This window comes from Clupea harengus, chromosome 23, assembly GCF_900700415.2.
Source record: "Clupea harengus chromosome 23, Ch_v2.0.2, whole genome shotgun sequence".
Lineage (NCBI taxonomy): Eukaryota > Metazoa > Chordata > Actinopteri > Clupeiformes > Clupeidae > Clupea > Clupea harengus.
In genome coordinates, this window is record NC_045174.1 from 11,998,383 (window position 1) to 12,140,304 (window position 141,922).

The 141,922-nt window shown below is 42.4% G+C and overlaps 12 protein-coding genes and 1 pseudogene across 15 annotated transcripts in view; 9 read left to right on the plus strand and 4 right to left on the minus strand.

Annotated features, from left to right (window-relative positions):
• naglu (N-acetylglucosaminidase, alpha) overlaps window positions 1-3,342 on the plus strand; it is a 6,111-nt gene extending 2,769 nt beyond the window's left edge. Inside the window, exons 5-6 of the mRNA XM_012833376.3 lie at window positions 1-226; window positions 964-3,342. The exon at window positions 1-226 is cut by the window's left edge and continues 31 nt beyond it. Coding sequence (XP_012688830.2) covers window positions 1-226; window positions 964-2,171 — 1,434 coding nt within the window. The 3' untranslated portion in view covers window positions 2,172-3,342. The remainder of the gene's footprint in view (window positions 227-963) is intronic.
• A 588-nt stretch (window positions 3,343-3,930) lies between these two features.
• Window positions 3,931-10,848, plus strand: coasy (CoA synthase). The gene is made up of 10 exons (XM_012833441.3): window positions 3,931-4,057; window positions 4,690-5,416; window positions 5,731-5,945; window positions 6,582-6,713; window positions 7,357-7,546; window positions 7,718-7,782; window positions 7,872-7,956; window positions 8,083-8,180; window positions 8,319-8,465; window positions 9,433-10,848. The coding sequence occupies exons 2-10, from the start codon at window positions 4,732-4,734 to the stop codon at window positions 9,502-9,504; spliced, it is 1,689 nt and encodes a 562-aa protein (XP_012688895.1). The 5' UTR covers window positions 3,931-4,057; window positions 4,690-4,731; the 3' UTR covers window positions 9,505-10,848.
• Window positions 10,849-10,940: 92 nt separating this feature from the next.
• On the minus strand, window positions 10,941-22,285 carry LOC105905378 (myosin light chain kinase, smooth muscle-like). The gene is made up of 15 exons (XM_012833377.3): window positions 21,835-22,285; window positions 20,314-20,451; window positions 19,852-19,887; window positions 19,385-19,512; window positions 17,297-17,453; window positions 16,714-17,025; window positions 16,493-16,583; window positions 16,204-16,407; window positions 15,667-15,884; window positions 14,541-14,664; window positions 14,107-14,259; window positions 13,884-14,013; window positions 13,639-13,729; window positions 11,963-12,097; window positions 10,941-11,694 (listed from the first exon to the last, which is right to left on the minus strand). Exons 1-15 carry the CDS (start codon window positions 22,007-22,009, stop codon window positions 11,489-11,491), a joined length of 2,298 nt encoding a protein of 765 aa, XP_012688831.2. The 5' UTR covers window positions 22,010-22,285; the 3' UTR covers window positions 10,941-11,488.
• Window positions 22,286-40,859: 18,574 nt separating this feature from the next.
• On the minus strand, window positions 40,860-45,055 carry rgrb (retinal G protein coupled receptor b). The gene is made up of 7 exons (XM_012833416.3): window positions 44,785-45,055; window positions 44,210-44,366; window positions 43,852-43,973; window positions 43,408-43,567; window positions 41,832-41,949; window positions 41,613-41,726; window positions 40,860-41,400 (listed from the first exon to the last, which is right to left on the minus strand). Exons 1-7 carry the CDS (start codon window positions 44,858-44,860, stop codon window positions 41,272-41,274), a joined length of 876 nt encoding a protein of 291 aa, XP_012688870.1. The 5' UTR covers window positions 44,861-45,055; the 3' UTR covers window positions 40,860-41,271.
• A 2,097-nt stretch (window positions 45,056-47,152) lies between these two features.
• lrit1b (leucine-rich repeat, immunoglobulin-like and transmembrane domains 1b) lies at window positions 47,153-53,120 on the plus strand. Its single transcript, XM_012833378.3, has 4 exons — window positions 47,153-49,235; window positions 49,814-50,274; window positions 50,649-50,954; window positions 51,303-53,120. The coding sequence occupies exons 1-4, from the start codon at window positions 49,123-49,125 to the stop codon at window positions 52,349-52,351; spliced, it is 1,929 nt and encodes a 642-aa protein (XP_012688832.2). The 5' UTR covers window positions 47,153-49,122; the 3' UTR covers window positions 52,352-53,120.
• An 816-nt stretch (window positions 53,121-53,936) lies between these two features.
• LOC105905380 (leucine-rich repeat, immunoglobulin-like domain and transmembrane domain-containing protein 2) lies at window positions 53,937-60,935 on the plus strand. Of its 2 annotated transcripts, XM_031561260.2 has the most exons (4): window positions 53,937-55,630; window positions 57,621-57,844; window positions 58,154-58,932; window positions 59,416-60,935. In XM_031561260.2, the coding sequence occupies exons 2-4, from the start codon at window positions 57,711-57,713 to the stop codon at window positions 60,210-60,212; spliced, it is 1,710 nt and encodes a 569-aa protein (XP_031417120.1). In that variant the 5' UTR covers window positions 53,937-55,630; window positions 57,621-57,710; the 3' UTR covers window positions 60,213-60,935. The 2 variants fall into 2 exon arrangements, with proteins under 2 accessions (XP_031417120.1, XP_031417121.1); XM_031561261.2 differs by having other exon boundaries at window positions 53,937-57,844.
• Window positions 60,936-68,125: 7,190 nt separating this feature from the next.
• Window positions 68,126-83,505, minus strand: LOC105905382 (cadherin-related family member 1). 3 transcript variants are annotated; one of them, XM_031561060.2, is made up of 18 exons: window positions 83,333-83,504; window positions 83,087-83,089; window positions 82,674-82,769; window positions 81,075-81,220; window positions 80,920-80,970; window positions 80,737-80,826; window positions 80,335-80,421; window positions 79,554-79,670; window positions 79,048-79,191; window positions 76,974-77,052; window positions 76,655-76,755; window positions 76,329-76,532; window positions 75,319-75,471; window positions 74,821-74,985; window positions 74,051-74,118; window positions 71,529-71,757; window positions 71,050-71,304; window positions 68,126-69,152 (listed from the first exon to the last, which is right to left on the minus strand). In XM_031561060.2, the coding sequence occupies exons 1-18, from the start codon at window positions 83,382-83,384 to the stop codon at window positions 68,559-68,561; spliced, it is 2,634 nt and encodes an 877-aa protein (XP_031416920.1). In that variant the 5' UTR covers window positions 83,385-83,504; the 3' UTR covers window positions 68,126-68,558. The 3 variants fall into 3 exon arrangements, with proteins under 3 accessions (XP_031416920.1, XP_031416921.1, XP_031416922.1); XM_031561062.2 differs by lacking the exon at window positions 68,126-69,152 and adding an exon at window positions 69,774-70,725 and having other exon boundaries at window positions 83,333-83,503; XM_031561061.2 differs by lacking the exon at window positions 83,087-83,089 and having other exon boundaries at window positions 83,333-83,505.
• A 12,105-nt stretch (window positions 83,506-95,610) lies between these two features.
• Window positions 95,611-102,619, minus strand: ghitm (growth hormone inducible transmembrane protein). Its single transcript, XM_012833431.2, has 9 exons — window positions 102,511-102,619; window positions 101,650-101,810; window positions 101,153-101,255; window positions 100,868-100,979; window positions 100,289-100,430; window positions 98,912-99,020; window positions 98,278-98,466; window positions 96,645-96,816; window positions 95,611-96,347 (listed from the first exon to the last, which is right to left on the minus strand). Exons 2-9 carry the CDS (start codon window positions 101,779-101,781, stop codon window positions 96,263-96,265), a joined length of 1,044 nt encoding a protein of 347 aa, XP_012688885.1. The 5' UTR covers window positions 101,782-101,810; window positions 102,511-102,619; the 3' UTR covers window positions 95,611-96,262.
• Window positions 102,620-109,695: 7,076 nt separating this feature from the next.
• On the plus strand, window positions 109,696-112,073 carry LOC105905383 (interferon-induced protein with tetratricopeptide repeats 5-like). Its single transcript, XM_012833381.2, has 2 exons — window positions 109,696-109,745; window positions 110,675-112,073. The coding sequence occupies exons 1-2, from the start codon at window positions 109,741-109,743 to the stop codon at window positions 112,071-112,073; spliced, it is 1,404 nt and encodes a 467-aa protein (XP_012688835.2). The 5' UTR covers window positions 109,696-109,740.
• A 1,744-nt stretch (window positions 112,074-113,817) lies between these two features.
• Window positions 113,818-115,230, plus strand: LOC105905386 (interferon-induced protein with tetratricopeptide repeats 5-like; the record flags this gene model as incomplete). Its single annotated transcript, XM_031561555.2, has 1 exon — window positions 113,818-115,230. A coding segment is annotated over one exon (1,413 nt), but the record flags the coding sequence as incomplete, so codon positions are not given.
• Window positions 115,231-115,919: 689 nt separating this feature from the next.
• ifit10 (interferon-induced protein with tetratricopeptide repeats 10) lies at window positions 115,920-118,590 on the plus strand. Its single transcript, XM_031561029.2, has 2 exons — window positions 115,920-116,029; window positions 116,893-118,590. Exons 1-2 carry the CDS (start codon window positions 116,025-116,027, stop codon window positions 118,325-118,327), a joined length of 1,440 nt encoding a protein of 479 aa, XP_031416889.1. The 5' UTR covers window positions 115,920-116,024; the 3' UTR covers window positions 118,328-118,590.
• Window positions 118,591-120,818: 2,228 nt separating this feature from the next.
• On the plus strand, window positions 120,819-125,946 carry LOC116218793 (leukocyte immunoglobulin-like receptor subfamily A member 2). Its single transcript, XM_031561556.1, has 3 exons — window positions 120,819-120,903; window positions 121,727-121,771; window positions 125,666-125,946. The coding sequence occupies exons 1-3, from the start codon at window positions 120,873-120,875 to the stop codon at window positions 125,944-125,946; spliced, it is 357 nt and encodes a 118-aa protein (XP_031417416.1). The 5' UTR covers window positions 120,819-120,872.
• Window positions 125,947-134,912: 8,966 nt separating this feature from the next.
• LOC105905385 lies at window positions 134,913-139,310 on the plus strand (annotated as a pseudogene).
• Window positions 139,311-141,922: the final 2,612 nt, after the last annotated feature.

The window sequence follows — 141,922 nt, forward strand, 5'->3', positions numbered from 1 at the left end:
AATCCATGGAGCCATTTCAACTGCACCTACTCCTGCGCCTACCTGCTGGATCCACGGGACCCCCTTTTCCAGAGGATTGGGGGGCTTTTCCTGTCCCAAATGGTGGAGCAGTTTGGGACTGACCACATCTACGGAGCAGACACCTTTAACGAGATGACGCCCTCTTCTTCTGAACCTGCATACCTGTCCTCTGTCAGTAACGCAGTCTTCACCACCATGACCTCAGGTAATCATGGTCATCTAGGTAGACAAATCATTTTAGTAGCTGTAACCAAGTTAACTTATTTCTTTGATTTAAAAATCACATCTCACCCCCCTTCCCATCTCCTCTTCCACCATTTATCCCCCAAATAGATTTACATTCCACCATTTATCCCCCAAACAGATTTACATTCCACCATTTATCCCCCAAACAGATTTACATTCCACCATTTATCCCCCAAACAGATCCACTCACTTATACCATATATAAGCTGCAGAGAACCCCAGCTAGATTGGTGGATACCTCTTTTTAGACTTCATCTGAGGCCGCCTGAGACATTTTTCGGTGGTCACTGGTTGGTGGACCCCAAACAGCAGCCTCAGAAACTTATTTCCAGACTACAATCCCCACATAAACCCAAGATGGCAGAGGCGCTTCTGCTTGGAGTTCATGTAACAGTTAGTCAACTGTTGTTCATCAATCCAGTCAGTGGTGACGCAAAGTTGGCTAATGTACTATGCTAACAACTAAGAGTGTGTGTAGTTATTGGCTCTGCTGCTCCTATTTTTCACTAGTTATTTTTATTAGCCTCTTGATGTCATCGTGTCATAAGTCTTCCTGTCTCTGCTTTAGCAGTTGCTGTAGCTATGACATGTCTGATTAATAATTGCCAGGGCTGAGCACAATCCAGCTTGTCTTTGAGGCACAAACAGCTTCACAGACATTGTGTCTGTAATCCTCTCTTTCTCTCTTCTCTGCAGTGGACCCACAAGCAGTCTGGTTGATGCAAGGCTGGTTGTTTGTTTCTGACACAGCGTTTTGGAGGCCAGCCCAGGTCAAAGCGCTGCTGCACGGTGTCCCTCTGGGGAGAATGATTGTGCTGGACCTGTTTGCTGAGTCACTGCCAGCCTTCTCCTTCACACAGTCCTTTTATGGACAGCCCTTCATTTGGTGTATGCTGCACAACTTTGGTGGGAACAATGGCATGTTCGGCACAGTGCAGCAGGTCAACTTGGGACCCTTTGAGGCGCTGCGCTTCCCCAACTCCACGCTGGTCGGACTTGGCATGGCACCAGAGGGCATCGAGCAGAATCCTGTGGTATACGAGCTGATTAGCGAGCTCGCCTGGCGGAAGGAACCCGTTAACCTGCTCAAGTGGGTGTCTCTGTATGCAGCCCGTCGCTATGGCAACATGGGCGAGCGGTTGGGTGCTGCGTGGCGGCTGCTGTTCCGAAGCGTGTACAACTGTACCGTGGCAGGATACAAGAACCACAATCACAGCCCACTGGTGCGCCGGCCATCACTACACATGAAGACCGACATATGGTACGACCCTGCTCACCTCTACGAGGCGTGGCGGCTGCTCTTTGAGGCAGCCCCAACGCTGATGGCTACCGAGACCTTCCGTTATGACCTGGTGGACGTCACGCGACAAGCCCTCCAGCTGCTTACCACAGAATTCTATCGGGAGATCCGCGACGCCTTTCAGGCGCAGAAGCTTCCAGAGCTTTTAAATGCAGGTGGTGTACTCATGTATGATCTGTTGCCTGAGCTCGACCGCCTCCTGTCCAGTAACTACCACTTCTTACTCGGGGTGTGGCTGGACAATGCACGCTCTATGGGATTAAATGAGAGGGAGGCTCAGCTGTATGATATCAATGCGAGGAACCAGCTCACACTCTGGGGACCAGAGGGTAACATCCTGGACTATGCCAACAAGGAGTGGGGTGGACTCATGGAGGACTACTACTCCCAGAGGTGGGGGCTGTTTGTCAACACACTGGTGGAATGTTTGGACCGAGGCAGACCCTTCAGACAAGATTCCTTCAACCAAGAAGTATTTCAAATAGAGAAAGGATTTGTTTATAATGAGCGGAAATACCCCTTTAAACCACTTGGCAATACTTATGACATTGCAAGAAGGATCTTCCTGAAATACTACCCTCAAGCACTTAAGAGGTTAACGTGAACCAACCAACCAACTGCAGTGTCTTAGGTAATTAATTGTACCTCCAATGACCATTACTTCTTAAGGAGTATAAAACACAACTAAAGCCATTTCAATGGATTTTTTATTTTCATTTTTTTTTTTTTTTTATACCACAAAATGTATATGGAACACTGGGAAATATCAGCTGCTATCCAGGATAGACATTGACAGCATTTGGGTAAACTTTCAGTGTTATCTGATAACTTTTGTTGCCATGAATGGCTAAAAGTGTTCACACATATTTGGGTGGAATGAGACTTCTGAGACCTCTGTAATATGATGACATTTTAGCTGTATACACCAATGTCTGGTAGACATCTTGGCCTGGTTTTATTCTGTTGTAATAGACAGTGGGAGTAACACCTCAGAGGCCTTTAATACTTTTATATATATTTTCTGTCTTAACCTAGGGCTGAACATCACTTTATTCATTCTGTTTCCTACAGGGAATTGACTGACTGTACTTGTGAGACAAGTAGATATGCTAAAAATAACTCTAAATATAATTTTTTTGAGAAAGGATTGAACCTCCTTGTTACAGCTTCAAGAGTGTCTCTGAAGATCAGACTGGACCTGCACAGGTTCATACCTTTTAATTCAGGGGACTGTTGAGCAAGTTTTTATTCAAACTGCAGTATCATAAAAATGTACTGTACAACTGGAAACTGTAAATACTGTACAAACATTGATTTGACAGAATTTAAGTAATTCATTTTAAATAATTGTTGTCCATTGCATGTGCACCACGGGACTAAAATGACAACCATGCCTGTTAGCTCTTACACCAGATATACAGTGACTAGTCTATGAAAATCTATTTCATATGGCCAAGTTTGGGGAGTGTTCTGTAAACTCACTCAGTGTTTACTGCCTGGAAAATGTATCTTTTGACGAACTTTGAAATGTTTTTACTCCGTGGTACACAATATTTCAATTGCAGCCATTAATTGGCTAGTCTGGTGTGTATTTATATGTGTGTGTGGCTGTTTCTGTACATATTTGAACCGCTGTAATTCCCCAAACCTTAATTACTGACCAGTCAAAACAGTGATAGGTTTACAACGTATTACATTGTGAATATGAATAGTAATTGAGAACAAAATGCTATTTTTTATATTTTGTCAAATAAAGCCATACTTTTCATACTGTCCATGCCTGTCTGTTTTTTGTGTGATGTTGGGCTACACCACAACCACTTTGCTGTGATCATGACTATGTAACATCATTACTTTTCATCATACTGCTTTTACTTCACCATATTTCACCTGTTCTCTTTATGCAAACTTATTACAATAGGCCAAGTCACATTTGGGTCAGTGGGAACAGCACGATGGTTGCAGGGAGCTGCCTGTCATCTCAGAATTATGCGCTATGATCAGGGTAATCTGGAAAGTATAGGCCTATAGGCTACACCGAGGAAGTTAAGAGCGCTGCCGGTTTTTAAATATCTTTATAGTAGGTGCAATTATTATGCGGTGAGTATTTTAGGCCATTACACTTCCAAATTAGACTATTATAGATTATCCCTACATGACCTCCCAATCATAAATATGCTCTGACCATTGCGTGATGAACTGAATTAGAATTCATTCATTTGTTATTTTGTATGTTTAGATCGCCTTTTTACGATGTCTGTCCCATCATAGAAGACTACATTTCCCTGAAGGCCAGGAATGTACTTGTCGCTATGTCCAATAAACGTTAAGTACGCAATCACGTGGGCACTAGGTCAAATGGACAGTATCCAGTCGGAAGGAGACCCGAGTGAGAGTTAGCTAACTTTGTAAACACTAGTTAATAATGTAGGATACGAGGGGCAGGACGTTTTGCTGAAACATCGCACGATTCTGCTGGTTCTCGACATGGTAATGTGTACAACATTTATAAGTTTATTCGGCTTGCCCTTCTTTTTACTGTCTATGGATCTGCCTCTAAGAGGCTAGCAGGCTTGCTAGGTAGCTATCGTTCCTAGTTGGTCTGGATCATAGGATTGGTGGAACGGCTCTTTAGCTCAGAGGGCTAATTGTTTTTTAGGAAGGTTACTAGCTAATGTCATCTTGTTTAAATGAGAAAGGTATGGCACATTATACAAGTTTCAAAATGTTACTTTTGTCGTTTGAAGGAGTTGATTATAACGCTATGTTGTACAGTAACTGTCTTAAAACAGCAACTGGCTTACGCTGAGAAACGTAAACGTATACCCCAACCTTAAATAGCCACGCCAGTTTACCTGTATGCTCTTTTATGGGGGACAAGTTCAATTTAACAGTTAACTGGCCTTACAGTGGAAATTACATTAAATTGAAGTCAGCAAGTTCAAGCGTTCCCCAAACTTGTATTTATGCGGTTCCTCTTGTTCCTAGAATACAAATATTATGAAATATTATGAATTCTCTGTTTTGTACTTGCAAGCAAGCGCATTTGAATATAACTGTTTGGTATTTTATATTGTAGTCAATAAATTGTATGTAATGTAATGTCATTTTTTCCCTGACAGGTAATGCTGTGAGTGACTGCTCAGAACATTGTGCTGGTTACCATGTCGATGTTCAGCACGGGAATACTGGTCCTCACATCCCCCCTGCACACCTTACCCTTGCGCATTGCACCTGTCCTGAGCTCTGCTGCCCAGATTGTAGAGCGGACGCTGTATGTGCACTTCCACCCAGGCCTGAATCTGGGCGCCTCTGGCCAAGCTCGGCCCGTCTACATCCCCCCTGTTGTTGATCTCTCCAGCCTCATCTCCCACCTGTACAGCGACGCTGCCGATGTCTGTGGCCATCTCGACGTCCGGGTGCTGCTGACTAACATGCGAGCGCAACCCAGCGTGGCTAGTCTGGGTTCGAATGGAGGGGCTAACCCCTTCCCCTCCCCACAGTCCCTTTCCCATTTCCCAGAGGTGGTGCTGACAGACTATGCCCTGCAGGACCCCGGTCAGTCATCACTGGTGGCTCAGTGCCTGCAGAAATACACTGGCCACTGCTATGTGTGTAACCCTGGCCTCAGGTCCGTGCTGCTGCATCCACAGCTGCAGGTCCTGGAGAGAAGTGAGGAAAAGGAGGAAGAGGAGAAGAGTAAGGCCCAGTTGGAGACGTTCAGTGATGTGGTGGTCGGAGGAACATTCGACCGCCTCCACGGTGCCCACAAGACCCTGTTGAACATCTCCTGTCTCCTCGCCAACAGGCGCTTCCTCATTGGGGTGTCAGATAAAGAGCTACTTAAGAGTGAGTGTGGCCCTCACATGAACCTGTATAGTCATGCTGAACTTGTGTTTGTGTAGTATACTGGTTACACTGTGAGCTGTTTTCCTACTCACATTGAGCGTACACTGATAACATTGGGCTGATGCAAACCTGTTTGAACAGGCCTTCTGTGTGGTGAAATACCACAGATACTTTAATTGACTTGGCTTTCTGTCTGTCTGACAGTGTGTGTGTCTCTTCCCCATTCCTGCCAGTGTCTTTTTATCCACCTCTCCTATTTCCTCTCACTAATGTGTTGTTTCCCTGTTGTTACTTCTCTCTCTCTCTTCATGCAGATAAGGTGTTAAAAGAGTTGATCGAGCCGTACCCTCAGCGCGTGCAGAGGCTGGAGGAGTTCTTGGGAGACGTGAAGCCCTCGCTGCAGTATGAGATTGTGCCGCTCTTCGACCCTTTTGGCCCTTCCATCACGGACCCCCAGCTGCAATGCATTGTGGTCAGCGAGGAGACGAAGAGAGGGGGCGAGGCCGTGAACAAAAGGCGTTTGGAAAATGTATGTTTGCCTTCCCAGCACTATACTGAGGAAAGAGGACGTTATTTTTAGACATCATTCTACTGGTTTCATTCAGGATTATTAGATTTTGCTTTTAGGTATTCAGTGAGTTCTGCAGAGTCTGAGCTCAGTGTTTGTCTCACCCTTCTCAGGGTAAGCCCACATGTGTTGCTGTTCAGGAGGAACAGCATAAATGGTTTACCGGTTCAGAGTTAATCTTTGCAATCTAGTGTTTCATCTGTTTCAGCGTCAAATGATCACTGTCTTTGAACACCCTACTGGACTTTGCACATTACTGTCTTTTCTTAAGTTTTAGTTTTTTGAAATAGGCTTGTACATTCAGTAAAGGAACAAAACAATAAGTTATATAAATATAAAGGGTAATAAAATGTGAGACACCAGCGGATTAGATTCTAGCCAAACCGTGAAACAACTGAAGGCAAAACCTGGCCAGATACTTGGAAAAGTACTGGTAGTAGACAGCAGTCTGTGGGAGCATGGGATGCACAACATCTCAGACTTGAGCAATCAAGTATAAAGCATTATTTCACAAGCATATGACCCAGTGGCCACTGTCTTAAAGTCGATAAAGACCTACACCTGATGGCAGCCGTACACTTTTGCGTTTGCTCTCAGGGCCTCCCAGAGCTGGTGCTGTATGAGATCCAGCTGATTAAGGATGCCCACCACACGGAGATCGAGGAGGAGAAGATCAGCTCCTCAAGTCTGCGCTCCCGCCTGCTGGGCACCTTGCTCATCCCACCCAAGGTATGCGTTTATGCAAATTTATTATTTTTAGTGTACAGTATTTGGTGTATTTGACATTAGCATGGGAAAATAGACAGAGATTTTTATTTCGATTGTAGTTTTACAGAGATTATACTGCAGTGACAATTCTTGAGGTGGCAAAAGGATACACTCACGTTAGGACTGGGCGATATGGCCAAAAAGTTAAATGTTGATTTTTTTGTTTCGACGATTCTTTTCTGTCTACATGAACTTAAGACAAAACATGATTAAAAAATAGTCTCCTATGTCTATGGTTGTTACTATCTATGGTCTAACAGCAGAGGAAGCACTAATCTCAATTTTGTGAATTTGGGCATTTCTCACATGGTTCAAAAACAAAAATTTTAATTCATTGAATTAATTATACATAGCCCAGCCCTAACTCACGCATTCTCAAATAAAAGGCTGTGCAGAGTCCTCAACTGAATATTACTCCTTAGAAATGAAAACAAGAGTAAAGTTACAAGATAACTAAAAGGAAGACACTTAAAAGACAACACTTGCAGGGTGTTTCTAAGACCAGGCCTAGTTAGGTTTCCAACCCCAGTGTGTTATTTACATAACACCCATGTGCTCATCCAATGTGTAATATATTTATTTATCCCTCCCCTCTGCACTCCAGCCTCGATCGGACCTCCCACTCGCTCCATACGTGATTGGGCTGACGGGGGGCAGTGGTAGTGGGAAGAGTTCCATCGCCCGTCGCCTAGAGGCTCTGGGTGCTGCACGCATCGACAGCGACCAGCTAGGCCACGAGACGTACCTGCCTGGGGCCACCGCCTACCACAGGGTGGTGGAGGAGTTTGGAGCAGGTGAGCCAGTGCTCTGGAGAAGACGTGGAGACCGTTGAGATCAATAGAGAAAGTCACAGATGAAAATGTCTTAAGTCTTCTAGTCAGGTTGTGTCTTGTGTATATAATCTGAATCATTAATTTTAATACATACACTGATACCAATTTTAACAGTTTGATACTCTGTTTCAGATATACTGAATGAGGATAAGACCATAAACAGACGGGTGTTGGGCCGGAAGGTGTTTGGGAATGAGGTACTGTATTGAATGGTTTATAAAAAGGGAAGCTTATGTCAAAGCGAAGCGAAGCTCAAATGCAAGTGTTTGTCTTTTTTGTGTTGCAGGAAAGGTTGAAAGCTTTGACTGATATTGTGTGGCCAGAAATTGCACTGCTGGTTAAAAAACGTATACAACAGGCTAAAGAAGAAGGTATGGTAAAACACTCTAAAAACGTGTGTGTCGCCTTTCTAGTCATCACATCTAGTCATCACATCTATCCAATATATTGAGTGACTTTCCAGCCATTTGTAAGCATGTGTTTTCTTTGGACCGCAGGCCAACCCGTGTGTGTAGTGGATGCAGCAGTGCTGCTGGAGGCGGGCTGGGAGAGTCTGGTGCATGAAGTGTGGGTCGCCACCATTCCAGAGGAAGAGGTACTCCAGCTGCTGGAGCAGCTAAGCTTTTCCCTCTCTTCCCTTCGCTGTTTCCCAAAAACCACCGTCTTTTGCTCACAATTATGAGCACATGTGACCTCTCATCTCATCGCTCTTCTACCCCTCTCCCTTTGTCAGGCGGTCCGGCGTATTGTGGAGCGGGACGGGGTGAGCGAGGAGGACGCCGTGCGGCGGCTGCGGTCTCAGTGGCCCAGCGCTAAGCAGATTCAGCATGCCAATGTGGTGCTGTGCACCCTATGGGAGCCGGACCAGACCCAGAAACAGGTGATTCGTCACGTCATCAGACCTTTTCTCATTCATTCATTCATTCATTCATTCATTCAGTGCAATCACATGTTATAGAATTAACTCATATTAAGATTCATCTCACTCCTGTAGACTGTGCTCAGGTCTGTTGGAGACCGCAGCTTCATAGGTCACTCCCACTTGCATTGGAAGCCATTCATTTCATGTTAGTAGGCTTTGTTGGCGTCATGTGGGAATTGGAGCAAATGTTGTTAATATGGCAAAGTCGTTCCGTCATTCTACCCCCTGGTGACTTAGTAACAATCTTCTGCCACAGTTTGTTTCATGCCTGGTTACTATGGTTTCTGAGAAGCTATGCTAGCTAAGGAAACTATTAAATAATCTTTTTTCGAATTGCATATTTGATATTTGAGCTCAACAGCAAATCAAATTGCACCCCTTCTTGTTTATGGCTCGGTCTGAGCCACTATGTTTCATATTTACAGAACCAGGGCTGTGTACAAACACGTGAGTTTTTTTGGAGTGCAAATGCTGAACAGACAGCTAAGGGGCCGCAATTTGCTGAATTTGCACAATTTGCAGAATTGCGGACTGCACTTTTAAACGGTTTAAATGGCAGAGGTTCATTTGCATGAAATGATAGCTAGTTATCTAGCTGATGTGACAGTCTCCTCAATTTAACTTAAAACTGTAAGTACAGTATTACATGTTGTTGTTGTTGTTATCTGACATTGTTACGGATTTCAAATGTATACGAGATATTACGTCCAAACTTGCCCCTCATCCACAGTCCCAGCGAAGGTGAATCAGGATTTGACAATATGCCTGTAGTGCCCAATATGCTTAGGTCCTGATGTGATGTTTGGAAGCCCGAGGCTCTAAAGAGTGATTTAGTGGATCTGTTCTGGATTTGATGAGATTGCAGTAGAGTGCTGTGCTGTATGATCTGGTCACACCTTTCTTTGTGTATGTGTCACATTTACAGGTACAGAAAGCTTGGGACCTGCTGCGGCAACGAATCAAACAGAGACTGCAGGAGACAGGCTTGCCCTCATAAGAAAGGGAGGATGATGGGACACATGTCCAAATACTGGACAACCCCCCACCCCCCACACAGTCAGTCAAGAAACACTGGTGGATTCCAAAAGTGTGTGTTTGGACTTTGTGAAAGGAACACTTGTTTTTAACCCCAGCCAAATATCCAATAACATTTGAATTAGCCTTTAATAGATGCACAAAGGAAGGAGCCCTGGTGAATCCAGTGAGAACCTCACCCGAAGCATACATCATCTTGAAACCGCTACCAAGGATGAGGACTCACCTACTTCTAAACAAACCACGTCAGTGCACACAGAATGCAGTGTTTAGAATTCTGACCCTCATGGCTTTTTTCCAGACAAATACATTTTTGCCTAATTTTAAAATATGTAATAGATGTTTATTTTAAGTGTGTATTCCACAGGCTGGCCCATAGAAGTCCTTGCTACCAAGGTCAAATCTCTACACTAAAACACTAGATTTTCCTCATATAGCATACTAAAGACTATGGACAATATTCCAACAACCCATAAAACAAGATGGATCATAATTGCGCTGGGATGTGCTGGATTTTAATTGAAAACAGACTTGACATCTCACCTGTTCTCACATCCGTTCGCAAAAGCGGTTCCCAAAAGGTTTAGAAACCCACTAGTCCATGGCTGGGAAACCAGCACTGCCTCTTCTCGCTATGCCTACAGCTTTTCAAGTGACTCACTTAATCAGAGTCAGTTTCATGTTCAGTATCTCTGTTTTTAAATACAATGCCTGGAAGGAGATAAAATAGAATTACAAAAAGTGCTCGATGTACTCAGGATATGGTACAGCAGTGCCCTTGTTTTTCAGAAGGTTTGTGACACTGAATTTCTGTTATTGTCAGAGTGAATAGGTGTACACACATAAAGGTGATCGGTTATGCAACATTAGCAAGATACGTCTTAAAAAAAGACCCACATGGACTTGGTTTCTCCATATCAGAATGCTGTTACTCCGAACAGGAACCGCATATATTAATGTGCCTACTGTGGACTCGCTGACGAGGCTTGAGAACTTGGTCAGCCATTTCCATCTTCGTAGAAGTCGGGCATCATGTAGATAAAGTGAAGCCCGGACAGAAATACTGTTTTTCAGAAGGTAGTCTGGCTTAGTCCTAGCTCTATTTTTTTTAAATGGTTCACTGTGACAAGGCTGGAGAGATTTCCAGATGACCAATGTCAGTTTTTATTTCATATTTTATTAAGCTTTCAAGTTTTTCAGAGAGATTAATGCATACTAGTTGAACAAAGATGATTTGGAAGAATGGTACCTAGTTGATTACTTGTGTTATGAAGTAAAACAGCAACATTAAAATGTATTAAATGTCTGTCCATATTTTTTTCAAAATACAAACAATGTAAACCATAACTATGCCACAAACTTTTGAAGAGATCTCCTTCAGATACACCAAACTGCCCATTTGAAATGCTCTTTGTTTATTTTTATTTGTTCTGCTAAAATACTCAGAAGTGCACTTATAAGGCTTCATATAAAAAAAACACTGCAGTTACAATTTAACATGTAGTCTTGACAAATATAAAAAATTCCTCTGATACAATACTGAACGAACAAGTTAATTTATATAAAAATACATAGTTTTAGTGCTCCCCATGCATCTGTGGTTGTGACACTCTAAACTGAGAGGTGTGTAGAAATGTGGACGTCAAATAACTCATTACATAACATTTTCCCTCAAATCCCAGCACAACCCTTAACCTATGTTTAAAACAGTGGTGATGTGTTTAGCCTATGTTTAAAACGGTATCTATCATTATACAGTTACAAATGTACCTGTACTAAAATGCATGGTGGTTCCATGTTCTTCCTTCAGTTCCCGTTTAAGCCACAATATGAACTGTGTGAAGACTGATTTAGTCACAACACCTTCCTAGCCTTTGGGAGTCTGTCTGCATTTGTGGACAGCTGGGTGCTCCCTTTTCAGGAACGGTGTTGGAGAACACTGCCCTCTACAGCTCCACTTTGAGATGGGCCGAACACAGCGCCTCCCCCAGGCTGTTAGTGGCACGACACTTGTAGATCCCAGAGTCCTGTGGTTCCACGTCTGACAGAATGAGCATGCAGGTGCCGTCTTCCTCGTACTCGATCTGAACCCGCTGCGTTTCCTGCACCTGATCTTCATTCTGCAGCCACACCACCTCTGGATCAGGGTACCCTGTGAATAGAATGTCAACATCATAGTAAAGCAGAAAGTCAACTTACTTAAATCAGAACAGGCTGCTGCAGATCAGTCCACTGCATCTCAGGTATGCGTGGATTCAGCCCCTTCCCCACTCAGGCATGGTGAGTTAATTGGATTGATTAGTCTTGACTCATGTTTCCCCATCATGAAATGGCTCATGTGATCCAGCTCAAGCTAACGTCTGCCCTGATGCTTTGCACATGGCTGCGTTAAGTGATTCTGCATGTTTGGGGTTCTGTACCTTGGATATGGCAGACGAGGCGGACCGTGGAGCCTTTGGGCTGGGTTGTGTCGCTCAGGACACAGCGGAAGCGTGGCTCACTCCGCAGGCTCTTCTCCAGAGACTGGACGGCTTTCTCTGCCTTGGGGCTCAGCTCTAAAAGAACAAAAACAGATAGAAAGTGCTAGGGACTCTACTGTGCACTGGGTGTATGAAAAAGACCGTTGTTACAAGTTTAACCGTCTGGAAAGTTAAGCAGACTGGCCTAGTAGAAAATCCACAAAATCTGAAGTTATAGGGAATGGTTTAGATGGCACAAAAAAGGAAACTCTTTATTTAAAGAAAAAAAAAAAAACTGGCTCTATTTTAGTAATACCAAGTTATGGATATAAAGTCAGGAGAATGTGTTGACATCTCTGGATCTAACGAGTGAGTTGATCATTGTACCTTTTAAAAGGTAAATGATTGCCCATCAAATCCTCAAGTGTGTCAAAACCATGTTATGTTTTGTGTAAAATCCTGTAATATTACGCTTCTTTGGCTTTTACCATTGTCTTTGCCGGGTTCCATATCCTTCAGCTCATCAACAAAGCGCTGTCCATTAGGGGGTCTTGAAACAATTTGGATTTATTACAGTGGTGTAAAAGTGAGCTACACTCCGCAACTTTAGGGGGAACTCGGTAGCAAAATACACCAATTCACATAATGGGGCTTTAATGGATAACATCAAGGATCAAAACATGTTACTCTTCTTGACTGAACCAAAAAAAAAAGGAAATAGCCATTTACAGAGATGAATAAATTAAGATTTCAGAAATCAAATAATTAAAATTCACCTGTAGCATAACATTCCACCTATTTGTGGTCCCTACTTCAGTACTACCGTAATTTCCGGACTATTGAGCGCACCTGAATATAAGCCTCACCCACTGAATTTAAAAAAAAAAAATATTTTTAACATAAATAAGCCGCACATGTCTATAAGCCGCAGGTGCCTACCGGTACATTGAAACAAATTAACTTTACACAGGCTAAAATGAATATCAAAAGTAATACAATAGTGATGCATATTATTAGTTTTGCCAGTTACGATAAGTGCACTGTTGCTTTAAGAGAGCACAGTTGCAAGAGTCAATCAGAAGCTAGAACGTTAGATTGAAGACAGTGAGATAGAAGAAAGACGCTAGTTTGAAACCAGTGAGCTAAAGAACTTGAAAAGACTGGATTTGTATTGTTGTAAACTGTTTTGAGTTGTGTTCTGTCTACGCCGGTAGACTGTGGTTATTTTGACATTAGTTAAGTTATTGAGATACTGATAAATCGCGTGGAGCTAAGCATCCATGCGGCTGCATCCATGCTAGCATCCTAGCTCCACAAAGCCACCGTATACAGTCACAGGTATCATAATCCATAAATTAGCCGCGTCGTTGTTTAAGCCGCGAGGTTCAAAGCGTGGGAAAAAAGTAGCGGCTTATAGTCCGGAAATTACGGTATATGAGCTACTGATCAAGACCTTATTAAACTATACACCACACAAGCAGCTACCTTAGCCAGTGAGAAATCGATTATGACAAATTGTATGTGCAAGAACTGGTATAGGAACACAATGTGCAATGGTTCAGGGATGTAGTTGTATTAATACACTACTCCTGCTTATGCCTTTTCAGAGGAACAGGGCAGACGCACATGCATCTTACCATCAACAGAAGAGTTTGGGGAGTCTGGTCCATCTGATTTACTGGAAAGAAAGGCCATCCTCGTCAGTGCCAGCACCGCCTTCCCAGCTTTCTGTGGTTAGATGTAAAAGCATAGAATGTATTTAAGCAATTAAAAACAGTCTATTTATTTAAATAGATAGACATACTTCTATACTGGCAGCTCATTTTTAATTTCAAGGGGGCTTTTGAATATACCAAACACATTAAATAGTACTTCCTCCTACCTTCCATTTTCGTTTAGCCAGAAACCTCCTCATCTTGCCCTTGTTGAGGGATTTGGTTGTACGTTGCTCTGGTGTAGCGAAAGACGCCATCCAGGAGTGAGCCAGAGCTTCTTCACAAGACATTCTCGCACTGCAAGTAAATGTACATTAGCAAACCGAGCTAGCTGCTACTCAGCTACAGTTTGTGTCTACAGATAGAATGTCTAATGACTGCAGCACTGACCGCTTGTCCTTTTTAAGCAGGGAGTGGATGAAATCTTTGGCGTCATCTGTGATTTCTTCGAAGCTCTCAGGGTCAAATTCCCAGCAGGCTGCGGTCACCGATGCCAGCGTCTCGGCATCACTGTTCCCCTGGAAGGGAGAGACCCCACTCAGCCTAGATGAAACAATAAAGGAGGGTAAACAAGTGAGGGGAAGAGGAGAGAAATGACAAAAGTGTACAGGGCTGGAGGAAGGAGACGATGCTTAGGGGGCATATCAGTATTTTAGCACTTTTCCTCAGTTTTTGAGCACTTATGCTCATTTTCAACAGCAGGTGGCAGCCGTGCTTGACTAAACCTACCTTACATTGCTTCCCTCTCAAATTGAACTGACTGACGATGTTTATATATAAGTGGTTATTTACTGAGTAAACACAATGTTAGATTTCGGGCTCACAGGATGTAACAGATGACTCCAATGCTCCACATGTCCGTGGCCGGACACACAGGCTCATAGCTGATCACTTCTGGTGCCACAAACTCCGGGGTCCCATGCATCACCATCAATGGGTTGTGCGGATCTGGAGGGAAACAGCCACAGCTTTCAGGCACAGTGGTTAAATAAGTCTGCATCCCCCCCCCCCCCCCCCCCCCCCCTCAAGCACCCAGAAAGAAGAATCAGACATGTGTTAAGAGGTGGTGGACAACTCGAACATTCAGTGAACAGTGAACGCTCACAATTTAAACATATCAAGTTGTGGTCATGGACAGCACCATCGCAGCAAACCTTTTCAGAGTGCATGATTTTTGCAGTTTTGAGGAGACTCTGATGGTGTGATCAGAGAGTCACATGGTGTGATCACACTTGCCGACCATCAGCACAGTGTGTGACTGCTGCACTGTAAATATAGAGCGCTTTACACAAGTCGAGGTGTTGCTCCCCTCAGGGGGATGTCTGTACATGAGCATGAGTCATCCAACCACAGCACCCACATAGACCTTTAGTGCTGCCTCCGTCCTGCTTTAACATGTGCCACTATGTGGCCTACCATGTGACCAACCCCTTCCTGTTCATGCAAACAAAGCTCACAGATAATATCTCTTTACTTGTATTATTCAGTCAGAATGACAAGGCAAATGAGCACCAAGATTACACAAATGCAATTCCACGTGTACAAAAGGTGGAACATGAGCAAGAGCATGCATATATTGGTCTTACAGAATTGATCTAATGAGCTTGATATTATGAACACCACACGCTATAAAATGGGTCAAAAGGACAGAAGCTACAGTATAGCACTGCATTTGTCAACATAAAACTTGAATCCCAACTTTATCCTTTATTAAAGAGATCAGTTGTGTGGATTCTCATACAGAAGCCAGCCACACAGATCACAGTCCATGTGCACCATATAGTTAGTCATTACAGATGAGGTTGAAATAATTCAAACCATTGGTGTAAAAGTGAGGTAGATTCACCAGCATATGCTTTGTAAAAATTAAACACCAGAAGAAAAGTTCTGATAAAATTCACATGACTTGGGATGCAGACCCCTTTTACACAGTGAGATGCACAGCCTTACCCAGTTTGTTGGCGAGCCCAAAGTCAATGATCTTTATGAGGGTGCCAGTGGTGTTGACGCACACAATGTTCTCAGGTTTGAGGTCCAGGTGGACGATGCTCTTCTTGTGGATATACTGGATCCCCTCCAGAATCTGCTGCATGTAGCGCACACTGATGGGCTCGGTGTACTCAAAGTTGTCATCCATGATGCGCTCAAACAGCTCTCCACCAGCGATACTGCAGACATGAACATTGACACCATGCTGAATGTCTCTGGATGCTAATCATTAGCATAAACTGCAAGTCATTTTTGAGTATGTACCTGAGCAACTTCAAACCCAAGGCCAGACTGCATTATCACCACAAATCACACTATAGGCCTACATCATTACTGTAGCTCTTGACACGGTTCTGTTTTCATACATGCAGCTCTTCATAGGGTTTAGCAACCACATAATTGGCAGCAAGAGGCTCGATAAGTTAAACCCTCTCTTCTTTCCACACCAAAGAAAGAAAATAAACGTAAAAAGTGCACGAGAACAAATTATCCACTCACTATTCCATGATCATAACAATCTCAGAGCGCCTGTCAAAAGCTCCCAGGCACTGCACAAGTTTTGGATGATGCAGCTCATTCATCAGTTCAATTTCCTTTCGGGCCGCTGCCTTCTCTCTGGATCCACGTCCTTTGTAGAACTTCCCAGCACTTACCCGGCCAGTCTCTTTGTGTACAAGCCGGAACACCTGTCCAAACTTCCCACTAAGGAACAATTGATAGAGGATGTTAAATCATATAATTGGTTATTGCTGTGAGCAAACAAGACTGACATAGGCAATATACTCACACTCCCAGTCGCTCATGAACATTGTAATAGTCTTTCACAGTGTGTTTGGTGTCGATGACCACATCCACATAAGACTCCTCCTGTGGACCATCTTTAGAGGTGAAAGAAACATTACATCAACATTAATGACTTTATACAGCATATACAGCTTAACTCGACATAATACTAATGAACAGAATATGCATTAGGAAACTGCAATGTAAACACCGCTAATGTCTTGCCTTGTGTTTCCATCCTGATGCAATCTGACTCCTCACTGGGGTCACTAACTCCCACAGGGTTGTAGGCCCGCACGCGGAAGCGGTACTCCCCAGATTGGTCAAGGCCGGTGCGCACTCGATAGGTAGTGTTCTGACACCGGCTCGTCAGCTCAGTCCAGTCTCCAGGCTCCCCTGGGCCCACCTGCTTCAGCTCCACCACGTAGCCGGTTACAGCAGAGCCGCCGTCGTAGCTCGAGCCAGACCAAGACAGCACGAGAGAGCGAGAGGTCAGCTGGGACACGAACGGGCTGGAGGCTGGAGGATGGGGCCGGTCTGGAGAGACCAATTAGGAGGAGAAAAGAGTAAAACCAGAAGAGGGAAAAAAAAAAAAACAAGGATCATTGACCGAGGACACCACAACCCAGGCCGGATATGAGAATTTTGAAGTAAACTATTTACATATACATAGCTGAAAGGGTAGCCATCAGACCTTAGATGGTTTGACAGAGCTGTACTGGCCCCACGTCTCAAATGTCAATACCCTTTTGTTGTGTTGAACAATGGCCAAGGGCCATTGACAAGCAGGATCCAAGAAAAGCCTCACCTATGACACTGAGCTGGATTGTGTGCTGTGTGAACCCTCTCCGGTTTCTCACATAGAGTGTGTAACTTCCTGCATCCTCAGGCCTAACATCAGAGATCTGGAGACTGCTGCTCTGCTGTTCACTCTTCACACAGGATCGATCCTCACTCACCACAGCCTGTCAGACAGACGGCATCAGGTCACACTCAAGCTACAATCATGCAGCGTAATGCCTTTCAGTGGGCATTACAAGGGGACTGTAGCGAAGGGAGAGCGTGGTCACCCCACCCGGACTTGAACCTGGGTCTACAGGGTGCCAAACATGCGCTCTGACCGCCACACCAAAGAGCCCGGCTCAATGGCATGGCAGCCAGAGCACATATTCATCTGTAGGGACGATCACATCGTCACACTGCCCTCACCTTCGGGAAGCGCACCCATGCGCTTCACGCACACAGACATCTCACGTTTCAGATACGTGCTCTTCTCCTGGTCAACTCCTTGAGCCACTCGATCCCACCACTGCCACCAAATGTTAAAGGTCGGGACAGCTTTTGCGCTTGGAGCAAGATGTAAACTCAATGGAGGACTCAGGAGGTTAAAGATTGTTAAGAAGATGGAGTTTTTATTTATCCAAATAAGGCCAATAAGGCAGTAAAACAATAAAATACTAAATAAATAAATAATAAAACTTTTCAATTAGGAAAAACAATTGACATAAGTCACACATAAATATGCACAGACTTCGACTAGTCAATTAAAAGGACCACATTAACTAGTCCATGAGAGAGCTCGTAAGACTTACGTCCTATTAACATGGCAACTCTCTCGACACAAAGAAATAGGCAAGTTTAAGTAGCCTTGAGACTAGCCTACAATTGGCTCATGCCAATTATTGATTGCAGGTGTGTCATAGGCAGGCACCAACACCTGTGGCTCACAGCAGCCATACTGACAGAGCATTCACACGCTTCCGTTGGAATGCGTTGATCCGTCAGGGTTGACGGATCTCCATTCACTTTGAATGGGGTGACGTCATCCTTTGCCGAACTGAATTATGGCTCCGTTGGGTTCCCGTGCGTTGCGTTTCATGCTTTGCTTGCAGCAAGAGTTGAAGAATGTTAAACTTTTCGTGAGGCAATGCATGCGTCAGGCAATCAAATTGCCTTTCATGCATAACTGACAGCACAGGCGCTAGCCAATCAGATCCCGTATATGCTTACGTCTAAAACGCGGCAAGCTCAACAAAAAAAAAAGATGGCGACCAAACTCCGTAGATGGTCGTATTTGTACCTAAAAGTTGTTTGTTTGACTTTTTTTTGCTCAGATTTTTTTAAAGTCACCGAGAAATAGACACTGTACAATGTAAAAACCCCTTTATTGAAACTGAAAAATAAGTCTGATAGGATTTGCGGGGTGTGTGAGCACCCTACCTAATGTTAGCATGCTACTGCTTACAAGGTAAGCAGCTTGCTAGTGGCGTGATTGGTTTGTTGACCTGTCAATCTCACTATAACGTCTCTGGTATCAACAGAACCCCACGCGCCAGACTCCTCCTCCGCCATCCGTTGGCGCAACGCATTCCAACGTGCACGTCTAAATGCTGCCTGAAACATTTGTCTCCTAGCAGCCACAAAAGTCCCATACAGCTGGGAAAAACGTACACGAAGTACTAGGGCTTGGTGACGGCATAGCCGACACATCATAAATCAGCCATTATTAAACATAACTCGGGTTAACCCGGAAGTTATCACATTTTAAAAATCGTATACAAGCGAAAGATTCATTAAACAAACAAATCACTAGACAACGGAAGACAAACGGTATGAAATATGACAATATGATGTATGCTTTTTAAACTAAATAAACGGAACATTTATGAGACAAGACATTGAAATTGTGTGATTATTTTAACCCGAGTGGTGCGGATAACGAACATATATATACACTGTACACGGACACGAACATCAAACAAGCACAACACTCAAACAAACACTAGCATCTAGGTGGCGGGTCACAGGTGCTTATTTATATGCCACTTAAGTAGTTAGGGGTAAATGAGTGAATGAATGAATGAATGAATGAATGTATGTATGTCTGTCTCCAGACCTGTTCTCTGTTGTGGATCCAGCAGGAGGCCACAGGGTCCAGAGAGCTGTAGGAGCAGCTCAGACTAGCGGTCTCTCCCACACGCACCTCCACGTGCTCAGGGGGGTCTTGGAACGTCACTGCAGGTTCTGAGAGGGAGAAGGAGTGATTTTCATTGGTCCAATCATCAAGTCAATTGTGTCACTATGGTAATGTTCGCTGTGATAACTGTGATATTTCAGGTGTGGACGTATTACCCTACCCAGCTGCTCTTAACTGCCGTCTAAAAAGATAGTTAATTTGTCTCAAGTTGGAAGGAGAATGTTTCTTTAAAAGTATTAAATGGGTACACACAAACATAAAAAAAATATAAAATAAAAATCAGATTTTGATTCAAAATCCAAACGGAGGTAACTTGTCAGGCAGTCTCATTAAAGTGTTTTTGAGGTCTCACAGGAAAACAAAACAAACATCAAGCTAAAACTCACCTGTGCTGACACTGGCTCTTGTCTTGGGGCAGACAACTAGAAAAACCGGTGGTTGAAACAAAAGACCCAGCTGGGTTAATCACATTTATGACAAGCAACGTGGTCACATGGTGAATTCAAATGACAATGGATCTGATGGGAGGGGCATGGAGTTAATTGGTGGAGCTGAAATTAGTGGACACAGTTTATTTCAAGGAATGGTCTGCACTTAAAAACTCATATCAACTAACATCCCATTTCTCAGGCATCAGAGCACCTTACTGACCAGGAATTTACATATTTATCAGTGATAAGTGTGATTGGGATTATTTATTGAAGATCTACAATATGCATTTTTGTTAGGGAGTGCACCTTGTGTTGCTTTCAAAAGGGAAACATGCAGAAATTAAGACACCCTCATGAGGTCATACTATAGCAACCCTTTAAAATCAGATCGTGTAGTAGCTCACTGCTAGTCTTTACCTCTCTCCCTCTGTTCCCTGGTCGGACTCTTTGAAGCTGCCGCCAGCGGTCTGTTGAACATGTGTTTTACCTCTGGCTGCTGCTGCTGTCTTTGGACCTTGTTTTGGTGCGCCCCAGATGTACATCCAGGTTTTGAGTCTGGTTTAGTGTTTACAATTAAGAGAACAAACATACAACAGAATATACAAACACAAAACACACAAAAAAAAGAATGTCAATATTTTTCTTTTGTTTGGGAGAGCAGAGAATATATATTTACGGAACGAGGAAATGTATATGTGAGCAGATGACATGACTGGAAGTAAAAGCAAGTCAGGAAACGATTAGAATAGATTACTGAGAAGTGGTCCCTGAGTACACTGTAAATAGCATGAATAGGAATTATGTCAGAGAAAGAAGGGTTTAGAACAGACTGTGTCTGTCAACTAGACACACCTGAATGCCTTTGCAATGCCTGTAGTCACATCGACTTTCACAACAATCAGTTTGAAGGTTTTTAAAACGAGTGCAGAGAACTGAAGTATGTATCTGAACTAGTATTTGCGTGAATTTAGAATGTGTTTTTCAAATAACAGTTGGAACGTGTAGCGAAGGGAGAGCATAGTCACCCCACCCGGACTTGAACCCAGGTCTACAGGGTGCCAAACATGTACTCTGAACGCAACGCCAAAGAGCCAGGCTTGTTGGTATGGCAGTCAGAGCACATACTCAAGTGTAGTGACGGCACTCTGTCACAGAATGATTCAACATTTCTCAATACATGTCCCTTAAGGCAGAAGCCACTGAAGATAAATTGCTTTTGATTAAGAATGGCAGAGTGTAGTCGGCTAATACAGCAATCCAGGCACGTGGATAACATGTATGCTGTCAGTACACGGAGCAGGAGATGGATGATAACATGTATGATTTCTGGTACACGGAGCAGGAGATGGATGATAACATGTATTCTGTCTGGTATATGGAGCAGTAGATGGATGATAACATGTATGATGTCTGCTACGCGGAGCAGGAGATGGATGATAACATGTATGATGTCTGGTATACGGAGCAGGAGATGGATGCAAGAGATGATAATGAGCGTGTGGCTTAGGGGCTCATTTTCTCAAAACTCCACACACAGTTCACAGTCACACAAAAATATAATGCCAATGATCCCACATCTGGGCCTTGATGATGGCCTTGTGAATTGTGTGTGGAGCTTTGAGAAAAGGAGCCCCAGTCACATCAAAAAGTAATGCCAATGAATGAATGCCTACATATGGGCCTTGTTGACATCTCCTCCTCGCCTAACAATGTAGCAGGGATGTGACTACAACCTATTTTGCTTTAACGCCTTCAAGTGCACTCAGATCTGTCTGCATAGGCTTCCTGTCATTGTTGTCTCGAGAGACAAGCATTTCTCTGGAATGCAGAAATGAGAACCTCAGTGAAGCACTACACATATGACTAAGTGGGAGACTACTTAGCCAAACCCTACACCCAACACAAAATACCTCCAGTAAGTAAGTCCAGTGTCCTTACCTGCAGTGGATTTTTCCTGTTCATGGTCCGTCAAAGTTCTGTTTTTCTCTGTAATTCCATTCTCTAACCTTTTACCAACATCAACTGTGATCACCTGTGGAGAGCGTGTACGCTTCAGGTCCAAGCTGAAAGTGGAAACAAATGTTTTCTTCAGACCTCTGTTGTGTGAGGCCATCTTTGGGGACCCTCTTGCTCGAAAACCACCACAGAAGAAAAAGGAGAGAAGACTTCTAAAATGTCATTTCATTATCCATGTTGACCCAGTTGTCTTTTCTTTCCCACAAATGTCCAGCTGTCCTCTTCTCTCCTGCTTTCTCCCTGTCTTAAGCTCTTTCACTTTGAGCTCTGAGTTGTGTGTCTCTCATTGAAATATCCTGCTCTGAGTGCAGCCACAGGAAATAGCTTCAGTTTTATCAGCTCTGAATCTGCATGACCAGCCTCCCAGCTACAACACTGGCTGGGTAAGAGCGAGCAACTGAGAGAGAGAGAGAGAGAGAGAGAGAGAGAGAGAGAGAAAGAGGGTGTGAGAGAGAGAGAGAGAAAGAGCGTGTGAGTGAGAGAAGCCATGCAGACAAAACCCTCAGACAGACAGTGGCTGTGGCAACCTGCAGCTCACCTGGCAGTGGCAGGTAATCAGCCTCTCAATAACCAATTACCTCAGCCTAGCAAACTGGTCTTCCAGGGAGAGATTGGAGGCTTTAAATGCAAGAGGGAATCTTGAATATGATAGAGAAAAACAATACATTCAATCCAACCGACTGGATGGTCTGATGTCGTGCTGGATCCTGTTGTGTGTTGTGTCGATTAGAAGAATGTTGAAGAGCCAGTTTGCATATACTTTTGTCAAAGTTTCTGTGATAAGCCTGCTCTCTGTTTGGATGTTTGCGACTGTTTCACAACTGCGCCCACACACAATTGTCATGACAGATCTACCGATGACAAAACCCACTAGTGACCTTCCCTTTAACATTTTCCATGGACACCTCACAACACTGGCCTCGTGCACGAGAGCATATATGGGAATGTGTACCATAATCTGACCAAAGCACTAGTTCCTGGTTCCATAAAAGGAAGTGGGCCCACTGGGGGGTTTAGAAATACGATCCTCCCCCATTTAGTATCTTGACCAGAAAACAAGCAGCCGGCCAGATGCTTTGAGGCAGCATCCTTTCATGTCATAATCCCCTCGGGAATGAGCTGTTTTGCCGCGTGCAAACACGTAGACTCCTGCAAACTGGGAATAACTGAAGACAGTAGTTGGTTAGAAGTTCCACATTCTGGCATGAAATGCAGGAGAACATCACACTTACTAAATGTACCTTGACGTGGTGTGATGAATCAGCCTGTAGGAAATAGAAAATAGAAAAATCTAACTGAAAGGAGAGCAAAGGAAGGATGAGCTGATCTGAGTTAACACTCAAAACTGCTCTGAAGATGCATCAAGTTGTTGACAGCAGCGGCCTTCCCACAACCCATATGTCTATATAAGTGCATTTTCTTGGTTCTTGGCTGTCAGCAGGGTAGTCTGAAATCTGTGTCCTGAGAAATACTGAGGTGCAGACAAGACTAATATAAATAAACATCAAACATTCCAATCACTGCAGTTTACACAAACACATGCGTGCGCGCGCACACACACGTGTATGCACACAAACACACTAAAGGGAACAAACTGAGCTTTCAGACCCTTTAAACCCCCCCACCATCATGGGCATCTGGAATGAGGCATGATGCTTATCAGGAGGAAACCACTCAAGCCCAAACACAAACACACACACACACACACACACACACACACACACACACACACACACACACACTTATGAATTCCATAAACCAACTGGAATGGCAAGCATTTAGCGAAGAGCAATTGGATTTGACAATGGTAATTATTCAACTTCCCTTTCCCACAGATCTCCAAGCTGGCCCGTTCTACCACTGCAATCTCTGCTTAAAAACAAGATAACAATAAAAACATCATGATTAACCAGCACTTTAATTTGAAACTTTAGAGGAGGACGCGAAAATAACAAGAAGTTGCTCAGGATATATAATCCACCATTTGAAAATGGCATTACAGTGCACATTAAGAGTGTGTGTGAGGATGTGTGAGAGTGAGTGAGAGTGTGTGTGAGGATGTGTGAGTGTGTGTGTGAGGATGTGTGAGAGTGAAACACAAAATGTAGAAGCCATGTCATTTTCATTTCCCCAATGGTTTTGTCTTTATTCTGGACATCTTTGATGATGTCAAAATGTGTGTGTGTGAGTGTGTTGTGGGGGGTGGGGGGTATTTGGCTTGGCCTCCAGGGAGATTGTAAGTTGAGTCTGATAGGTCATGTTGATTTGGGCAGAGCAGAGGAGGCAGGGGAGGATGGGGGTGCAGCTGCCCCCTTGTTCTTCCCCAGCTCCCAGATCTCCACCATGTTCTTCCTGCCACTCCAGCTCCAGCTGTAGGTGGAGAAGACCTCTGGGAAGTTGACGCAGTCTGACAGGGTGGGGTAGAAGCGATGCAGGCACCCCCATGACTGCAACGTGTCCCACTTCTTACACTGGGTCAGGGTGTGAAGGTACAAGTTTGACCCCTCATCAGCCTACAGAGGGACACAGGGAGAAAAGAGAAAACAGTTTAAGACAGGAAGGGAGGAAATGATGCAAAAATAACAAGAGGACTGCTTTGCAATAGATAACATTTGCTCTAGGAAGAACTGATTAAGCAGTAGTCACATGATAGTGCTAAGGTGTTAGTCTGGATGTGCTGTGTTGATCACCTTTCTTCTAATCTGGTTAATGTTGTCATAGGTCAGCTCCTCTCTGTTCTTAACTTTTAGATGGACCTTAATTTTCACAGGTGTGATCCTCGCATTAGTCTCCATCCCTTCTCGTTTCAGTGTCAGCTAGCAGGTTAAGAGGCAAAGAGGAGCATCTCAGCTAAAGAGCAACGTTCATGTTCCATGACCACATGATTCTCATATAACACCATGAGTTTATCATTGCGATATATACCTGCTAGATGATTCACTTCAAAAACCATTGCTTACTACTGACTTGTTTTGGCATGGCATCCAAGCAACATAATGCATAATACATCTCTACTAAAGTTGACATAAGTTTACAGAATGTCAGTAGGTGTGCATGCGTGAGTAACCTGTCTAATGCGATCTTCTATCTCCATAGTCCTGTTGCTTTTGTTGGATTTGATATGCTGTATCTTTGGTGCTGTTGTGAATTTCCGGGGTGGCCTAGTGTTCAGGGATGGTCGCTTGGAATAAGGGCTTATGCCCTGAGGCCCTAGGATGCAAGAGGCAATTTTGTAACATGCAATGTTTTGAGGCTTGGGCCGGCATCAGTGGGAAAGTTTTTATGTTTAAAATGTTCAAGACACGATTGTCTACACTGATAATGAAATTGATTACGCTAACCATCTGGCAGTATATATTTCCACAACTGACTTGACGGCAGTCCCGACAGGTTGGCTCCCTGGGCGTAATAGCTGATCACCTGTTTCTCCTCGAAAGACAAAAGTTGACGAGTTCTTAGATGGTAATACCTGTAAAAGTGCCAGAAATATAGTTAATTAAGCCTACTTGAAGCAAAACACCAATGAGATTTCCAAAATGTCATGATATTTCACCAGTTGAAGGCAGAATGTATAAAAAAGTACTGACATCATTCTGAAGCACTGAATGGTAAGGGGAACATGGCTGATCACAAAGTGAGTCAAAATGAACAGTGGTTCTGTGTTCCTTTCCCTAGTTGAACACACTATTTTGTGTACCTCCTAATTGTTGGTAAATGCCTATGTTGGTTAATTACCATCTGCCCCTGGTCAAGGTGCTACACAATGGTGGTAAATTACACTACATTACAGAAAGCCAAGACATAATATAATTTTGAATTGGTTACCTGATTCTTTACAGATCTATTTACAAAAGGATTACAACCATACAAAATCAATTGGGTTGCAAATTTACAGTTTGCTTAAATTGTATGTGATAACACCAGATCAAGAAACAATTGATTATGACTATCAAAACCCCCTAAAGTTCCCCAAACATCAGACATTCTCAACAGAAAAATGTGACTAAAAAAGGAGAGACTATAGGGTTGTATTTGAAAGAAATGTACTGATGCGACATGACAGTGTTTACCTCTCTATCTCTTTCTGTGAAGAGCTGGGGATGTTTTCAGCATGCAGAATCCTGTGAAGGGTTTTATAAAACTCTTTGTCAGACTCAGCCACTGCTTCACCTAAATAGAGAGAGAACTGGGACATGAAACAATGCTTTTACACGACAGATAAGCAGAGAACAGTAGCTCTTCATTTAACAGCAACTGACCAACCTTTCAGACACGCAGATAATTTGCTGTTGTCCGTCAGAAAAGAAAGAAAGTTCTGGAAATCCTCTTCATCTGAAACAGACAGATTCCATTCAAACACTCTCACAGACAATGTAAAAAAGCTAAATATTTGACCTAATGAGTGTCCAGCAACAAGCTAACTTACTATCAAAAACAGCCATTTACAAACCCCCAAGAGCATCTCTCTCTCTCTCTCTCTCTCTCTCTCTCTCTCGTCTGCATGTATATTTATATACATTAGACGTATATTTCATGTCATTTCAAGGAGGTATTTCAGCAACCCAACCAAGTAAGACACAGTGGGTATGTCATACAAACATCACCCCATGACCCTGGTATTGGGAGGCCTGCGGAGGTTTAGACTTGAGACCTGTGTGTGTGTGTCCTCACCGTCATCCCCCCAGGCTGTGCTGTCCTCCTCTGAGGCAGCCCCCAGGACCACTGGTGGCACCAAGGACTGCTGCCCCTCCGACTTTGATTTCCGCTCTTGCTTGTAAAAAGCCTTAAATGCTACAAAAGGACAAACAGGGGCTGACTGCACAATTCCACTATGCTGTGTTGCGCATAGTAATACAAATATCATTATGTTTCCTTGAGGCGAGGTTATGTAAGTCATTTTTCCATACCGATATATGAACGTGATAAAACTCTAACACAACTAAAGATGCAACGTCACGTTAGAATTACAATTTGTCGGACAGCTCCAATGTAGTCTGGTGAGTAGCTCTACCACTGGGGAAATGACACTTCATAACCTTGTGAACTAGTTGGCAGATATCTAGAAGGTTATATAATTTTTTGGGCTAAGTTGTAAACTTAGTTTCACAATTAAATCTAGAAGAGAGGTTTGTGACATTATTTTTTTTAGAATTAATGCTGTCCTTTCACTGTTTTTGTTACTGTACTGTCAGGTTTATCATGCTACAGTATTATAGCAGCCTATAATGCATTGCAGTGTCCTGATGCTATATCCATTGCTTTGTTCCCTCACCCTCCGTTTGAACATCAGAGAGAGGCTGGTCTGTGGACAAGCTGGCCAATTCCTCCACGTTACCAACCCCACTGAAATGAACCAACACACAAAAGAGACCTGAGAGAAATACTTCCACAGCAAAGCACAGCAAAGTACAACTTTTGTGGTTTAGAACAGTCCTAGTTCGAAATAGTCAGCATGGTGTCTGACCCATTGGGTTACTGTTCCTTTGATGGCATGAAGCCAATTAAGTTTCAGTTTTTCATGAATATTTCCCACTTACAGTGAAGCAAAGGCTGGAGTCTCCTCCAGGCTGAGGGGTAGGCCCAGAGCTGCCGCGATGCCCTTCGATTCCTTTTTATCTTCCCATTCAACAACTTTCGTGACACTTGCCGTGGATACAGGATCAGCTTTCCAAAATGTGGTTGGTTTCTTATTTGTGGCTGCATCCTCATCAACAGGTCTAGACTCAGTCACGAGGCTCTGCTGTGGGAGACATTCAGGTTAACTAAGAAATCAACTAAGTTAACTGAATACTCTAATTGTGATGACAATCACTTCCTTTGCCATGTTTCATTCCATTCAAAATAAAAAACTTTTCCATCTTTTTCCACAAATATTACAAATGTCATGCAGTAGGCCTACAGAACAGAAGCCTACTGAACCTACTGAAGGCCTTTTTAAGAAGGTACATTTCGAAACTCAGATATATATCGATTTGTGGCAGATTATCATAAATAGTCCTTCAATTTCCATGTTTTTTCAATTTGTAAAAACATTAGGATTCATTAGCCTATACCTCTGATGTTTTAGAGGACATGGTTGACGGGAGGTTTGGCTTTGTTTTAGAATGAGTGCTGAGCCGCCCACAGTTACTCCGATGATTGGAGAAGAGACAAGCTTCACAGCGACAGAAAAGAAGCTGAGGTCTTATGCCCACTACTAGCTCCGACCCGCGGAGATTTTAGTTGAATTTGTCACAATGTTGCGCTTAAACGCATAACCATGACGTAAACGAATCGTGACGTCACACACTACGCGCAATCCTATCAATCGTTTTTTTTCTCCACATAAATCCCCAAATGAAATTTGTGTTAAAATATACTTTTTGCCTCTGATCTCATTGGTGAGCAGCTCAGACATGTTGCATTCGAGACCGATTTCATAGGTAAACCCATCAATAGCCACTCGCCAAAGATTGCTCTCAGAAGCAATAATCATCTCCATTGTGCAACAGTCAGACTTACAGGTCATATTTTGAATAGCCTTAATTCTGATCCTCAATCCGATGTCTTTCAACTCAATCTTTTCATCTTTCATCTATGAAACACTCTGTTGCAGTTTGGTCATTTGTTGTATCACAGTGCCACCTCTAGGTTACGTAGGCGATAAGCAAGACATACTGGACAGAATCCAAGGACAGTAAAATTATGCTAAAGCGTCCTGGCCTGTACAGTACTTAAGTCTTTATAGTTGTAACAGTGGGCCCAGTGTAATTGCGTAATCCTACTAATAGACATACTTAATGTACGTCAGTGGTTCCCAATTTTTTCACAGCAGATCCCATTTTGACAATACGGAAAATCCCTCAATACTAATTACCTGTTTTATAATTAAAAATCGATGTTTGGATCGGTTCATGTTAAGCATGTCCGTTGTATTAACAATTAGGCTAGCTATCACTTGGTAACATACAGACTAAACGGTAGCCTACTCCCTAACCATGTCATGTAAGCAGTGCTGTAGTGGTAAAATTAGGGTAAACTATGAATTTTGGGATCAGACAGACCTCGACGCGATGCAACACGACCCGATGCAACACGACGCGAAGCAACGCAACACAAAGCGTCACGACTCTGTAAGGCTGTCCTGGCTATATTCCATTATTATATCAGTTAAAGTCATATTAAATCAATGACAGTGAATAGATGAGTTTGTAGTTTATTAAATTTCAAGAAAACAGTAAAGAAAAGTATGTGTAGGCCTCACAAAAATGAAGGGGGTGGTGGGGAGACAAAAGAAAGGACCTAAAAAAAATTAAGGCCTCTGGAAACAGGCCCAGGGTGATGACCTGAAAAGTTTAATATAAAAAGAAACCATGCTGCAATTAAACACTTCCCCTGTTCTTTAATCATTGGAAAACCTGCCTTGCAGGGGCGTGTTCTGGGGTTCATGGCTCTCCTGTGCTTCACCGTACTGTGTTGGATTGAACAAGCATGTTTTTTTTCACATTGAGAACTGACTTGTTTTCAAATAATATATGTTTCCAGTGTATTTCGCTTACAGGCTACTCTACACATTTCATGACTTCAAATAACGCATTGATTAAGCATATAGGCCTATTCAGTGAAGCAACAGCTTGGCTCCCCGCTCACGTTTCTCTGCGAGAGCACGGACGCGCGGTCAGTGGAGGCAGAGCCTCACCTGTCATCATGAAAGTAAAAAACAAATAACGATAAAATAAATATTAATATTTTAATTAAAATCGCTGAATTTGCGCATGTCCTGTTCAAACAGACAGGAGACAGCGAGACGGTGAGGCAGCGACGAGCTGTGCCTCATCTCAGATTGCGCAATCCCTCACAAACTGGGTTGAGCGCATGCGTAGAACCTATATAGCCTTGCTGATCTGACAAAAAACCTCTGCCTCAATGAAGGGAGCGTGCGAGAACCCACTTGTCGGGTTTATGCTTGTTCTGCTGTTGCTCTTCTTCTACACTTATATTTTACTTTGACCCCGAAAATGGAAGATTCTATAGCTAAGCTAAAATATTTCACTTAGCTATGTCTAACTGGCTTGCAAATAATCTGTCTACAATTTTCAATGAAATAGCCTTATCTGCAGCGATATGCCTTTATATATATCTATGGGCTAATCCACAACGTGTATGTGTTTATATACTTCCTGGGTCCTGATTGGTGTCGCCGCCACAGCCGCAAGTCACTGATTGGGGGTCACAGACCATAATACAGCGCAGATGAAAATGATTCAGACTACGGCATTTATATGTTCAACTATATGCAACTTAGTCTTAGGTGATTTAAAATGACACCAAATTTATTTAGGATTATTCCAACGGCAGAATACAAGGCGCAGGGAACTTTGAGGTGCGTAAACGCCACTTAGAGGTGCGTAAACGGTATTTAGAGGTGCGTAAATGCTATTTCCAAAATTCCAGAGGTGCGTAAACGGCGTTTACGTGCGTTTACCCTCCACTACAGCCCTGCATGTAAGTACAAAGTAGGCTATAAACTCATCACCAAATAGGTTAGTTACAGGTTACTATGCTGCAAGAGCACTACCACACTTAATTTGACTAGGGTTGTTTCTCGTTCTGTTCCCCCGCGCTCTGGGGAACATGTCCCACTCTTTGGGAACCACTGGTGTACCTAAACTTTGAGCCTTTGTCGCACTGTACAGTACAGTCTTCTGTATGTGATTACGGTTCCTTATCGCAGTTCACTGCGATAAAACAGAATGGTACATGACGTCAGTCATGGACCCAAATCGAAGCATTTATCCATTCACGCCTGAAAGGCCGCGATTCGTCTGCGCTTACTCCTGGGCCCGCCCCCTCAGGAGTCTATACATTCATCAGCGCAGCACGAATATATCCTCTTTGAAAAACTTCGCAAGACGAAGCCCCAGCTCCGAGTAAATCCTCTACGCCAGGGGTCTTCAACCTTTTTCAGCCCAAGGACCCCTTGGCTGAGAGAGACACTGAGCAGGGACCCCCACCCCCGCCGCCCCAAATTTGGGCCTGATATTTATATATTTTATTTGGAACTAAGTGTCAGTCACATACACACACACACACACACACACACACACACACACACACACACCCCTACACATGTTTGAACATAATTGCAAATCATCTGTGACACACAACTCGTTTCAATTTATTCTGTGTATTATTGACATTTTTTCTCCCTTACAGTTAGCCATCACATATTCAATTAGGGAGGGACAAAGAATTGAGTAGCTTGAGAAGCTTAAGTATGGATGAAATATCTCATACCTAGTGAGAGATCTGACGTTTGAGAATTCATCACTCATGTCTTTGGCAACAAGATTCTCCTTATGAAGCATGCAGTGCGTCATACATGGCTCTTGCACCGTCTGTGCACATCGTGACACATTTTGGTCAGGGTGTATCATGTTCACGGAAAAAATTGTTGATTACTTTGAAAATCTCTGAACTTGGTTTACGTCCAGGCAGCTGCTTACAGAATAGAAATTCCTTCTGCATCTCATTTTGGTCGACAAACCACACAAACGCTAAAAGCTGAGCGTCGTTTGACACATCGGTGGATTCAACTAATGCCTAATTGTAGTGCAAAAGAATCTGCCATTGGGAGTTTTGCGACTAGTAGTGCCCTCATATCAGCTGCCAATTCATCAATAGCATTGGGATGCTTTTCAGTTTTTTTACGTACTCATCCTTCCCAAACATCTAGCTGCTGGCAATATTAAACTTTCCGCAATTATGTATGGTCTGAGCGACACGTAATGCAACTTGATTCAGATAATTCACTGAATATTTACGTGTCTTCTCCCGTTTGCACTTTTGGCTGTTCATGGAAGGGGTGTTGGCATCCTCTGAAGGTAGGTCATCTGAACCGCCATCAGTGGTGTCTGACGTGGAGCTTTTGTTCCGAGAAATTACAAAACGATTGAGGCAGGTAACGTGTTTTGGCACCAGATAGCTAAATGTAGCTAAAAGTGCATATGTTGCCATGGTGATCAAATAATCGCGTGAAGACTCATGGGTAGCCTATGTATTATTTTTAACGAATAGAAAGCAATTTTTATGTTCTGTTTATGTTTATGTAGCCTATTGGACGTTTAAAATTTTTGGAAGAGGGAAAAAATGCTTCAGATGAAATAATTTGGCGGACCCCCTGCAGTACCTCCGCGGACCCCCTGGGGGTCGCGGACCCCCGGTTGAAGACCTCTGCTCTACGCTACCAAAGTCAAAGAGTTTTGTGTGCTTTGCTCTCTACGGGTTGGTGAGTTATTCGGGTTCTTTACCCTCACTAGCTCAGGGCGCTGCAAAATTCGTTGACTCAACTACATTTTGGAAGTAGTAGCCACTATCCTAGCTGCCTAGCTGGCTAAGTTTCTGACTAGCCTGCTAGCATTGCTAACAACGTGTTCGTTGCTAATAGTGTGCTTGTGTATTAATACTTTCTTCTACTTTGAGAACAAAGATGTCCAGACAATACTCCGACTGTGGGCATGTGCGGGTCAAAGGCGACCGCCACCGTCGGTGCGTGGCCTGCCTCGGCAGGACCCACGCAGAGGCGGCACTCTCAGGCGTCGACCCTGCCTGTGGCATCTGCGCTAGCTTGACGCTAGCCAAGGCTACGAAGCGCCTCGCGCTATGGGAGCGCATGGACGCTGAGAGGGCTGCACCGGCTCCATCCGGGGTTATTACCCTCGTAGGACCGAGTGCGCCCTCAGCCTTGGGCAACGTGTGTGCAAGCAGCCGCTTTACCGCCGCAGCTTCACCCGTCAGCCTCTCCCCGTCGCCGCCACCTGCCAGCCCAAGGGCTGCGGGCCGCAAGGCGGTGGAGCTGCCACCAGCCGAAGTCCTGCCTGAACTGGAGCTAGACTTCGGACTGGATGATGATAGTGTAGTGGCCAATTCTAAGTCTTAAACTATTTTCACAATCAGAAAGTCAAGACAAAGGACGTGTTGTTCCAACGGATTTACTGTAGTACATTAAGCCACAGCAAAGAGATGTATAACGGAAATAGATCTGCCGAATTACATTCGCGCCAACATCTTTAAAACCTAACCTGACACTCCCACTCCAGCCATGAATGGCTAACCCTGTAACCAATAATATCCTGACCTCTAACCTGACTCCATCCAATCGGAAAGCTTTCATGGTATACAATACCACACCCATTTTAACCTTAGGCTACACTCATTCAACAGGTATCTGATAAATCCATTCCTTATTCATATGAAAATATCCCACAATAGTCTGCTAGGCTACTCCGACGAGCACAGCTCGGACGCAGAAGCAATACAGACGAGTCAGGAGCGGGCGGAGGCGGAGCGGGCGCAGATCTAGGCTTAGACTCATTGACCATGAGCGGGTTAGTTCCCGACCGATTCAACTCAAAGCCCAGCCTGGCTGGCTGTGTGGTGAGTTGGCGCGCATGCGCAGTCTCACCATGGGTGCTAAGAACGATCACAAAGGGGTACGTGCTGCAATTCGTCCGTCCCCCACCGCCATTCCGCGGAGTGATCCAATCGGTGGTGCAGCATGGACAGTCTCACTTCCTACGGGAAGAGATAGTCTCCCTGCTCAGAAAAGAAGCAATAAGCGTAGTGCCTCCCGAGGAGGAAGCTTCAGGCTTCTACAGCCGTTATTTCCTGGTCCCCAAAAAGGACGGGAATTATCAGCCAATATTAGATCTACGTGTGTTGAACAAAGCACTCATGCCACTACGGTTCAGAATGCTGACCCCACGCCGGCTAGTGCAGTTCATAAGACCAAATGATTGGTTTATCACAAAAGACTTAAAAGACGCATATTTCCACGTTCCGATCCACCGCAGACATCGGAGATATCTGAGGTTTGCATTCGGAGGAATAGCGTACCAATTCAACGCACTCCCGTTCGGCTTAGCTCTGGCGCCGAGGGTTTTCACAAAGTGCGTAGAAGCAGCCATCGCCCCATTACGACTACGCGGTTTATGCTTATTCAATTATTTGTACGATTGGTTGATAGCTGCTCATTCAAAGGCTGCAGCGGTGCAGGATGGCCATCTAGTGGTGGCACACCTGCATCGACTGGGCTTTGTGATAAACAAGGGAAAAAGTGTTCTGTGCCCAAGCCAAACTACGCATTTCCTAGGCATGGTTCTGGACTCCACCTCCATGGAGGTCAGGCTGTCTCGAGAACGAATAAATGCCATCAAAACATGTGTGCGGCAATTCCGACTGGGACAGTCAGTCTCGTCGCTGTGCTGCCAACGCCTGTTGGGGATGATGGCGTCAGCCGCTATCGCGCTCCCGCTGGGGATGTTGCGTATGCGGCCGTTCCAGATATGGTACCTGTCTCTGAGGCTCAACGCAGTCACAGACAGGCACCGCAGGGTAACAGTGTCCTCCAGATGCAGGAGGGCCCTGACAATCTGGAGAGCCCCCTGGTTTCTCGCTGCGTCAGGCACTATGGGCATAGTGACGCGTTGCGTAGTAGTAACCACAGGCGCCTCCACCAAAGGGTGGGGAGCGGTCTGCGAGGGGAGAGGCGTGAACGGTCTCTGGTCTGCGACAGAGGCCGCGTCTCATATAGATGTGTTAGAACTGCAGACAGTAGTCCTGGCTCTACGACACTTTCTGCCCAGACTGAATGGTCAGCATGTGTTAGTGAGGACGGACAACACTGTGGCCTTGGCGTATATAAACCGTCAAGGCGGAGTGCGCTCCCAGTCACTGCACCATTGGGCGAACCGCCTGCTCCTGTGGGCAGCGATTCACGTCTTTTCCCTCAGGGCAGTTCATATTCCTCAACTCAACTACGGTGCGGACCTGTTATCGAGGGGCGACCCTCGAGCAGCAGACTGGTGTTTACACCCTCAGGTGATACAGCAGATCTGGATACGTTCAGGGCGCAGGTGGACCTGTTTGCGAACAGGCAGAATACCTGCTGCCCGCTCTGGTTCTCGCTAGGGGGCGACAACCCCCCACTGGGCATAGACGCGCTGGGCCACCAGTGGCCAGACCTGCGTCTATATGCTTTTCCCCCGATCCCGCTCCTCCAGCAGGTGCTGTGCAGGGTAGCGGACGAGGGCAGGGAATTGATATTGATAGCCCCCCACTGGCCCAATCAGCCGTGGGCGGCGGATCTATTCAATATGTCAGTGCAACAGCCCTGGGAGCTGCCTCTACAGAGAGACCTCCTAAGGCAGGCGCACAGGACAGTGTGGCACCCCCATCCGGAGTGGTGGCGTCTCAGGGCCTGGCACCTGAAAGGTGCAGGCTCATAGCGTCAGGCTTATCGGATGCGGTGGTGGCTACGATACAGAGTGCCCGAGCGGTGTCGACACGGGCTCTGTATACGCTGAAGTGGCGCAGTTTTGAACGATGGTGGAGCATGACCCCATTAACTGCGCGCTGGGCGTTATACTAGAATTCCTACAGCAGTTGTTTGATGAGGGGAAGGCGGCTTCCACTCTCAAGGTGTACCTGGCAGCCATTTCAGCCTGCCACGCAGGCATTAATGGCAGAACCTCTAGGAGGGCAAAGGCTTGAATAAAGTTGGTGTGTGTGATTGGCTGCCACTGTACTATCACGCGGGAATGTATAGGGTCCCATTCTGTTATATCGCAGTGAACTGCAATAAGGAACGTCTCGGTTACTTACGTAACCTCGGTTCCTTAAGCAGGAACCAGATACAACAAGTTTGGCGTGTACAGTGTTACCTTGGTTTGATACTTCTTGCTCAGTTTTTCTTTCCAAGGATATACTTGTGCTGCGCTGATGAATTTATAGACTCCTGAGGGGGCGGGCCCAGGAGTAAGCGCAGACTGAATGGATAAATGCTTCGATTTGGGTCCATGACTGACGTCATGTACCATTCTGTTATATCTGGTTCCTGCTTAAGGAACCGAGGTTACGTAAGTAACCGAGACGTTCTGTGTTCCATATGGTGTAGAACACAAAGATGGCCTTTCTGGGGTTGTAGTAGCTTAAGTAAGATGATGCTATACAGGATTCCTGGCTGACTTATGGCTGTAAGCTGTAGACACAACATTACCATGAAGTTTATCATTTAGAGCGTTTGGCTCACATATATAGTCACGCGTACGTGCGCACACAGACACGCTGATAACCACTGTAAGCATCGCATGCACACTTATGTACATGTGCGCACTTTACCACGAGAGGGCGCCGTTCTGCATTACTTAGGTTTCGGGTAATGGAATTGCTTGGGTGGGTTGTAAGTACTTTCAACATCACATAAATCATGAAACAGATCTGTCGTAGTGACTGAGTTTGTTTCTCTTTTCAAGATCTGGGAGCAATGAAACTCCAACAAGACGTATCAGTTATACCTTTCAAAAATGCTTACAAAGATGCAACAAACATTGACTTTCACTGCGGCACTGCAGGGATTTTGCAATGAACAATCTGTATAATTGCTATAAAATGAGGAATGTAAATTATATTGATTGGCATACTGTTTATGTTATATGCTTATTGAACATTGTATTTACTGATGAATAAAATGTATCCAAAAAGCTCAAATGACTGCAGAGGCTCAGCTATGTAACATGTACATTAAAAGCTATGTGGATGTACAGCTATGTAAATGTACAGGACCCACATAAACTGAGATACAGGTAAAAATGTGGGAAATATTATTGATTATTATTCTGTATATTTGCAGCTACTGTTAACTCTGGAAAATCAGGAGTAATATCACAAACTCTGTCACTACTACTGCATCTGAGACCATTAATGATAGTAATAACAATAATGATAATTGAAACAGAATTGAAACATAGGAAGACAGTTAATTTTGCTCTGCCGATAATGCCTTTTTAATCCGTCAACACATAGAGGGATTAGACATGGCTCACCAGAGAGCCCCATTTCATTAACGAGAAGGGCGGTCACCCTGGCACTTGGGAAATTAAAGGGGACACCTGATGGTCTGCCTGGCCACAATCAGTGACCCACCTATGTCAGTGCAAGAGTAAACAGCTATTACTAAATATTCACCTCAGACAAACTCTAACACCAACTTCTCTTCACTTTGTATGTCCCCTGAATTCACACTCTACATTAACACTAGTAAGTGCTAAATGGCTCAGTGGCAAATGTGTCTTTTTTTGCATCACTTGAATTCACAAAGGTAGCTGTTCATGAAGTTTGTACCAGTCAAAACTAGACAATGTACATGAGAAGAGAAAGAGAGAAAAAGAGAGAGAGAGAGACAGAGCTGTCAGCGTCTATCTATCCTAGAACTCCAGTGTGAGTGTTGGGTGTTGATAAATTAGAGCAGGAAGCGCGGAAGAGCAGTGACGCAGATATGATTTAATCCAGATTTATTGTATGCCCTCAATCCCTTCAAAATGATCTCTTCAAAAAGAGCCATAACAGAGGTGGCTTCTGTTCATAATGCAAGTAAAAACTTCACATGCATAAATATGTAGGATCACAGGCACCAAATGGATTGTAGTATATCAAGCGAAACACATAACATACACAATTTTTCTCTGTCGTTTAGTAAATGTGTATGTGGTGTTGTGTTTCACTTTTCATCCATTGCTGTGTTCATGTGAGGCTATAGGGAGGGCTGAATGTTTACTAACTCCAACGTTCGACCTCCGATGATCTTCTCTGACCTTTGGACTGGCTGCGTGTGTCAGAAATCCAAAAGTGCTGAGTAATCAAAGGAGATGACAGCTATGCGTAGAGGGCAACAGTCTGTGTTTTTAGATACAGCCGGTTTAACAGCTTAACAGCTGTTTTATGAAATTGCAGAATACATACAGCATACTAATAACTGTGAAGAATAAGTTTAGTATGTTAAACTATGAGTTTTTGTGTGTACATTTGGGACACCCCTAAAATGCCATGCTCATGCAAAAACTCTCAGGACACATAGAGTTGTTATCAGTGTGAAATTAAATTACAAAACAGAAAAAGGGTGTGTTGATGGCTTGACATGACTGCCAAATTTGCCTATTAAACCGAACCAACCACACAGACCTACAACGAGGTAGCACTGTCAGGTGTCAATGCGTAGTCTCTTACTATGAAAACCATATCAGACCAAAATGAGTTTACCGAACCTTATCCCAAGCAAAAATGAAGATAACAAGATTTGATGATCACAAGATTTTCGAGCTGCACGGGGAAGGAAAGCAGATTCTAAAAACTAATGGGGGCCCATGAAGAGGGCCTGAGAGCCACTCGCTGCCAGTCTGCAACCAGTGCAGACATCTGTGACACAGGGGCCCCTGCTGCCGTGTGTTTGTTCCTTTCAAACTAACATCCTTTATGTTTCTTTCTGTATTTAACTTGTGCCTGTAACAATTACAGATGAGGTTCATCTCGATAAAGCAAACAAGGTATTATACGCACTCAGGTTTTAATTATTTCTATTCATTATTTAAATAAATCAATTCTTATATTGAATCACTTCCCATTGCTTTTAAATGTATAAGGAACCAATGATGAATACTGTCAAGGTTCATGCAACACTGAGTATTAGGGTAGGCTATAAGCCTAAAATAAGTATTTCATTAAATCTGACTCTGAAATGTTGTCTGAATGTTGTCATGGAGTTATACTCTTTGATTATCCTGTGCATAGTTAGGAAAGATATATACAATCAGTGGCGGTTTGGAGACCCTTCTTTGTAACTTCATTATTGTTGACATTAATCAGTACAAGAAATTAGGATTGTTAATGCATAATACCAATATTATTTTCAGGAAAAAAAAACTTTGGGAGCCTCCCATTAAAATGCACCATCCCAGAGTAAATACAAATATTACCATAAAAGGTCTGTGTTGTTACTGTTTCAACAATTTAAATGTTAACAATGTTTCTCTGATATGCCCCATTCTTTCAAATTATTATTAGTAGTAGTAGTAGTAGTATTTGTGTGAATTTGTGTGTCACTTTGAATAAGGGTATCTGCTAAATACACAAACCCTATCCTATCCTAACCTTAATTACTGTATGTGTTGTGATCTCCATTGCAGGTTCAGAGGAATCCAAGTCTAATTTAGCCCTAGGTTTCTGAGAGAGTGAGAGAAGAGATAAAGAGAGAGAGAGAGAGAGAGAGAGAGAGAGAGAGATTCAATTAGATCACTTGCACTGACCTATTCCAGCCTGTTCTTATTTAGCCAGGGCAGGCAGGGTATAGTTGTCAAGGAAAGTTTGATTCTTAAAAGCTGCAGGAAGGTAATCTGTAGGATTGGACTAAACCTCCAGGGATAAAATGAACATGAGGTGGTGTGTGTATTTGTATGTGCCTCACTGGAAGTCTGTGTGACTCTTTATTGTTTTCACAATATCTTAGTTTCTTTCATTCCTATAGTATGTTTTATATTTGTGTACTTGTTGACAGATATTGAGAAAAAAGCAGGCCTGTTGACAAACCAATCCATCAATCAATAAAACCAATGCTTACCGTATCTATCTGCATCTGTGTTTATATTATAGTCTTGGAAAGACTATTTGTGTATTCAGTTAGTCTTTCCTTGCAATGTTATCACTGTGGGAATAACTGAGAGGTTCTTAGTGTTTGTGGCCAAATAAAAACCCATTTGATATTGAGTAAATCTCAGTACAGCTAACATGGATTAGCCTTCATCTAGCTGTCATATTTATTTTAATTTTAACTTATTTTACTATAGCTGTCATTGTTAAGTCCAAGGTTTTTTTTATCTCTATATGATATGAAAACCAGCACTGTGATAACATATTATAAAATGTAGTTCGATGGCACTGCATTTTTCTGGTGAATAGAAGCAGAAGAGGCATGCATCCCATGAAAGTTTCAGGTAGATAAAGTACTTTGTGTCAACAGTGCTTAGAGAAGTCATTCATACTGCAGCTATGATTGCGGATGGGTTGCTTTGAAACATTGGCAGTTCTTAGTACGTGGTGTGGCTAAATCTGGTTGTTGTTGTTGTTGACATGTGAGCTGTCATTGCCGTCATAAGCTTGGTGTGTTAGGTATGCCAGGTCCAGGTGAGACCAGGAATGGCCTCCTTGTCTAGTGGGAGGACCTCACCTGTTAACTCCTGGCCTAAGTCCATGCCCCAGGGGTTACCGTGGCAACCTTGTGGATTATCACATGGCCTCCCAACGTTTTTAGCCCCAATAAATACGTCACACGCCCTCCCCTGTCGATTAAGCATCCTCACTCGTCATCAGGTTTTACAAACAAACAGTTTGATGATTGACCAAGTAAATAGCTGGAGAAATGTACCCTTATCAGCACGTGACACTGCAAACTATGACTGACTACTTTTCTGGGACGTAATTGCAATAGAAAATGATCTTAGCCAAGTTACCATTTTACTTCACTGATCGTTTGATGAGAGTACATTTATACTGAAATACGGAGAAGGTGCGTAGTTCACAAAGCAGATCACTATAAACCTGCCTCATCCTCTGTGCTCCCTCATCAGAAGTGAACCGTTTACCTAACAGTCCACCAGGTCACACGGGGGATAGAGAATATTACCTAATACAGAGAAGGCATCTTCGTCAGCCCTAAGGTTAGCCATGCACTCTTACATAAGCTGGAAGAAAAATCTCCTTGGGAGAGAGCAAGGCCGGTTAATCTGCATAGAGAGTTGGCCTTTGCATGAGATGGCAAATAGCCATGAGTGTGTCAGACAGACAAGCAGTCAGAGGTGCCAATGAGTTAGATGGCTGGCACACAGGTGCCAATGAGTTAGATGGCTGGCACACAGGTGCCAATGAGTTAGATGGCTGGCACACAGGTGCCAATGAGTTAGATGGCTGGCACACAGGTGCCAATGAGTTAGATGGCTGGCACACTAGCCTGGAAATGTCAAAGACTTGAGGGAAGAGCTCAGCCAGTGGGCATCCAAAAATAAGGGACTACTTCTCTATTGTTAGACCAAGAATTGAATTGCGCTGGTTCGCTGAATGCAACTGCACACACAATTATCCAGTGGAATTAAACAGTGGCATTTATTTTATAAAAATCCACTACAACATATTTTTTTAGAGAGGTAAACGTATGGATGGCACAGGGGAAAGGGGGCTTTGAAACAAATCAGTTATTTTAGAAGTCAAAGTAACTGGCCTGTTGCAGGAGTGATTGAACTACCATGCCCCAAAACAGCTCTTCACCTTCAGTTACTGGACAGCATAGGCCTCCAGCAGAGAGTGGTGAGGAAAAGCAACATCTATCACCAAAAGACACAAGCACTCTGCTACACATCAAACATCTCCAGCTCTGATTGAAAATATGCCTTGACTTCCTCTTATCTTTACACACGTGGAACTCTTCCAAATTGGAATCTATTTGTGATTGGGATCGACACTGTTTGCATGTAGTCACAGTGGATGAAGCTGCATTTTTTATTTCCTCTTGTCGACGACCTTCTGTCCGGTCAGGAACCGCCAGATGCCACCTCTGTAGGCTTCATTGCCAAATGAGTACAGAATGGCGTTGAATATTGGGGATGTCTTAGCCAACACAGGAAGCACCTAAGACAGAAGACACATTTTCTCATTGAAAGAACCCATGGAGTTTTCTCTTAAACATGAACATTGATTAATCACTAGAGACAAAACCTTGTAAGTGATCCACCCATTGTAACCGGATTTATGAACTGCTGCCGTGTCATTTTAGCCTGCAGTGCTTAGGTGTTCACTTTTTTAATGTCAACAGTTTATTAACGATGAGGAACTTTTCTTACCATCCTTAGCTTCGGTGAGACCAATTTGGCATTCTCTACACAGGCATACATGCACATGGCCACATACGGGCCCCAGGTCAACAGCAGTGTCCTCACTGGAATAGTGGTGTTGAACTGAAAGTAACGAAAATATAAGTCATCTTGTGAAACACAGCTGGTGTTTATAAGGGTCATAGTACAGAAACTTTTAAATAACTTTAAACCATTGGAGCTCTGTACCCTATATTTGTGAGTCTTCTTGAAATATGCGTAGATGGTGCTATAGGAACTCTGCATCATCATCATTGGGAAGACGAAGTAGAAGACGGATATAGTGAGCATGTAGGTAATGTAGTTCCTAAGGAAGAAAGTAGACAAATGTGCTTTATTTTCACAAGAGTGCCACAAGAGAATTTGAATTTGAGAGCAGTAGCATGGCTAATACAGTTGACAGGAACCATACAAGTTTCCCTCTGCTGTCAACTGCCAACATTTTAGCAAACACAACGGATATAGTCCTAATTTCAATAACGGGCAACTGGCGACGAGCAAAGTCCGTCATGAACTAAAGTTGTCGTGTGGCGTGTGGGAGTATTGCGCTGACCCACCCATGTTTGCCCTTAGGATCTTGCTTGTTGCCAGTTGCCCATCAATGAAATAAGGACCCAATGTCACTTATTTCCAGTTCCTTCTGAGGACCCTGACAAGGCTGTAAGGTGCCAGCGAGCTGGTGGTCTGGAGCAGCAAGATGCTTATTCAAATAACAGCTAGTAACATCATCCACCAAAACCGAATTATTTATTCATTTCTGATTGGACAAGAGGCAGTCCATGAGTGGGGATATCCTGGGACAACCCCACTTTGACCGCTAGTAATCACTGCCTGCTGATCTAAAAAAAAGTATTGCTCGGCAATACTCGACTCTGTCAGCTTCACTCAGGTTGGTACACATTTTTGGCGTGGAGAATAAATAGACAAAATTGAAAGAAACTAAATAAAACACAATCTGGTGTCTTCAAACTCAATTATTCGGAAGTAGAACTGTTGTATAAAAGCAATATGACACTAGTGTTCTTTGGGTTGGTAAAGGATATCCCCATTGCTTTGATTACCTGTGGCACTCGGCACTCAGCCTATGGAAAAATCACAGCCATGGGGATACCCCCTGAACCCCACGAACACAAGTGTCATATTGCTTAAACATTTCATAGTCCCTGATATATTTCTACTTCTTGTCTGTTATTGATTTGCAAAAGCAGAGAAGGTTCAATTTATGTGATCACTATACTGCTCCTTACACTCCAAACTTTGTATTTCCATCTTGCATCAACCCCACTAATTCAATAAGGAAAATGGATTAATCAGCACAGCAATATGTGGAGTTTGCAGAGCCAAGTCTGCTAAGAGTAAGGTAATGTTTGAAATCTTTTTCTTCAAACCATTTACTGCGATGGTCAAAGGCTGATCTACTTAAAATACCTCAAAGCACGGTAGGGGAAAACAGGATTGAGTAATTTGGAAGGCTGTCTGAGAACACACTAGAAAGCACAGTTACTTTTTAAGGATCTGCCCAAGACATCTTTTACTAAACTTTCCAGGTTGTTATGTTTCATTTCTATTTCTGATTTAACCACTGCATATTCCTAATTAGTAATTTTCACTACACTTATTTATCCATTCGTTACTTCTCATGTTTTCATTTTTGTAAAGAACCTTATGCTGCAAGTTTCACATGAGAAAGTAGTACTACGAGTAGTAGCAGTAGTAGTAGTAGTAATACTAGCAGTACAGGTAATGAGAGATTGGTAGGCTCTACCTGTCTCCTTTGGTGTAGTCCAGCGTACAGCAGGTCTTCATTGGCTCAAAGTCAAACTCCCCCCAGCCAAAAGAGGGCAGAGGGAAAGATGCCCAGAAGATGGCAAATACCCAAACCATGACACACATGGTTCCAGAGGTGGCCCAGAACAACGGCTGATCTGTGAGGGGTACACAACATTATCTTTAAAAATAATAATAATAATAATAATCTTTCCCACATTAGCCTACATCTCTGACTACTTTACAGCCATCTTTGAGATAGAAATACAGCAAATAAAATGACATGGTTATAAGTCTTGTAAAGTAGATTGTAGCTTGATCAGATCAGATGTTAAATGTTTACACTGAATGTGTTTACATCGTAATTCACATCTTCATTAGACCCTTTCCAGTTCTTTCAGTCTATACCACAGGAATGAAAACTTTGTGTGGTGATACTCACTGGTGCAGTAATAGTGATACTTATCCCATGAAATCAATGCAATAAGGGTGATAGCTGCATAAATGGAAATCAGGCCCTCAAAGCCGTGATTGATGCATCCCTCCTGACCAAAGGGCCAGACCCTGTTGCAAAAATGTGTGGGTTAAATCGGGGTCAGTTAACTATCTCTATTATCAGAGTCAGAAAATCTGCTCTGGGTAGACAAAAAACTTTTTCTGATGGAACACATTCATAATTTTTCATAATTATCATTAAACACACTTCTTATTTACCCATCAACATGTACATCCTAAGTTATAAGTCTCTGCTATGTTCAATAGAAAAATAAGTGAAAGGGGATCATGATGGACATCTGTACCTCATATAGCTGGCATAGGCGGCAATGAGGCCGTTCACATTGAGCATAAGGTCAGCAATATTCAGATTGAACACTAAGAAGTTGCTTGGCGTTCGCTGCTCCCTAACTAGCAAGAAAGACAGCGCTGCTATCGAGTTCAGAAAAAAACCCAGAAGGCCTGTATGGAATAAGCAAATGCACAAAATGTCATTAGAGTTAGAACATGACAGAACACTTATGCAGGAACATAATTTTAGGTCAGTGACGCAATGAAGAGTGAGACAGGTATCAAAAGCTTTAAAACGTAGTCAAATTGCAATTGGGACTCTCACTGGTGCTAATGATATACCGGTATCTAATATATCGCTGTTGCCTATATTCTTGCGTTGTTTGATAAGATCAGATGTTACAATCTTAAAGTCAAATGCAAAAGCTGCGACAAATTCTCCATTTCTGTTTGATATTGAATCTCTTCATCTAACGTTACCGTTTTACCTGGACTACCTTAACCTTTTCCCTAGGATGCTTGTAGCCTAGTAGCTTTCCTTAAAGACAGTTATCTCTGCGCGTGCCCCTCTGCACATGACAACACTTACCCTCAACAAGTAGAGCAGTGCCGAATGCAAACATATCGAAATCATTGAACCCCTCCGGTAAGGTATATGCCGCCATTTTTTAATAGTTTGAATTCTCCCAAGTATTGGTTTGTGTCTTCAACTTTAATTTAGAAGCTCTGGACGTTTTGAAGCTCAAGACTTTATAGGGTCTGTTTCACGTGATAGGGCGTAGAGGGTCTTAATCTGGTAAACCTCCTTTGAATCCCCCAAAGAATTTCCTAATACTCAGTACTAACCAGCGGCCCGAACCAAATAAACCTTCAGACACTAGCATGCTTTCGTTGCGCAAGTTTTTGCAATTGAGGCTCCACTGCCGGAATGCGCCATTCTTGCGCAGACACGAATTTTCCATGTTTGCTTGTTGCTGTGAGAAGATGTTTGGATATTGAGAATGATCATTTTTGCTTTATAGGATATAGGAAGAATATAGGTTCCCTGGTTTTGCCTTCAGGAGGCTGTTATTTTTAATGAATGAAAATTTTCTAGACGGTTGAATTTGGCTATTCGTTGGGCTCACTGGTGTATGATAATCCATTGTAGATTATATGATTTCACAGACAAAAATAGTGTAATCTGTAGACAACCTTCACAAACAAACTGTCAGTTCACCTTCTGATGTATGCAATTAAAATAAGGGTTAAGACTACAGTTAAAGAGACACCTTTGGAAGCATGTTTTTTTACATCTGCAAATACATTTTTAGTGGTGTATAGTCATGTGAAAGACACATAGACACACACATTTCATTCCAACTAGCTGCCTAGGCGCTATGCAGTTCTGTGGTCTGGGTTGGACCATCCTGTTAAAATGTAAAAAAATAAATTAAAAAAAACTTTCACAGCATGACATCATCAACTATATTGCCAAAATACTTGAGTTACAATGCCAGCCTTTTATCAGTGCCAACTGTGCTGTTAGTGTTTGCAAGGATTTTCCATGCCTTTTTGGTAGTTAGATTGTTAGTTTTTGACCAAAACTCCTTACTGCTGCTTTAAGTCACATTTTAAATACGCATGTGAATTTTGAGCTCCAATGTTCTGTACAGCAATTAATCTATAGCAGTTCTTTCACAACAATAGTTTTAGTCTAGCCAATAACCTGTAATCTCTTAATGTTTGTGAAATGAAACCTAAAGCTCTGTGGCCACTCTGTATTTCTTCTGTGTTGGTCTCTTAATAAGTGAACATATTATAGAAGACAACATTTAAAGTTTTCTTAATTAGTAGCCCCTTATTTTTCCCCATTAAGATTAACCACAGATATAGCAGCATCACATTATCCTGAATTTCCCCACGGGATTAATAAAGTATATATCTATCTATTAATAATTACCCTTTCTTAATGTCTACATTTAACCAGGGATCATTGATGGGGAAAATAATGCAAGAAACGAAAGTTGGTTTCTCCTTTTGTGGTTAGAAAAAATCTTGACTTGGCTAACGTGAGGCACAAATTGAGTTACCATGTTTTTGTGTGAGTAGTGCGGCTCAAGCTGGGCACAGTCATGAGCCGCTCTTGGCACACATCTCATTACGACATTGCATTCACTGGAAATAAATCCACTACACAAAGACTGCACTGAGACACAAAGGCAGGCTAACTGCTTGTGGGATTTCAAGATGTTGGGAAACACCAAAGACTGGACTTAGTGTGGGAGTGTGAGCACAACACCAAAGCGAGTGTGAGCCGCCGGCCTGTGTCGGAGTGTGTGTCGGAGTGCGGCTGCTCGTGTCTTGGCTACGCAGCCTGACAGTGGCCCTCCTCCCCGGGGCAGATGTTCTCCGGCGGGGTCCAAGAGAGGGCCATCAGCTGTAACAGAAGTAAGCTTATTTGATGTGCTGCAAAACTCACATGTACAGTAGACTGTGGCTGGAGCACCACACTAAATACTGTATGCATTAATATTAAATCCCTGATAGGCATGCCCGGATTAAAGGCTTTCCAGCTGTCCGTCAAAGGCATTCAAATCCCAGCCAGCCTGCTTTGACCCTAGAAGTCAGCACCTGGACAGCAACCTGTCTTGAGGACACCATAAGTAACCTAGAGATGACCTATGCCTTTTGCCATTAGGACTGAGCAAGGATACTCTTTGATCTTTGTGGTCTGAGGCGCAAATCATTGAAAAAATATTTTTTTGTCTTTGACAGGATTACATGATGGACACAAGCACACTTTACACTTTACAGTTGTATTTTTTATAAGAATCATTTTAGATAACTCTTTTCGTGGAGAGGGAGCATTGTTTGGGCCATCTTTTTGAAGCTTTGTAGCTACACTATCACAAGATAGATTGAAGAGAGAGAGAGATTGTAGAGAGAGAGTGAGAGAGAGTCTGTGTGTTTAAGAGAGGGTTTGTGTACTCAATAGAATTCCCCATCAAAGAGATGAATGAATTTAACTTAAATTGTAACTGTTTATGATCAAAGCTAGCTTTCCAAGAGAACTCACAAGGCAAAAGTTCAGCTTTTAAAACTAGTGCATAAGGAATGTGATATTTTTAATTATTAAACTGAAATTAAATACATTTGGTATAGAAACTAAATGTTTAGTAAAGACCCAGAGTGATTATTCCAGCCCTTGCCTTGTGTTTTCCAGGTTTAAACCAGGTAAAGGTACGGTTTAATCTGCCTGTGTGTTTTACACCTTCAACCTGTAACACTTTCGTAGTATGATCCCACTCATGCACAGGCTTGCGATTATGTCAAGTCATTTTTGTGTTTTTGTGTCTTAATTTCTCAGTGTCACAGGCATTCTGAAGGATACTGCAGGGATCTCAATGAAGTCTAGACAGCTGCCAGTCTAGTCAGTTGTTTTTAACCTGTCTGAGGGGTAGTGTAAGGACAATAACATGTGAGATAAATGCAGCACAAATAAGATCTGCTTTTCTGTGTGAATGGCTTCACAGACAATACATGGTACTACTGTCCAGAAGTTTATATGAGGTTAGTCAAGTAGATCTTTTGGTACTTAAAACAATGAGGGTTTGTTTCGAGGGCAAAGATGGAGACTCGAGCCTATGTTTCTCAATACTTAGCAGTTAAGCTCTTAGCCTTTGTCAAACAGAGGGGTTGTTTTCAGTATACAATGTGCAATGTTACAGAAGGTTTCAAAACTCAGTCTATAGCTACAGTATATAAGATGTATATATGTTGCCTGTTTGTGTGCTAGCCAGAAGTGTGGAGTTCCTGAGAGTGAAGATAAAAGAAGCCTAAAATCAGGTACTGAGAAACTCCAGAAGGGAGTAACTCTTCAAATTCAGGCCCAGAGTGCTAAAGAGGACAGATTTAACAGAAGCCTTTTGGGCATTTGTTCACAAAAGACCATATTTCAAATAACAACACTTACTTACTTTAACCTGGCCAAATCATTTTTGTTTTCATCATACATCAGCATTTACTTTAGTCATCTTCATAAGGGGGACTTATCTGCCACTGAGTTTGCTGTATGTGAGCTTTGGGGGTGAACACTTCTGTTCTTACTGCCACCTACAGGCTCACAAATGGAAACAAAAATATTATTGTACTCTGAACATGACCTTGTTTTTGTTGAAATAGGTAACCATATAAAGGCTTTTAAAACTGATTTTTGTGATGGCACACTGAGAACACCACATTTTCCAATTCAAATTATTCTTTGACCTGTTGTTTTTGTACAGATTGAATTGACATTGAGACACTAGAACAAAAATGATTATCACCTGAAAGAAAGAAATGCATATATGGGTTGTCTCTCACCATTATGTTATCAGGTGGGTTTTTTTAGCCATTAGAAAAAATATTTTTGCACACGTGTTTTCATGCATTCATGCATGTTCATAGATTTAAAATACATTTAATGCAAATCGAAAAAAAGGGAATTGTTCCATTTGAAGGAACTATATTTAACACATCAGTAAATCCTGAAGAGTGAAATCGTCTGTCAGCCTGACGTAGATCCCTGATGCTGGTGGTGAAATGGGAGAGAGGGAAAACGCCAGTAAAAGCAGTTAAAATCCCAAACGTTGTCTAACCCCTCCTCTATTATTACCCCCTAACCCAATGCTTCAGAAGTGCTTGTTCTGTATATAAACAAAGGGCATCCATATAGCCTATCAGCTTCTAGGAAGCAATAATCGCCTAAATGAAAATAACCCAAGTCCTCTCCCTAATCCTCGTCTATCCTTTTTTATCTCAGGAGTCAGCACAGCATGGTCCAGTATGGGGCAGTAAGCGGGCAGGACAGTACGATGTCACTGATGCTGGAGGAATAAGTTAGCTTAATCTCCTCACTACCAATGGAGTAATAGTGCAGTAGAATAGAGCCAAGAAAGCGGTAACCATGTTCGGTTTGGCAGTTTGGGTGGCGTTGTGTTGCTTTCCTCTGGTTTGTTTTTCCTGTCCTTCCCAGTGCAGCTGCTTCTATCACAAGCTGAGTGATGGCTCCAAAGCAAGGTAAGGGTTCGAAACGTTGTGGTACAGCTACATAGATAGACAGGATTGGATAGACACAAACACTGCGTCTTTGTAGTTTTAAAAACATGTTCAGTGCTCTTTATTTGCACCATTTTGTTGGATAGCAGATTTTCAGGATTCTTTATTTAGTGTGGGATTAACTTGTGAATGCTTTTTAATCTTCTTTCCTTGTAAGGCAGTGTGCTTTGCAATGTAGCGCTCACATATACTGCACACAGATGAAGGCTTCTCTGCCTCACAATAATTTATTTAAAAATGCCTTAAGCACAACACGCAATGTTATGTTGAATGTTATGTTTATATGCTTTGTATCTCTTTAGTGTGTGTTTATTATCAAATGGAAAAATAATGGAATAATAAAGTGGAAAACAAAAACAGTGGAATAATTTAATTATGTAAAAATATTGCTATTACAAATAATATAAAACAATACATTGCAAAAAAATTGTGAAGTTGTAGAATGCTGTTAATATCTGTTTATTTTATCCTCCAACATCAATGTCTGAAGAAGTGCTAAGAATAATCTGTTGATCAGTATGGTCTCTTTCACTATCCAGGAGTGTCCTCTGCAATGACCGAGAGATCACTTTCATTCCACCTAACTTCCCTCTGGACACGTCCAAGCTGCGCATTGAGAAGACGGCCATCGCACACATCTCCAGCCAGACCTTCCATTACCTCAGCAACCTGGAGTTCCTGTGGATGTCCTTCAACTCGCTCTCCACCCTGTACGCTGACAGCTTCCGCGGGCTGTCCAGCCTGGACGAGCTGCGCCTGGATGGGAACGCGCTCACCTCCTTCCCCTGGGAGTGCCTGACGGACATGCCAAACTTGCGTCTCCTCGACCTGCACAACAACAAGATCACGGCCATCCCCAGCGAGGCCACCCTCTACATCAGGAACCTCACCTACTTGGACCTCTCCAGCAACAGCCTGACCACCGTGCCCACAGAGGTGCTCAACACATGGCTGAGTGTCAAACCCTCTGTAGACACGGACAGCTCCAAGATGATTCTGGGTAGGGCTTTGCACAAACTAATAGAGTCTTTCTATATTTGAGAATAGTGTTGTCATGGCTGTAAGAGATATATGATCCAGATAAATGTTCAGTGTGAAGTACAAAAATATTATTGCAACCACTCTCTAAGAATGTGATTACATCTGAGACAACTACAAGTCAATTAACTTCTTTTAATATTGTAATATTACTATAACCATAATAATTCACATGCTATATTCTTTGATGTTGCAAAATAAATATTGCTAAAATGTGATAGCAATCACCATGTAATATGGAACATGGTGACATAAATGTTGCTCTTTGCAAAATGTATTCTGTAATTTTCTTGATAAAATACTGAGTAACTTTAATAATTTTATTTGTGTTCAAAGGTCTCCACGACAACCCCTGGGTATGCGACTGTCGCCTGTTTGACCTGGTGCAGTTCCAGAAGACCCCGTCGTCGGCAGTGGCGTTCGTCGACACACGTCTGCGATGTGCCGAGCCCGAGAGCCTCTCTGGTGTCTTTTTCAGCGAGACGGAGCTGCGGCGCTGCCAGGCCCCGCGTGTGCACACGGCCGTGGCGCGTGTTCGCAGCTCGGTGGGCAACAATGTGCTTCTTCGCTGCGGCACCATTGGCGTGCCCATCCCCGAGCTCTCCTGGAACCGCGCCGACAGCAAGCCCATGAACGGCACAGGTGAGTTCTCACGGCAGTTCTCCTGCGAACATCCTGCGAGCTAGCTAAGAATAAGCCGGTAGGCCGTTGCATAACTGTGACATTTATTGTTGTCATGATGGAGGAGTGGAGAGAGGGCAGATTGGGAGGCGGCGGTTTAAGCCGGTCCTCTGAGACAATTCTCTTTGGATCAGAGTGCTTATCTTTGCTGTGTTTTAAAGTCGGTCTGTTGACTGCACCATTTTTCTTTTCCTTTGTGTGGCACCGACTGATTGTTTGTAGGTCACATCACAGAGCAGTAGATTAGTTAGCAGTGATTGCATGGTCACCCTGTTCTAATATATGGCATGAATCTCTGTGTCGCTACAGTCCAGCAAGAGGCATCAAAGGATGGCATTATCTGGTCCATCCTGAGCGTGCCTGCAGTTTCCTACCGTGACTCAGGGAAGTACATCTGCACGGCCACTAACTTCGTGGGCACCGCAGATGCCATCATCTCCTTGGTCATCTCGGATACGTTCCGCTCGGAGGAGGTCATGTCCTCCGGCTCCAGGAAGAACCGGGGAAAGAAGGGTGGCGGGACCCGTGCCGCCTACCAGGAAAAGCTGATCGCCAGATACATGCCTCCCTCCACCACCTCTGCCTCCGTGCCCATCATCGAGCCGCTGGGCACCGGGCCCTCGCTGGAGATCGAGAGCTACAGCATCTCGGACAGCATGTCGGAGGGCCAGCAGACGGGCGGCGCCTCCATGGAGATCGCCAAGGAGGTGCTGAGCAACCTGGCGGGCAACGCCTCGTCCCTGCAGCAGGGTCCAGAGCGCCGGATTGTGCGCTCCGTCAAAATCATCGGCGACACGGACCACACGGTGTCACTGAACTGGCGCGCGCCCATGGCCACCAACGTCACGTCTTTCAGCGTGCTCTACGCCGTATTCGGCGAGCGGGACATGCGTCGCATTAACGTGGACCCCGGCAAGAACCGCATCACCATCGAAGGCCTGGTGCCCAAGACCAAGTACATCGCGTGCGTGTGCGTCAAGGGCCTGATCCCCAAGAAGGAGCAGTGTGTCATCTTCTCCACGGACGAGGCGGCCAGCGCCAGCGGCACGCAGAAGCTCATCAACGTGGTGGTGATCACGGTGGCCTGCGTCATCGCCGTGCCCCTCACGCTCATCGTCTGCTGCGGAGCCCTCAAGAGGCGCATGCAGAAGCTGCTCGGCCGCAAGTCGAAGGACATCCAGGACTCTTACGTCACGTTCGAAACGCTCTCCCCGGGCACCAAAGCCAAAGGGATGGAAGGGGAATACCTCACTCGACTCAACCCCGACGAGTCCAACAGGCTTCTCTCAGCCCGCTCCAGCGTCGACTCGGAGGCCACAGCCAGGACTGAAGGCCCACCCAATGAGTACTTCTGCTAATCAGTGGTTTCAAAACTATGCACAGACATGCACTCCTGTTGGAAACATTACAACTGGCGTAAACACATGCAGTTGCATGATAGGGTGAGGCCAGTTTTAACTGACCAGTGAAGCTTCACCGGACATTTGGTTTTCTGGTGGACAGATGACCCATTGCTGTGAAGGCTTAGAATGTGCCTGCTGGGCTGTTGGGAAACATGAAAGATGTTCATTGATATTACTGAGACATTGTACTATTTATTTCACAACCAGATCACCCTGTGAGTGGTGAACTGTGATGACAAAGTGAACTGAGAAAAAAATGTAATTGCATCCAGACTATCTGTTCAAGACTCAAGTGTTGCAATTTTATACGTCATGCGTCATTTTTTGAGGCATATACTGTCTTTCAGATTATATTTTGCTATATTTCCTGAAGCCCATCTCTTTGAGAGGATGGTACATCCACTCAAATAACTCTAAAAGTACCTTTTATTTTATCAGTGTTTGATTCACAAAATGTTTGGAAGATAGCTGTTGGCCCCATAAGCAGGTACGTATGTACCTTTTAAAATATAAATCTATGTAGCGTGTGAGTTTATGTGCTGGGTTGACTGCGTTCCAATTCTAACCTAAAATATGTACATGTTGTTGCATGTCTATTTATCTTATAAGATCATATAAGTCTAAATGTATGAAGGAATAAATCTTTTCTTATATAGTGGTGTGCATTGTGCATTTTTAAGAAATGTGGCAATATACTATGGAAATAAAACACCTCATAAAACTATCATCACTATAATCACTCAAGGGTAAGGAGGGAAAAGCGTGAGAAGAAAGACAGGAAACCTGTCCATCGAAATCCTGAATGAATGACGGCTGACTAGACAAAGTTCACTAAGTGTGTAAGTCTGTTAACATGACTGGACAAGTTCACGCTCACATGTAATTATAATTCATTTTGTGGTAAAGTTACTCAAGCCCTAATCTTTTTGAAAATTAAATTTATATTTTGATATGGTATGCTCCTAAATCATTGTAAGTTTCATTTTATAGTTTGACTTTTGCTTTTAAAGTTTCCAATCACTCTGAATATTTTAAGACCTCATCACTAAAAATACCATGCTCCATTTAGGTTCTTAAAAGTGACGCAGAAGAGGATTAAGCGTAATAAGCTTGCTTCAGTGAACCAGTGAACTTGCCATGTGAAAATACTCTGCATTTCCTTTTAAGGAAAAGTACATCGGTTCCTAATTCAATGACGGTAATTGCACAAAAAGAAACATGGAGGAGACCAAATAGGACATTAGGATGCCATTTCAGGCAATTTATATATAATTTCATACATCATTTAAAAAATATAGTCATAATACTTAGAGAAGGACAGTCAAAATACAGTCAAAATAAGTACAATTTTGTACTACACACTCACATAAAATGTATAGAGAGAAAGAGAGTGAGAGTGAGAGAGAGTAAGAGAAAGAGAAAGAGAGTGAGAGATAAAAAGAGAGGGTGACAAAAAGAGAAGACAGAGAAAAGAAGAAATAAAGATAGATAGAGACTGACTGTCGTGAAATACGTGTTCATTAGTGTTCAGTAGTGTTCAGTAATGTTCATTCGTGTTCAGTAGTGTTCATTAGTGTTCAGTAGTGTTCATTAGTGTTCATTAGTGTTCTTTTCTCAACGTAGTCTTTGTACCCTAGATATTTACTCACTGTGGAGCAGACATACATTTGAAAATATTCTCTATTCAAGATATGGACATCCAGGTCCATTTGAACCAAATGACCAGTCCAGATCTGAACTCAGTCACAGTGTAAATGATAATATCAGTGACGTGTGGACTGCATGTCAGAGCTCCACTGTCCTAGAGAAGAGAGCCACAATGACATAATATGTTGTGCAACACCTCACAGTACAGTATACAGTTTATATACAGTAATTGACTAGCATTTCCTCTGCCAAAATGTCCCATAACATTATTGTACACAATTTTACCCACACCCACATGGCTTCTTTAGTTGAACATTTTAGTAATATTTTTGCCTTGCCAAAGGATGTGTTCACTACTGGGCTGGCGAACATGGCGAAACACTGTCTATGCTTAATGTGGACATCTAAGACTACTTGGACCATGCCCCCACCCCACAGTTCAGTTCAGTGCTCTTGTCTCCTAGAGACCATTGGGTTCGACCTGATTACATCCTGTCATGCAGCAAGTCACCCACAGCTCTGCGTGGCCCTCTGCTGTCCTGAAGTGTGCTGTCGGAGCTCTGAGGGCTGAAAGGAGATGCGTCTCACAGCAGGGAATGGAGACCAGTAGCCTGGTGATGTCACAGATGGCACAACAGTTGGAAATCTCTCTCCTCCCTCCACCCAATGGTGGACTAGATAGAGAGTCAAACCGGTATCAGGTAGAATGATATCCATAATACCTGGAGTCAAATTACTTTTGAACTTTTATGAGTAACAATTTTTGTTTTGTTTTGTTTTTCACAATAGAGCTGAGCAGAAATTATATTCAGTTGTAATGACTTTACTCTCTGTAACTCACTGCCGGCAATATATAACCATTTTCCACAATAAATGTTTTTTTTATTTTTTATTTTTTTTTTTATGTAACTTTGTAAGATAAAATTGAATTATCAAATGTATCTAATCATATCACATTTAACCAAATGTATCAATGAAGTATAATCTCAAGAAAAGGGCAGTCAGAAAACAGCAAGTAACTGGGACAACGGCCCAGAAGAGGTGAAAGGCATGAGGATAAATCAAGTGGTCAAGTCTGGGCCACTTGATAAGGGAAAGTGTCCAGACATACATGTCAGCAGATTAAAAGCAGAACTTCTGTCAATGGGAAATACCACAAGAATCATGTGTTATAACTAAGTGCAGAGTGGACGAGACAGTATTTCACAATCTTAAGATCGATAGATGGGCGGCCCAAGGGCAAGAAGTGACATCACAGAATTAGGCCTTAAAAGTGCGAGCATCTTCTGTTTAGACTTTAGAATTCGCATTCTCCGGCTTGCTTGACTGTACTGTTGACTGTCAATTGAGCAAGTTGTTTTGTGTCGTTACCTACCAGTAAAACTCAACCTTGTTACAACAAATTGCTTCGTATGGTGGTTCCTCTCCGAAACAACACGCAGAGTATTTTTTCCTAACAAATTGGTGACACCGACGCTGAACTGAGGAGAGCTGGACCAACCAGACCCTCACCTGGAGCACGAGGCTCAGAGTGGGGCTTCGAGATCTTTGGCGGCAGACAAAAAAGGCGCCTGCAAGAAAAATAAGGTGAGGACAAACCTATTTCATTGAATTGTCCATAGATTAGTATATTGATTAGTTAGTTTTTGTCTGTCATCTTGGATCTTGAAGGAAGCAGCAAGTGCGAGTGGATGGTGGATAGTGATACAAAAATCCACAAAGCCTTTGTGAATTGTCAGTTTTAAATAAGAAAAAGCATTAGTAGGTACTGTAAAAGGCCTGACTACCTAAACATTAGGTTTAGAGGGAGGAGGGAGATTAGTAGGTCTGCATAAAAGGCCTGACTACCTAAACATTAGGTTTAGAGGAAAGAGTGAGAGATTAGTACGGACTGCGTAACAGACCAGAGTTCCTAAACGGGGGGTGAGCATGGTTGACCCTTCCGCGTAGCAACTGAAGTAGATAATCGAAGTAGTGTCTGAGCTCGTTAGCCTACTCTTGACCTACAATTTAGCCTACATCCCGGATGTGCTCACCCTCTGGGTTAGAGGTAAAGGATAAGCGTGTAACGCGACCAAGCACGGTTAGCGCGTGTAAAGCGAGTAGCGCAAATTTTTCAAATGTAAATAGGGCAAAGGCGTGTAAATAGGATAAAGAAAGGTAGAATTGAGTGCAGAGAGACACACGGCTGGCACTGCGCCACGCACAGTTCTGTGTATGAATCAGGAGGAAGTTTGAATTTTCAGACACCCGACTCCTGTCTTTATACAGAACTATAGGACAGAAGTGAATATTTGTAAGAGATAGTCTTTCAAAAGATAAGTGACTTGCAAATAAATAATAGAAGTAATACCCACAACTGTTGTGTTCAGCAAAAGTGTCAAATTAAGATCAGAAGTACTCAGATGATAGATTAAATCAGTGATATAGCACTGATTTAACACTGATATAACACACCTTTGTTACGTCTGAATGGGTAAGCTTTCGGTGGATGCAAGAATCCAACAAAAAGCCGGATTAGTGGATCATTCAGACTAACTCAGTGTGTTTAGTAAAACCTTGTTTGTGTATCTGCAATTCCCTTCGGTGGGCTCATGAACCCCTTGGCCGTACAGGAAACTGTACAATAAGGCACCGGATTGGCGAGGAGTGATAAAAGCAAACAAGGTTCAGAAAACAATTAAAAAAAAAAAAAAAAAAAAAAGAGAAAAGAAAACAGGGGGGCAGGCATCCCAGTGACAGAGTAGAGCCTGGAGGTGTAATATTGCTTATGCTGTGCTAGAATGCTAAAGGAGGGTGATTGATAGAATTGTGTAAAGTAAAACGAAAACTCACCCTAAACATGTAACCTGGCTTCTTAGTGGCTTTTGCTTGGAGAAATTGTTGACCTCATAAATGAGGTCAAAGGAGGGAAATGTAAGATAAAATTGAATTATCAAATGTATCTAATCATATCACATTTAACCAAATGTATCAATGAAGTATAATCTCAAGAAAAGGGCAGTCAGAAAACAGCAAGTAACTGGGACAACGGCCCAGAAGAGGTGAAAGGCATGAGGATAAATCAAGTGGTCAAGTCTGGGCCACTTGATAAGGGAAAGTGTCCAGACATACATGTCAGCAGATTAAAAGCAGAACTTCTGTCAATGGGAAATACCACAAGAATCATGTGTTATAACTAAGTGCAGAGTGGACGAGACAGTATTTCACAATCTTAAGATCGATAGATGGGCGGCCCAAGGGCAAGAAGTGACATCACAGAATTAGGCCTTAAAAGTGCGAGCATCTTCTGTTTAGACTTTAGAATTCGCATTCTCCGGCTTGCTTGACTGTACTGTTGACTGTCAATTGAGCAAGTTGTTTTGTGTCGTTACCTACCAGTAAAACTCAACCTTGTTACAACAAATTGCTTCGTATGGTGGTTCCTCTCCGAAACAACACGCAGAGTATTTTTTCCTAACAACTTTCATCTCCAGGATTGTGCACAAAGACATGCAAACACTCACACTGACCGTCTATGGTCAGACATGCAGACATCCTGATTTAAATTTTTTTTACTGCCGTTTGTTTCCCCCAGATCTGTAGTCTGCGTCAAGACGTCCAGTAGGATTAGATGTAATGAGCTTATCTCGCCAAGCCCAAGCTCAGCTCCTGGGCGACGCTCCACATGCAAGCTCTCCATAGGAATATGGACACCATTTATGTAGCACTAGCCATCACCTCAGTCCTCCTTCAAATCAATTTTGTATCATCTTTCTGTGTTACTGGGTGTTCCTGCACCGATGATGGACCTGTCGGAAGGTAAGAGTGTTATATATCACAGCATGTGAGTGGATTCAGGTCTGTGTGTTCTTTGATTGACTGTGAACGTAACTGCTGTTCACAATTAAAACTGTCAACCTTAAATGAAAATGTAAGAAAAAGAAAATATATATTCATGAGGAAAGACTAAGACTAAGTTATTCTTATTTATTCATGGCTCTGGATAGTTTTGGGGCATTTTCTATTAACTGTTTTTGTGATACATGTTGGTACTAGAAAATAGCAGGCTATCATGAATCATTATGACTTTAGACCTACACTACCTCATGATCACATCACAATCTCCAGGTCCCTGCTTTGTATGGAAACCTCCCTGGGGCGAATTCCTGACAACGTCCCCTCAGACTTTGTCAAAATCCGCATAGAGAACTCCCACCTCACAGAAATCCCCCAGAGGTCTTTCTCTAGTGTCAGTGCCTTGGAGTCTCTGTGGCTGAACTTCAACGACATCACTCTCATGAACATTAAAAGCCTGGAGGGTCTGAGCAACCTGACCGAACTGAGGCTTCAGGGCAACAAGCTCCGCTCTATTCCGTGGACGGCATTTCAAGACACCCCGAGCCTGAAAATCCTGGACCTGAAGCACAACAGGCTAGATGTGCTCCCAGAGTATGCCCTGAGACATTTGCTGGGGTTGACCTACTTAGACTTATCTTTCAATCAGCTTACCGTCATCTCCAGGGATGTGTTCCTCAACTGGCCCCGCTACCAAACCCCAAAGCCGGGTAGGAATGAGGAGAAAGGGGCCAACGTGGTGCTGGCTCTCCATGACAACCACTGGCTGTGCGACTGCCGCCTGAAGGGGTTTGTGGAGTTCATCAAGTCAGTCAGCCCCCCGATCATCCTCATGAACTCCTACCTGACCTGTGCCGGTCCCACGTCCAAAGATGGGAAGTTCTTCCATGAGGTGGAGCTGAGGCGCTGTATGAAGCCGGAGACGTCCACCCCACGGGCCAACGTCACGCTGCCCATGGGGGCTTCCACGGCGCTCCAGTGCCTGGTCAAGGCCAGACCGGAGCCCGTGGTGCGCTGGATCTACAGCCTCAAGAACATGAGGGGATTCACAGGTGGGCTTCGATGACATTCTGATGCTAATACTATCTTTTTCAGGTCATATTTTTAGGCACATATTTACTATTCCATTTGTATGCCTAACTCATAGACTAGTACTAGACAGCTACTCTTCACTAGAGCATGCTGATAACATTACATGACTTATGGGGGTAGCTCCTTTCCATTACATTTGATCACCTGTCATAAATAATGGCATCTAATACACGTATATACTGTACATGTGGTTAGTTGAGGCTATATAAGGATGTCTAATTAACTATTGGTGCATGATGATTGGTCTTTATCATCTAATAGAGAAAATAAACATAATTAAAATAATAGAGCTTTTCATTTGTACTATAAAGGATAAACTCCAAAGAACATTAATCTAATGGAAAATAATACTGTAATCGACATCTAGTTACAACCAGAGCAACAACCAAAGATAATTATATAATCCAGTGACCTCATGCGTTTTCTTGTTTCTTGGGCCACAGTGTCCCAGACCCAGGCGGATGAGGACACCATTAACTCCCAGCTCCTAATCCCATCTCTCCACCTGGCTGACCGCGGCGTGTACACCTGCACCGCCAACAACTTCATCGGCAACTCCTCTGTCCGGATCACCGTCAGCATCCAGGCGAGCAACGTCTCCTTCCCCGTCTCGCCACCCTTCCCCCTGGCCTCCGCGGAAGAGAATGTCTACATTAACTTCCGTATTGCCAAGCAAACGGTGTACGGCATCACCGTGGAATGGTTCGCCACCACGGACAACCCGGCCCAGACGTGGTACACCATCCACTTTGGCCGCTTTGACTCCCCCAAGAAGGACATGATCTACATCGGCCCCGGCATCACCAGCTACTCCGTGGACGCCCTGCAGCCCATCACCAAATACGAGGTGTGTGTGGCGCTGAAGAACCAGACCCCTCGGGCCGGCCAGTGCATCGCCTTCATGACGGGCAGCGACGTGAACGAGATGGAAAAGCGGGAGCGCCTCATCCACATCATCGTGATCGTGTGTGCCATGGTGTTAGCTGTGCCCGCCGGCATGTACGCCTGCACCACCGACACGCGCATAGGCGGCTGCCGGCGCCTGACTGAGATTGTGAGGCAGCACCGGAAGAGAGAGGACACGAGCACCGACGTCGCCATCGGGGAGCGGCAGGGCACCTTCGACAGCCTGCAGGCCCCCAGTGACGAGGCCCTGTGCCGCGGCTCCATCGAGGCCGACAGGATGAGGCAGAGGTCCGAAGACAAAACGCCGAAGGGCGAAAACGCCCAGCTATACTGAACAGCTATACTTAGATATTTACTGAACCAAAGCTCAGAGTACAGCTTTAAGGAGTACCAAACACATTTCAGTCACACAGTGTAACTACAACACAGTGGTCTGCTAAATTCAACACCTGTGTGGTCTGCACACATTTTTTTTAAATGTTTTTTTTTACTAATGCAGTAATCAGTTGTGTAGCCCCCAGAACAACACTGGATGGTTAGAGAGCTACACAAACTCAGAATTTTGTAAATTACAGAAAATTAAGCTCCTTTAAACACAGAGTTCAGATTTACACTGCACATCAACACCACAGCTGCACCTGAGAATACAGGGCAACATTGGCCAAGCTGAACTTCCGAACAAACAACTGTGTCCTCACCAGCATAATATTATTTGACATGGCTGTACATTTCATGAATATATAGAGATGTTGAGGAATTGTCCAACAGTCTTCTGTGAGGAAGAGACTGTAGAGGAGTTAGATGCCTTCTTAATATTAACGGGACTTTATCTTCCACTTTCTTTGGAGGAATGTCAGAATTTATTGAAATTTTGTAATTTATGTAATTTTGGGGAATCACAGTATGTATCCAGTGTTAATTGTTTTCAAACATTCATTTGCTACTTCCATGGGAAAAGGGAAATACTATGTATTCGATTTGTTAATAACACCAAAGCTCATGTGAATCATTCATGATTTGTTAACCAGTGGATTTAAATAAATGCCTTATAAATATCCCACTTTGCCCTCTTTGCATGTTGGATTACAATTATCTATGATAAGTCACACATTTATTCTCCCATACACCCTCTCCAAAATCTAGAACTTTGATGACTATCAATTAATACTCAATTTCTTCACTTCTTGATTATAGCCTAGTAGTTCAGTGTATGGATCTCAGAAGGTGGGACTCACAGACTGTCAACACATTCTCAGTGTTCACAAGTACAGTTCCAACTGAATACCCTCTCTCATGAAAGAATCTCATAAATCCCATTTATATCAGTAGGCTAGTAAGCAATTCAATGGTACTGAAATATTAAAGCAGCAATAAGGAGTTCTGTTCCAAAACTATCAAGCTTACTACCTAAAATGCATGCAAAAACCTTGAGAACACCACCAACAGCCCATTTGACACTGATAGAAGCTTGCCAACACACTAACTGGTGTCTTTTGGCAGTATAGCTGGCAATGTCATGCTGTGAAAGCTTTTCTTCCATTTTTGGTTCAGTTTCAGCCCGGAACACAGAACTACATGGGGCATATCCTGGATGGCTAGTGGGAAAGACACAGATGTTTATCTGTCCTTCACATGACCATATGCTATCAAAATACATTTGAGAATGGTACCAAAACTACATGCCTATAAAACCATACCTCAAAAAGTGTTAAATTGTTGCATAGTGTTACTCTAAAGCATATCACCTAGACATAAACGTGTAGGAGGAGACCTGGACAGAGATATTCAATAAATATGCTTTCCTTCTTTGAGTGTATGGGCATACTAGATAAATTACCTAAATAAGGAAGAATTTGTACTCTTCTTACTATAAAATGCTCACAAAGAGGAAATAATGTATCAAGTCAGATAGACGGATGGGATAGAGGTTTTAAATGCACATCTAGGGTCGTGTCAACACGTGAGTGACTATAAAAGTGCAACAATAAGTAATTACAACAAAATATATCTGTTTTAGTTGTAAAACATAAAATATGTGTTCTATTGTATTCTTCCATCAGAAACGTGGCAAATGTACATGGCTCATTGGTAGTTTGACAATGCATTGCAGTGTGTTTATTTCCCATAATGCATTGAGCCTCCAACTTATACAGAACGCTGCTGCCCGTACACTCACCAGAACTAAAAAATATGAGCACATCTCACCTGTACTTGCCTCTCTGCATTGGCTCCCTGTCAAAAGTAGAATTGATTTCAAAGTACTCCTGCTAACATACAAAGCCCTAAATGACCTGGCTCCAAACTACCTTGAGGAACTAGTTGTCCCCTACTGCCCCCTAAGACCGCTCCGTTCCCAGAGTGCAGGCCTCCGTGTAATTCCAAGAATATCAAAAACCACAGTAGGAGGCAGAGCCTTTAGCTACCGAGCCCCCCTCCTCTGGAACAATCTCCCTGCCTCCATCCGAGATGCAGACACCCTACCTATATTCAAATCAAGACTAAAGACATTCCTCTTTAGTGCATCCTATAGCCATAAGTAATTGCGTCAACAAACCCATCACCTGCTGGGCCAGCCAGTCAGCAAGCATAACTAGACATAACTGAACACATAAGAAAAAAAAAAAAGAAAAAAAAAATGTATATCACTGGGCTACAGACAGCGTATGTTGTACCCTGCAACCCTAACAAAGCTTACGACTAAAATCTCCATATGTACCAAACCAAACTAATTGCTAAATGGCAGCATAACTAAACATAACTAATGCTAAACCAAACTAAATGCCAAACCAAACTAAATGCTAAATGCCAGAATAGCTAAACACATCTAAAACACATGCAATACCCCCCTAATCAACATAACTGGGCTACAGACAGCGTATGTTGTACCGTGAAGGAGTGCGGAAGATCCCGGGTACAGCACACGGCGCGTATTGCGACTGTCACCAGCCAACTAAATACTAAATAAAATCCCCATACACCCAGCCAGGCAGCCTCTCTCTCTCTCTCTCTCTCTCCCTCTCCCTCTCCTTTCTTATCACATTGCTAATGCCTATAATAACCCACTCACTCTGTTCTTTTTCTTTCTCTCCTAATCTAGACTATCTTCGCCATGGGACGCTACTGTAGTCTCTCTACCCGGTCTACCTGCAGAAACCCTCGACCAATTGCACCCACCGCCACTGCACTGCCGTACACTTACTCTACCTCATACCCTATGCTAGCATTTATATACAATATATATTATTGCCACCATCGACATGTTTCTCTGTTCCTACTCCCCTTACCCCTGTAATAGTAACCCTATCAGCACAGTGTATATCCACTAAACTGGTCTTGTATCATGTATTTACCACTGGATGTCTGTATATATATTATGTACATCTACCAAATGCAGGCTATGTACAACACCTGTTGTTTCCCTTCCCCTTCTGCCACACAACCCTCCCCCCTTCCCCCCTTCCTATCTCCACCCGGCCGACCTCAAGCAGATGGGTTCCCCCTTATGTGCCGTGGTTCTGCTTAAGGTTCCTTCCTGACTAACAGGGAGTTTTTTCTTGCCCGTGTTGCCATTGTGCTTGCACTAAGGGGGTTTCAGGCTCTGGGCTCTGTAAAGCGCCTAGAGACAATTGTATTGTTATGGCGCTATATAAATAAAATTGAATTGAATTGAATTGAATTGAATTGAAGGTTGCACATGTTACACTAATGTCAGCTTTTATCTGGAGTGGGTTGTTCACATGCAAGCACGTGGACTTTCTCCTGCACTCACATAATGGTGAGAGGAGGATTAGGCCACAAACATTAACAAATGCAGTATAGACATAGCTAAATGCACTGGTGCGAGGTCCATAAACAATCTGCTTTTTTCTAAAGTATTATCAACAAAACTGCGTGAAGCTTCCTTTTCTCTGGTTGGCCATTTTTTCTCTGGTTGGTGTTGGTTTTTTTATTTATTAAAAGATGGTATGTCATCTTGCAAATATTGACATATATGCTTATCATAAACACACATTTTTGAACATCTTAAAAAGTGCTTACAAATGTGTTATAAAAATCTTATGTTGATATCCCTAACTAAACTGTATAGTGATTCATTTACTAATGTTTAAGTTATGTAAATCAAGTTACTAACGTGTTTAACCAAAACAAATATTTTATAGTTTTAATAGCTAATGTAATTACTTTTTCATTTGTCTGTTGTTACCACAGGAAAACAGCAAATTAACTGAAAACAAGAAACTTTAATATCAAGCATAGCCCCTGACTGTTACCCAACCTAACTGTAAAGCTGATTTGAACATGTATGTGGAGACCCACGAAAATAGAACAAAGGTTAAAGCTTAGACCAGGAGCGGAAGAGGGGGCCATGACTTTGCTTGTCGTGGACCTAATCGCATGCGTGCGACCAGCGACACAGTGGGTTAATCTGAGATATACTGGCGAGATGAAAGCTGCCTTAATAAGACTTATGGCACTTCTATAGACCCTGTTCTTTCTAAGTTCCCAATACATCTTCACAAGAAACAATCCATACTATGAAGATGCTATTCAGAGTTTTCTTTCTCTTTTTTGGGAACAGTGAGCTGCTTCCCTATGAAGCAGAACTGAAGTTTGCTGGAACAGTATACAGTGGGGAAAATAAGTATTTGAACCCCTTCCGATTTCGCAAGTTTGGCCACTTGCAAAGAAATGTGTGATCTATAATTGTAATGGTAGGTGTATTTTAACAGTGAGAAATAGAATATCAACAAACAAATCCAGAAAACCGCATTTTATAACATTTATGACTTTATTTGTATTTGATGCAGAAAATAAGTATTTGAACCCCCAAGCAAACAGCAAGAATTCTGGCTCCCAATGACCAGTTATGTGCCCAAGAAGCACACAGATTAGTCCTCATTAGGCCTAACAAGGTACACCTGATCTCAACTGGTGAGGTGTAGAAAAGAAACCTGTCCAAAGAATCATACTTCACACCTTCAACCTCACCACCATGGGCAAGACCAAAAAGTTGACCAAGGACATCAGAGATAAGATTGTGGACCTGCACAAGGCTGGAATGGGTTACAAAACCATCGGCAAGCAGCTTGGTGAGAAGCAGACAACTATTGGTGCGATTATTTGTAAATGGAAGCAACACCAAACAACTGTCAATCGCTCTAGGTCTGAGGCTCCATGCAAGATATCCCCTCGTGCGGTATCAGTGATCATCCGAAAGGTGCAGAATAACCCCAGAACTACACAGGGGGAGCTTGTGAATGATCTCAAGGCAGCTGGGACCACAGTCACCAACAAAACCATTGGCAACACACTACGCCGTAATGGTTTGAAGTACTGCAGCACTCGCAAGGTCCCCCTGCTCAAGGAAGCACATGTACAGGGCCGTCTGAAGTTTGCCAATGAACACTTGAATGATTCTAAGGAGGATTGGGAGACAGGATGTGGTCAGATGAGACCAAAATCAAGCTCTTTGGCATCAACTCGACTTGCCGCGTTTGGAGGGGGAAGAAGGCTGAATATGAACACCATCCCCACCGTCAAGCATGGAGATGGAAACATTATGCTTTGGGGCTGTTTCTCTGCCAAGGGTACAGGACGACTCCACTGCATCGACGGGACTATGGATGTGGCCATGTAACGTGGAATATTGGGCTTGCACCTCATTCCCCCATTCCCTCCCATTGAAAACGCAACCTTAAGGATTTGGAGAGGATCTGCAAAGAGGAGTGGACCAAAATCCCTCCTGAGATGTGTGTAAACCTGGTGACCAACTACAAGAAAAGTCTGACGTCTGTGCTTGCCAACAAGGGTTATTCCACCAAGTACTAAGTCATGTTTTGCTAGGGGTTCAAATACTTATTTTCTGCATCAAATGCAAATTCAGTCATAAATGTTATAAAATGCGGTTTTCTGGATTTGTTTGTTGATATTCTGTTTCTCACTGTTAAAATACACCTACTATTACAATTATAGATCACACATTTCTTTGCAAGTGGCCAAACTTGCGAAATCGGCAGGTGTTGAAATACTTATTTTCCCCACTGTATATAGAAACATGGCATGTCCGTATACTTTACTTATACTTTATACTCTACTTGTGTGTATGTGGGGGGGGGGGGGGGGCTGCCTCCACCTGTGAAATGAATATTTAAAATGATAAGTCCTCATCATGATGAAAGATGTCAATTGGCCTACTCTGTTCTTCAGGAGAGGGGATAGGCATAATTTACACTAGGGACATTTCATCTCCTTCACAACTGAAAATAAAATCTCACAACCATGAATACAAAGCTACAAAACAAACAAACAAACAAATAAACAAACAAATGTTTTTATCACAAGTCGGAAGCAATCATCTTTGTTCCAGTGTGTTACGTTAGCTGTCCATCTAAACTGCATGTTCTTATATTGAATGTCAGAAGTGTTATGTCGTCCCAAGCACTTTTCAAACCACCATGGGAAAGGGCACCATGACGCCCATGGGAAAGGGCCTCACACGTCTGCATTCTGGCGCTGAATGTACAACACTTTTGCTTCTTAGTATTTAAAATGCATTCAGTGCAACAAAGTCATGAAGTTCAGTTAGCTATGCCTTAATTTTTGTATCTTTTTATATTTATTTATTCTTTTTTATTTATTTATTTAAGCATTTTTAAGTGAAATTCCCTCCAGAATGGAAACGGTTTCAATGCTTATGCCTATATGATTAAACCACAGCAGAAGACAGTATGAGTTGTTTTTAAAATATTTATTAAAAATAATAAATACAAAGACAATATAAAGACATCACTGAAGAGATGACTGCGAGTCACATGATATTCCCTGTGCTTTTGAGATGAGAAAAGCACAATAAATTCACCATAGCTTGAACAATGTAAAGAAAAATCTACAGCTGTATCGATCTTCAAAAGACAAAATGTTCTGTATTTCTCTGAAGTAACACAAATTTAAAACAGACAACTTTGTTACAATGTAACATTAGATTATTAATCGTAATTGAACATCAAATTTCTATATATAATTAGAGTCAAAGTAGTTTTACGTACTTATACGTATTTAAGATATTTTATTTGCACTGCATGTTTGTCTCCATGTATTTACAGAGTATGACAATCAGTTTGTATTAGTCTTTCGTTTAGCACCTGCAAAGAGAGAAGTGTGCATACATCTTGTACAGTCCACCGTGCAAGTATACAAGTATTCCTTTGTAACCATGGTTACACTTGCTCACCATGTTAAAATCAGACTGATGCATACTTAAGCAGCAGGAATTGGCCTGACCTCACAACCTTGCAATGCACTGCTGAAGCATGTAGAAGTAATCGCAAAGAAATCATAAAAAAAAGAACAAGAAATAGGATCCGTCATATAAAAGCTGGTCTATGGTTGTGCGTGTAGCAAAACGCTTCTGACCAAAGGGGGGTTGGGGTGGATTGGGAGACAGGACGAATGAGCCAGAAGGGACTAAATCTGCTTGGTGATTGACAAACTGTAATCACACCCACTGTATGTTCTTTAAGCATAGAATGGCAAGCAAGCACTTCTTTAGCCGCCTTGAGCTGAAATTCATCTGCTACATGTGGAATCGCTCACACCCACACAGACAAACGCAAACACTGCTGAGCGATTCCTGACACAAATGTGATGATTGAAAACAGGATCTAATGTCATGCTGATTGAGTGATGGGTTGGAATGTGTACATCTGTTGTTTTCTGGTGTACAGTTAGCAATGAGCTACCCATTCTATTCAACATAATAGTTAAAGGTCATGCTACAAGAATTTGTCAGCAAATTCCTTTTCTCAAAAGTGTGAAAAAAGAAAAGAAAAAAAAAGAAAAAGACTAACAGAAAAATCGAGATAAATTCATCACATTAACATCACATCATGTTTTGGCATTGGTTACAACACGTTCAAAATAAAGAGCTCCAGAGGCAGTCAGAGTACAATAACAATCTGTTATATCAGTGGCCTTTTCAGTTTGAAATACTAAATAAAAGAAGTGTTTTAAAAATGAGTGTTTTTCTCGTAAAACACACGTCCAACAGTGCCAAAGCATGCAGTCTATAAGTAAGCAGCTCCAACGTACCTGCCACACACCTGCCAGTCTGGAGCTAAACTTCTGCTCCTGAAGATGGCAGTACAGTTCTGAAGGTTCTCACGTGCCTAAGCTCCTAAGCTCCTCGGCTCCATCTCATCGCCTCCCTGCCCTGCGTCTCCCAAGTCTCCAGCAGCCTACGGGTCTGAGTGAACCCTTTAACTCTTAAGATGCAATAAATCAGGCTCTAAAATCTCCTCTCAACACCTACAGGTTAGCTTGTTTTGTGGTTGCTGTGAATAAGGAGTGGTATTTCATTACTTGATTCGCCAGAGTGGCCAGCTCTTCTTGACAATTATCAGAATTTAGCAAGGCGGATAGGAGGTTGGATGTTGGGTTTTTCAAATGTTATATAAGAGGGATTTTCTGTCAAAAGACTGCAAAAAAGTAGAATTGTAATTTTTACCCAATTGGTCTTCAAACATTTATGAGCAACTCACCAAGGGACAGTAAATCCATGTGAGGCCTGTGGCAAGGGGAGTGACCCTCGAGAAGCCTTCAGAAAGCACAGCTCTTTTGACAACACTTTTGTAATAACAATCCCGTCAATGGGGATCACAGAAAGCTTTGTATTGGGACGGATTTAGTGGTAGTACCCTCCTTGGTTTGCCTCCAGTATCTTCTGTTCCAGTTTCATCTTCAGCTCAGAGACCAATGCGCTGCTGACACTGTTCTCACTGTCATGTCTTGATTTCCTGGAACATGTGGACGCCAAAGAGCCAGATATGGTTGGCACAGGCCGTACCCTTTCACTGGGCCTGTAGTTGGAGGCGGGGGGAGGAGGCGGTCTTGGGGCGCTTGGCGGTGGGGGTTTGGGTCGTGGGCTGTTGTTGTTTAGGTTGATGTTTTGGCTGCCGGCGCTCTCAACGTTCCTACCGGCGTTGCCCTCGGGGTCTTCGTCAGCTAGGGCGCCGCCAGCGTTGTCAGGGCGGCTGAAAGGCGACTTGTAGTTGAGGCTGAAGTTGAAGCTCTGCGGGGGTTCCCGCTTCCTCCTGCGGATGATGCGCCGCGCCGGCATGATCCTGTTTGACTTTGAGTTGCGCAAGAACATAGCCGTAGAGATCAAGATAGTCACTAGAACCATAACACTAATGAGCCCAGCCATCATGCATAGGGCTTTCAAGGGATTGTCTCTACTCTGCATTAAAAAGGCCGCCATGGGCCCCTTGAGGGGGGTCTGCAAAAGAGCACAGAAAGAAAACTAGTCAGGTCCATGGTACCACACACACCAACCCAACGTGTGCATGCAAGACTACTGCAGGAGCACTGTAAAGCACCGCACTGGCAGAGGAGGCCACAACATCAGCTCAGGGATTAACAATACACATCTCTATACACAAACACAAAAATACACGACTATCTATTTTTAACATGGAGAACACATGTGCTGTATATGCATACAGATAACCACATGGCTGAAGTAGATGGGCAAAGACTTCCACTCCCACATACATGTACACCAACACATACACTTGGAAATAGACATAGTAACACTCACACTCATAAATCAGCAACACACACACACACACACACTCTCTCTCACACACACACACACACACACACACACACACACACACACACACACACACACACACACACACACACAGTACACAAACAGTACACATTCACACACACACACACACACACACACAAACACACACACACACAACACTCACACACACAACACTCACACACACAGTACACAAACAGTACACACACACACACACACACACACACACACACACACACACATTCACACACATACACTTACAGTACACTTACACAAACACATATACAAACACAAATCACTTCTATTGACTTTTGCCTAGAGGGAAAAAAGACTAGGGTTCTCTACACACACTGCAGGATGTCAGGAAGTGCGTCTAGCAGTGCAGTGCAGCTGGGCTGTGTCTCGGTGTGTGCATGCCACTGTCAGCCATGTCCTGACCAGCTTAGAATGGGAAAATAGTATGCTCTGTAGTATGCTTACAACATACTGTTTCTGTCATGTTTCCTTCTCTCCTACAGTGATGGTCCATTAGGTACTAAGGGAGGCTAAAAGCATGCAGATGTTTCTGAGTGAACGTGGGTAAAGGTTCTGTAACAGAACGTTGTTTTTTCTCACTGTCCCAGTCAATAGGCAGAGGAACAGTGAAGACAAAATGGATTATTATGATATGTGAGGCCCTGATTTGTGTTTTTCTAAAGGATCTCAACGACTTCAGTAGACGCAAAACGTATTATATAGTATTATAACATTCAACTAATGTTGTCGTATTATGCTTTTAAAATAACAGAAATAAATACTGTATATATATATGAATAAATAAATCAGAGCACATAGTGCTTGATGCTTAGAAGAAAACTAAATATGTACACAAAATAACACAGTAATAATGGGATGGTGTTTTTTTCTATGGGTTGCGCTCAGGTACTCTCTTACAGACAAGTTATTAAATATTACAAAAATAGATATCCTTATTTTTTTTAAGTATAGGAGTAATTTTTTGTAAGAAATGATATAAAAGTCTAATCTAGGAGAGGAGGTCTTATGACTTTGGCCTGCGGAGGATCTTTCTGATAGTGGCCTCGGGATGCACTCGCGCCCTGCGTACTGCGCTCCAGTACAAAATGGTGGAAATAAGGACTGTTAGTAAAACAGTGATGGAGAGAGAGAGAAAAAAAATTCCAAAAACAGTTCCGGGGCGCTTCCTTAGGCTCAAGAGGTATGAAATAATGCGTTCTTTGATCTGAAAGCACAACACAACACACAACAAAAAGAAAAGACTTATGTAGGACACTGTCCACTGAAGACAAACTCCAAAATCAGTAGGACCTGGGAACTATAAGGATAGCTGAATGGAAAGCAGGCAAGCCGAAGCTATAATTACGAAGTACAGAAATGACAACAGAAACTAAATCAATAGCTAGCCATTGCTAGGCCTCTTGATAGTTCCACGTTTCCCTGTTGGAAAAGCCCATTTCATTATTAAATGGCCTCTACCCCTGCTTTGAAAGATTTTAGACTATGAAGTTAATTTCAACCGCTTCAAAAGGAAGAATTGAAGTCTTACCGCTTCTGTGATGTCAATCTTCACCACTGTCGTTGTGCTGAATGATGGTTTTCCCTGGTCACGGGCTTGGACCACCAGGGACCACTTGCAGTCCTTGTGCTTGGTGATGTTGTTCACAATCTCCATCGATTTAATGTAGGACTTGAGTTTGATCTCGCCTGTGGCCTTGTTGATCTCAAATATGTTGTCCGGGTCAGCTCTCATGATGGAGTACTCAATGACATTGTTGGGCTCCTCAGCATCCTCATCTACAGCCTGAAAAATAAACGTAGCTTGCTGATTTGTAGTTGAAGTTGCCTTTCATTTCATATTATTGATAATATGTACATTCTTCATTTAAAGTGAAATCTCTATATTTCTCATAAATTAACAGGCTGGATAGGATTAAAAAGTTAATGACCTAAAAATGAATTGTCAAATTATTTATCAACTGGTGTAGTAGAACTGATTTCTTGCTTTTTCAGTCTTCATCTACAAACCTCTACTCTCACTGGGGCACCAATAACCATGGTCTTCTCCAGGAAGTTGTCATTGAACTCTGGGGAGTGGTCATTTAGGTCCAGTACTGTAACGAAGACCTCAGCGAGGCTGTATTTCCCTTCTGTGTCCTCGGCCTTCACATAGAAGTTATATTTGGACTTCACCTCTGCATCCAGAGAGGCCCAGGGCTGGGTGTAGATGATGCCTGAAGCAGCCTGGATGAGGAACCTGAGAGAGACCACAGAGTCAGTCGTGCTAGGTACGAACAGCATTTGTAATCTGTTGAATATTCTGTCTGAATATTTACTTAGATTACAGTTACTACTCAAAATGTTGGTGATTACAAAGGGGTTGCACCCGAATATATTCTTTTTGCTAATAACACACAATATAACAATCATTATGTTACTTTGCATCTTTTCACCATCTAGAAAGAGTCAATTAATTTGGCAGCATGCGCTTAAGTTTTGAGAATTGTTTTTGATTGGTTCTCTTTGAATCTGCACTGGCTCTCCACTGCCAACCAAAAAGTTATCAAAAGTAATAAGATACATTACTTCGATGAAGTAATTAAAATACTTACATTACTTATTCCTTTTTTAACAGGCTAACTGGTAATTTGTAACCTATAACATTTTAAAAGTAACCTTCCCAACCCTGTGAAGAACTATCATACACTGTGTTTCAGTTAGTAGTTCGTAGTTTCACCAGTAGAGATGTGGATTTAGTCTTATTGGTCTACCACAAATTAATTCACATGAGTGAGGTGACAAAATCAGATGGTAAGAGTGAGACAGAGTTAGAGAAACGGCTGTCCCATTGTTTGGGAGGATTCGATTTAAGAAAAAAAAAACCATTCATGGTAAATAAACTCTCAATTGTTTATGGAAGTGTTCCAAGCAATCACTTAATCTTGGATTAAAAAAAGAGGGGCAGATTCGGTTATGTTACGGCTGGACACTCCACTAAACCATACGGATATTGTTCTGTAAACATTTCATTCCTCATCAAAGCTGAAAGCCCTCTTTATTTGGCTGTTTTTCCCCTACATCTTTCACCTCTCTTTAGACATTTCCTTGTGAAAATTCACACTCCACATGCAATCTGTCAGGATTCACACATTTATAATTTGACTGCCGCTTCGTCGAGAGCATATGCAGGACTGGAGCATAAATTTGCACATTTCTGTTCGCCAAACTCCACTGGCTCCTGAGAATGTTAGCGAGTGTCTCTACCTCCAGCTGTCACACTGTTAGCTAATTGGCCCCCACCATAGCAGCCATACTTGGGTGTCTATTTTTGCCTCTCCAATCCAATCAGGAGATTAGCTAACACCTTGCTGCCAACCCTAAGCTGTTTGTGTAGGAGAGGAGCGATTCACGTTAAGGAGTGCTGCAAAGGCAACCACGTCCTTCTTGTGTTTAGCCAACTGACCCCCTCCTCATGAACATGGCTGTTCTAAACTGGCCACTTCCCATGATGCATCACCTGCTCCTCTACAGTAGGAATTTAGTTAGACACACACACAAGGTCACAGACACGTACGTTGCCTGGGTCTTATCAAGTCTGGAAGTCGAACAGCAGTTGTGCCCAATCCAACCTCAGTCCACTGGGGATTGTTTCCAGTTGTTGCATCCTAATTGGCGTAGACTTCGGGTTAATTTTTTATCAATCGGAATCGACCACTATGGGATTGCCATACCTCCCACTCTGCCACTAACGGTGCAAGCTGATATTTTAGCCTTTTCTCAAACCCTGTAGGCAGTAAGGTAACAATGTGATTGCCCTTGATGAATAAATGTACACAATCCTCTTTACCTCTGCTTCAATTTTTGTATGTTTGCTAGCAATGCTACTACTGTTTTAAGAGTTGCTACTACTACCCACTGGCAGCTGATTGGTGGGCTTTTCAGAACGGCCCATCGTTTCATCGTGCAAAAATCACTTCCAGTCTGTAATCACAGCAAAAACTGAGCTAGGCGCAATAGGCGAGTGGATCCAGAATTTCACACAATGATATGATTACAGGAAAACTTGCAGATATTGACACTGCTGAGTGAAATGTTGCTGATTGAGGCTTTAGAGTGTCAAAATCAACCTAAAGTGCTCTCTCCTGCTAAAATTAATGGAGAGTTAAAACGTGACCGGGACTACTGACAAACATTTTTACATACGTAACCCCAGAATCACCATAAACAATTGATAAGGACCTTAAAGTTTACAGCTCATATTAATTCACACATTTTTGGATGGAAGCCAGTAGTTAAACATTGCGCTAAATTGAGCACAATGTTACATAAAGGTCATCCTTTCCCGTCACAAGGATTTCCACTCTCTCTGTGTGAATGAATTATGGGTGCATTAGGACGAATGATATTGCATAAGTGATCATATCTGCTAGATTGGCAGTGGTCTGTTGCCATGACGTCCACCAGCATGGCTGGATTCTGGCACCCCCTGCCCTCACATTGCAGCTAATGCTGGGTATTGGCATGTGAGAAGGGTGGCTCTTCAAACTCACAGATCAGCTCCTGACCCATAGATGGAGTACTTCACTTCACCCCACAGCCCAGAGTCAGGATCTGAGGCCTGGGAAACAAACAAACAAATGCTCAAACAAACAAACAAACAAATGCTCAAACAAACAAACACCAATAACTCACAAATACAACTGCTGCATACAGTATGTGTTTCTCAATCAATATCAATCTGAAACACAATTGAATTAAGGAACCAAAGGCTGAGTCAGCATTTTGACCATATAAAAATGTGATAGATTAGAGATTAGAATTAGTGCCATCTGTCTGAAGTTATTGTGTTTGCTGTATTATCTGTCTTTGTTATATAAGTAGACCAGAGTTGCAAATGGACCAAAGTCACCATAGGACCCATTTAGCTAATTGGAAGAGGCTGACACTGTCTGTATGTGTGTGTGTGTGTGTGTGTGTGTGTGTGTGTGTGTGTGAGTGTGTGTGTGTGTGTGTGTGTGTGTGTGTGTGTGTGTGTGTGTGTGTGTGTGTGTTTGACTGACAGTGACAGTGAGAGTGAGAGCGTATGGTGGGGTTTGATATCCAGAGCATCCTGTCTGGTGGGCTCAACAGTGCATAGGTTAGCTCAGAGCCTGACAGACAGTGTCAGACTGCTGTCCCAGTTACCTTTTCACACATACACTATAGATAGCATCCCCATATACTGATACATCTGGTCTGTTTTTCTTCCACTAGTTTATATGTGCTGTGCTGAAGAGAACAGGCTTTGCTCCTTTGTGGGGCCGAATTATGTCAAACTTACTGTCACGGCAACAACATTGGACCCCCCGGGGGAGTTTTCAGGAATTCTGGCGATGTAGTACTCGGAGGAGAACTTGGGCGTGTTATCGTTGGTGTCTAGCAGGTTGATGATGATGTCCGCTGTAGCACTGAACCTCTCTGGAGTGTCAATCTCAACTGCCAAAAGCTAAAAAAAGATGAAATAATGGAAGGTAGCAATTTTAACAGTGTGTTAAGTGCATAACTTCATTCAAAGTTGAATTCACAGGAAACTAACTGACTGATTACAGACTCCTACTAAATTACACTGGAAACAAGATAGTGTAACAATAAAATGCAGTATAGAGTATTTAGGGATCAAAACCACAATAGCTATAATAATAACTATTCATATTATGGTGAGAAAGAACCAAAACACATTAATAGTGTGCATGAAAATATTTCACTTCTGCTGCCTAGGCCTGTCTGCAAAGGTCCATTCTTTCTCCCTCCCCTATGATGTCTTCTGGCATTCCTGTACCTTAAATGTTATGAACTGGTATTTCTCATAGTCGATAGCAGTGGAGTTTTCCACAATGATGGTGACCTGAGCCTCGTTGAGGACAGTCTGGGGAACGACTCGGAGGACTCGACCAGGCCCCACCAGCCTCAGTTTAAATTTAGCATTAGCTCCCTGCAGGACAGAGCAAAGAGAGGATATTACCCAAACAGGCCGACACACATTAACAGAGGATTATTCATTTTGTGTTTACAATCAGACAAAAGACAAAAAAGTATCTAGACCATGAAGGATAAAGTGATTTGGTGCAATCACGTCTTGTTTGAAGGACTGTCATCATTTTCAGATCAACAGAACCAAATGCTTAAAAGCTCAAATCTATTACTTTAATTGCTTCATGAAAACATATCTAATAGAGCCCAGGAATAAACTGTTCTGATTACGTAAGCCGCAGCATGGTGCAGCAATCTGCTCACTTTCGGGGGAGCTGCCCCAGAATAGTTGAGGAAATGGTGACATAACCATAATCCCAGTTGTGTGCAAATTAACTTTCGCCTTCATTACCGACTGTCCAGGATTCATGAAATCAGTTTATCGGCTCAGAAAGGTATTTACTGTGTGACTATTGTGTTTGACTATTATTCTACTGTGTAAGAAAGAGTAAGAAAGTTTTAAGAGAGTTCATAGATATCCTTACAGACTGTTTTATAGACCACTGAATACTGGGCATTGCAAATATTTTACAGCTGTTTCTCACTTCTAAAAAAGATTATTACATTAACGAATTAATTGTTATGACTAACATTTATGAATTTCCTGTATTAATCTAAATATTTGCCCCTCAATTTGGCATTTCCTCATACATATTAGATATATTGGTGGTATGACTACCATGTAAGTTTGGTGACAATAAATGAACAGTTTTATATTATAATGGAATATTATGAAAGATCAAGCAGTTGTGTGTCTTAATATATGACTTACTCTCTCACTCACACACACACACACACACACACACACACACACTGTACCTGATCTGAATCATTGACAGTGATTTTCAGGCCTCGTAGAATCTCTCCTTCTGGTGGGTGTTCGTACATGGTCAGCTCAAATCGACTTTGAGGACCGTTCTCCCCATAGAAAGTTGGGGGGTGATTGTTTAGGTCAACTACACGGATAGTCACCATGGTGATTGCATAGCTCAGATCCTCATTCTCTGGTCCCACCTCAGACGCCTTAGGAACACAAAAAAGTGTTAAAAAGATAAAGAGGAAAACTTCACAAAATGGCACCTTTTAAGATGATATTAATGTGATATGAATAGAAATGACTGTGTTTAAAGGACTGTGACTTTCACCTTGACTTTGAGTTCAAAGAGCTCATTCTTCAGCTGGACTGGGTAGGTCAGCAGACTAATGCATCCGGTAGTGCTGTTAATGCTGAAGTACCCTCCACTTCCTGAACAAAACAAACACATTCCTCCATTGTGCTGGTATATAATAGTGTTATTTAGCCACGCTGTGTAGCAACATTCACTTAAACATTAGCTGTATGAGCATTGTTCTGTTCTTTTCTGCTTTAATATGTGCATTTTCAGATTCCTGATGGTGAGCTAATATGATTGGCACTTGCTAATTTGATCTGGCTTTGTCGGAAACAGCCCCTATGATTCTTACCGTTCACAAAGGAGTAGCTGATAGGATTTGAGTTGCCTTCATCTCCATCTTTAGCTGAGACGGTGAAAATCTCTGAGCCCTGAAACAACACATTTTTTTATTTCTAACCTTCATAAAAACGTCTTTGGAAATGACAATGAGAGATATACAAACAACTAAAGATGCATTACCCCACGAGAATGCGAAGTGTTATTGCTCAACAGCAGCAGAGGATCGCTAATCATTGCTTAGCAAATAGCAGAGTATACAGCTCTAACACATGAGCATACAGCACACAGTGGGCTTTATGATAAAAACAGTTTTCAAAATGAGTTGATAGTCTTCATTTATTGTGTGCAATAAGCTACATTTTATCACGTTGCCACTTTCTGAGGAATGTCTTTATATGCAGGTAGTTTTGATATCCTCTCCAAATTAACCTCGATGGTAGGCTATATGTTCATGCGAAGGACAGATAAACACACCTGTCATATCATTCCAACTAGCCATCCAGGATGGAACACCCCGTGGAAATGTAAGAAAACTTTTCACTGTACAGTGCTAACTATATTGCCAAAATACACAATTTAGCATGTTAGAAAACTTTTATCATTGCCAACTGGGCTGTTGGTGGGTTATCCAAAGTTTTTAGCATGCCTTTTGCTTTACTGGAAAGAATGTCAATGGAACTTAGATTAGGCTAATTGTTTTGAAATCCTCAAAGTCAATGTCACCAAATCTAACAAAGAGTACCTGTTGAAAACTATAGTCTTCCTCTAGTTCAGTCGTTCTCAAAGTGTGGTCCGCGGACCACTGGTGGTCCGCAAGTGGCCCGTAGTGGTCCGCGACGGCCACAAGTAAATTGTTATTTCTAACATACAACTCAGAACGAAGAGAATACAGTCAGTAGAAGCCTAATCTATTAAAGAGTAGCCTAATCTATTAAGAAGGTCATAGATCGGTGGCTTAAGACAGGGACAATGAAAAGAAAATTAAATGAGAATGCCTCTGACACAGACAAGGAGAAGGGTCACTCCCGCCGTGGAGCTGCATTCAAGCAGCGTTTTTTTTCTCCCGCTGCAGAGACAGCAAGATGATAACTGTATTCTGTGTTGTGTGACGTTGGATAATGACAACTCATAATTAAGAAAAGTTGACTACTAGGATGGCTATATTAATGCCAGTCGGCTAGCCTACGGTTGGTAGTGAATTACTGCGGTCGCGTGGTCGGTATGCGCATCGTTGTGTTTATTGGTGTTTAGTGATACATTGGCGTGTCTGAGTGTGTGATGGGAGTATGAGGCTGTGAGCGAACTATAGTTTGTAACTTAACCAAGTCAGGCATGGGGCAGGGTTCCAGATGCTTTGCCTAGCGCATTGTCATATCTATAACTAGCCTACCGATAAAAAAGGAGTGCCCACCCGCGAAAATCACGTGCCGCTAGCAATTGTCTGGTGCCAGGTCTGGGTAGGACGCCTGTTGTTCCCGGGGATATACTATTTAGTTAGATGGTCCGCGAGTTTTTTTTTATTGGCTAAGTGGTCCTTGGTCTGAAAAAGTTTGAGAAACACTGCTCTAGTTGTATAGTTTTCTAATAGGTACTCTTGGCTAGTACTAAGACAAACATTACTTCTGTCTGTGAGAAAGCTGACTTGTGACAACCAGTGGTGGTGCACCTACATGGTACATTTTTAAGCAAACATGAATAAATAGCAGAAGATGCGATTTGGAGTGAGAGTACCCTGTGTGTCAGAATGATGTAGACTAACGTTACATTTCTAGCCTGCTATTTCTAGTTGACTACTGGAAATATCACCAACAGACTCGCATACGTGGTTTTCTAAGTGTTTAAATGTGGAGTATATGTCCTCTATTAAAATGTTGGCAACATGATAAAGGCACATAGTGTGCTTAATATACACTGGGCAGTGTCATTTATTACACGCTAGCTGAGTGAGGTAGTCAAGGCTGCAAACTTCCAGGGCTTATTTGGAGTGAGATTGACGAAGACTGATCAAACTTATTTGATCTGAATATTGCTTAGTCTGTGATCAGTAGGCTATCTAAACATAACGGTTAACTTGCTCTACTTACAGGCACCGAAACCTCATACACATAGCCAAAGTAGGGTGCTCCCACAAATGCAGGAGGAGTGTCCTGGGCATCCAAAACGTTGATGGTGATAGTGGCAGTGGAGGTCATCACCTGGTACTTCCCATTACACTTGCCTCCCCCATCCTGAGGCAAGGGATTAAGAGAGAGACATATGGGTCTTAAGGGTCATTAGATAGAGGATCATGTTGGGGAGATGGCACACAGTAAGCCCTTGAGCTACATAAACAGCACGTTTCTGTGAGCAACAATTTACTAGAGTTAGTGTATCATGAATATATTTGGGCTGATAGCGGTCGAATGTGGTCCACCACTTTCTGTGACTGTAACTGAACAAAATGTACTGCTCCTATCATGGCAGTTCATTCAGATCACTCATGCACCTGAGTAATGTGGTGACATCATTCCTTCCACTGAGGGTCCTCTGACCCCTAACCTCAGGAAACAGTGGGGGAAACAGGGCGTCTCTGTTTCAGAGAGAGACTCACCTTGGCCACCACAGTGATGAAGTGAGTCCTGGTGGTTTCATAGTCCAGTTTCTCACCAGGTTTTATGCGCAAGACCCCACTGTGGCTGTCTATGGTGAACTTTGTGGTGGGAGTACTCTGTGGTTACAGACAGAGAGAGAGAGAGTGAGAAAGAAAGAGACAGAGGGAGGGAGGGAGGGACAAAGAGGTGCTATATTTAGAAGTATCGTTATAAGCAGTTTTGATGACTAACCCTTTTGAAAACTGGTAGTAAAAGCATCACAATAGAAGACATCAGAGGAACCCAAATAATGAGATAATGATTTGCTTTGAATTCTAAACCATCTTGTGCTTTTGAACTTCAAATGCTTTCATCTCGTTCTCTCTCTCGCGCTCTCTCTCTCTCTCCCATTGCTTCTCTCTCTCATTCTTTTTTATCCAGAACAAAGTCATTTCTTGAAATGGCTGCCGCAGAATGTCAGGAAATCCCCTCAGCCTTTTTGTGCTATTCACTGTTGCCACGTGAATAGGGCTAGCTCCTGTCCGGTGGCAGCCAACAACAGGCGTAAGCTGCAACAGCTTAGCCCTCAGTACCTTGCTCAAATGTAATTGAAGTTTAATCCACCGAGGTAGCAGCACATTTTCTAACTGCACTGTGCCACTGAAATGAATCGTCCCCCTTCTTCATACAGCGACACAATTTCAGCATAGAAATGGTATACCAGTTTAGCACTGGTCGAATCTTCATATGGGGACACACAGTTTTATGGGGACGTACTCAAGCCAGGTACTCAGGGTTTACCTGTAGAAAGTAACTGACACTGCCTCCAGATCCCAAATCCCGGTCCACTGCCTGAACCTTATAGAGGCTTGTGCCTTCTGGAGTATCCTAGGTACAGAATACAAAATACATATTAAAATACACAAATATTAAACATTTTGTTAATTTGGGAATTGTATCTGAGAGGAACTCTGCAAGAAGAATCTAGGACGGGCCAACTGTCAAACTATACCCCACTCTTATCTCTTCACAGAGACTAATCACTTTCAGAAAATACTGTCACAAATACTAATAAAAACTTCAGCTTCACGTGTAAACTTGTTATGTGCCTTTATACTGATAAACATGACAGGATTGTAGCCACTAACTTCTGGCTGTCAGAGCTGATGAGCCAATTTTGTGCTGTAATACTCTCATACCAACCTCAGGTACATCCACTATGAATGGCAAATTGAGAAACTCAGGTTTCTCATCATTGGCATCTGTGATGAACACTCTTACTTTCTCCACCACCTACATGATATATAGAGGATAGAGCAGTTACAATAAACCATTTCAACAGAGCAGCTGTAATGTCTTTTTGAAAAGAATCGATTGGTGACTGACCTTATTCCTTCCATCCGTGATACTGACAAGAACTGCAATCTCATCTTGATGCTGAACACACACAAAAAAGAAAAATGTCACTTACCACTGGCGAAGCAGCTAGACAGTTATAGTTAAAGAGAACAAACTTCTCATCGTGTCCTCACAGAACTTACCTCTCTGTCTAACTCGGAGATAAGAGTCATGTTGCCCGACTTGGGGTCAACTTTGAAGTATTCCTTAGTGCCCTTCTCGAAGGCCACGCCGTACCGTACCGAGTCCCCCTCTGGGTCAGTGCCATTGAGCACGTATACCTGTGTGTCTGGACAACACACGAGAGGACAGAGACAGACACCATAAACACATGAGTATTATGAATTAAAGTGGGATACCCACCTAAACTGACATATTCCAAAGGACTTCAAGTGTCACAATGGATATCACACCACATGTATTCTCGGTGTGGTCAAAAACCCACAATTCTGAGCTCCTATCCTGGAAGGCCAAACTGCTACCTCCAGTGGTGTATGGGTAATAATTACATTTGAATGCAGGGGCGGGCCCTGGCATAGGTGACAACCTCTCACAACTAGGCTTTTGTGACCCTTCTACACTGCTGTGCTAATAGCCAACAATAACAGTCCATTGCTAAGCATAGCCTCTCTGCTGCATGTGCACGCTACCCCTTCTGAAGACGTTTTGAAGGTGTTCGCTAATGTCTTTTAGCAAAGTAACAGGATGTCTAACCAATTAAATCTATGATTTGCTGTGCGGGGGTCTGGAGGGTTGTAGGCTACACCATTAGCTTACAGCTTCATAAACAAGTAGGGTACTATCACGAATTTCTGTCATATCAACAATCAGAGGTATGTAATATTAGCCAAAGTCTCCAGTTAACAGATAAATTAGTACACATCTATTAGTGTCAGTTAGTACAAGTCAATAGGAATTGCGCATAGGCTAACTGAAGATACGACTTAACGCAACACAATACAATAAACAAGTGTTATGACGCTCACATGAGTCTATGTTTGTTGAGCAGCACACAACAGCTTTGACAAATCGGGATCAGAATCATGAATCTAATAGTGGTATCCGTTTGTGCAATACTAATAACATTAAGAAAACATTGTTGCACCCTTAACGGGAGTTAGAGCATAGCACATTTATTCCCCTCTATTTTGCTACCTCAGCTTACTGTGGTGTGTTTCATTTGGTGACCATTGACCAACGTAGTATTTGTCAATGTATGCCAATGTAAAGTCTTGCCTAGAGCTCCAACACTGTCAGAGCCAGCCCTGGTTGAATATATATGCTTGAGATGGGGGGGTTGAGGATGTGTCCTTGTTATTAAGCAGGCTTGTGCGTCACTCCGTATGGAGGGCATTACTGGATCTGCTACTGGATCAGTCTGCTCATCATCATCAGGCATGAAGTACAGCGGCTACAGCGCTGGAGCTAATCCCCGCCTCTCTTTCCACAACCTTCCAGTTCTCTCTCGACCTCTCTCTCTCTCTGTTTTTCCCACCTTCCCTTTCCCACATCACCCATGGGTTGATATATATATACAAAAATGTGCTATGCCCCTCTAACATACTCAATTAAACAACATATAAAGCATTAACACAACCGAAAACAATAAGCAGCCCAAAATAATATTCTTTTCTGTATTATAATAAACACAATTCAAACTGAATGCGCAGTCATTTCCCTTCCCTTCTTCAGATTTTGTTATCATGCATGTTGTGTCACAGAAACCTGCCATGAACACTTACCCACAGGTGTGTCTTCTGATAAGCTGAATAAAGCCATGTTTCCACTGAGGCTGCCTCGTTCATTGTCATAAAAATATGGAGCATAATCTGAGTGCCCTGAAACACATCGAACACCCCGTGATTACTAAAGCTGTCCATGTTCACTTATTTAAACAGCACTGGAAGTTATATATGTGCTTAACAATGTCAGATGACCAAAAATAACTACTTTTATTTTTAACATATATTTGTATTTATTTTGATTAAACTACTTATTTGTAGTGTATTAAGTCTTGAACACTGTATACAGTGTAATATGTCAATTTGTTTAAACCAAAACATCTCTTCTTATCTATTGATATATCATGACATGAGACATCAGCATTAAAAACTGAGGGTAGGCAAAGCCTCATTTTAATGCAAGCAGCACTCACTTGCTATACGAACAGGTGAACAAATGAACAAACAAGTGAAAAAGAGGAGAAAAACAAGAAGGAGAGTAAAAAAAGAGAGAGATAGAGTGTGGGGTTAGAGATAGTTGTAATGCTCAAACGTAGACCCTCCCCGATAGTCCTGTCATTACACTGAGAGGATTAACTAAGGCAATCGGTGCATGCCTGTTCTGCAGACCCCCACACAGACTAAAAAAGACAAAAGGGCAGAGTCCCAGGCCAACTCACCCAGGGAGAGGTGGATAGCGACGAGGAGCAGAGAAACCCCAGCCCTGGTCATCCTGGAGGAGAGGAATGAGCTCGGAGTTTCATGCGGAGCGGTTTGGAGATGCGTGCTAGCAAAAACACACACACGCAGTTGAGGTGTGGTGCCTTTCTGCAGGAGCGTAAGGAGCTAGAGGAGCTTCTCAGCCCCTAATCCCGTGACGCATCCTTAGCCAACTGCACTTACAGTACACACACACACACAGTCACACTCACACACATTTACACACACCTCATAGCAGTCTGTTTCTCACCACACGTATGACTCAGATCACACCTTGATCTGAGATGAATCACTTTTGGCACCAATTAGGGTTAGTTAATAAAACAGCTTATAACATCTTCACTTATATATATATATAAAAAAATTAAAAAAATAAACCTAAATGCTTTTTCCAGAAATTTTTTACAGATAAGTTTTGGACATTGGATCACTGTAAGACTTACTATGAATCTTATCAGACTTCCCAGACCCAATCAATACCCAAACTAGTTGCCTATTAAAAGATAGCCTAAAAAGTGGTACATTCTGTTGCTTTAAGCCGTGGATACAACATTCTCATTATCTGCTGCTGTTTCACAATTTTATTTGAACTATTTTCTGATAAATAAGCACAGTAGACGAAAAATATTTCCAAAATTACAGAAACATTCAATTTTACAGTAGCGATCCAAAACCACATATGTACAATTACACATGACAAAAACACCTACAACTTGAACTGAATGGTGAAAATGATTAAAAACAACCACATTTCAAAAATGAATTTAATGAAGAAGACAAAAATAAATGTGAATTTGGATGGCCACCTACCTAGATAAATCTGGTTCTTCAACTACCAACTTAAAACATTTATCATTCAGAGGATGTGTAGTAATGTATTTTTAGACTGGATTCTTCAGAACTTAACTTGTCTGTGATATTGAAACCCTTCCACCCTAGTAAATGAAACATCTATTGCAGTCACACGTATCTGCTGTACAACTGAAAAATCTAGCACCTTCACTTCCCTGTCTGCACTACTATAGCCTTACAAACGTGATAATTGTCTTATCATTCCGAAACCATTCTCACAACTTGAGTTTAAAATCCACTGTGGTAATTATCACTAAAGAAAATCTCATATTTTTATCACAATTAATCACAATTTTAAAACTGAACAAGATACTGGCAGTGGTGCTATAAAATGCAGAAGCCTCTTCAGTCCCCCCTGTAAGTCCACTCTCTCTTGTTAAGTGACATTCCTGCTTCTGCCCTCACATGGGGTAAATCTGCATCTGTCCTTCCCTCACATGACGAGACCGGGACAGCGCTAAGCCACGCACACCTGACCTCCTCCTCAAGCGCCTCAGGTCAAGGTCCCCACTTCACTCTTTGACAAAATACTGGGCACAAGTTTGGATGCACACACGCATACAGGGTCCTCTGAAAGGATTTGACCCATACTAACTCTTTGATCTGCTGTGCTACATGTTTGCCATGGTGGTATTAGCATCATGCTGTGGGGCAAGAGGTGAGGGTGAAGGTACAGAGGTGAAGATTCATAGTCGAGCAGGACAATAACCTAAGGCAAGCAACTTGACAGGTGGAGTTCTGGCAGAGCACAGCCAAAGACCCAACTCTTGTATGACCTGAGAACTTCTGTGAACTGTCAATGTGACTCACTGTCTTAATAAGGGTGAATCATTTTCTGAAGTAGATGTAAAATAAACTAAATGTAAAAACCTGAAGGGATATGAATTAGTGCTGTCGATCGATACAAAAGTGAAGCGCGTAAAGTGTGAAGGGACTTTTATTTTCAAACGGCTATTGAGATGAAGACACAGAAAAGCAGAGAAGAAGAGAGACAGACTTTTGGGAGAGAGATACTTTGGAGGGTGCTATAGTGATTAGGTCAGCAGTTCGATGTTTAGAAACGTGGTGCAGTCCGTTGTGTTAGTTGAAAGATGAAGTGCTCAATGTACTTGCAAACTCCGTGTCAGGTGTAGTCTACGTTAGATGCCCCCAGATACTTTAACCATTAGCCTATGCACTAAAATAAATAATAACAATAACACAGGCAGCTGCGTTAATTGCGTTCATTTTGTTTTGCTTTTTTAACATTTCAAATTAACGCTTTAATTTTGACAGCATTAATATCAATACTTGAATGCACTGTATTCATGAATGCGTAGAGATAGCGCCATTCACTCACATTCACATAGCGCAGCCACATCACCAAAACATTAGACTTCCCAACTCATGACATGAGCTAAAACCGAGGGTGGGTGTGGGGGGTTAACTTGCTAGGCTTTTAGAATCTCTTACCCAATTTTGACCTTAAAAGCATGAGTGTGTAAGTCCATCAAATATGATTATGGGTAAGAAGTCTCTCTGGAGAGAAATACTCAGCTTTGATCTGTTCCTCTTCCTCAGGCTCACACAAGCTGGATGGTACGCGAGGTTTATCTCTCATTTGATGCTGTCACAGTTTATAAGCCTACTTATATTTTTATTACAGTGTTTGAGTCCATTCAAATATGTTTTTCTACCGCATCCAGCATAAACGTGTCACGTGTGTGATTGAGTGAGAAATCACTGGTTTTGAAACTGTACATTTCTTGTTTAATGTAATACTCTACTGATACTGAACTATTAAAAACACAAAGAGGAGATGAGTCCCAGCTTCTTGGGTTCCACTCTGACAATGTGACATCTAATCCAGCACCATGTCATTGCACCTTTCCTTATACAGGCTCCTGGGGCCCTGAATTAATGGGCAACATGCCGGGCAACACACAAAGTCTGGCGTGCATGAACGTAAGCTAATTTAATATCTTTTCGCTAATTTCATAACATGAGCAAGATTCTAAGCGTAAACATGTGGGTCAGCGCAATGGTGAGGTGCGTTCATGCACATGGGAGTTCAAAGCAACCGTCAAACTTCTAAATGGTTTCATGTCGGGCATACCTCCTGCACAAGAACCTGTGTCTCATGCGAATAAGAACTGTGCTATTTGGTCATGGAATTTTTTTTTGCTCTTTTGTAGAACAATTACTGAGGTCCTTGTGAATGTTAACAAAGTATGGTCGAATAATTGTGATTGGCTGATGAAGAAAAGCTGATTTGCCGAGTGACAGCTGATTTGCTTTCTGATTTGACAGTACCTTTTCGTGTTTTTTTTCAGCGCCAGATAACTGAACACAACTAAAGTCAGGCGTGCCTCGCGGGCACAATACCAAATTTCATCATATTTGATAAAATGAAGGACAAATTAGTTGTGAATAGTATCACCAAGTTTGACAGGTATTGGTCAGGGGAGACGGCCCAGTGTTCCGAAAGCCCGATATTCCGAAATCTCAATATTCCGAAAAATAGTCCCCCTGGCAAAATTTAGAAATATTTTAAGTGGCACAAAACACTCAAAGCATTTCATTTGCACAGCAGAGCGGAGACGCTCACCGGGCTATCACGCATATAACTTTTCCTAGGCAATATTTGTTAACTTAGCCTACTCTGGTTTTGAATATGGGGTAGGCTACCACTCGTGCGAAGGAAATCACCGGCAGATTGTCGCAGGACATTACGCAGATCTTGTCAAGCACTGACAAAGCATGCATGCGTTGGCAATCATACAAATATTTTTGTATCATCGCGATGCAAATGCATGTGTGTATAATAATATTCTGAATTCAAGTTAATGCTTGTGAAATAAAGGCATTTATATGTTTATGATTGTGTGATTCATTGGGATGTGCATGTGGGCAATAGTGGTTCACGTTGCTGTACTCACAATTTCGGAACAGCGGGCTGTCGGAAAAATGGGCTTTCGGAACATTGCCATGGAACCTTGGTCAGGTAATAGCCGAGTGACAGCTGATTTGACAGTACTGCTGTTGTTTTAAGCAAATAAAATGTGGAACGTCCTTATACGTGTTTAAGGAGGGGTTGTAAAGGTGCTCATATCTTCGGTCCTCTTCTGTTATGTTTGTTCATAATCAACAAGAATAAGCTTGTGAGACAGTCTGCAGGATATTCATAAAAAACCGTGTCATTAGTATGAACATTTGAGACAACTTATCCCTCTTTCGTCTTCCGGGTCACGACCTGGCAGGGAGAGAGGGAGCATGCGCAAAGACGCAAAGTCCAGTTCCTTATCCAATTCACCGTTACATGCCGCAATAGTCGAACTATAAACTGGATCGGATCGAGTTATCCAGGGGTGTTAGTCCGACTATGTGCGGTCCGACTACGATCCGACTAAGGTGCTTACATGAAACGGATAATGCGATTTCAGTCCGACTAAGGCAGTTATTCGAATCCATGTAACCACGGTCAGAATGAAGTGAGCAAATATAGGTATCCCCGCCTATTGTCACTGCATAGTTGCTGATGTGCCAAGTGGGCTCGTTGCCCAATGAAATTAGGACCCTCATCCAACTTTAAAATTCTCATTTGACCATTCGAATAAGAAATCCTGCCTGGAAAGCCTTGAACCCTTGGTTGCCAGGACAACCTAACATTTTATTTCAACTCCTCCCTTGATCAGGAGAGTATCCATTTTTAATTCGCATAATTACACAGCTGAATTTTCATGAATCTTAAAAGATGCAACACCCAGCTAATGTGTTCACAATACGCATTTACACAGAGCACCTCTTGTGTTGTGCTGACGTTTGTCGGTATCTCAGGGAGAAACAGCAGCTTGTTGCAGCCCATGGAAACCGTCTCACTAAAATGAGTCACCTAGCAAACACACAGCTGGTGAACCACGTATGTCTGTGTGATATCTGCACGTATGTTCACACTGTCCCAGGCTTGGTCACGTGGTCTGTAACACCAACATTTCACTTCAGCAGTCAGTAAAGGCAATCAGAGGACCTCCTGTTTTTATACCCTTTCTCACAGTTCGAGTATATATAAAGGTCTAACGCACTGATGACGCACATCGGCTTTCACACCAGTATCCTTTTCACTTTAACATGTATATAAAAAGGACTAACGTGCTTGTTGTGATGCACCTTTTAAGCACAGGGGATCAGTCATGGGTGATCAAGCAGTAATAAAGCAATTTCATCTGTTTCGATTAAACACTGTCCACTTCAATAAGGAAAAAAAAGATGTGTATTTTGGGAAATGTTGAGATTTGCAATGATGAAATCTGCTTTGTTTAACACCATGTGTGAATGCAAGATTTGGGAAAGCTACTAGCCCTCTGATAAACCCGTCTAACTCCAACACCAGAACTGAGGAAATCACAAAGTCGAGATGAATTGCCTCACTGGTAAATGGGGAATGTTCCACTCCAACCCGAACATACCAGCACCAATATTGCCACATGCACACTGTCCTACACAACACATCTACACAAAGCCACATCAGTGACGGAGAGACTTGGAAAAAGAAAAAAACAGTATCCGGTGACACTGTGGATGTGATTCCTCTCTCTCTCCTCTCTCTCACACATTGTACACAGTGTGCCAAACATTCAGCATGAGAATCGTTCGTGGGAGGATAGCTGGTGGTGTTGCTATACTGTGGAACATAAAATATGACCCAATGGTGAAGGTGGTGCGTCTTAATGTTGACTGGGCTATTGGGTTGGAGTTTAATTATAATGAAAACAAATTTACTATTTTAAATGTGTACACACCATATGAATCCTATGACCATGAGGATGAATTTCTGAACAGGTTGGCTTTTATTCAGTCCTTCATAGAGGACAACAGCTCATCTTAGGTCTTTATCATGGGTGATTTTAATACTGACATGTCAGATAAGTCTTTATTCGCACAACATCTGCAGCAGTTCTGTAATGAAACTAAATTAATTATATCAAGTAAGGCTTTATTGCCTGATACAAGTTTTACCTATGTAAGTGAAGAGTGGGACACAACTTCCTGGCTAGACCATATTGTGACCACAGCCGATGCTCATGACTCACTGGAAAGTATAGAGATATGTTATGGGCTAGCCACCACTGATCACATACCAGTTGCTATGCTGCTAAATGTTGAGAGTGTACCCCTGCTAGCCAACAATGGTAATGCTGCTCCCTCAAGTAAACTGGACTGGTCAAAATTGACCAAAGAGGATATGCACAGATATTCTCTATTAACTGACAGCTTACTCAGTGATGTTGAATTGCCTAAGGATGCCCTAATGTGCACGGATATGAACTGCAAGGATAAACATCATGCTGAAAAGCTCTGTGCCATGTATGATGATATTGTCAAATGTCTTTATGCTTCCAGTGAACCTTTTATTAATCACAGGAGTAAGGTCCCTAACATACGGCCTGGCTGGAATGAGTTTGTGTCTGAGCAACATGCTGCTGCTAGAGAGGCCTTTAGACTTTGGTCAGAGGCTGGCAGACCCAGACAGGGAGTGTTGCTTGATAACAAAAAACTCACAAATGCTAGATTTAAATATGCACTTCGTTTTATTAAGAAAAATTAAAACACAATGAGAGCAGACTCGCTGGCCAGAAAGATGCAGAATAACAATCTTACTGACTTCTGGAAGGGGGTCAAGATCATAAATAATAATAGAACTCCCCTCCCTTCTGATATCGAGGTGGTTAGTTGTCCAGAGAAGATTGCTGATCTATGGCGTGAGCACTACAGTAAACTATTTAATTGTGTTAAAAGTAACACAGTTAGAATTGATAATGAATATAAAGGTCTCTCTGCAGACATGATAGTTAGATCAGTAGATATTTTTGATTCCATCCACATGCTAGACAACAACAAAGCTTGTGGTATGGATTGTATTTCTGCAGAGCATCTAAAAAATGCCAGTTATAGACTCAGTCTAGCCATGTGTCTTACTGGAATTATGGTTCATGGTGTTCTACCGAACTCTATTATGTCAGTACTGTTAGTGCCTGTTCTTAAAGATAAGGCTGGTAAACTGAACAGCATAGACAACTATCGACCCATTGCATTAGCCAGTATCTTGTCTAAAGTGTTTGAGAGAATTCTATTAATGAGATTGGAAATGTATGTTCTGACTGCTGACAATCAGTTTGGGTTTAAAAGAAAACATGGTACTGATCTCTGTATCTATGCTCTGAAAGAGATTGCCTCTAGGTACACAAGTCTTAATTCATCTGTATTTTTATGCTTCATTGATGATTCCAAAGCTTTCGATAGAATTTGTCATGAAAAAATGTTTATGAAGCTGCTAGCGAGAAGGGTCCCTAAACCTCTTGTGAGGATTTTGGTGTTCTGGTATGCCAATCAAACTTTTCATGTTAAATGGGACAATGTTGTATCAGCTCCTTTCTATGTTGGTAACGGAGTTCGACAAGGAGGAATTTTATCTCCCTTTTTGTTTAATGTTTATATGGACGACTTATCAAGCCAGCTGAATAAGACAAATACAGGCTGTCTTGTAGGTGAATCTATTGTCAATCATCTGATGACATCGCAGATGATTTGGTGTTACTCAGCCTATATAGTGCTGGGTTACAACAGATGCTGAGGGTGTGCTCTTAGTATGGCATAGATCATGATATAAAATATAATGCAAAGAAAAGCCACATAATGATAGTCAGAAGTAATCAGAACAGGAAATTACCCTTCCCTGCCTTTTATTTATCTGGCAGTCCCCTTGGTGTTTGTGAGGAAATAAAATATCTGGGCCATGTCATTTCTGATGATTGGACAGATGACAACGATATATATCAATATATTCTCAGGCCAATATGTTATTAAGGAAGTTTTCTATGTGCTCAGACTCAGTTAAATGTTCCCTGTTTAGAACCTACATAACACCATTGTACACTGCTCAGTTGTGGTCTAAGTACAGGAAAATGAGTATACAGAGACTGAAAGTAGCTTACAATGATGCTTTTAGATTGCTGCTTCATGTGCCTAGGTGGCATAGTGCTAGTCAGTTGTTTGTGTCTAAGCACGTACCAACCTGTGAGGCGCTCTTGAGACAATTGATGTATGGTTTCATGTGTCGACTGGACAAATCTGAGAACTGTATAGTAGAGGCTCTGGTCAACCCTCTAAAGAGCTGCTATCGATTTACTTCGACATTAAGACGACATTGGCACAAAAGTCTTCATACTTTTTAATGAACTGTATTATGTATGTTGTATCTTCTTGTTTTTCTCTCTTTTTTATAGTTGTATGTCTGTTATTTTATATGGAACTTGGCGTCTGAAATAAAGATTTATATATATTCACAGTTCTTTAACATAGTATTTCACTTCATACCAAGCGTATTACAAGTAACGGATACACTTTGTTAACACCTTAATATACCAGTCATCACCAGAGCCATACACACGACAGGCTTTCATAGGGAGCAGCCCCATGAACATGCACTGATTTGGAAGACAAGATCAAGCGTTTGGCTTTGTCTGCCATCAAAGTTTAAAAATCAGGAAGACTAAGGGCTAAAAGCAAGGCTTTATCTGTCATCAAATTCCAATTGTACGATCATATAATGACCTACAGTCTGTCATTCAGAGCAACAATCTCTTAGAAGGCGTGGCACTGAATGACTCCAGTGGCCAGCTGTGGCCTTGCGTGTTGTCTGTATAGAGTGTGTAGATTAGTGTGTGGGCAGAGGGTGTGATGCAAGACGGCACGGCGGAAGCAAAGACAGCGTCATGTGACTCAGTGTCCCTCTGAATGAGAAAATTAAAGTTCAGCCGCTTGCTTACCTCTGCATCCTATGTGAGATTTAGTGGCTGAATTAGGCATGTTTCATTGTTTTATCAAACTAGGCCCTAATATAATTAACTTCTGTGCTTTTTCTTTGGAAGCTTACACAATTCACACCTATTACCACAACTGAGATAAAGCTAAGCAGATTCATTCTCTTTCATTAACGTACTGTTTCACCAAGACACACAGACACACAGACAGATAGAGGGAGAGAGAGAGATGAAGATGCACATACACACACACAGATAGAGAGAGATAGAGGGAGAGAGAGAGATGAAGAAAGACCAGAGAAATAAAGCAACAAAGGGTACATTTTACTAGTAAACAATCTATCCTGTTCAAATAGTGTATCCATTCCACTACAATCTAAGCCTTACTTGTTTCACATTGGGAATTCATTCTGTTGACATAAAAATTGAATTATTCTAGCTTTTAGGACAGCATGTTTTAATCTTTAAAAATGATAAAATATGTACTTCACATCCCTGTCCAGATTCTACCTTATTGCCACTCACAGTTGCCACTCACCCCCCCCCCCCCCCCCCTCTGTAATATCAATATTGATGAAGTATAAGCCCCCCTACCCCAATGCTCTGATTACGGTCTCACACCGGAGAGGTGGCAGTGGTGCTCACACGTTTATTTTTAACGAGGCACCTGCATGCTCCACAGCTGGGAGCATCTGCTGCCAGCGTCCCGCTTTGGGCTCCGGCGCACACCAGAGGAAAAGGGCAGATGGTGGACAAGAGGATTACTCCCATAATCCTTTGTCATCTGGCGCGAGGCATGGCGGGGCCTGTAGGGAAATTGAAGGTAGAACATTTCAACCCCATCGCTCGGGCCACTTAGAGCAGAGAGGGCACCGAAAAAAAAAACATTTGCGCACACTCACACTTACACACAGAGACACAGACACACTTGTGCATGGAAACTGGAGCAGGAGGGACCTAAAACTCATAGCTGTGCTTCTGATCTTGGATGATTGTGCCCCAGAATGTTCTTTAACTCCATGTTCTGACAAAGGCCTTTATTCTTTCACTTCACTCCTGTTACATCTGGTGGTTGTACTTTGGTGTGTCCAGGAGTAAGGGGCTGGGAGTGGCTACCTGGCAAACAAATTCATAGCCGAGTTTCCGGCATTGATGTCCTTTCTCTGTTCTCTCGGGACTATAATCCATCTGAGCAGGATTTTATGAAAACAGATGGGATGTGTGTATCTCTCTCCCCTTATGTGTGCTAATGGTCTCTCAGGGTTTATAATATCAATGTGACATTCCCACACAAATGTAAGACTTTAAAACCACAAAAAAATCCAACCTAGTCCCAGCGCATTATCACTGATGTAATATTGCTGCATATTACCGTGTTTACCGAGTAAACCCATATAAATTCATGTGGCAATACGTGTGCACTTTATACCCCTGCCAACTTTAACTTCTGGTATGTGTTGTGTATCACAGGCTGCATCTCAGACTTGCCCTTCAGCATAGGCTGAAAGAATATCAGTAGTTGGTGCAACAATCTCTTCTCTGTGCTCCAGCTAATTATATGGAGTCTGTCGGAGTTGTACTGTTTTACTTATATTCTGGTATGAAAATAAGGGGCTTTGTAAGCTTCTCTTTCCAAATATGTAGAAAGCTTAAGAATACAAACTATTTAAGTAAAGAGACAATGTGATGCTTTTTCATGACTAAATTCAATGGCCCTCATTCTCGAACATTTTCTGAAGTTTCTTCTGAAATGTTTCTTACGGGCTTCGGAAAAACAACGTAAGCAAAAGACATCCGCCAAATTCATGCACGCTTGAAAATGTGGTCCTACGCAGCAGAAGTTTTCTGGGCTGTGCTCCCCCGGAAGAGTTTTCTTAAATTGAAAGCGCGTTCTCGTGCTCCTGAATTTGCATACATACACGCCCTGCCAGCTCCTTATAAGGGCACGCAACCGTAGTGACGTGTGCAGTCGGAATCGACCGAATCTACACGAAAGCAACTCGTAAACGAGTCATGTCAAAGCGGAAAGCGATCACCCTCGAGTAAACGCCGATCTAACTTCAACTATATATGTCTATGACTTGAACGGTGCAGAGATGGACTGTTGCAGGATGTAGATGTGTCCATTCTATTCCACTATAGCTATATCAACGTAATTGAGTTTAGTGCTTATTTATTTATTCACTTACATTTGCAGTGTTCGTGTACATTACATTTAGTCATTTAGCAGACACTTTTGTCCAAAGCGACGTACAAGGGATAGAACAGTCAAGCTACGAGCAATAGAGACCTAGTGTAACAATAAATACTACTTTACATAAGAAATAGAAAAACGAAATAGGAAATAAAAACGAAGTGCAGGAATGTAACTGCTATAAGTGCAAGTTAAGCACTAGTCGAAGTGCCAGTTAGGAAGGGAGGTGCTCTCTGAAGAGTTGGGTCTTCAAAAGCTTCTTAAAGGTAGAGAGGGACGCGCCTGCTCTGGTAGTGCTAGGCAGTTCGTTCCACCAACGTGGAACTACTTGAAAATTCTGGATTGCCGTACTTGCACAGACGGCAGTGCCAAACGACGCTCACTAGACGAGCGCAGCATTCCGGTGTAGTGCTTTTATTTATTTTATGACATCACAGTGCCTCGTAGAATCATGACTATAGGCCTACATGTGAAACGTAATTGTTAATGATACTTTAATCCGAGGATCTGTAGAGTTGATGTGAACGCAATCACCAACGATTTCTCACAAATTCATTAACACGGAGAGTTTTCTTAAATGCGATTCCCCAAAAAACCACAAGATGGCCCACGGGGCCATCTTGTGGTTATTTAAGGAATCGCATTTGAGAAAACTCTGGCCGAGTTACGACTGCTATTTCGAGTTCGGAAAGTCTTCTGAAGTTCAGAGCAAATCCCAGATGAGAAAACTTTCATGAATGCCAAATGTTGTCCTAAATCCAATTCCTCTTAAATTCCTCTTAAATTCCTCTTAAATTCTTCTTAACTGCGTTCGAGAATGAGGCCCAATGTTCATGATGGCCTTTGAATCATCTTAAAGGACTACATAAGGGACTTGTGTTGACATTTTTTGGGTAGTCCGGAAAGGAGGGTTTTCTCCGGCCTGATCAGCCTGGGGGAGGTGTGTTAGCTTGACGACCACGGCAAGTGGGTTGTTGCGCTCGTATTCACTTTTGTTTTAAGCCAGCTAATTATCTGTAGCCAAACCCGGGAAAAGTGAACAGAGTGACTCACGCCAATGCATTCACACAAACCACATGGCGATATCAGGAGATGGAAGTACCAGCCAGTACTTTACTAAAGTGGCAAGACTGGCGGGGACGCTGGAGAAGCCTCGTCTCTTTGAGTGGTCTATCAGCTGCCAGACCATCTTAGTGTCGTTTGTTATGTCACATACACACCTTAGTTACTGCCATACTTTCTGTAATCTGAGTATATATTGTATTTAACAAACTGGGAGAGTAGCTGGTACGGAACAGTAGGTGAATTGATAAAGTGGGCTCTGCTCCTTTTTTTTTTAAATGAATAATCGAAAGAAGTCTCCGTGCCCAAGAAAAGACATTCTGTAACACAATTCCATATATCTCCATTTTATTGGTGTTAACAAATGAGACAGTTTGCATGTGAACCATCATAACGCAACTCACCACTGCTTTGACTCCTATCCCACTTCAGACAATGTAACATCATTGCTGGTGGCATCTTAAAAATCTTACACTGCACATATTAGACAGTGGAAACAAATGGCATTTCAAAGCAACTGAGCTTCATCTTTAAACTTAAATTGAATCTACTCTTTGCTGCTGCAGAAAGACCCATCATCTTAAATAAATAGCAAAATAAAATGTGTGCTTTTTTTTCATAAATCTGAGCTGACTTTTAAAGAAGGCTATGATTTGGATCTCTTCCCTCAGGCCCATGGTGTTCACACAAAATAGGCCACCTTTCAACACTTAGAGAATAATAGCAAAAAACACAGAATCAGGCAATTTCCACTTCCTTATTTACACTTAATGTTGGCAATGCTGTGTGCAACCTGACAACAAACACAACCCTCTGTCTCACTCCAAACTCATACTCTCATTGCTTTATTAGTCTAACTGTGTATGAGCAGAGCAGGATCTCTGACATAAAGGTGTACGCGTGTCTGCTGGTCGGACATTAAGATCTAATTGCTGGGGGACGGCTCTTAGCCTCCACTGAGCTTCGGCCCTTTAGGGATGACTTCACTTCCTGCGACTGCCGCCTCCTGACAGAATCATCACCAGCCTCATGAAGATGTTCAGGGTGTCCATGTAGATGCCCATGCAGCTAAAATAAAAATATAAATTAAAAAAATGAATTCAACACATGGCAGAATATACAGACAGGCCAGACAGGATACACATATGTATGCACACATCACAAGTAAATGTACAGGCTTTGAGGTCCCGTTCGTATATTTTGATTATGAACACATACTGCAGGTGAGGCAAGATACACACCCCTGACAGAGCTATAGCACTGTCCAAAGTGGTGCAATGAACTGCTCTACAATGTACTACATCATTAAATGGACAGGCACTGAGAGCTATTCAAAGCATAAGGTGGATGAGCCTCATTACTCACCTATTGATGGGGTCGAATCTCTGCATGCCATACATCGGGGTGGTCTCGGCGCGCTTGACGATTTTCTGTGTGTCGTAGAGCAGGAACATGCTGAAGAGCACCAGTCCTCCGTACATAGCCACTCCGTACAGGCCAGCTCCAAACGCAGAGGTGGGGGGCAGGAACATGGAGCCTGGTGGACAGAGGAAGAACTCCAGTTTGTTAAGATCCAGGCATGTCTTACAGAATGTATCACTTCCTATCTACAGGCTGTCCAGAGCTGGCCTCACAATTCTATTCTTCATGTAGTCAGGTGGCTTAGCAACTTGATGGGGACAGGCTGGACAAAAGCACCAATTATTTTTCTGGGGTCTCATTGGGTCTTAAAGATTCAAACTGGGATAGGTGCCACTGCAGTTGAGCATAACAATAACTATTACAGGTCATTTTACCGGATGACCGTTTTTTTTATTTTAATTTTTTTATATGCAAGAACATTATAGCATGCATGTAATACTACTGACTTATTCAGAGAGTAGAAATCATAATATTTATTAAGATTATTGTTTATATTTCATACATTTTTGTACTTTATTTATTTATTATTTCTGTCAATTCTACTTCGAATTTCTGAATCACTACTGGTGAGCATACCATATACTCACCACAAACTCATACTGAACACATGTTGATATCTTCAGCAGAACTACGAGGACTCTGTACAGGCTATTTTTGTGCTAATGAAGAGTTGTCCTGAGTTATTCATGTAGATGAAAAGTGGCAAGCTCATATGGCCATGCTACAGCCAGGCCTGCTAAAAATATCACCATACAGGAAACTGGCCGAGCTTAATCCAGTGGCAGTGTGTGGTTCTGATTAAACACGATCTGTGGAAAGCATCACAGAGCCAAGAGTACTGATGCAGCATTATCCCAGGGGAATTCGTTTTTCACACTTTTGATTTCTCTTATGTAAAAACAAGTGGTTTCTTCACAACTAAATACAGTCCAAAATGACCTGTGTGTTTTAATCCAGCACTCAAAGAGCATATTTCAGAATGCTACCTCTAATGTTTCCACTAATACATTCACCTTTCCAGAATGAAAATGAGCAGCGCTGCTCGTATTGTGGTCTTTCTGGGCAAAACATACACAAAATATATATGCAAAATGGTCATATTTTTTGTTATATTATGACATTGATTTCCAATGTGATTTCTAATCATGTGTATAATTATTTTGCTCAACAGAAAATCAGTAGGTGTCAAATAACAGTAACTGATATTTTGAGGTGAAAAAGTTAAGTAAATATGGTACGCAGGCCTCGTATGGTAACACTAGTGCCATGATGCAGTGGCACCTATCCTAATTTGGTCCCCAAAGACCAAAGAAAACACCAAAAAAAAATGTCATGCTTTTGTCTGGTCTGTCCCTATCCCTTCAAAACATACAGCATCAATTTGAGAAGAACATTCCATGTTGCTGGACTAAACATTGCTCAATTAATAATATGTTTTACTATAAACACCATCGTATTACATCCTATCATTTAACTTCACTGATAGTATGCCAAAGTGCAATTGTTTACTTGTGTTGACCACAACATTGGATTATCTCCGCCAACATTTTAAATGTTTGGCCCAGTTCCTACTCACCCAGGGAGGAGGCGAAGACCACCCCGAAGCCCACAGCCAGTGGGCCACCCATGTTCAGGAACTTCTCGCTGGGGGCACACATGGCCACTGTGGAGAGGCCGCCCACAATGCCCGCTGTGTACCAGGCAGCTCGAAGCATCAGGGGACCCCCCAGCAGTGTCAAAGGGGCCACAACAGCACCCATCACACCTGCCATCACAACAACACACACCCCGTGAGTGATCAAATCAGTGTACAATATTGCATGGAATGAGCAAAGTAAGAAACACTTTATTCCCCATTTTATCTAGAAACCTATAACATGCCTCCATGTGTGCAAAATGAAAGGTCCACAAATTCGTACGTATTGGCTACTTGTCTTAATTTTCACCAGCCCATGTTGACATGCATTTTCAAAAATATTCTAAAATAAATCCATATCTATGCATATCTGTGGATATCACTTAGCCAAAATCGATATGAAAAGGTTGCTGTTCTGCTTTTCCGTCAGCCAATGATGGACATTGTCCTGTCCTTTACTGCCCCCTAGAGGTTGACTGCTACACTGACGGTCTACAGAGGGTTTGCACAACACAGAACATGCTGCTGCGTCATCTTAAATCAGCACATCAGCAGCACAACCACACTAGCATACCTGCATGCAGCATCCAAGCCAGGTGTTTTGGGACAGGACTGTGCTCATAGGAGATGGACCGCACCAGCATGCCAGCTCCAATCATGGCAGCAAACGTAGCACCCATCGCCTGGACAAGGGGGATTACATTAGTATTAGCACTCCTGAGTACTGTGTATCTACATATACAAAAATGTAGTATGTTTTTGAGTTGGATAGTTTGGTTCAGTGTCTCAGTGTGATCAAATGCATCTGGTAATTTGTACGTGACGGCTGTACTACGAAGGGAGTGTAACCTACTCAGATGTAACTCTGGGTTATCAAAGAAAGTTAGGGATGACAAAGTCTGATGGCCTAAATTTCTGTTGAACGGTACTATGACGTTGATAAAGATGTTGGATGACTCAATGCCAGGCTGAGTTTATGACCAATGGCTCGAGCACCGCTATTTCTTTTTCACCGGAGGAATGCAATATAATAATTCGTAGCTATAAAGACTTTAAGTAAACCTTAACACCAGGTCGGCCAGGGAGGCTTGTTGGCAGTGCACTGCCATCAAAGTCAATTCAGAAATCCAATGTTGCAGGCTACGCTATGTTGTCTATATTGCCCGTTTTGCCCATATTTAATATGATTGAGACTTAAGGTCACGTACAATAGTCAAGCTATATATGTGAAGACAATTAGGATAATTTAATTGTAGCCTGCATATGGGTTAAAGTTCTGAAATTGACCCATTACTCACTGCAAATGAAGTTAGATCTACTCCCTGGGCTAAATGTATGAATATAATGTTATTGTGTTAAGGATAACTTCATTCTAACAATAATTTCAGCTGCAACCCCAGTTGAAAGCACACCTGCAACAAGTCAGGATTAAATAGAACATTTTTACATCAAGGGTATACAACGGAGGGGTCCAGGGGGAAGTCAATTCAAACCCTGCTGGCAGCTCAATGTCCACCCTTTACGTACAGGGTTATATCATACCAATTGTTTTCATTGCCTAGTTAAAACATATGTAGTTCACATGCCCATCTTATGTACAGTTGAAGGCGATACTATTAAGCTGCTCAAGCAAGTCCAACTCCATTTGATACCTTTTCTTCATTATAGCACAAATCGCAATATTGTCCACAATAATCGCAATGTGACTTTTCCCCCAAACTGTGCAGCCCTAATGATGACAAATATTAAACCGGATCAAAGTATTCCTGATCAGTCAAGGTGACTTATTACTAGAATCCAAATGGATTTACACAGCAAAAAAAAAAAAAAGTTGAAATTCCATCTTCAGGCAGAGGCCCCTAATCATTTACTGTGGTAATTGCCAATTTAAAAAAATGCCTGCTGGAAGCAGTGTCCAATAACAAATGTCAGACTGAGAGCAAAGCATTACCAGCCACGAGCCTCTCATCATGAGGCTCATCAGCGCCGGGGTCCTGCTGACAGCCACGGCAGACAGCGCCGTCATCCCCACACTGCCTGCAAAATACATGTAGGTGGAGTGGATGCGGTCCTTCACATACTGCGGCCAGATCCTACAGATACGTAAAGGAAAAAAAGATTTGGTTTTAACAAACAACCTTAGAGGGTGACATGGCAAACAACCACTAATTAATGCAGCTAGGTCTGTCATTAATGGCCACTCAGCAACTTCTTAATACTGTAGTAGTTCCTTCATCCTACACCGCTACTACGTTCCCGTTATGAGATCTTCTCAGAGAGCATATAATGGTAAAATTAGTAAGACAAACAAATCCAAGGCAAAACAACACTGCACCCAGCATTAAGCCTATTACAACAGGTAATAGGCTTAATAACAAGGCACAATTGGTAGGCATTAATTTCATCCATCTCATTTAATAAGACTATTTCCCAGTAGATCTTATGCTAACGGTCAGGGTAACTGTTTTTGCATTATATCTTGAGACTTCATTGGTCATGCTTTCTAAACCTCTAAGAGCATTGGACTTACACAGCCTTCTCAATGGCCCCAATTTCATTAGACATCCCCAGTCCATAGTAGCACAGGGCTCCCAAACCTACTGCAGCTCCTCCGGCCAACACCATCCTACCAATATTGTCAACTTGTACAGAGAGAGAGAGAGAGAGAGAGAGAGAGAGAAGCCAAAATGTTGGTGTTAGAAAGCAAAAGGAGTATGCCCATGGAAGTAGCATAAAGTGCATAAGTATGTATTTTTAACAGAACTGCTGCAGTGAAATGCATATGTACATATTTTAAACAGTGAAATGTCATTACCTTTCATGGCAGTGTCAGTTGCTGGCTCAAATGCTGCTTCATGGAGCTGTTCCCTTGAGGTCTTTGATCGACGGAATCCAAACCTGGCTTTGGTGGAATAGCTCTGATAAAAAAAATAATAATAATTTTTACATTTCAGAGTTCAAAGTGAACACTGCCACATCATGTCACTTAATGTAGATCTATTGGTCTGGGCTGCTGACTTCTTTTGAGCAGACTCCAAATCCAAATTAACACTTGACAGCAGACACAAACAAACTGCTGTCAGCAGGCTTTGCCAGGAGAGCTTCTCTTCTTTGTTAAAGGATGAAATAAGCCTCAACCTCTCAGCAAATTCAGATATATAAGTTTAACATCTACATCTAGACTTTTGAGTAAGATCATGAATTAGACCAACAGATCACTTGTTTCAACATCACATTATAGAGGCCTAACTTAATTCTGAAATGTACAGATAACTGAGCTACAAGCTGTAAAAGAGTAACTCAGCGGTTTACCTGACTTTGTTTCACAAGTGGTTGATATGTTCTGTTTACAGATGTTCTCAGAGCCGGGGACCCCTGTGCCAACGCTGAGCGCAGCCCCGTCACGGGGACAGTCCGCAGGCATACTAGCCTCGCCGCCAGCATAGTGAGAGTTTTTATGAGCTTTGACCTCTCTGTAAAGTAAGAAAGAGGAGAAAATGAGGCTTAGGCCAAATTAAGGTCCGGTAACTTGATAAAACACATTTAAACATACATTGTTATCGTACACTCCCGATGACGCAAGGACCATGTAACACCAGATCCAGCTTCAAGAACTATGCAACACAAGCTAACTAGCAGCTACTTAACTTACGCAAGCTATCGTTACTAGCTATATTATTGTAAGATTAAACATTGCTATTGGATAAGGGAACATTTCTTCATATTTCGATAGTTGTTTTTATCTAATTTAGTGTCCAAACTTTGATAATTATTTAACGTTAGCAGTTAAAATCAGATTAGCCAGGTTGCTAGCTAGCTTTTCGGCGACGTCAAGTTAGCTATGGTCAAAATATTCCGCATTAATACAGTTAAATTGCAAGTCTTAACACAACACATTTAAATGATGTTCAGAATAACCGCACTGCCTCACGAATAACTCTTAACTATAATGTACTTAAAGAAAACTATTCTGAAACCCAAACATTAGCTAGCCAGGAAACTAATGTTTTCATTCGCTACACTCATATGTATGATACTGTTTTGCAACCACAACAGAACACTCTGTTTCGACATATTTTGCGTCTGCATATGTCCAAGATAGAGAATAGACATGGTGACTGTATTATCAAATAAGACAAAACAATATTTGATTTCCAATTAAATGTTACTTACTAGCAACTTGATTTGGATACACACTTCGCCTCCTTGACACTTCCAGAGCATTCGGGAATGACGCAAGGTTATACAACTCGGAAGAAAAACTCAGAATCGGAAGTGCGTCATAGGTTTCCGCAAGCCTTTAAAAAATTAGGACTTTGATACATATTTTATAGGCTAGCGTAGGTTATACCCGAGAAAATAGTTTTGTCTCGTAAAGTAAAAAAAATTATAAATACGACAACAACTTTGCCATAGTTGCTTTAGCCGCACTGAATCAACAAGTAAAGGTTAGCTTAGTCACCATTATGAAACAAAAATCATTCCAATCCCTTATTAGTAAAGGTAAGAAAGGTTTGCTAATAAATAATAACAATTGTTTGATAATATTGTTTCATAATTGCCTTTATACTTTTGTTGTATGATCAACTTTTGTTCGTACATACTTACTTAGCCTACATACATGAACAGACAAAGATACATAGTTATAGTTTAGGTATTTGGCAGATGCTTTTGTCCAAAGCACCTTCCAAACATATTTGATAAAAAAGAATAGAGTAATGATAAGTGAGAAATAAATCATTATGTGTAGTGCAATAATGTGTTCGAAAATGAAATATCAGATTACAGAACAAATCTATTACAAAATTTAAACACAATAATAATAAAAGCAATAATAATAATCATCATCATGTGTGTATCTGTAACTCTCATAGCATCTATCCGTCTTCAGGCTTCTGTCTACCACCTGTCTGTTTCTTACATTCATAAATAGGACAGACATACACACACACACACACACACACACACACACACACACACACACGGAAGTCCAGTGAAAATGATTTTAACCCCTAAAAACATAGTATGCATAGTTTCTGCATAACCTTATTATGATTTAAGATATGTGGCTTGATCCAGAGTCAGATCAAAATGGTTCTTAAATCAGACAGGAGAATCAGAACTATGGAGGAATGGAGCGTACAGGCTAGGGTGTAGGCCTAGTTAGTGACGATCAGACAGGATAGGGTTGACAGTATGTTGTTTTAGATACATACACATTTCCCACAAATAACTTTTATGTGTAATGATTCAAATCACAGACATATCAGAATCATTTAAAACAACAGCATTGAGGCACATCCTTAGCATCTAAAAGGCTCTTAAATTGGTTGACAGACAAATACTTGGTAAGTTTCAACTCCACTTGAACAGTGTTCCATTTATGGGAAGCAAAGAACTTAAAAGCTATTTTACCTATATTAGTTTTTGTAAGGGGGATTTCAAGGGAGATGAGGCTCTGTGACCGTGTGTTATGACAGATGGATTTTAATTTTAAAAGTGACATGAGATAATTAGGCAGTTTTCCCACTAAGGCTTTATAAACAAATAAGAGACAGTGTTTTGCCCTCCTGTCTGCTAGAGGGGACCAACCAACATTCTTGTATAAGTTACAGTGGTGGGTCCTGAAAGCGTCTCCTGTAACAAAGTGAATAGCACTATGGTAAACAGAGTCCAGGAGTTTTAAGGTAGAGGGTGCAGCATACATGTAAACAATGTCACCATAGTCAAGAACTGACAAAATTGTTGATTGCACTATTTCCATTCGGTTTTCAAAAGTAAAACAAGACCTTATTCTATAAAGAGCACCCAGTTTAATTTTAACCTTCTTAGCTAGGTCAAGAACATGTGATTTAAATGACAGACTATCATCTAGCCAGATACCTAGGTATTTATAGCAAGGAACTTGCTCAATAATAGTCCCAGAACGGGTGCATATCCTATGAGTGGGGGGGACATTATTTCTACCATTGGAGAAAATCATGAATTTAGTCTTAGATTCATTCAGCATCAATTTGAGGGACTTTAGGGAATCCTGTACACAATCAAAAGCATGTTGAAGGTTTGAAACTGCTTGATCTATAGAGGGCGCTGAGGCATACTAAATTGTATCATCGGCATAAAAATGGACTTTGCAATGTTCTAGATGGTCACAGATATTATTAATGTAAAGTGAGAACAATACCGGGCCTAAAATAGAGCCCTGAGGGACACCAGAATTACTTACTAGGGCCTCATATGTAAGGCCTGCAACATCTATTCATTGTGTTCTACCCGTGAAGTAGTTTTTGAACCATCTGAGGGAGACATTATCAAATCCCAGGGAGTCCAGTTTGCCAAAAAGTATCTCATGGTTTACTGTATCAAAAGTTTTCGACAGGTCAATAAATAAAGCAGCACAACATTGTTTCTTGTCTACAGCAGAGGCTATGTCATTTACCACAAGGGTTGTTGCAGTAATGGTACTGTGGCCAGCTCTGAAATCTGATTGAACGGGGCATGAAATTGAGTTTAAAGATAGAAAAGAGCTAATTTGCTCCTTTACAAAGGATTCCAACATTTTGGCTAGGCATGGGAGTTTAGAGATCGGCCTATAATTGTTCATATCATTTGGGTCTCCACCTTTATGAAGGGGCACCACTAATGCAGATTTCCAGATGCTAGGAATGTAGCCAGAAAAAAGTGATAGATTAAAAATGTGGGTCAAGGGTCTGGCTATAATGGGGGCAGCAAGCTTCAAGAGACGTGGGTCTAACTGGTCTGCACCCACTGAGCTCTTCATACATTTAGAATTACGAAGAGCAGAGAGGACTTCATGATGTTGTATTGGTCTAAAAGAGAAGGAAGTGGTTGGGTCAATTCCCAGTAACCTGGCATCATCAGTGAAGTTATCTAGCACTCCATCCGGTACATCAGGGAAATTAGAAAGGTCAAACAAAGTGCTGCATTGGATGAAATGATTATTGAAAGCATTACAAACTTCCTTAGGATCATTAATTGCTTTATCTTTCAGCATGATCTGCTGGGGTAGTGTAGGTGGGGAAACCCCTTTAAGAGACTTAACTGTTTTCCAGAATTCTGTTGGATTACTACCACAAGCAGACAAATGATTCACAAAGTAGTTGGATTTGGCCATTTTCACCAAATGTGTGCATTTGTTTCGAAGGTGTCTAAAAGATTGCCAAGCTGCAGCAGAGCCAGTGGATCTTGCTAATGCCCAGGCCTTATTTCTATTAGTAGTGGCCTCACCCATGTCATGAGTAAACCAGGGATTAAAAAGATTTTTTATCCTACATTTCTTAAAAGGTGCATGTTTGTCAGTGACAACATGAAAAACCGACAGGAAATGACTCAAGGCAACACCTACGTCCGGAATAAGCTCTATAGAGGTAGGATTGCTGGATAACAAGTCAAATAAAAATGACTGATCATCAAGATTCTTGAGGGACCTTTTATAAACAATTAAAGGGGCAGCACCCTTCCTCCGTCCATCTGTGATGCAGCCCAATGGACAGTGATCACTAAAATCCAAGGGAAACACACAGGTGTGCAGGTAGTGCTGTGGCCTATTAGTAAGAATGAGATCTAACAGAGATGAGTTACTTGTTAAATTGTATAATATTTATGATATTCTTCATTTGTTGATCTGAGGTAAATTATAAAAAAAATCACATGACCGGTAGTATGCATTGTGCAATTTGCCTGATCTCTTCTGCAGTATTTGTATATTAATATATATTTTAATGCCAGTGAATCTAGAATGTTTTGCACGTGTATCACTTACATTTTTTATTGTAATACAATTATTTCTTCTCTAAAAGTCTAATCGGAAAATGGTTTACATAAGTTAGATCATATTTCATGCCTCCAATTTCATTAAATGGACTTACACAGTGGAACACAGTCGTGTGAGTAAAAAATCCTATGTCTGGAGTGAAAGAGAAAAGCGTCTAAACTACTGAATTCTGTAAGAAGGAAAGTGACGCTTTGCCTAAAAGAGAGCACTAAAGATTGTGAAGACAGAAGAGGCGGTGAGCTAGAACAAAGAAGTTATTATGCTGGTTTAAACAATGTTGGATCTGACCAAAAACTATGAGGTAATGATAACAACCTTTCACTTTCAAAGAAATGCTGTCTATCTATCTACACCCCTTGCCTTCTTTCTTTCTTCATTTAAAGTTATTCCCTGTGCGTTACGTTTGTGCATTCATTAGATCCTTGACAAGCTGCGCAAAGGTAAGGCTGCCATCTTGTGGCTATAACATGTAATTGCGTGTGATTTTCAGATGGCCCACGAGCGCCTTATAATAATAATAAAAAAAAAATGTAGACCTTTGTCAGGTTTTTAATGGCACACACGACACACTGGAACACACACGTGCATATATGGAGGCGACACAGGACACACACGCAGGTAAGCCTGAGATCGCGGTGAATTTAGTTTCTGCTTTTTCCCCATCCTGGACTGTCCTTCCTCAAGGACCCCCCAGGAGCAGCTTGTAGCGCCCGGGGACCAAGTGAAGTGAACTGTCCATTTTTGGTCAGGGATGGACATGTGTTCTGTTATTTTGCATGTTTTTTCTGTTGGGGTTCTTACTGGAGGAAACCTCTTGTGAACACGGGGAGATAGAAAGGCCCGGGAGATAGCCCACTTGAGCACTGTGCACTCTAGGGAGGACCTGCCCCCCCAGAGCCAACAGCGCCCCATGTGGGAATCGAACCCATGACCTTCTTGCTGTGAGGCGGCAGTGCAAGCAACTGAGCCACCGTGCATATATATTACATTGGCCGATGTACATTTAACCAAAACATGACTTTAAAACATGGATTACAGCAAAGGGAAAAAACATGAAGTGGTGACAATTATAGGGCTGGACCTATAACACCTTCGATTTTCAGTCTGGAATGTATAGCGTGTAGGAATGAATGTTTGGATATTGCTAAAAACTACTAGTGTTTACTTTTCTTCTTGTTTTTTCGAGTTTCGGGTTTTTCGGACTTGGAAACTTAGGAAAGTTCTGTTTGGCCATCGCTGATTGCTTTCAAGTTTCAAGTTTCAAGTTTATTGTCATGTACTCATAAAAGGGCATTTATCAGTAATGAAATTCCTTGTGCTCAGTGTCTGCTCAACTTAAAATAATAAATTACGCATAACAATTTAAGGCTAGAAAGAAAGTACGAAAGACAGGATGAGAAGATATAAATTAAATTAAAGTGGCAAGAGCAAATTGTATGAGGTTGTCCATATTAAGTGTGAGGGGGGTTAGGACAGTTCAGCTGCCTGATGGCATGAGGGTAGAAACTGTCTCTGAATCTGTTGGTGTGGGGCCGTTTGCTTTTGTACCGTCTGCCAGATGGCAGGAGGGTAAAAAGACTGTGGCTGGGATGGTTGAGATCGGAAAGAATCCTCTTGGCCTTTCTCCTGCAGTGCTGGCTGTAAAGATCCTGTATGGATAGTAGCTCAGTCCCTGTAGTGCGCTGCGCTGATCTGACCACCCTCTGTAAAGTTTTCCGATCATGGGCAGTGCTGTTCCCATACCATGTCGTTATGCTGACAGTCAGGATGCTCTCTATTGTGCAGCGGTAGAAGTTGGTCAGTATTTCACAGTCCATACCGAACAGCAGCCGCCGCAGGTAGAAGAGCCGCTGTCTAGCTGTCTTTGTGACCATACCTACACATATGGTGTGTGAGCAGCTCAGATCCACACTGATGTTGATGCCAAGGAATCTGAAGCAGCTGACTCTCTCCACTGCCGTGCCCCCGATGTAAAAGGGTGTGTGCCTCTCTCCCTGCAGCCTCCTGTAGTTCACCATCACCTCTGTTTTGCTGACGTTGAGCAGCAGGCTGTTGTCCTGGCACCATGTTGTTAAGGTTGCAGCAAAAGGTTAAAGGAGCAATACGGAGTTCTGTTCCAAAACTAGTAAGCTAACTACCTAAAAGGCATGCAAAAACCTTGCAAACACCACCAACAGCCCAGCTGACACTGATAGAAGCTTGCCAACACACTAACTGGTGTCTTTTGGCAGTATAGCTGCCAATGTCATGTGTGTGAAAGCTTTTCTTCCATTTTTGCAGGGTGTTCCAGCCCGGTACACATACAGTGCCTTGCATAAGTATTCACCTCCTTGGATGTTTTACCCTTTTATTGCTTTATAAATCAAAAAGAGGACCACTGTTGAAAAAAACTCATATCAAATATCGACTAGAGTTCGCCAAAAGGCATGTGGAAGACTCCATGGTCAAGTGGAAGAAGGTTCTGTGGTCTGATGAGACCAAAGTGGAGATTTTTTTCAACAGTGGCTCTCTTCCATAAAGCTTTGATTGGTGAAGAACCCGGGCAACAGTTGTTGTATGCAGAGTCTCTCCCATCTCAGTTGCTGAAGCTTGTAACTCCTTCAGAGTAGTCATAGGTGTCTTGGTGGCCTCTCTCACTAGTCTCCTTCTTGCACGGTCACTCAGTTTGTGAGGACGGCCTGTTCTAGGCAGATTTACACATGTGCCATATTCCTTCCATTTCTTGATGATGGATTTAACAGAATTCCAGGGGATGTTTAGTGCCTTGGACATGACCTGAGTTGCTTGGAGTGTTCTTTGGTCTTCATGGTGTAACGGTAGCCAGGAATACTGATTACTGAATACTGACCAGTAAATGGACCTTCCAGACACAGGTGTTGTTATACTACAATCACTTGAAACACATTTTCTGCACACTGATCCCCATTTCACTAATTGTGAGACTACTAGCACAAATTGGCTGGACCTCTGTTGAATTAGGTCAGTGACTTTAAAGGGGGTGAATACTTATGCAATCACTTATTTTTCATTACAAATTTTTATTTAATTGACCTTACTGTGTAGAAATCTGTTTTCACTTTGACATTAAAGAGGGCTTTTTTGTGATTTTTTTTGTCAAAAAAGCCAACTTATATTGACCATGATTGATTTATAAAAGCAATAAAAGGGTAAAACATCCAAGGGGGTCAATACTTATGCAAGGCACTGTAACTACATAGGGCATATCCTGTATGGCTAGTGGGGAAGACACAGGTGTTTATCTGTCCTTCACATGACCATATGCTATCAAAATGAATTTGAGGATCGTACCAAAACTAGTGGCCTATAAAACCGTACCTCAAAAAGTGTAAAATTGTTGCATAGTGTTACTTTAACAGATTCTCAAATTGCACTTTGTGTACCCATAATAACCTGTTTGCATATCAACTTCCTCCGACCGGCTCTGCTCATAATGTACGGTGCAAAAATAGGTGAGAGTGAAGTTAGTTTCAGTTTCTATTTCCTAAGTAGACGGGCACTGACGCTGTATAAGTGCGGGTTCCACACGGTGCCAGCTCATTGTATCACTCGAGAACACCGAGCAAGCTAAACACGGAGCTCAAGACGAAATGAGGTACATTTTAACAATAACAACTCTCTCTCACACACACACACACACACACACAGGGTTGGGAGGGTTACTTCAAAAAATGTATTCCGATACAAATACTGATTACCTGTATAACATTTTTTCAGTAACCTAATCCAAGTATCACAATATTAAAGTAATGTAACTTGATTACTTTCCGTTACTTTTGGATTACCTGAATGCCAAATGTGCAAATGAAGACAACAGAAAAGACACATCAATAAGATGGCTTTTACTTAAGCGTATACTGTAAGTCAGCAGCACAATGCCAACCTTACAAAAGAAAATGTGTTTCAACACCAACGTGTTTCTGCATGTTGAGTGGTGAACCTTAAACCCGTCGTGCAAGAATGTTAAGTTACTCGCACCTCAATGCCAAATGTGCAAATGAAGACAACAGAAAAGAGACATAAATTAAGCGTATTCTGTAAGTCAACAGCACAATGTAACCTTAGAAAAGAAAAGGAGGAAACCAAGTTTTAAGAATTAAACCTGCTTCTCATTATGCAAATTTAGCCTACAGACCTACAATGACAATGCACAACACCACAGTTTAGAAAGCATAGGCTGATAAAAAAATAAGATCAGCTTCTTTTAAAAGACAGAAGATATGTTTTTTTTTTGTTGCAACACAGATTTAGAACATCCACTGTATTTTTTATTAATCAAGTGTCCTCTTTCAGTTCATGTCAAAGAGAAGAAAACCTTAAAGTAAATACTGACAGTAGGCCAACGGGTTCCAAATTAAAATATAGGACGGACCTACACAGTAGTATATTATAGTAGTATAGTCTAGCCTGTATATGGGTCAAGGCAAAGCTGTATATTTATGTATGTATGGCTCTGTATGTACAGCCTAAATCTCTTCGTGTTTTTACTAGCTGTATAATTATGCGTGCATTATTTTTCCCTAGTGCTGACAAAGTGACAAGAGATGGCAAACTAAAGAATTTGGAATGTCTCTTCACATGGGACGTGGACAAAGATGACATCAACGACTTGAAGGGCATCCCAGAGAAACTCCTGGACCGCATCAAGTTCTGTCCTCGCAAGTACCACGCCACTTACTTCAACATCCTGGCCTTTGTGAGTCACTTGCAGGGGAAGCCCGGCACCGCCCTTGCATACCTGGGCAAGTCCGAAGCCGTGCTGAAGGAGGACAAGCGAGATGAGGCGGACTTCCTGGTCACCTACTCCAGCTTCGCCTGGCTGCACCATCACATGGGCAACCTGGATGACATGGAGACTTACCTAGGCAAGGTGAAGAGCACAGGTGAGGGCAGAGAGGTCACCGTGGAAGCAGAGAAAGGGTGGAGCTTCATAAGGTTGGGGGCTAAGTTCTATCCAAGGGCCAAGGAGAGCTTCCAGAAGGCTCTGAAAGCCAAGCCTGACAGTGTGTCCTACAACGTGGGCTATGCAGTGGTCCTTTACCGATTGGAGGAGCTCGTCAGGACGGATTTTAAGGTCGCGCCCGAAGACAGTCTTGCAGCCAAACAGTTACAGAGAGCCTTGGACCTTGACCCTGCCGACGCTGAGGTGATGGTCCACTTAGCCCTGAAACTCCAAGGCTTTAATCCTTTGAAATGCAGAGAGCTGATACGCAAAGCCCTCATGAAGTGTCCAGACAGTCCCCAGATAACCAGGTTCACTGACACATACTTTAGGAGAGAGGGTTTCACTGAGGAATCCCTAGAAATCCTCGAGGAGGCCGCCAAGAGGGCTCCCAACTCCTCCTTCCTCTACCACCAGATGGGTCTCTGCCACTGGCAAAACATGATCGATATGAAGAAGTCCTGCGGGTGGAGGACCGGCACCCCACAGGTCAAGGCCGCCATTGCCGAAACCATCCGTCTCTTCCGAAAGACCGTGGAGCTGAAGCCGTCAAACACCTACGCCTGGGTGCACCTGGCGGAAGCCTATGGAGAAAGCCAACAGCTGGAGAGGGCCGAGCCCATTTTCACCAGGCTGCTTTCAGACGAGTCCCTGAGCGATGCAGAGCAACAGCACTGCCACAACAAGTATGGGAGTTTTCTAATGTACAGGAGGAAGAACCACGCCAAGGCCATAGAGCAGTTCAAGAAGGCGTACAAGATCAGGATCGACAGCAGAGACCGGAGTCAGGCTCGGGAGAAACTTGTGAAGTTAGCGGGCCAAAAGTCTAAAATGAGAGCCCAGGAGGGTGACAACATCTTGGCTTTTCTGTCTGCAGTAGACAAGCAGGACAGGCAGCCAGCTCCAGCAGCAGCAGCAGCAGCAGCAGCAGAAAATGTCAAGGGGCTTGCTGACAGCTTCCAAACAAAGATGACTTTATAAAATAAAAATACATGCATGCATGTTTTTGTAAGCTAGCTGACACTTAACGTTTTATGTCTCCATGTTTTTTTTTTTTTTGTAAATGTTTTACCAATTGCTGAATTTTACTGAATATTATTAGCTGGTATAGGCCTAATCTTTGATTTTGACTTTGTTACTGTAATATGGTTGCTGTTACTGTGTATATATATTACAGTGTATGTATTCTGCTGTTAGGAAATTAATTAAACAAGCATGTATGTACATGAATGCTCTTTTTAGTTTTCTTTATGCTTAATAAATGTTTCAGCTCTGAATGTCTGAGAAACTGCTGGTGTGTAATATTGGTGTCTCACATATAGTCTATAGTTCAGTTTAAATATTAATGTGAAAGAAGAGGCGGTGAGCTAGAACAAAGAAGTTATTATGCTGGTTTAAACAATGTTGGATCTGACCAAAAACTATGAGGTAATGATAACAACCTTTCACTTTCAAAGAAATGCTGTCTATCTATCTACACCCCTTGCCTTCTTTCTTTCTTCATTTAAAGTTATTCCCTGTGCGTTACGTTTGTGCATTCATTAGATCCTTGACAAGCTGCGCAAAGGTAAGGCTGCCATCTTGTGGCTATAACATGTAATTGCGTGTGATTTTCAGATGGCCCACGAGCGCCTTATAATAATAATAAAAAAAATGTTTAGACCTTTGACAGGTTTTTAATGGCACACACGACACACTGGAACACACACGTGCATATATGGAGACGACACAGGACACACACACACACGCAGGTAAGCCTGAGGTCGCGGTGAATTTAGTTTCTGCTTTTTCCCATCCTGGACTGTCCTTCCTCAAGGACCCCCCAGGAGCAGTGGGCAGCTTGTAGCGCCCGGGGACCAAGTGAAGTGAACTGTCCATTTTTGGTCAGGGATGGACATGTGTTCTGTTATTTTGCATGTTTTTTCTGTTGGGGTTCTTACTGGAGGAAACCTCTTGTGAACACGGGGAGATAGAAAGGCCTGGGAGATAGCCCACTTGAGCCTGAATGCCAAATGTGCAAATGAAGACAACAGAAAAGACATATCAATAAGATGGCTTTTACTTAAGCGTATACTGTAAGTCAGCAGCACAATGCCAACCTTACAAAAGAAAATGTGTTTCAACACCAACGTGTTTCTGCATGTTGAGTGGTGAACCTTAAACCCGTCGTGCAAGAATGTTAAGTTACTCGCACCTCAATGCCAAATGTGCAAATGAAGACAACAGAAAAGAGACATAAATTAAGCGTATTCTGTAAGTCAATAGCACAATGTAACCTTAGAAAAGAAAAGGAGGAAACCAAGTTTTAAGAATTAAACCTGCTTCTCATTATGCAAATTTAGCCTACAGACCTACAATGACAATGCACAACACCACAGTTTAGAAAGCATAGGCTGATAAAAAAATAAGATCAGCTTCTTTTAAAAGACAGAAGATATGTTTTTTTTTTGTTGCAACACAGATTTAGAACATCCACTGTATTTTTAATGAATCAAGTGTCCTCTTTCAGTTCATGTCAAAGAGAAGAAAACCTTAAAGTAAATACTGACAGTAGGCCAACGGGTTCCAAATAAAAATATAGGACGGACCTACACAGTAGTATATTATAGTAGTATAGTTTAGCCTGTATATGGGTCAAGGCAAAGCTGTATATTTATGTATGTATGGCTCTGTATGTACAGCCTAAATCGCTTCGTGTTTTTACTAGCTGTAATTATGCGTGCATTATTTTTTCCCTAGTGCTGACAAAGTGACAAGAGATGGCAAACTAAAGAATTTGGAATGTCTCTTCACATGGAACGTGGAAAAAGATGACATCAACGACTTGAAGGGCATCCCAGAGAAACTCCTGGACCGCATCAAGTTCTGTCCTCGCAAGTACCACGCCACTTACTTCAACATCCTGGCCTTTGTGAGTCACTTGCAGGGGAAGCCCGACACCGCCCTTGCATACCTGGGCAAGTCCGAAGCCTTGCTGAAGGAGGACAAGCGAGATGAGGCGGACTTCCTGGTCACCTACTCCAGCTTCGCCTGGCTGCACCATCACATGGGCAATCTGGATGACATGGAGACTTACCTAGGCAAGGTTAAGAGCACAGATGAGGGCAGAGAGGTCACCGTGGAAGCAGAGAAAGGGTGGAGCTTCATAAGGTTGGGGGCTAAGTTCTATCCAAGGGCCAAGGAGAGCTTCCAGAAGGCTCTTAAAGCCAAGCCTGACAGTGTGTCCTACAACGTGGGCTATGCTGTGGTCCTTTACCGATTGGAGGAGCTCGTCAGGACGGATGTTAAGGTCGACCCCGAAGACAGCCTTGCAGCCAAACAGTTACAGAGAGCCTTGGACCTCGACCCCACCGACGCTGAGGTGATGGTCCTCTTAGCCCTGAAACACCAAGGCTTTAATCCTTTGAAATGCAGAGAGCTGATCAGCAAAGCCCTCATGAAGTGTCCAGACAGGCCCCAGATAACCAGGTTCACTGCCACATACTTCAGGAGAGAGGGTTCCACTAAGGAATCCTTAGAAATCCTCGAGGAGGCCGCCAAGAGGGCTCCCAACTCCTCCTTCCTCTACCACCAGATGGGTCTCTGCCACTGGCAAAACATGATCGATATGAAGAAGTCCTGCGGGTGGAGGACCGGCACCCCACAGGTCAAGGCCGCCATTGCCGAAACCATCCGTCTCTTCCGAAAGACCGTGGAGCTGAAGCCGTCAAACACCTACGCCTGGGTGCACCTGGCGGAAGCCTATGGAGAAAGCCAACAGCTGGAGAGGGCCGAGCCCATTTTCACCAGGCTGCTTTCAGACGAGTCCCTGAGCGATGCAGAGCAACAGCACTGCCACAACAAGTATGGGAGTTTTCTAATGTACAAGAGGAAGAACCACGCCAAGGCCATAGAGCAGTTCAAGAAGGCGTACAAGATCAGGATCAACAGCAGAGACCGGAGTCAGGCTCGGGAGAAACTTGTGAAGTTAGCGGGCCAAAAGTCTAAAATGAGAGCCCAGGAGGGTGATGACATATTGGCTTTTCTGTCTGCAGTAGACAAGCAGGACAGGCAGCCAGCTCCAGCAGCAGCAGCAGCAGCAGCAGCAGCAAATGTCAATGGACTTGCTGACAGCTTCCAAACAAAGATGACTTTATAAAATAAAAATACATGCATGCATGTTTTTCTAAGCTAGCTGACACTTAACGTTTTATGTAATTTTTTTTTGTTTTGTAATTTCCTTTTTCAATTTTTACAAATTGCTGAATTTTACTGAATATTATTAGCTGGTATAGGCTTAATCTTTGATTTTGACTTTGTTACTGTAATATGGTTGGTGTTACTGTGTATATATGTTACGGTGTATGTATTCTGCTGTTAGGAAATGAAAAAAAACAAGCATTAAGATTTCACATTTATGTACACTTAATAAATGTTTCAGATCTGAATATCTGACAAACTGCTGGTGTGTAATATTGGTGTCTCACGTAGTCTATAGCTCAGTTTGAATGTTTATGTGAAAACATGTCCTTTTTTGGTGACCGATAAATAAAAATCAATTCAGTGGTCTACACCTGCATTAAGTGATTGTGATTTTTAGTCAAGAACTAATTTTAGTCCATGTACGTAGGCCTAAACAGGCATCTTCAAAGACAAAGAATGGACTGTTGACATAGGGAAATATTACTTTAATGTTCCATTTGCGTGATTTCCAAAACATATTGAATGGATTGCAGACTTCAGTCAAATTTGTAGGCTACCGTGTGTGAGCTTTAACTGCAATTAAAAAGCAGCTGCTAAATCATGCAACAGTTTCAGTTTCATTTCGGCAAACGTCGGAATTCATAACTGAATGGGTCTGTCTATCTATCGATGTTTGTGGAGTATAGGCTTCCCCTTCGAAACAAGTGCACGGACAACACTGAGACAGTTTAAGCCGGCTATATTTTCAGAATGAAGTGAGTATTCAAACTATACTGTCAAGTATAGCCGACACCTCTTAGATCTTTAAATGGATTTCGCCGAGCTACATTTTGTTGCGCCTGCAACAACAGATTAGAATGAAGATTTCAGTCTGCTTTCCGATACGACATATAGGCTATAGCCTACTACACTGTCAGTGTTCTTCATGTGTTATTCAGTCGTCTATAACTTTTAGTTGCTGTATGAGACCTATCGTGTATTTCCTTTAATTATCGCATGTTGAATAGGCACTGGCCTATATTTCGCCTATATCGATTTTCTGTTGTCGACAATGAATACGATGTAGCGTAATAACTAGCTTCCCACTTCGGGTGTCCAAGGGTGCAGTACATTTATATAAAATGCCAGTTTTATGTTTACGGATAACGCTCAAACATCTTGCGCACTTCACACAGCGGAGACTAATTTCACTATGTTTATCCCAGACATCTACGCCTATCAATGAAGCAACAGCTACATGTGTTCAACACACTTACCTGGAAGTAGCTTGGGACGCAGATTTCGCCAGTGACCAAACTTAACACAGCAAAATGTAGTGACAATATCTTACCTTTATATGGTCCACTGAAGTAGCAGACAGTCTACTGCTCACTAATGAAGCATATATATGCTAGATATGATGAACTAGTAGATAGTTAGAGATAAACCTTTTTTAACCAGCAACATTTACTTATATTTACACTTGGTATTTTGACCTTTAAAATTGTTTCTTTTAACGGTGACAGGAGGAATTTCACTTTTCATTCGGCTATATATATTTTCTTATAATTTTGCAGACTTTTTCTGTAGGACATATAGGCCTATTTGTAATGTGCGCTGATGCCTTATCTCTTTTCAGCCCTTCTGATGACAAAGTTTTGAAAACCAAGCTACTGCAGCTGGAGTGTCACTTCACCTGGGCTCTGACCAAAGAAAATGTAGACCTGTCAGATCTGCAGAGCAGGCTGGAGGACCAAATAGAGCTGGACCTGGGCAAGAAAGTTGGGGCAGCCCGATCATATGGTTTTTTGGGCTATGTCAGGTACCTGCAAGGATTCCTAGACGATGCCTTTGCAAACCTGCTGAAATCGGAAGAGCTCACAAGGGAACACGGTGAGGATTGTGAGAGATTTCTCATTGTCACATATGGCAATCTTGCCTGGCTACACTACTACCAGGGATCGTACTCCCAGTGCAAGAGCTTCTTGGAGAAGCTTGTAGGGATAAAGGAGAAGTTCCCCACTGGGTCCCCAACCGTGCTTCATCCAGAGGTTTACGGTGAGAAGGGCTGGACCTTCCTCAAGTTCGCCTACAAGTACTATGAGAAAGCGAAGGAGTGCTTCAAGAGAGCCTTGGAGCTGGAGCCAGACGACAGTGAGTCGAACGCAGGCTACGCCATCGCTCTCTATCGCACAGAAATCAAGCCACCAAGACTGAAAGACTCGCTGACGGTAAAGCAACTCAGACGAGCCTTAGAGAAAAACCCAGAGGACGCCGTTCTAATGGTGTTGCTGGGCCTGAGGTTGGCCCTGTTCAAGCAGCACAACGAGTCAGAGAAGCTGGTCGATGAGGCTTTTGAGATGGATCCAAGCAACCCACATGTGATTCGCTACGTCGGGAAATATTTCCGCCATGGTGGCTCCGTGGACCGCTCCATTGCACTATTCAAGAGGGCCGCGGAGCGCACCAATAATTCTGCCTTCCTTCACCATCAACTGGCTCTGTGCTACAAGATGAAGAAGACGGACCTGTTTCGTATAGGAGGCGCCAGGGGCAAAGGACCTGAGATCAGACAGCTCATCCGTCAGTGCATCTATCATCTTGAACTGGCCACGACCCTGAAATCTAACTTTATTATCGCCATGGCCGAGCTAGCTCTGCACTATGGGGAGAGTAAAGATTTTGCTCGGGCTGAGGACATGTTCCAGAAAACATTTAATGTGGCGAAGGAGAAGCACGAGAAATTGCAATCGGTGCACCTTTACTATGGTGAGTTCCAGCAGTACCGCATCAAGTCTGAAACACTGGCTGTCAAGCACTACAAGGAGTGTTTGACACTTGGGCAGGGCACAGGCGAGGGGAAGCGGAGCGCCAGCTCCCTGAAGAAGCTGGCTGAGAGACGCCTTGAAGGGGACCCCAGAGACGGAGAAGCCTTTGGGATCCTGGGATTCGTCCACAAGGCAAAGGGAGAGACGAGGCAGGCATTGGAGTGCTATGAGAAAGCTCTGCAGTTTGATTTTAACAATGACGAGTATCTCAGTGCCCTGTGTGACCTTCGGTTGTCATTGCAGTAATTCTTCCTCCATGTCATATAAAGGCTAATAACTACAACCACAACACGTCACATCACATACATGGACATTTCTCCACTACTAATATAAAACTTGGTTGATGTGACAGCAGTCATTGTGCTAGAATGCATCTGGTTTGGAGTTGGAACATACTGTTATGCAGCAACAAAACCTAAAAACAACAAAATATTGATCACCATAAAGTCATGTATTTCCACAACACTGCTTTGTAAACGTTCACTATTAAATACATGAGCTCTTTACTACATTATGTTTCTTTCTGTCATTTAGTAAATCCGTGTCACCTTATTGTAACTGAAATAAACTTGTTTGTGGGAGCAAAAGTATTTGAATAGTTCTGTCTATATGTAAATGTTTTTGAGTTTGTGTGTGAATTGGAGTGTGTATCTATCTTTTACCAAACTCATCCATCAAAACTTATAATATTATATAATATTTAGATTTTGGCAGATGTCAGACGGCGATCGCAGCCAGCAGCAGCGTCGAGCTGGAGATGAGTGAGAAGCCACTGAGGCAGAAGGGGGCCGTGTAGTTACACGTGGTGTCCACTAGCCAGCCTGGGACGAGGATGGGGGGAAGGAGAGACAGAGGGAGGGGTGAAGTGAGAGAGGGAGAGGGGGAGGTAGAGTCAAAGAAAGAAGGAGGAAGAATGCGTGAGGGATGTAGAGATTGAGAAAAAACATGTAAATATTCTGTTAAAGAAACAATATTTTTGAAAGGAGTACTGTGTATTTTTCTCCACTAGAGAGCAGTATCGTGAAGGCTGCATCTGTGAGGAAATATTTTGCTATAATGTGTGTTTTTGTGTGCATCGATGTTCTGTGTGCAGAGATGTTCTGTGGGTTTTTGAGGTCATCGGTGCATCCTCTCTTTCTCTCTCTCTCTCTCTCTCTCTCTATGTGTGTATGGTGTGGGTGGTGGATGGAAGATTGGTTGTTTTGATAAGGGACCTCAGAAAAAAGCTGCCTTGTGAAGGCCGAACACTTTGACCACTTTGACCAAGTCTTATTTTGTAGTACCGTGTAGATAATACAAATACATCAGGTCTGATATATATTATCCTACCTTTAAGACGTAGTCCACTATTCTAGCAAAAGGTAGTTGATATTTGAGCCCAACACCCAATCAAATCACACCTCTTCCTTACGTGCTTCTGACGCAACCTGAATATTTGCTGGACTAGTGTATGGCCAGGTCCAAGCCACTTAGTTTGTTTCCCATTTACAGAGTAAGGACTGTGTTCCACACAAAGAACAGACAGCAAGATAAAATACCTGAGCTGGCTCTAAACATTAACACTGAACTATAACGCCCTAGCACACCGCATGCATTGAGTTTAGTTTTTAAATACCTGCCCTGCCACGCTCTAAAAATGGCCCTCCATCCCCATGACGAGGAGGTAGCACAGGTTACGGTGCCTCTTCAATCACCTGTGGGACGTGAACAAAACGTCAGAGTTAGTCACAGTCAGTTATAATTCAGTCAGACTCTACTCAGAGCATATTTATAGAATATACCACCTCCTCCAGACCTACACTGAAGTTGAAATAAACACTTACAGTGAGTCTTCAATCTAGTAGAACTAGATGGTCTAGGACTACACTGTCGGTGAGAGAGTGATATTTTATGATATTTGCTTTTTTAACCTATCGCCTGTGCCAGTTTTATGTTAACGGATAACGCTCAAACACAGGGCCGGTCTTTCCTACAGGCGACCTAGGGCTGAAACACACCAAACGCGTTTCTAAAAACGTGACGCTAGCACAACCATGGTACGGCGCGCCTTTCGTGTGCGCCTTTTATCCGCCGCGCGTCGCGTCTTTCTATCAATTTTTAGGTGCGCTTAAAAGTTGAAATATTCTCAACTTTTCAGGAGGCGCAAAGCTCATCAATGTCACACTCGGTCCATTTGGTTGCGCACGCAGCCCCGCTTCATAGGCGCCGGGCAAAACCATAGGCAAAACAGCCTGGTGCGCCTGCGGATGTTTTGCCCGCCGCACTTTGCCAAGGTGATTTTGAAGCGTATACGTTTTTAGAAACGCGTTTGGTGTGTTTCAGCCCTGACTTCTGCGTTGGACTGTGATACAGACCCTCTGGCCAACGGGCTCTTTATTTTCCTAGCTATCCTCTCTTCACTCACGACAAATAAGCACTTTAATAAATATTCAGTACACGTTAATTTTTTGTCCTGCCTGGTTTTAATGAACCTTGATTTTTTTGTTGACAAACTCTAAGCGTCTAGCCGAGATTTGTTGCAATGCTTTTACTATGATTCCTTCATGTCTGCACTAAGAACTTCACAATGTGAAGTATTCAGATTGCTGTTTTTTTTTAACTTGTTGTGAGGAAGACCAGCGTGTCAGCCCCTCCTGTGCATGTCAGCCTATTGAATGCTCAATCAAAATGTAAGTCGGTTTTAGTTTCCTGTCACATTGCTCTATGAGCACGACTTGATGTCACAGCCGAATCGCACACTGCAGAAGTGGGGTGATTCGATTCGACCATCAGAGCAGTTACAGGGCACAACATGGCTCGTCATGAAGAACTCTTCATAGCAGGTAAAGGCATTGCTTAATGTCCGTCTGTAATTGCTCACAGAGCAATACATTACTGCAGAAACTTTCAAGAAGTACATTTTGATGAATATTCAGAAAGGAAGTAGTGGGCAGAAGTATGACCTGGGTAACCTTTTAGGTGTGGTTACTCTAAATGTTGAAGTGATATCTAGCAAACTGCCAGGAAGGTCTACTTGACAATGGCATTGTACCATAACACTTTTGCTCAGAGAGGTTACTGATTGTTGACGTTGACGATGTTCATGTCAACTAATGTAAGTGAGAAGGTGAAGTAATGCCTGTGCCTGTACTTGTACTTTGTAATAATGCCTGTACTTGTACTTTGTAATATGGGCTTTAATGTCATCTAATGTAAGGGAGAAGGTTAAGTGTAAATGTCTGTAATTTGTTTGTCATTATAACTTTTCTATTTTCGATGTCTTTGGTATGACCTGTATGTATGTACTGACCCGGAAATCTGTATTAATGAAATTGGTCCCAGTGGTAGCTCCGTAGTTTGCACAGCCTTCAAGGCACCTGGCGGGAGAACGCCACTCAGTAGGTCACATACCATATGTGGTGTTATGCCTCAGAGCTTGTTGAGAAAGGAGATGTGGTCAGAAAAGAGTCAAGCTTGTGGAGAGAAGAGGTGTGAAGAACTGTTGCGGTTGAGATATAAGCAGCTTAAAATGATTCTGTTTTTACACAATTTATTTATTCCATCTAATAGCAGTTGCTAGTGTGAAAAAAAAGATGCAAGCTGAGACAACTTCTTTGTCATGCCATTTATGGATTCAAATGGATAATTCTCTTTTTTTGTGTTTAGTCATTACAGTTCTTGTCTGTTTGGTGCAAGAGTCAAAGGCTGATGGTAAGACTGCATTTTTCAGGATGTGTACACGCATAAGACATGGCAAGGCTTCAACCTTGCGCTGTGAATGAATATACAATTATTGCACATTGTGAATAATGTTTGGATGAGTTGTTTGGTTTTTGCGTCTGCATTTTAAAACACTGACTTTCTTGAAGTAGACACTGTTATTTTAGGAGGCATTAACAAGATATCCTACTCATTCATCTGACCGTCTGCGCCCATTATCAGAACGGCCATCTTGAGTTGTACTCGTTGCCTGGTTTGCTTAATATAATAATCATAATAATAATAATAATAAAACTTTATTTATATAGCACCATTCATGCAAAATAATGCAGCTCAAAGTGCTTTGCAGCAAATACATAATATGCAGAAATAAATTACATGCACATAAAAATAGACATCAAAGAAACATAACTCAGATACAGTGCAAAAAAAAAAAATTATAATTATAATTCAAATTATAAAATTGAATACATAAAATGCATAGCATAAGATAGAAAATAAAACTGCAGAGATATTTTTAATCTAACCCCTTAATATCACAAGTAGAGATTTAAATTAAGTTAAATTAAAAGTATTTATATATATATAGTGCGAAGTGGTAGCTAGTTAAAGGCTAATGTGAAGAGGTACGTTTTTAGTTTTCTTTTAAAGATGTTAAGCGAGCTGGCTTCCCTGATGTCTATAGGCAGTATGTTCCATAGCACTGGGGCGTAATTGACAAATGCTGCGTCCCCGGAAATGTTTCCTTCCATTGAAACTGTCTGGCTAGTCCTATTTACTCACTTGCATTACAATGACTGAGGTGAGACTGTCACATTAGTGTTTATAGTATAAAAGTAGTGCACACAGTGAATAGATTTTGCCATGTCTCTTATGATAATCTCTTTTGACCTGTTTGAAACATTCTGCTAAATGACCGATTAATGTTATAGTCGGGCGGATAACCTGAACAATTGTGCATTTTGTGATAATAGCGTGAAATTGGGTACACATATAGGAATTTGTAATAGCAATAAAGTTACCTATATTGCATATGATTTGGATGATTTCCATATTGAATCATAGATTTTATGATGCACCATTAAAATCAGTAATGTAACATTAGCCCAGAATCTTGTTTTGTTCTCACAAATCAAGACCATTTACTTACAGTTATCAAGTGACATGTTGGTGTCACCTCCAAGTTCAAATTCATCTGAAAGATGTGTTGCAACAAACCTTGTTTTCATATTTGTCATATGCTCTAGGTAGGCTAACAAGTAAATAGATACAATTTAAATCCATATCTAATATATATAAATAGTTAATGTGCTAACGGCAGTTCGAAATGGTAGGTTGCTGTTGATATGAGACTGTACTTGGTAGGAAAATACCACAAACACAGATATCTGCTATCTTTTATTTAGTCATTTAGCAGACACTTTTGTCCAAAGCAACGTACAAGGGAAAGAATAGTCAAGCTACGAGCAATAGAACCTGGTGTAACAATAAATACTACTTTACATAAGAAATATAACAAAATGAAATAAAAAAGAAAAAGAAGTGCAGAAATGTAACTGCTGTAATTGCAAGTTACGGCCTAGTCGAAATGCCAGTTAGGACGGGAAGTGCTCTCTGAAGAGTTGGGTCTTCAAAAGCTTCTTAAAGGGAGAGAGGGACGCCCCTGCTCTAGTAGTGCTAGGTAGTTCATTCCACCAACGTGGAACTACAAATGAGAATAGTCTGGACTGCCGTACTTGCACAGACGGCAGTGCCAAACGACGCCCACTAGAAGAGCGCAGCATCCTGGGTGTAACATTTGCCCTTACAAGAGTATTTAGGTAGGTGGGAGCAGAACCATCAAGCACTCTGTAGGCAAGCATAAGTGACTTGAACTTAATGCGAGCAGCTACAGGCAGCCAGTGGAGGTCAATGAGTAGCGGGGTGACGTGTGCCCTTTTCGGTTGGTTGAACACCAGACGCGCCGCCGCGTTCTGGATCATTTGTAGTGGTTTCACCACACAAGCCGGATACCTAGCAGCCCATGAAATCTGAGGTGGACTTGGACCTGAGAAGCCATGTGCTCTTCCTGTGTTTCATGCATTGACTGGCTGTGACACAGTTTCCCTTAGATAAGGATCTAGTTCTGCAGAAACTTAACAATGTTTATTGATTGATTGATTACTTGTCCCGGAGAATTCTTTATAATTGAAGAATGAGGAAGAGTAGTTGGTTATCTTGTCACCGAGATAAGGATCCAATTCTTTGGTGGCAAAAGTATGACCAACCCTTTCCAGCCCTAAGCAGACTTGCAGAACTTGTGTTTCTTCCTGCTCTTCCTGTGTTTCATGCATTGACTGGCTGTGGCACAGTATCAAGCTTTGCTGGGCATGGGAAAAAGACTGCATGGGCTGTGTGGGCTGTCTTTCCAGAGCTTACAAATGCCCTGTTAGAGCTATGTTCAGCCCCACATGTCATTCCACAGGAGGTAATGGCCACAATAGAAAGGTTTATCATCCTGCTCTATGACTGAACAAGCACATCCACAGAAATAGACCATGCTAGAAGGGAATTATTTGCGAAACGGCACAATGTGCAGTCCTAAAGGAGCATGTTACCAGGGAGGCCATGTGTGGGGTCAGATGCTGGTATCTACACCAGAGCTACCTTCACCCTGTAAATGGGGCTGGTCAAAGACATCTGAGGGTCATTATGAACCATTCTGGACATGCCTACCAGATGCAGGGCAGTCCAGCTATGAACTTGTCTCCTGCAAATGTAAGAAGGGCTGTGTTAAGAAGTGCAAGTGCAAAAAAGCTGCCTTAGACTGTTGACTACTATTTTCATATAGACCTAATTTTGCCTATATTGCCTTATAAAACAGAAGGAAACTTTCTAGTAGGTTTAATGTTAGAGTTACCATCTGAACATGCAACATGAAAAAAGTGTGATCAGCTGCCGTTTTGAAAAATAACAACCATCATAAAATTTGAATGACTTATTTGTGTTATACATGTAGTAACTCCCAATATATGGCAAAAATAACTAACTAGATCAACAATCTTACGTATTAATTAACATATGTCAGAAAATTCAACTTAAAGTTGTTGTCAATGGCGGCCATCTTGAAAAATGGCTCCCACGGCCACCATATTGAAAATTCATGATGGCCCAATATCTAATTTTTTTTTGACTGTCTTTGGCTATATGTGTACCAAATTGCACGCTTTTTCCACAAAGTGCACAATTCTTGTGAACTCTTAAGCTAACCCGCCCCACTACTATGTTGATATGCTATGGCCTCTCTCACACTTCTCACGCTCCGAGGTGCCACCAATTCAAATCCCAGTCACTGTCGATCACTTCAAACGCTCATTATATAGCATAATATTGCTAGAAAACAAGTTTTATTACTATGCTAATATAGAGAGAGGGAGGGAGAGAGAGAGAGTGAGAGCTCTATGGTGGAGCAGTAAAGCATGTCTGTTTTCTGTGGAGAATGCCCCTCCATTAACATATACAATAAAGCCATACATGAAAACTTTTATTACATTTTAACTTTTATCTCCACTAATTCTCCATCCCCGATAACCTTGTAGCTTTTTTGCATCTGCCGTTGTATTAACCCAACATGTAGCACTGGCTGAATCCAGAATCTCAACATACAAATATAAATTACATTAACTTATAATGAGACATAACATATTCATTGTTCTGTGCAAGTGTCAGCTGATTATTCCAAAATGTCCAAAGACACCATAATGGTGTCATCTGCTTTTCAGCCACATTTTCAAAGCTATGACAGCATTATGTTAAAAATGAAATGCATCTAAAAATAGACACACACTGAATTATTGTGACTTCCTGCTATACTAAGTGCTATACTATTCCTTTTATTATTTCAAGGGAATATTCCAAAACCCCAAATAACCCAAACTCCTGTGGGTAGTGTGATATATAGAAATGAGAAAATAACACTTAACTGCAGTGTCCCATGGAATTCCTTGGGGCTTGATTACATCTGGTATAAGGATGCAACTCTCTTCAATTCTAACCAAATCTACACCATTGACTCTGCTGACCCATCACGTAATGGAGAGTACAAGTGCCAAGTTAAAAGAGACAACGATACTTCGGAGCTCAGCGATCCTCTAACTTTATCAGTTGTTGGTAAGGATGTAAAATAATTTGCATACAGACATACATTCATGCATACATGATCTTTAGTCAGCATTTCCAGCTGCCGTTTAATTTTCCCTTTAGAACTACCCCAACCAAACCTGGTTCTTTGGACTAAAGTCTACCCAGCCGAGGTAGTGCATTTGAGCTGTAACATTGAGCCCTCTTCAAGTGACTGGACTTACCAATTGCACAGAAATGGACATAAGATTGGCAGCACTAACTACAGCAGTTTTTCCATGAGTTCTCTCCAAACTGGACTGCACACCTGTGTGGGAGTTCACAAACAGCGGGGTGTGAAGACCAACACTAGCAATGGCGTTGATCTTACTGTCTATGGTGAGTGCAACATTTCCCTTTGTGCACATTACATTACTATGATCAGTCTCACTGACTAAATGCTTTCTTGCTACCAGGGAGTAGTCCGAAACCCTTATTGACACAGGACTCTGCATCTGCCAGTGTGTTGTACACAAAAGAAGAAGTCACCCTTCAGTGCAAGATAACGGACAACTCAGAAGGATGGACATATTTGTGGTATAAAGGCCAACATAAAACACTTATGACCATCACTGGAAGCCCTTTCACCCTGTCCTCTGTGGTACCAGCTGATAGTGGACAGTACTGGTGTCAAGCTGAGAGAGCTGGTTTCAAATCTGAATACAGTGATTCTCTGTCATTGGAGATCAAGGGTAAATATTTTCTTACTTATAGCTTTGGTTATCTGTGTGTTACTTAAAATGGGCTTTTTTCATCACAAACTAATATGGCAACAGAATACACTCTGACAGAAAACAGGCAGGGAAACACATGCAAACTGGAACAGAAATTCTAACATCACTGGCTCTAACCACCAAGCCCTCACAGCATTATGGACAAACTATACACTAATATTAGGTGCGGAACTTTACAGTGTGTTACCAACAATGTTATTCCCTAACGTCTTTGTGTTATGCCATTTTTTAAGGACTGCTTTATTAACAATATTTCTTAACTTGGCATTCCCTACACAGAACCTCCTCAACCTGACCTGAGTTTGCAGCCGCCTTGGGCCAAGGTGTTTCCGTCAGAGGTGGTTATTTTTAATTGTAGCATTCAGTCGTCCTCAAATGACTGGAGTTATGAGTGGTACAAAGATGGACTAAATCAAACCCGTACAATCAAGAATCGTTTTAAAATCAAATCAGTCGCGGAAAAAGATTCTGGAAGTTACACTTGTAGAGGAATTCACAAAAGTCTGAAGAAAGTAATTACTGCACACAGCAGTGGTATCAAAATGTATGTTTATGGTAAGGTCTGATTCCTGTTGCAATACAGCATCTAGTAAAATGCATAAACTGAATAATGACTAGAAATAATGTGACAATCTGCTTGGTTGTATTAAACAGATAGTTTTAACCACCTCTTTGTTTTGTTAGATGAGAAAGCTGTGCCTACCTTAAGTCAGCACCCAAATGACACCTCCGTCTATGTGGAGGAGCAGGTGACCTTCATGTGTGAAGTAGAGATCGATTCTACAGGCTGGCAGTATCAGTGGTTCAAAAAGAATCTTCAAGGGCCAATCCCGAACACTGACCCAACAACAACGAATTATACAATAAAGTCTGCTTCTGCAAAACATGAAGACGAATTTTGGTGTAGAGCTCAGAGAGGGGTATATAAGTCAGAACCCAGCAGGCCTATACAAATACAGGTTTTGTGTACGTTTATTTACAATACTATCGATACCTTAACCATTAAATCACAATTCAGTGACCCAATGGAATAGTTTCAAGAAGTCTTCCTTGGAATAGTACTAATAGTATGGCCATTTCTTTCTGTTACTGACCTCTAGCTCGTCCTGAAACTGTGCTGACCCTGGAGTCTGACTTGGCAGACATTCTCACTGTGGATAGTATAACATTACGGTGTGATGTACAGGTCAAAGATTTTGAATGGAATTACACTTGGTACAGAGACGGCAATGAGATGGCAGACATCTCTGCAGATATTCATGTGAAAGCCACCAAGGAAACGTACCAGAGCGAATACACGTGCCGAGGGGCCCGACTCCAGCGTCCGACATATTCAGCGCTCAGTGAAGCTTTTATAGCAAACAACCTTGGTGAGTGACAATCTAGCAATTACACCATACCTAATATGGCAATGCATTTACATGCTATTTTTTTCTTTTCCGTTACAGTTCTGAAACGGAAAATCCTTCTCGCCATTTCGGGCTGTTTGGTTGTGGGCATTCTCCTCATTGTGCTGGGCTGTATGATTCTGAAGGTGACCCGGAAGCCAGGTCAATATGTTTTCCCTGTATTTATGTATTTATGTTTGTGTTTTGCCATATCAAGCTTAAAAGGTTAATCATTCATATTTAAATGTTCAGTAATATTCATTATTATTACTTGCTGTACTTGTTCTTGTTATGTTTGAATAAACACTGATACAGTAAAAGAGAGCAAAACGGAACCCGACTTGTTCTTCACCATGGCTGAACTAAAGACACGTAAGTGCCAAGAACATTTCTCCTATTTATAATTTTGTCAGCACGTTAAAGGACATGGGCACAAAAGATATGAAGACAGCATACATGCATATACATACTGTATGTTGTTTCATTCAATTATCAATAAGGTGCGGATATTGGTTCGACTGCAGACTTATGCCCAGCTGAAAGTGTTGATAAACTTCGAACAACAGGTGAGATGGATTTCTAAGGTGCATTAGTTAGCAGCTTAGCTACCTTTTAGCAGTGCCAACTGTAATTTTGTTGGTGTTGTCCATTAGCTAGTCAACATGCTAGTTTCAGACAACAATCTTCACTGTGAATTTTTTTTAATACAATTGCAGCGTTTCAGATATTGTAGATTTTGGGTACAGACACCATTAATAGAAAGATTGTGAAAACTACTGTCTTCTTTAATAGCTACTATATCATTACAACAAAAAAATGTTTTTCCTCAAACTAGTCAAAGAAAGCCAAGGTGATGAGGAAACAGATGGATTTATATCATTTAAAGGTATTGATTTACATCATTATTTACTGTTGAAAGATGACTCAGTTGTTTAATAGTTCCATCTTCCTAATAGCCTTCTGTCTTTTATTCTCTGTCTCAAAATAGCTTAGGCTTGTGACCATACCTGCCCTGTGGATGTTTCAACCTCACATCTCATCAAAGATGTCTAGTTCTCTATGCCAGAAGGTATAGCGTATAAACAGCAGTATTGCAGCTCTTGTACAGAAACAAATGGCAATAGAACAGACCTGATTTGTTTCCATGTCACAAGTAGGCTACCATCTCTCTTTTCAAAATCTTGTATTCTTGTATTCAGATCTTGTATTCTTGTATTCAGACTTTGCGAAAGGATTTTTCATAAATCAGATTCTGTTTGATGTCTATGTTTATATGAAAGTCAGTGCCTTTGTGTTATACTTTGTTTTATACCAGTCGTTTTAGGGTAGAATTTTCTTATGATTAGCTTAATTTCATTGTTCAATACTTTACTTGACATCTGTTTCTCTTTTTTTTTACAATATATATCTATATCTATATATATATATATATATATTAGGGCTGTCAATAGATTAAAAAAAAATAACAAATTAATCGCACATTTTGAAATGAATTAATCGCGATTAAAAGGTTTTTTTTCTTCTTAAGACTAAATCTTATAAATTAACGAGTAATCACTTCATACAGCGTGTATTTTAGACACTGTTGTTTAATTGTATTTTTTTTTTAAACACAATGGTGCCCCTCGACTGTAAATCGTAAGAATTTCCCCTGAAGCAATTTGAATCACCTCAATCAGCCCACTGTCCTCAACTATGTTGATGGGCCGACAGTCACCGGCAACCCAAATGGCAACCTTTTCACGGACTAGTCTAGTTATTTTCCTAGAGAAGTCATGGAGTGTGGGTTGGCGATCATCTAACCTGGGACTGCTTTCTGTCGGGTGCTTTGCATTAAGGTGATAACTTCAAGACGAGCTGCTTCTGTGATAGCTAAATTCAGCTTGACAAATGCTACATACAACTTTAGTTTTGTCGATCGTTCCGTCATTTTGGCTCTTAAACAGAGACTTTCCGCCCAACAATCCCTCAGCTCTCTCCATCTTCAACTACCGCAGTGGTTCTCAAACTTTTTCTGTCATTCCCCACTCTGAACAAGGGGGGCTATTCAAGCCCCACCTGTCCCTCATCGCTCCCATAAAATGGTAGGCCAAGCCCCCTACTTACGGGCTACATTGCCCGAGGGGACACAGGTTCAAGTCTGGCCTGATGTAATTTCCCAATCCTCTCCCCACCTATTCTCCGCCTTGCTTCCTGTCATAACTTCATGTCCTATCCAAAAAAAGGCATTAAAAAAAAAAGATAATTTTTTTTTTTTTAATTGCGTTAAAATATTTTATCGCGTTAATCGCGGCCGCATTAATCGCATAGATTAACGCGTTAACGCTGACAGCCCTAATATATATATATATATATATATATAACTTGTCACCTTTGGGTTTTTTGGTGTGCAGGGTTGTTTGACATGTCAAATTCTTCAGCTAATTGTTCATAATTGACAGCATAGCATCTGTACAATTTAAGCTTTAAGCTTCTTCCAACTGAAGCTCTAATCAAAGATCAATCCCTTTTATATCATTTAACGATTATGAAAGGGGCTGGCCTCTTCACTGCCTATTTTTAAATCTTGTCTTAAAATGTATGTAGTGTTTAAATATGTTGTGTTTATTGTATGTTGTTCTTAAATATGCTTTAGAAATAAACCTGATCTTATGAGTAATTTTGCAATAATTACTTTGCGATGAGTCATTTTTTCAAGTTCAAGTGTTTTGTAGGTCTTAATTTCATTTTTTTGGCATTCGGTATATTCGGTCCTGCTACCTACCGGGCAATCCTGTAGGCTATCAAAAGGGACAGATGGCAACCCTCGTCAAAGGTTAGTCACCACAGGGTTGGGCCTAACATACCTTAGCTACTTATCTTGAAAGGATATATCTCTCCTTTCTCTCCCCCTCTTTCCTGTGCACAGACCCCTCCCCTTCATGTGTCTGTCTTTTATTTTTATTTATTTTTTTAAATCCCACATTTAAAATTGCAGAGCTAAGCAGTCCACAAGGCAAAGGGAGAGAGGCGGCATGCATTGGAGTGCTATGAGAAAGCTCTGCAGTTTAATTTAAAAAAATGACGAGTATCTCAGTGCCCTGTGTGACCTTCGGTTGTCATTGCAGTAATTCTTCCTCCATGTCATGTAAATGCAAATAACTACAACCACAGCATTTCACATGCATGGACATTTCGCCTCTACTAATATAAAACTTGGTTGATGTGACAGCAGTCATTGTGCTAGAATGCATCTGGTGGGGAGTTGGAACATACTGTTATGTAGCAGCAAAACCTAAAAAACAACAAAATTCTGCTTTGTGAACTTTCACATTTAATGCATGAGCACTTTACTACATTGTGTTTCTTTCTGTCATTTAGTAAATCTGTGTCACCTTATTGTAACTGAAATAAACTTGTTTGTGGGAGCAAAAGTATTTGAATGGTTCTGTTTATATGTAAATGTTTTTGAGTTTGAGTGTGAATTTGAGTGTGTATCTATCTTTTACCAAACTCATCCCTCAACACTTATAATATTTAGATTTTGTCAAATGTCAAAGAAAGAAGGAGGAAGAATGAGTGAGGGATGGAAAGAGAGAGAAAAAACATGTAAATACTCTGTTAAGGAAACAATATTTTGAAAGGGGTACTGTGTATTTTTCTCCACTAGAGAGCAGTAGAGTGAAGGTTGCATCTGTGAAAGGTAATATTTTGCTATAATGTGTGTGTGTTTGTGTGTATTGTGGTGCCCCAAGCTGCGTTTGGGTCCCACTAGGTTTATAAGTCAGTGAATTCCCTTACCAGGACACTACAGGGCAGGCTTTAGGACCCTGGGGAGGTGTTCTGGGGACCAGGCAGGTCGGGCCATTCCCTAATTGATGCTCACCTGCAGATTGTTTGACTAGTTAATGCTCAGTGCCAAACTAGTCAAACAAAAGGGTTTAAAGAGTCAGTAAGAAGGACTGACGAGAGAGAGACAGGGTAAGGTGCCGGTAGCACTGGGTGCAAGCCGGAGGGTTTACCCCATTTTCTGTTATGTTTCAGTACCTTTGTTGTAAGTTAAAAAAGTTAATAAAGGACCTGCCTTTGAGGAATTCCCTTGTTGCGTCCTTTTGAGAGCTGGGCTGCCACATATGGTTGAGAATGCGGGAATACTGACTCAGCTTAAGTGAGAAGATGTGGATTATGGATCTGGCATTGGAGGAGATGTTGACCACCTTCTTGCAGGGGCAGCAAAGACTGCAGAGAGCCCTGCAAACAGGCATCGACCAATTCCTCTGATGTGGACCTAGAGGAGGTCGTGGAGAAGCTGACCCAGGGGGCCGAAGGACCGAAGGTAACTGAAAGGCTTACTGCCATAAAAGAGGAAATGCAGCGTGAAGCAGGTTACCAACCGCATGGAGCGGCTAACACTGTCTAGGCCTGGGAGACTCTACCAAAGATGGCCAGGACCAATGAGCGTGTGTTCCTGGGTGAGTTTGTCGATGACGATGATGTCGTTGATGATGTCGATTATGAAAATGCCGATGAAATCGATGATGTTCATGAAAATGGTGATGTCCATGAAAATCATGTCTCTGAAGATGATGATGATGAAGAGTATGACTGATGAGGAAGATGGTGATGAAGAGTGTGACAAAGCTGCTGTTGATGAAGCTGTTAATGAAAATGCTGATGATGGTGAAAATGACCATGCTGAGAGATGAAAACCCACCAGCTAGTCTGCTGCCAAGGCAGCCCCTGCCAAAGAAGAGTCTGGGGAAGATGACAATGGTGAAGAGGCAGACAACCAAGACGATGGTGCCGAAGGCGACAACGACCTCGGAGAAGAGGGGGATGTCTTTGACCAGACAAACGTGTCTGCCTCTGCCCAGAGGAGAAAGGTGTGCCTGTTCGCCGGCTACCAGCTCAATGTGGTAGTAGTGTACCCCACAGACGAGGCCTACAAAGAGAGGACCCTGAAGAAGGCAGCAGAGATGGATGGCAAAGATGTGCCTGAACACGTCGTGCTCAAGAGGAAGGGACTCTACGCCCCGCCAGAGGTGGATTGCTTCCCTGAGGTGACGTATGTGGAGCTGAAGAAGTTGGAAGCAAAGCATATTGAAAAGGCAGTTTGCCTTAAATAGTCTGGAGTTGACAATTGGGGAGGCCACCCTTGTAACTTCTCTGTCGTTCTCAGACCAGGATGGCGCTGTGGAAACCTAGATGTCCTGTCCTGCCGTGAAGCCTTTTTGGCCCCAATTTATCCTGCTGTGGACGTCAGGTCGCAGGAGAGGGATATGTGGCATTCCTGGCCTGGGCTGCCATAGTATGTGAGAGAGAAATAGATGTTCTGTGTGTTTTTGAGGTCATTGGTGCATTCTCTCTCTCTCTCTGTGTATGGTGTGGGTGGTGGATGGAAGGTTGGTTGTTTTAATAATAAGGGACCTCAGAAAAAAGCCGCCTTGAAGGCAGAACACTTTGACCATTTTTACTGAAGTCTTATTTTGTAGTACCGTGTAGATAATAAAAATACATTTTACACAACTTCATCAGGTCTGATATATTTTATCCTACCCTTAAAGATGTAGTCCATTATTCTAGCAAAAAGTTGTTTATATTTGAGCCTAACACCCAGTCACTGTGTGGCCAGGTCCAAGCCACTTACCTAGGCAAGGTTATAAGCACAGATGAGGGCAGAGAGGTCACCGTGGAAGCAGAGAAAGGGTGGAGCTTCATAAGGTTGGGGGATAAGTTCTATCCAAGGGCCAAGGAGAGCTTCCAGAAGGCTCTGAAAGCCAAGCCTGACAGTGTGTCCTACAACATGGGCTATGCAGTGGTCCTTTACCGATTGGAGGAGCTCGTCAGGACGGATGGTAAGGTCGAGCCCGAAGACAGCCTTGCAGCCAAACAGTTACAGAGAGCCTTGGACCTCGACCCCACCGACGCTGAGGTGATGGTCCACTTAGCCCTGAAACTTTAAGGCTTTAATCCTTTGAAATGCAGAGAGCTGATCCGCAAGGCCCTCATGAAATGTCCAGTCAGGCCCCAGATAACCATGTTCACCGCCACATACTTCAGGAGAGAGGTTTCCACTGAGGAATCCTTAGAAATTCCAAGAGGGCTCCCAAATCATGCAACAGTTTCAGTTTCATTTCGCCAAACGTCAGAATTCATGTCTGAATGGGTGGGTCTATCTATCGATGTTTGTGGAGTGTAGGCTTCCCCTTCAAAAAAAATGCATGAACAACACTGAGACTGTTTAAGCCGGCTATATTTTCAGAATGAAGTGAGTATTCAAACTATACTGTCAAGTATAGCCGACACCTCTTAGATCTTAAAATGGATTTCGCCGAGCTACATTTTGTTGCGCCTGCAACAACAGATTAGAATGTAGATTTCAGTCTGCTATCCGATACGACATATACTGTAGGCTATAGCCTACACTACGTGTGTGGTGTCAGTGTTCTTCATGTGTTATTCAGTCATCTATAACTTTTAGTTGCTGTATGAGACCTATCCTTTAATTATTCCTTTAATTATCGCATGTTGAATAGGCACTGGCCTATATTTCGCCTATATCGATTTTCAGTTGTCGACAATGAATATGATTGTAGGTGAAACCGGGGTTGTTACATTAGTTTAATTAAATCGGTCTCATAAAATGTAATAATCATTACATTTAGTATTTCATATTTTATAATTAAATTACTAAAATCATGGAAAGCTCTAGTTGTACCACTATGCTACAGTCTAAGTATGGTATCACAATACTATCGTACTACAATATCACTACAAAGTCTATAACACTTCATGAAATAACCAGAGAAGTGAAGGAAATAGTGCGCATACGTCTGTGTGAGAGGCGGCAATTAGATTGGTGGTGGTCAACGGATGCGAGTGCAGCTCCGAGGCCAGATTCGTCTGGTTTTAGGCGCCAATTTAAGTTGGGTGATGGGCACAGAATGCAATGAGTACCTAGACAATGGATTCTTACCTCGAGGTTAGAATCCAGGCTATAGGCCTTTCACTCAATACAATATATTTAAGCAGCACTCAAATCGTGATGTGTACTTGTATATGTTTAGATGGTGATTGAGGGAGTTAGAGAGAGAGAGAGATGGTGCATGCACATTCTAACAAATTAGCAAAGTAAAAGAGAGCAAGATAATGTCACGGTCACAAACCGTGCAAACTGTGAATTACAAAGTGCACATTTAAATCATAAATGAAATAAAACAAGGATACTTTCACACATATATTAACACACATATAGGACTAATCTCTGCCCAGATGTCAGCCTTACTTGATTAACGCTCTTGCTCACATTAAACGGTGTTTTACGGAATTCCACATGAACAGCGCGGGGCGCAGATTCAGGGGAGATGTCCGTGTCCTTCTGCAGCTCGTCAGCTGAAAACTCGTGCAGACCTCGTTGGGCGTCAGACGGTCTCGAAGGATGTAGAAGTTCTTTTCGTCGACGTAAATAAATGAGGAGGGAACAGGTCACCTTCTCTTATTCAATAAACTGCTGGGCTGCAGTATAATTCTACCTGTATAACTTAGGTTGCAGCTAAACGAGTCAGAGTATTTTCGTAACTTCGGCCAAAACCAAAAATTCAATACGATTCGTTGTTGCGTGGTCCTTTGTTCTTGTTCTGCAGTGATGGTATCTCTTAAATGAACGGTATTCACTGTTGTAAACCCACCGCCAGAGAGACAAATATTTGGGTTTTCCGCGGCTTTAAAGGGAAAAATGTGTCATCCTTTTATTGCCTTGTTGCAGCCAATGTGGTATCAATGAAATGTAGATAAGAAAATCAAAGTGATAAGAGAATTGTGGGTAATGTAGTCCATGGTGGGACATTCACTTACACGATATAGCGTAAAAATTAGCTTCCCACTACGGTGTCCTAGGGTGCAGGTCCGATTCCAGTGCTGGGCTGTGTACATTTATATAAAATCGCATAGCAAGGGACACTTCGCCTGTGCCAGTTTTATGTTTACGGATTACGCTCAAACATCTTGCGCACTTCACACAGCGGAGACTAATTTCACTATGTTTATCCCAGACATCTACGCCAATCAATGAAACAACAGCTGCATGTGTTCAACAAATTTACCTGGAAGTAGCTTGGGACGCAGATTTCGCCAGTGACCAAACTTAACACAGCAAAATGTAGTGACAATATCTTACTTTTATATGGTCCACTGAAAGTTATCCAAGTAGCAGACAGTCTACTGCTCACTAATGAAGCATATATGCGAGATATGATGAACTAGTAGATAGTTAGAGACCTTTTTTAACCAGCAACATTTACTTTTAATTACACTTGGTATTTTGACCTTTAGAATTGTTTCTTTTAACGGTGACAGGAAGAATTTCACTTTTCATTAGGCTATATATTTGATTATAATTTTGCAGACTTTTTCTGTAGGACATATAGGCGCTGATGCCTTATCTCTTTTCAGCCCTTCTAATGACAAAGCTTTGAAAACCAAGCTACTACAGCTGGAGTGTCACTTCACCTGGGCTCTGACCAAAGAAAACATAGACCTGTCAGATCTGCAGAGGAGGCTGGAAGACCAAATAGAGCTGGACCTGGGCAAGAAAGTTAGGCAGCACGATCATATTGTTTGTTGGGCTATGTCAGGTACCTACAAGGATTCCAAGACGATGCCCTCGCAAACCTGCTGAAATCGGAAGAGCTCACAAGGGAACACGGTGAGGATTGTGAGAGATTTCTCATTGTCACATATGGCAACCTTGCCTGGCTACATTACTACCGGGGATCGTACTCCGAGTGCAAGAGCTTCTTGGAGAAGCTCGTAGGGATAAAGGAGAAGTTCCCCACTGGGTCCCCAACCGTGCTTCATCCAGAGGTTTACGGTGAGATGGGCTGGACCTTCCTCAAGTTCAACTACAAGTACTATGAGAAGGCGAAGGAGTGCTTCAAGAGAGCCTTGGAGCTGGAGCCAGGCGACAGTGAGTTGAACGCCGGCTACGCCATCGCTCTCTATCGAACAGAAGTCGAGCCGCCAAGAATAGAAGACTCGCTGACAGTAAAGCAACTCAGACGAGCCATTGAGAAAAACCCAGATGATGCCGTTCTAATGGTGTTGCTGGGCCTGAGGTTGGCTCTGTTCAAGCAGTACAACGAGTCAGAGAAGCTGGTCGATGAGGCTTTTGAGATGGATCCAAGCAACCCACATGTGATTCGCTATGTCGGGAAATATTTCCGCCATTGTGGCTCCGTGGACCGATCCATTGCACTGCTCAAGAGGGCCGTGGAGCGCAACAATAATTCTGCCTTCCTTCATCATCAACTGGCTCTGTGCTACAAGAGGAAGAAGACGGACCTGTTCCGTCAAAGAGGCGCCTGGGGCAAAGGACCTGAGATCAGACAGCTCACCCGTCAGTGCCTCGATCATCTTGAACTGGCCACGACCCTGAAGTCTAACTTCATTATCGCCATGGCTGAGCTAGCTCTGCAGTATGGGGAGAGTAAAGATATTACTCGGGCTGAGGACATGTTCCAGAAAACATTTAAAGTGGCGAAGGAGAACCACGAGAAATTGCAATCGATACACCTTTACTATGGTGAGTTCCTAGCCTGACGATGTCATACTCATAATTCTAGTCAGAATATGAGTCTGAGACCGCTCCGTTGGGCTGTGATTATGGGGCGTGTTTCAACCGAACTAGGAAAAAAAAGGCCTCTTCGCTCAATTGGATAGGCCTACAACCAATCAGAGCAACGTAGTATGACCATAACGTAGACCATGGGGCCAGCTGATACATTAAACTTTTACCGGATCCCGTAGGAAGGACGGCAAAAACATCTTTTCGATCGACAAATGCCTTGATCGCGTTTCTCTGTTCCTCTTTCAAAATGAATGTGCTGTCAATGTCTTCTAAAACAGACTCGAATTTCCACATTTCAGCTCTCCAACGGCAGCCATGTTTGTTGAAAACGAATTCACCCCAAAAGCTCTTTGGTGACGTGGTTGATTACGTTAGGGTTGATCATCTGTCCATCATCGTATAAAGCCCGCCCTGACAATTTGATTGGTCTATATCTCCTCACAGATTTTTGTGAGGAGATAATTTCTCCCCAATGGAGCGACACCAGACCGAACTTCCCGACCAAATAATTTGTGGGCGTGGCTAAGTTCGTCTGGCATCCAGGCTAGTGAGTTCCAGCAGTACTGCAACAAGTCTGAAACACTGGCTGTCAAGCACTATAAGGAGTGTTTGACACTTGGGCAGGACACAGGCGAGGGGAAGCGGAGCGCCAGCTCCCTGAAGAAGCTGGCTGAGAAACGCCCGGAGAAGCCTTTGGGATCCTGGGATTCGTCCACAAGGCAGAGGGAGAGAGACGGCAGGCATTGGAGTGCTGTGAGAAAGCTCTGCAGTTTGATTTAAAAAATGACGAGTATCTCAGTGCCCTGTGTGACCTTCGGTTGTCATTGCAGTAATTCTTCCTCCATGTCATATAACGGCGAATAGCTACAACCACAGCAAGTCACATCACAAACATGGACATTTAGCCACTATTAATATAAAACTTGGTTGATGTGACAGCAGTCATTGTGCTAGACTGCATCTGGTGGAGAGTTGGGAAATACTGTTATGCAGCAACAAAACCTAAAAACCAACAAAATATTGATCACCATAAAGTCATGTATTTTCACAACACTGCTTTGTAAACGTTCACTATTAAATACATGAGCACTTTACTACATTATGTTTCTTTCTGTCATTTAGTAAATCCGTGTCACCTTATTGTAACTGAAATTAACTTGTTTATGGGAGCAAAAGTATTTGAATAGTTCTGTTTATATGTAAATCTATCTTTTACCAAACTCAGCCCTCAACACTTATAATATTATATAATATTTATATTTTGGCAGATGTCAGACGGCGACCGCAGCCAGCAGCAGCGAGCTGGAGATGAGTGAGAAGCCACTGAGGCAGAAGGGGGCCGTGTAGGTACAGGTTGTGTCCACTAGCCAACTTGGGACAAGGATGGAGGGAAGGAGAGACAGAGGGAGGTGTGAAGTGAGAGAGAGAGGGGGGGAGGTAGAGTCAAATAAAGAAGGAGAAAGTAAAACATGTAAATACTCTGTTAAGGAAACAATATGTTTGAAAGGAGTACTGTGTATATTCTCCACTAGAGAGCAGTATAGTGAAGGCTGCATCTGTGAGAGGAAATACTTTGCTATAATGTGTGTGTTTGTGTGCATGTGAGAGAGGAAGAGATGTTCCCTGTGTGTTTTTGAGGTCATCGGTGCATCGTCTTTCTTCTCTCTCTCTCTCTCTCTCTCTCTCTCGATCTCTCTGTGTATGGTGTGGGTGGTGGATGGAAGGTTAGTTGTTTTAATGATAAGGGACCTCAGAAAAAAGCCGCCTTGAAGGCAGAACACTTTGACCATTTTTACTGAAGTCTTATTTTGTAGTACCGTGTAGATGATACAAATACATCTTACACAACTTCCTCAGGTCTGATATATATTATCCTACCCTTAAAGACGTAGTCCACTATTCTAGCAAAAGGTTGTTTATATTTGAGTTTATTTTTGAAATTGGCTAATTTCATTGTCAGGCTTAGTGATTGGGCAACTGTCGCTGTGGAATCTGCAGTCACAGCAGTCAAATTCTCCATTTAATTCATAAAGAACAGTTGTCAGTCATTTACCAGTATAATTTTTGAGTATTCCCAGCAGTCAATTACTCATCTTCAATGTCTCTCCTCGTAGAACTAAGCTACTATTCATGGTCAAAAGAGGGGGAAAACAGACAGGCTTAGAACAGATCATCCTGTTCCAGCGATTTTGCTGTGCCAATGATCGACTAACGATTTTGTTGACCCAAGCCTCCGATTGGTTGACCATTTACCAGTATCAATTTTGAGGATTCCCAGCAGTCAATTACACATCTACTGTCTCTCCTTGTGGAACTAAATTACTGTTGATGGTCAAAAGCGGGAAAAAACAAACTTAGAACTTAGAGAAGAGAACGCTTAGAACAGATCCTCCTGCGATTTACTGTGCCAATGATCGACTAACGACCTTGTTGACCCTCACCTCCGATTGGTGGGCTGAGCAGATACGGAATGGCGTGCAGGAAGTAGACGACCCCCAGGGCCGACGACAGGTATGGCGTGCCCACCACGTCGGCGGTCACCACGGGGATGAGCGCCACGTAGGCTCCGTCGAAGTAGCCGTAGAGCACGGAGAAGGGTATGAGGAGGGCAAAGCTGCGGAGCAGAGGGATGAACAGGCAGCACAGGCCCTCCATGCCCACGGCGAAGAGGTAGCACAGGTTACAGTGCCTCTTCAACCACCTGTGGGATGTGAACAAAACATCAGAGTCAGTCACAGTCAGTTATAATTCAGTCAGACTCTACTCAGAGCATATTTAGACCACCTCCTCCAGACCTACACTGAAGTTGAAATAAACACTTACAGTGAGTCTTCAATCTAGTCGAACTAGGTTGTCTAGTAGGACTATACTGTCGGTGAGAGAGTCATTTTTTATTGTGGACATTCTTTTCAGCCAAACCACAAATATTCATTATAAACGCATTCAGCATGTCAAGAAACATTTGGTGTCCAAATGTTGCTCTTTCCAGTTTGCATTTGCACTCGGACTTAGCACTACCATTCTGAGCAAAATGAGGATGAAGCCTGTGTAAAAACAAATTACTTGAAATTTAAAAATGAACGTCTTGATGCAAGCATAAAGAAGGCTGCCATATTTTCTGCACTTGAGTAAGGAAAGCACAGTTGGAGCCAGATCATGCAGAGTAAAGGCAATTTGGGGTTAGTTAGACTCAAGGTCAAACAGAGTGTCACTCACGTACACCCTGAACCCACCCACTACTAGACATATTTGGCTGAGTCTGCTATCAATTCTGGTAACATCAAGACCATGCTCAATACCGTAAGCGCAAGTTAGTAAGTCATTACTTGGTACACATTAATCCTAGCTATTCCGAAAATCAAAAATATTAACTATTGAACACCTTCACAACAAACACCTTCTCTCTTTGCTTTGGTGCAATTTCAGATCGCTGACTAGCAGCACAATGTGAATTTCCATGAGATGACAAGAGACAACTACATATGAAACATATATATACATTATATTAGCCTAAGTTAAAACCTTTGGGGTTAGTCTTTATTATTTTCCTGCGGCCAGCCTTTCAAGTACACTAGAACTGTTCCTGCTAATTCTTTTTCTACATGACCTCACTCAATTTTTTACAGTCATTGCTTGTATGGCATACGTATATGTATGGTCTATTTACCAAACTCCTCCATCAACGCTTATAATTTTATACCATATTTAGATTTTGATAAAGAGGCCCAAAAAGATGCAATGAGGGGCGCCATACCTCCTGTCAGTAAGCCATCCAAATGAGATATTTCCAAAGATGTCGATGACACCCAGGATGGACATGAGGAAGGCAGCCTGGTGGTGGCTGACCCGGACGTCCAGTGCATATGGCACCAGGTAGACGAGGCAGACCAGGTAGGCTGCAAGCGAATTAGATACTTCGGCTATTGTATTGGGAAAGTAGACAGGTCAAAGTCTACTCCGTAACATCCACCTTCGGTGAGGTGTGCACTGCCCTGCTATTGTTTCTGACATTACATGTGACAGGGCAACAGCCGAGTGATCCTTTCGTAAATTGAAACTCATTAAGACCTACCTGAGGCTTGGGGCAGGAGAGGCTTAATGGGCTGGCTTTCCTGTCCATTGAAAAAGCAAATCATGCATCACCACTTTTATGTTTGAAAGGCGTCGTTCGGATTGCAGGTGTGCTGTGCCTCTGGCTGTGCTTAGTCAGCTTGTCGGTCTTGACGTTCATGATCGTGTTGTCACATGATCAAATAGA

What these genes read in the sequence shown, in the direction of transcription:
- coasy (XM_012833441.3), top strand. Translation starts at nt 4,732, where the DNA reads ATGTCGATGTTCAGCACGGGAATACTGGTCCTCACATCCCCCCTGCAC. An exon ending in ACAAAAGGCGTTTGGAAAAT is followed by an intron (nt 5,946 to 6,581) that starts GTATGTTTGCCT and finishes GTTTGCTCTCAG; the next exon opens with GGCCTCCCAGAGCTGGTGCT. An exon ending in ACAACAGGCTAAAGAAGAAG is followed by an intron (nt 7,957 to 8,082) that starts GTATGGTAAAAC and finishes TTTGGACCGCAG; the next exon opens with GCCAACCCGTGTGTGTAGTG.
- LOC105905378 (XM_012833377.3), bottom strand. Translation starts at nt 22,009, where the DNA reads ATGGCCTCACACAACAGAGGTCTGAAGAAAACATTTGTTTCCACTTTC. An exon ending in GTTCATGAGCGACTGGGAGT is followed by an intron (nt 16,408 to 16,492) that starts GTGAGTATATTG and finishes ATTGTTCCTTAG; the next exon opens with TGGGAAGTTTGGACAGGTGT. An exon ending in CTGCTTAAAAAGGACAAGCG is followed by an intron (nt 14,014 to 14,106) that starts GTCAGTGCTGCA and finishes ATTTACTTGCAG; the next exon opens with TGCGAGAATGTCTTGTGAAG.
- rgrb (XM_012833416.3), bottom strand. Translation starts at nt 44,860, where the DNA reads ATGGCGGCATATACCTTACCGGAGGGGTTCAATGATTTCGATATGTTT. An exon ending in GCCTATGCCAGCTATATGAG is followed by an intron (nt 43,974 to 44,209) that starts GTACAGATGTCC and finishes TTTTTGCAACAG; the next exon opens with GGTCTGGCCCTTTGGTCAGG. An exon ending in GTATCACTATTACTGCACCA is followed by an intron (nt 43,568 to 43,851) that starts GTGAGTATCACC and finishes TACCCCTCACAG; the next exon opens with ATCAGCCGTTGTTCTGGGCC.
- lrit1b (XM_012833378.3), top strand. Translation starts at nt 49,123, where the DNA reads ATGTTCGGTTTGGCAGTTTGGGTGGCGTTGTGTTGCTTTCCTCTGGTT. An exon ending in AGTGATGGCTCCAAAGCAAG is followed by an intron (nt 49,236 to 49,813) that starts GTAAGGGTTCGA and finishes TTCACTATCCAG; the next exon opens with GAGTGTCCTCTGCAATGACC. An exon ending in CAGCTCCAAGATGATTCTGG is followed by an intron (nt 50,275 to 50,648) that starts GTAGGGCTTTGC and finishes TTGTGTTCAAAG; the next exon opens with GTCTCCACGACAACCCCTGG.
- LOC105905380 (XM_031561261.2), top strand. Translation starts at nt 57,711, where the DNA reads ATGCAAGCTCTCCATAGGAATATGGACACCATTTATGTAGCACTAGCC. An exon ending in GATGATGGACCTGTCGGAAG is followed by an intron (nt 57,845 to 58,153) that starts GTAAGAGTGTTA and finishes CACAATCTCCAG; the next exon opens with GTCCCTGCTTTGTATGGAAA. An exon ending in GAACATGAGGGGATTCACAG is followed by an intron (nt 58,933 to 59,415) that starts GTGGGCTTCGAT and finishes CTTGGGCCACAG; the next exon opens with TGTCCCAGACCCAGGCGGAT.
- LOC105905382 (XM_031561060.2), bottom strand. Translation starts at nt 83,384, where the DNA reads ATGACCAGGGCTGGGGTTTCTCTGCTCCTCGTCGCTATCCACCTCTCC. An exon ending in TCTTTGAACTCAAAGTCAAG is followed by an intron (nt 76,533 to 76,654) that starts GTGAAAGTCACA and finishes TGTGTTCCTAAG; the next exon opens with GCGTCTGAGGTGGGACCAGA. An exon ending in GTGCCCCAGTGAGAGTAGAG is followed by an intron (nt 71,305 to 71,528) that starts GTTTGTAGATGA and finishes TTTATTTTTCAG; the next exon opens with GCTGTAGATGAGGATGCTGA.
- ghitm (XM_012833431.2), bottom strand. Translation starts at nt 101,781, where the DNA reads ATGCTGGCGGCGAGGCTAGTATGCCTGCGGACTGTCCCCGTGACGGGG. An exon ending in AACTGACACTGCCATGAAAG is followed by an intron (nt 100,980 to 101,152) that starts GTAATGACATTT and finishes TCTCTGTACAAG; the next exon opens with TTGACAATATTGGTAGGATG. An exon ending in TGATGAGAGGCTCGTGGCTG is followed by an intron (nt 99,021 to 100,288) that starts GTAATGCTTTGC and finishes CCCCTTGTCCAG; the next exon opens with GCGATGGGTGCTACGTTTGC.
- LOC116218793 (XM_031561556.1), top strand. Translation starts at nt 120,873, where the DNA reads ATGGCTCGTCATGAAGAACTCTTCATAGCAG. An exon ending in TGAAGAACTCTTCATAGCAG is followed by an intron (nt 120,904 to 121,726) that starts GTAAAGGCATTG and finishes TTTTGTGTTTAG; the next exon opens with TCATTACAGTTCTTGTCTGT. An exon ending in GCAAGAGTCAAAGGCTGATG is followed by an intron (nt 121,772 to 125,665) that starts GTAAGACTGCAT and finishes TATTATTTCAAG; the next exon opens with GGAATATTCCAAAACCCCAA.